The sequence below is a fragment of the Pteropus medius genome, unplaced genomic scaffold, assembly GCF_902729225.1.
Source record: "Pteropus medius unplaced genomic scaffold, Ma_sr-lr_union100, whole genome shotgun sequence".
NCBI lineage: Eukaryota > Metazoa > Chordata > Mammalia > Chiroptera > Pteropodidae > Pteropus > Pteropus medius.
Window position 1 is genome coordinate 42924124 of NW_024344378.1, and position 105395 is coordinate 43029518.

Genomic DNA, 105395 nt, shown 5'->3' on the forward strand with positions numbered 1-105395 from the left:
AGATCTGAAAGCATTTGGTTTTTTTCCTTCTATATTATTTCTTTTTTTGTTTGTTTATTTAGCCATACAAAAGAATTTCAAAGTTTGTTTCGGTCAGAAAAATCATAAACTTAAAATTCTACATTGTGTTCCTTTAAAATACGAAAAGAGAGAGTATGTTTTATGTTCATTTTCATCCTTCCTTTAAAAAAAAATACTTTAGAAATGTGAACATTTAAATATTTGCAGTAGTTATAAGCATAAATTTAAAGTTAGCCTTAGATTTAATCCGGGCTCAGTCACTTAGTCATTGTGTGACCTTGGGCAAATTTTTAACCTCTTTCTAAGCCCCTAGTCTCAACTGTAAAAGGAAAAGTATAGCATTATTTACCTCACATATTGTTGAAGAACTACATAAAATAAAGCACAATGTCCATAAATATTTAAGCATAATGCCTAGCACATAGCTAAGGAATTTTACCTTATTTTTATTGAGATGATATATTTATAAGCGTGTTAATATAATCATTTATTAATGTGGTAAGAAGTGGGAATCATCTGTACACCTTCAGGAGTATATACTTAATACTAATTGTTTTTAAATTTCTTCAGTAACAATGATAATCGCAGGATGCGCTTTAAAAAAATTCTGGGAACATATTTTCTTCTTGGAAATAATACTTTCTATAAAATGTAAACTTTAATGTGTGTTACATAACCAAAACACGAGTAAAGGAAACCTTATTGTGTTTTCACAGAAATCACATAGTAAAGCTTTCATCTCATTACTCTAAAATTGGGAGAGCAAACATTTGCATTATAATAATTGATTGTTATCCCATATTTACTTTAATATATATTTACTATCTTTTCAGTTTTTTAGCAAATAAAGATATTTACACATGTCATATGCATCTTGTGTATGGATATTATGTGCATTCCTTATGCTTTATTTCTTAAAATTTCATCGTTATTCTTTTCATCTAGTCTAAAGAAATATCAAGAAAGTCTGTTTCTTTAGTCATCTTAGTCATTATCCACCCCCACCATCCCTCCAGGCTAAAAACATCGTGCAGACTGAGTTATTAAAGTTGATCTGAAAGAGCAATCTGTTCTAAATGGCTGTCCCTGGATCTGCCACGGAACCCTGTAAATACCCTTCATTGCTCTGGTGGGGCAGTATCACATTTCCTTCATGCTACTTTTGTGGCTGACACAAGTTAGGCAGTGAGATTTGGGCTTTGGATGATCCTGGTTGATTGATAAAGGAATGGTGCTTCTTCTCAAAACAGGTAACCACAAATTTATTTTTTAGTATAATGTTTGAAAATAAATATTCTGTTTATAGTTTTTTAAATGTTTTTGTTTTTTAAACTAAATCAATTTTGAACTCATCTTTTAAAATATATTTTTAGCTTTAGTTTTCGGCAAGCGTTTCAATATCATTTAGATGACAGAATTCTATTCCTATAGAATTCTATACAATTACATTGTATCGTGGGATTTGTATAAGACCCTCTATGATCCACCACACATATATTGTTTTGGATGGTAATGAACTTGTCTCTGGTGTGAGTATTGGAAAACACATACATGCCTCTGTTCTTTTTTTATATATTATTAAACTTATTGGAGTTTAATAATATATAAAAACATTGGTTAATAAAATCATATAGGTTTCAAGTGTACAAGTCAATAATATGTCATACATATATTGCATTGTGCGTTTACCACGCGAAGTTATTTAAAAATAAGACATGGAGGGTTTTTTTCTTTTTCATTTGATCCTGGAGAGGGGTACCTCAATATAAATTTAGAAACTTCAAGCAAAACATATTGAATCTTTGGTATATGTGAGTGATTTTTTTTTTAAAGAATTAGAATCTATAGCAATATGGAAAATAGCAAATACAAAAATGTTATATAAATCCACTAGCACAAAAATTCTCACATGCTTATTCTCCAAGTGAAGACTTCCTCTATCACAGATCTTCCAGATTCCTTGACATTCTTGTGGATCATCCCAATGTGAGTAAATTGTTTCTGTAGCTGAGTGATTGAATTAAAAAAAAACAGCTGAAGGCAAGCACAGGATCATGTTCAAACTACAATAAACACATGTGTTGGATGGGTCACTTGACTTTATGGAACAGGCATAAGACATGTAATTTTGTGTTTGTTTGTCACTTATGAAATTTTTTAACTATGCTGGATTTTTTTTAAAGCTTTAAAAATTATTCTTCATACCAATGAACCCTGGTAAAATTTGAACTAGTAGGTTTGTGATAATTAATGTTTATATAATTAGTACTGATGATACACAGGGTAGGGGCAGAAACTAATTTTAAATATCTAAAACCTAGAATATAATTCTGATGTATGGTAAGCAATGTGTTCACTGTTGCTGAATATTATTTATTTAAAATATTCATATCCAGCCTTTTTTCAAAGAGATCAAAAATTTTTGTATAGTATCTGTATATGAAATGTTACAATAAATATGAGAAGAGAAAGATTACTACTATTCAGAAATTCTTTGGCTCGTTTCTATAACTCTTTTATGCATTTTAAATCTAATTTAAATTTTTCTATTGATTCCTAATTCCACTGCCCAACCAACTCTATTTTATCTTTCAGTAGGGGTCTCCTCCCACCTTAGTATTATTCTATACCTGGGTGAAAAGTGAAATACCAGGCTTATCATGGCACAGTTTACAGGGAACTAGAGATGTGTTCACGTGCAATGTGTGTAAGCATTTTCCTTTGGAAAATCAAACTGTAGCACATCTATTAGCTATCTGAAACCAAAGTTCCACTTCCCATGTCTCTACCGAAGAACTAGCAGCACTTATATTGATTATACCCCAAGATGTGAGCAGGATAGTGGGGAAAGATTTTCTCTTTAAATATAAAAAAATTGTTGAAACATGTACATAAACTGAAAATGCAGAAACATAATTAAATACTGTTGATGTTCACATCAGCACAAGATTAGAGAAGTAAGCAAGTGAACTTGTACATTGAGGATCTGAATTACTGTGGTAATGAAAATAACCTATACATATAATTCGGTTCTTCTTGTACCCTTTTCAGTCCTCTGTAATAGTTCTTTTGACTTGGCTAATTTAGAAGTTTTTCTCAATTTTTTTTCATTTTTCTCATGTAAATAAAAAACTCCATAACAAAAGATGTAATGAAAACTCTGATGTGATCACAATAAACAAAGAAACTTTATCTTTCAATATCCTATAGGGAGTCTCAAGATGATTAAAAAGGGTAAAAAAAAAATCTTAGTAAATTCCATGAGGTCAGAAATTTTGGTATATTTTGTGCACAGCTTTATACCTAGTACCTGGTACATGGTAGACATTATGTAAATATTTGTCAAATGAATGAATGGAGAGGATCTTACGAGCAGCTATGTCATTTAATTAAGAAAACTAGATTTAAACCAATGTATTTCATGCTATTCAAATCAAAGAATGATCCTTTTAAAAAATAACCAATGGCATTTATCTGAATTTTCAAAACCCAATCTTCTACCAAGATTGATGATATTACAGCTCTCTTAAACTGTACTAAGCTATGGGTTAACTTTTTCTTTCCAAATTCACATTCTGAAAATGAATAAAAATATCCAAGAACCTGTACTTTAATAAAGTCAATTTTTAAGCAGATGTTGGTTTTGTTAAGGATTCTTTTTTATTGATTGATAGTGCTTATGAAAGAAGACACCTGGCATAGAATAATATACAAAAAAAAGTTATTCCAGGTACTAACACATGAATAGGAGTTGTACTGTATTATGTTATATAGTAATTTTGACTTTTAAATAGTATCTGATTAGTTTTTTCCGAATACTTTTGTTCAAACTAACTTGCTGGGTTTATTTTCAGGTTGATGGTTTTTTCCTGTCCATCTTTTCTGTGATCTCTGATTAACAATCTTTAACATTAGTTATCTTTTCTGCTTTTGCTTAGGCTTTGAACAGTTTAAAAACTCTCAGCTTTATATTGGCTTATTTGTTTTACGGCCAAATTTTCTAAAATGTATCGGTGATTGAAGGAGAATAAATTTCTCATTAATTAAAATAAAGCTCTAAAAATTTAAGAAGTTTGCTATATTTCAAAAATAGTGGCATTTTCTTTGACAGATGGAATGTGGTTTGATGAATTTAGTATTAATTTCAAATATAAATTAATAAACAACTTGGGTCTCTAACTAGAAGGAAAATTCTATAGGTAGAAAAACTGGTTGACCCTCACCACCCATAGGTGCTGTACTGCTATGGAATCCCTTTGCTCAATTTTCTCCTGTCCAATCAGGTGGAATGTTTGACAGGCACATGGTTTATACAGCTCAAAATAACTTGGGACCTGTGAGCTGACAAATGCTCTGGCTCCGGTGGTGACAGGTTGTCCAGCTTCTTACAGCCATCTTCACTGAAACTAAGGTTAACTCCTCACTCTCTATGGACGGCTACTTTCTATTTCCAAGGGCGTGAAGAATTTTCTTTTTCTCCTGAGTTTTCATCTAAAAGTTCTCCTTGGATAATTATCATCACAGTGGAGTGCCTGGGTTGGACATACTCATCTGGGTCAACTTAAAAAAGAAAGGTAATGTTCAGATTTAAATTCTCAAGTGTGTTTTGATAACAGGACACTGACAATGGGAAAAGGGATATTTCAGAGACCTAATTACTGTTGTGTAGGGGGAAACCTAGGATAACTTTATAATTATGTATAATAAAACAAAATTATGTGAAAAATAAAATTTTCTACATGTAAAGATTTTGGAGGGGGTTGATGAAATTTACAGAGATTACGACTTACTTGGGTCCTAAGGAAAATATCTCAACAAAGGAAGTCATGACAAGCTGCATGTATCATTGGCTTTTTCCACACATTCATTTATTAAAATAATGGTGTTTGTGTAGAGATTATGTGTACAATGCCTATTTCCTTTTTAAAGGAAATCAAATCTAAAATAATATGACTCCACAGTGAAAGACTTTCATTTAAAATTTTTTTATCATGTAAGAGGATATGCTTGCTATATTTAGTATTGGGAGATCTGCTCCCTGGATTAATGTACACAACAGCTGCAGAAAGTCTTGCTCAAAGGACATAGCTCTTTCTTTCTCCTTTCTCTCTCTCTCTTTCTCTGTCCCTCTTTCTCTTTCCCTCTGTTTCTCTGTTTCTCTGTCTCTCTCTCTCTCTCTCTCTCTCTCTCCCTCCCTCCCTCTCAGCTACATTAGAAAGACACTTAACAGTCACTGGCAAACATTTGGCCTGGTACATTGCACTATCAGCAGTAATTAAATGCACATATTAAATTATATTTTAAAACCATATAAGCAAAGAAAAAGAGAACATGGGTTAATCTATATTTCTATTCCCAAAAATTTAATATTATGGTAATGATGCTGCTAAATTTTGTTATCTTATCAACAGATTTTTACACAATCTTGTCAAAGATGTTAGCATCCATCAGTCTGAAAGAAACAAAACAGCTATCTTACTTTCTCTAAAAATTATTATGATTCAATTACTTTCACATTGGTAATGATGAAATGAATTCTATAAGTTCTAAATTAAAAAATTATCATAATTTTTTAGTCTCTCCTTAATAATAACTTTTAAGTTCACATAAAGTCCATAATCCTTTTCTAAGAAGTTGAGAATGTCTATACTTATAGATATAACAAACACATTTTAAAACACAAATTAACATATGCTGTCTGACACATGATTTAACAGGCAAAATATTTAAAATCAAGACCATTCCAAGAAATTTGAAATATATAGACACCACACTTACTTTGTCAAGAGACAAAATTATAAACATTACAGAATCTTATAATAATGGACTATGAAACAAACAACCAGATACTATCCAGATTCTGGAAGTTTGTCTCAAATCCTGCTTATATAATATGGCTAATGCCATTGGAACTCATAATATTATGTTAAAACCCCAGTGGTCCATATATCTATAATTTAGAATACAGACCCGATAACATGTTTTCATTACAATATGCTTACAAAGGCATAGACTCAGAACTTTAATTCATGGACACAAGAAACAGAATGAGTTTTTATCAAAGCAGGGTTTTGGAATTCATAGAGATAATTTTTCAAATTTACTTTTGAAGAAATGGGACAGCAGGTAAGTCAGGTTTTATTATGAAAGGTCTTTAATGAAGTAAGATTAGTATAAGAAAAGGTGACCATTTTTAAATTTAAATTTTTTTCAACAGTTAATTCCTATATGTAAAAGGAGTAATGAACTCAGCTTACTAACCTAAAAATATAAGATGAAAGATACTGTTAACCCCCAAATAACTAGTTTCCTTCGCTGACATTGAGATATGACAAAGGCATTGCTTGTCTCATGGTGTTACTGCCTATAACAAGACAAAAAAAAGTGAAAAAGTTTTCTTAATTAATTCCCTCTCCTAAGAGATAAAGAAGAATCAAGCACCAAGAAGATATTTTCTTAAATTTCTGTGCTGATTCATAGTTGAAACGGAGTTTTTAAAACTACTGGAGCATTGAGATTTGCCTAAAGGGAACAATGCAAGTAAAGACAGAATAGTCTGTTTAGAAATTTAAGAATGTACTTTCAGTAGATATCTTTTTGGTGGGCATGACGATGAGTGCTATTATACCTGTGGTCACTAAAGAATCCTTAGAGTTCATATACAACCAGAGTCATCTTTACAAGTTCTGTATAGGCTGCATGCTTAATAGATCTCCACTTGGAGTCACAATGTACTCCACACTTTGGGAGGGGCCCACAGAGCCTTCCCACCGAGTGTTTGAACTAGAACTAGACCTTGAGATCCTGCGCCTATTAGGGACACTTGCTCCTCTCCCATTCTAGCAAACATATTATGTCAATTTAATTAGGGAAGTTACTGTCTTTAAAATCCTTAATCACCAAAAAAAAAAAAAAAAAAAGACATAAATGTTAAGGGACTGAGGATAAAAACGGCAATCTTTTTTTTCTTATTTAAAATGAATCTTTGAATTCATGGGGATTGACCAAGGTTTCTCATTTGGGATTTCCTATATAGCAGCTAAGTTTATCATGAATGGTGAAAATTTGAGAGTGATATATAACCTCCCATACCTATCATTTTTGTGACCATCACCAAACACTTTTTTGGTCCTCGATTCCTGAAGTCTTTTTGCTTACCTTCCATTAGCCTTTCCATGGGTCGTGGAATTTACTTTTGCTTATTTCTTTGCTATCTCTCAGATTAAAGACTAATTTTGGGGTCTGGCTTTAACATCCGTTGCACTAGGGCTTTCTTACATGTTCATATTCTATATATGAAAACATGCAAATTATGTTTCATAGTAGCCAATCTCTTTTCCTCCCACTCAAACTAAATCTTTACTTTCTTTCCTACCTTCCTTCCTTTACTAATTTGATTAAAACAATAACAAAAGAATAGTTTACTCACCTTTGACATATTATCTAAAAATCTTCTCATTCTTTAAATTCCTACCTTTAGGGAATGTCCCTAATGAAACGGATTCTCACTAATTCTCCTATTTATCACCTCTGTTCTGTCTTTTTATTTCAATATTCTCTTCTAATGGAGACATTTTATTTTATCTGCTGTTTTTCCTCTTTCAAAATGAAAGAGGAATTAAAAAATGGAACATATATCTATACTGTTATTAACATATCTCCATATATCTCAAGTTCTTACGTGGATAATGCAATATATACTAATTTCTTAAATTACTAATGCCACTTACACTAAAATTAGACTAAAAATAAAACTAAGATGGAGATGGTCACTGTCATAGTGAAGGGAAGGGTACTGAGACAATAAAGAAGGATTTACCCCAAAGTGTATCCCATCTGCAGCCAAATTTTAAAAAGGTGATTTATACCCAACTCTCCCTATGTAATGGAACTAGTCCCTATGTAATGAGAATTGGTTCTTGGCCCAGCAAGTTTCTCCAAAAGAACTGATTTAAATACTTCTCTTGTGTGACATCATGGGGTATAGAATGTAATACAAACAGGTCAATACCAGCATTAAAAAGAGAGAGCAAAGCCTAACTTTGTCAATTATTCTTCCCCCAACAAATATTCTAAGTGTAATAAATACACACCAACAGAAAAGGATTACCTTAAATTTGAATAATGTTCTGCATTTTTAAAGTGCTTTCACAAACAAGCCTATGAAGTAAGCAGAGTAGTTCTGTTCACCGTCAGTTTAGAGGCGAGTTACTTAAAGATGACTATCTTTTCTTATTCCATCTCCTTAAAAAATTATTAAGTATTGTTGTGTTGACCTAACTAGACTGATTTTCTTTCAAATATCTAAGGATACCACATAGCCAGAAAACTTCAGTATTTGTGTGTGAATCCAAGCTACTTCATATTAGGTTTTGCCAATTCTCTGGCCAATACCCTAGTTTAAATATTCATATTATTACCAAAAGATGAGTTTATGTCACATGATATTTCCAACAATAAGGTCTTCTTAGAGCCTACAAAAGAGCAGTTGGCATGTACGGTCATGTGCTGCTTAATGGGGATACGTTCTGAGAATGGGTTGTTAAGCAACTTCATTGTGCAAATGTCATAGAGTGTACTTTCCAAATCTGGGTAGGACAGACTTGATTGTGCTATACTTTATAAGACTGGCAGCACAGTAGGTTTGTTAACACCAGTATCACCAGAAACACATGAGTAATTGTAGTGTGAGCCCATTTCTTTTCGTAATGCAAGTGCTAACTTAAGCTTTGATTGCCCAGGCATCTACTTCAACTAAGGCTGTCTGGAACAAACACCTGGCCAATCTCAAGACTAGATAAAGAGCCAGGTCACCTTGTGCCGCTGAGATGCCTTTGTTTTAGAGATCTTGTTTGATTTCAGTGACTGACCATTGGGCTACTTGTTTTTTCTTCTTCCTGTGCTTTAAATTATAGCTCTTATATTTTAAATTCACCAATAAAGAGTGAGCCTGCAAAGCCTTAAGCCCTGACCCTTGACTCCAGTAAAAAGCCAAACCTCAGGCCCCCACTTGCTCTTTTTCTACCTGGGGACCACACTGTGTGCCCCCAGCATACTTTGCTCCAGGGCCTATAAGTAATAAACTTTTTTTTTCTTCAAAGTTTCCTAATGGTTAGCTAAGGGCATCATATATCATAATATGGACCACAAGGGTCAGTCCAATTGTCACATTAATTTAGAAAGGGGATGAGTATTGGGAAGCTCAGGGGCCCAGGCGAGTCCCCAGGCATTTATAGCCTATAGCATTGCTTTCGATAGGCTGAGAAGGCACAAAAAGATAATGCTTTGCACCAGGACTTTATGACACCATGACAGCAATGCCATCACTAAGCAACAGGAATGTTTCAGATCCATTGTAATCTTGTGGGACCATCATCAGATATGCAGTCCATCATTGACCAAAATGTTATTATGTGGCATATGACTGTATACCCAATGGTATCAAAACTAAGTTTTTTATAAAACAGACTCTTACATTTTTTTAGCAAGTTTTTAGGGAAGATCCTCCTTTCAGGAAATATTCTAAGGGAAAAAAGAGAGATATTTAGCAAAATAAAGGGCATTCAATAAGCTTTCTATGTGGCAAAATTAGTTTACATGATTTACTAAAGTCTGTCTTGATTATTTTTGCCATATTAATTATTGCATTTCCAACCTAGGACTATTTCACCAAAACCATGATCTGTTTTTAAGGGCAATTGCTCATTCTTATTTCGAAAGTGGCATAAAATCTAGGTTTCAATTTTTTAAGAAGCAGAAAGAGGAAACAAAGTCCAATGTCACTCTGAACACCTCAGATGAAATTTCTAAGAGAACTCAATTTCTTTTCCTGAAACCTGCTCCTGGCTCATCTCAATAAATCATTCCACCACTCACCTAGTTGCTCAAGCCATAAATTTTGGAGTCTCTCTTGACTCTGCTTTTTCTTTCCTCTCCCACTTTCAATCCATCAGCAAATCATACTGGCTTTACTTTCAAAAAATACCTCAAATCTGACCATTTCTCACCATTTTCCACTGATAACCACTCATTGATCCAAGCCACCATTTGGTCTCTTGCATAGCATTTTTCAATAGTTTCCTACATGATCTTTTTGTTTCCACATTTGTCCACTTTAACTTGATTCCTTGCATAGCAACAGTGATCAAACTTTTTCAAAACCATGTCATCTGTTTCTAAAACTTTAAAATGGTTGCCCATTCACACGTTTAATAAAACTTAAAGTCCTTCCCATGGTCTGCAGGGTCTTACATGATCTAGCCCTATACCCTTGTGATTTTTCCTTCTACTCTTTTTCACTCACCTCCTGGCACACCGGGCTTGACTCAAACACAGCAAACATTCACTTCCCCTGGCTTTGACACTTACTACCTCCTCAGTCAGACACATTCTTCCTCCTAGGTGGTCACATGACTAACTTCTCCACTGCATCTGAAGCTTCACCTGACTTTCCAAGATAAAATAGCACACATTCCTTCCTCTCCCATCATTCTCTAGTCCCTTGCTCTACTTTATTTTTCTTCTTAACATTTATGTCTTTCCCACTAGAATGTCAGCTCCACAAGGACAGGAACTTTTGTCTCTTGTTCACTGCTGAATCCACAGAGCCTAGAACAGCATGTAGTAGATGCTCAATAAATATTTATTGGATGAATAAATGAAAGCTAGGGTATTTATAATAGCACTTGGACTTTTTTAAAGCACAAATTTTATAACAGATAGTTTTTAAATTAATGCTTAAAGTAGATATATCTTCATATTTCCTATTCTAGGTCATATTTACCAGTTTAACAATTTATATATGCATTTGCATCTGAGAACACTCTGAGATGGAATTGTTATTATTCCATTTGATAGATGAGGATAATTGAGCTTCAGATGCATTAAAGGTCTTACTCAAAAGATTGCAGAGGTATTTAATATCGGAGCTGGGTTACAAACCCAGGTTTCTGATTATAATCAGATGTCCTTTGACACTTGTGGTATGAAAACAAAGCATAATTTCAGTCATTTTATCCACTATAAATAAATTTTCAATTGAAAATCACCTTTAAGTTATTTATATATTTATATATAAATATGTTTATATTTTTTCTGTCTATAAGTTTTCTTTGTAAATACAATTTCTAATTATCTTACTTTACCTTGCAATTAAAAAAATGATAAACAGCAATCAATTTAGCAGGAAATTCTAATGAACAAAAGAATTCAGCAGATATCTATTAATCACTTTCTATGTGCTTCATGTGTACAGAGATCATGGTGTATAAAAAAAAGTGAAGTAGACAGAAAGGTAAACAGGCAAGTTTATTATATTGTAGTAAGAATAAATGCCATGTTTGGGTAAGGACAGTGAGCTCTGGGAACGCATTGGAGAGGTACCTAACCTCGAGAAAAGAAGAAATCCCAGGGCAATGACTCACCTAAGAACTGAAGACCACGTGGGTCTTAGCCCAGTAAGGTAGCAAAGGAAGGTGGGGACAGGGAGCAGCCCAAGCAAAGAGAAAATGTACAGAGATCTGAGGCAGCAGTTTGTATTTCATGTGTTTCATGTATTTCAATAATAGATGATACTGAATTAACTACAAACTGAGAGTTCAGTTTCTCTTCAAAGTTTGTCTTTGGATCAAGTCACTGCACTAGTGTTACTTCTATTTCTTATCATGGTATGTGGCTAGAGTTGTTAAATAATAATAATAATAGTAACAACCATTTATTGAATGTTTACCAAATGCCAAGCACATTTAATCATCGCTTCAACCTATGAGATGGCTACTGTTATTATACCTGCTTTACAGAAGAGTAAACTGAGGCTTATAGAAGTTAAGTAACTTTCTTTAGTTTATATAGCTATGAAGTGTCAGAACTGGGATATGAACTAGATCTAACTCCAAAGTGTTAAGTAATAAATACTACATTAAAATATTAAAGACATCCTTTACTTTGAATACCTAAAAGTTTTTTTATCATAGTAATTTCTCATGACTATAAGCATCAGAACAAGCATGCATTTACACACCAATTGGCTTTGGTCCTTTAAAAAATTTTTTTTAAAATATTGCAGAGAGTAATGATTACTTATATGAGTATTTTCTATCCTATCTCCACCATAAATATAAACCTTTTTAAAGTTCTTCAACATTAACATCACCGTTATCTAAGTATTGATTTTTACTAAAATCATTTGAGGGCCCATTATAGTGGCTGGCCTTGTTTTAAAAGCTTTGCTTTCAGGATATTATTAACCTTTACTCCCCTGAGAAATAGACATTGTCCATATTTTACAGATGAGGAATCCCAAACTCAAAGAAGTGGAGTAATTTTCTCAAAGTCACACAAATGCTAAGAGATAAAGCCAGAATTTGAAAACAGATCTGATTCCAAGACCAATCTTCATTCCATGTTGCCTCAAGATAAAATGCATATTAAAATAAAAAGTTAAAGACAAAGTTACATTAAAACACAATATATAATAATTTCTAAATAATAGAGAGGCCATCTTGACTTATAAAGCACTTAATTTTCTCCCTTACATTTAAATATACACAGAAACTCACACTAAGCTAATGAAATAGTTAATGCATAAATGAGAAGGATTTTCAATCAGAATATTAATTAAACCTTCAAATAGTGTTTTGTGCCTGATTTCATATATCTTTAATAGCTCTTCTGCACAAATAAGACATTTTCTTTTGGGATATCAATTATGCTTCCATATACTATTTAGTATATCATTCACTGTTCTACAAAATTTTAAATAGCTTTATAATCTATTTAATGAGTATACCATAATTTAATTAACCAGTTTCTTATTGGACATGATTTCAATTTTTTAATATTATAATCTGTAAAGTGATAAATATCTTCGTAGATAAATCTTTACATTCATCCAACACTTCAGCTTTTTCAATTAATTTTTTTTTAAGGTGCAATAGACTTCACCTAAACAAGTGGATTTAGTAGTGGCAATCTCAGGCTGTGGTAAGCATGTGGAAAAATATTTTGTTGTAGGTGATCCTTTTAGCTATCTCTAATTGCCCTCTCAAGTTTGCTGCCTACTTTTCCAATTTAGAGGTTAGTTCTGAATAGCACTCTAAAAGTTTGAGAACTAGCACAGTTCTTAGGAAACCTTATTTGTGATATAAGTGAGGCTATTATATAAGGGAAAGGATCAACTGAAATTTTGTCATGGAATCTTAAAGGCAGAAAATATTTAAGAGATTACTTTCCTCTCCATCTTCTCAGCAGATAGTAGCCAAGAATGGTAGTCTTCATCTCCATTACCATCTCTGATTGATTGGTAGTGGCAGAAGGAGTGGAGTGTTAAGAAAGTCAAGGTCAATGGGAAGAGTACTGTAATCAGTTAGCTGCATCTTCAATGAGAGAGAGGAGTAATAGCCTATTGGTCACAAGTTTACCATCCCTCTAGTAAGTGTGTAAGTGAATAAATGGATAAAACATTAATAATATAAAATTGGTTTGCATTACCAAAATCTCTACTCCAGGGGACTTTGAACTAAAGTTGTTGTACCATTTTATTAAGACTTTAAAATGTATTTATTTATTGAATTGGTAATGTATTCATATAATTAAAATTCAAAAGTCAGGAAAAGGTATGCAGTGAAAGTGTCCTGTCTTGCACCCCATTTCCCTGTCTCCCATATTCCCTCTTCACCAATGTTAGTTTAAAACTTAGGCTCTAACTCATATCTTTGTAGGGATTAAATTAACTATAACTTATTTGAAAAAGCTAAATCATTACAATTTCAAGAGCAGATTGAGCCTATAAACAACATTGAATTTAAACAACTTGACTCATCAAAAACAAAGAAACAAACAAACAAAAAGCATTATTTATTTTCATGAGCTAGATGAAGTTCATATTCTCACTAACTAGATGAGATTATGTTGTCAATATCTTTTAATTTCTATTACTTTATTACATTCAAAATAAATGGGAAAGGAGGGAAAACAAATCTGTTTGTGTGTGAAAGCACTTTATAACTAAAAGCCCTATACAGATATTATTAAAATTATGTTTAGAAATTGTATTTAATTTTACTATAGTTATAGCATAGCTTTCACAATTGAACTTGTATTTAAAGAGTTTAATAAAGTGGTAACATCCATGTTTTTATTTTCAATTTCAATAAAATCTCATTCAGTTCCTTTTCATTTTACAATTTGAGAATACTCTTTATAATAAATTTTGTAAAAGTATCAAAATTAGGCAATTTTTTTATTTCCAGCTTTAAGTTCTTAAAAATCCATCATGCTATAATAAACATAGACTTGTTATTTTCTAGAAATGATCCAAACTTCTTGTTATTATTATTATTTTGTGACAGCATGCAAGACGACAGCATAGAAGCTTCTACTTCCATTTCTCAGCTTCTAAGAGAGAGCTATTTAGCAGAAACTAGACATCGGGGAAACAATGAAAGGAGTCGAGCAGAGCCTTCTTCCAGCCCTTTCCATTTTGGTAGTTCTTCTGGAGCTGCTGAAGGAGGAGGAGGCCAAGATGAACTTCCAGATCTTTCAGCCTTTCTGAGCCAAGAAGAATTAGATGAAAGTGTCAACCTGGCAAGATTGGCCATCAATCATGATCCTTTGGAGAAAGCAGATGAAGCTCAAGCTAGAAAACGTCTTTCTTCTGATCAGATGAAACATTCACCTAAATCAAGTTTTGACCCTAACTTCTGCCAGGATAACTCCCAAAGTTCTACAAGCTCTAAAGAGAGCCCCCAGGAAGCCAAAAGGCCACAGTATAGTTCTGAAGCCCAGTCCAAAAAAGTATTTTTAAATAAGGCTGCCGATTTCATTGAAGAGCTGTCCTCCCTTTTCAAAGCCCATAGCTCCAAAAGGATTAGACCTCGTGCCTGCAAAAACCACAAGAGTAAACTGGAATCTCAAAACAAAGTTACGCAGGAAAATAGCTCCAGTTTCTCAGCTCTATCAGAAAGAAGAGAAAGATCTTCTGTTCCCATCCCTATCCCTGCAGATACTAGGGATAATGAAGTGAATCATGCCCTTGAACAGCAGGAAGCTAAGCGGCGTGAAGCTGAGCAGGCTGCCAATGAGACAGCTGGTGGAGATACCACCCCGGGGTCTTCACCTTCATCTTTGTACTATGAAGAACCTCTGGGACAACCTCCCCGGTTCACTCAAAAATTACGGAGCAGAGAAGTTCCAGAAGGAACCAGAGTACAGTTGGATTGCATAGTGGTAGGAATTCCGCCTCCTCAAGTAAGGTAAAGATGTGCCATTAATAAAGTTTAGTAATTGCTTTCCATCTACCATAATTCTCCTAAGTTTATCTTTTAAGTAAGTGATTTCGAAAATTGAAAAAAGGTTACAGTCTAAAACAGCACTGGGTCTACGGCCATGCTGGATCAAGCTGGATTCCGTCTGATCTTGAAAGCTAAGCCTGGTTAGTACTTGGATGGGAGACCACTTAGGAAGATCAGATGCTGTAGACATAAAAAATTTAAAAAATAAAGGATTGTAAGCTGACAAGGTCCTTGCAATCTGTGAGGTCAACTAAATCAATCAATCAATCAATCAATTAGCACTGGAACAATGGACTAGTGGTTATCAGAGGGTAAGGGAGCGGGGAGGGGAGAGGTAGATGGAGGGGGAAAAAAGAAAAAAATTTAAAGCATTTCCTCAATTAAAAAAATTAATTAAGACATGGTTCTATAGTGTAGCGTTAGCACATCTGCTTTACACGCAGAAGATCCTAGGTTCACGTCCCAGAAGGTCCTGGGTTCATGCCAGAGTGGAACCACAGTCCGTGGTCTACAGCCATGCCACCCTGAACATGCCTGATGTCTGATCTTGGAAGCTAAGCAGGGTTGGGCCTCATTAGTGCTTGGATGAAAGACCACCTAGGAAGACCAGGTGCTGTAGGCATAAATAATAATAATAAACAAAATAAAGAAATTTTAAAAATTTAAATCATTTCTTCAATTAAAAAATAAATAAATAAAAATAAAACAGCAGTGCCCAACAAAAATATATTAGCCACATACACAATCTAAAATTTTCTAGTAGCCATATTTTTAAAAAGTAAAAAGAACCGAGTAAAATTAATTTTTAAAATGTGTTATTTAACTAATATTTTAAAAACATTACCATTTCAACATTTAATTAATAAGCAGTATTAATATGCTATCTTACTATCTTTTTGTCATACTGGGGCTTCAAAATCTAGTGTGAATTCTACACTTCCATCTCAATTTGGCTGCTAAATTTTCCTAGGAAATACTTAATCTGCATTTAGATTTCATAAAATTTATAGTTGAAAAGTAGATTGTTGTTCTGAACATACTTAAAATTTTTGTAATATCTGAATTGAATATCAGTTTTTTTAATTTAAATTAATTAGAATTAAAATAATTTAAAATTCAGTTCCTAAGTTGTACTAGCGACATTTCAAGTGCCCAATATGTATCAGATATCACAGGTCTACAGGCTGAAGCTTAAAAAAAGATATTTATGATCTCTACTCAATGAATACCTGTGACATTTTTTTCAGTTTTAAAGAAAGCCAAATAATAGAGTAAACGCTGATAGAATAAAGATATAATAAGGTCATGGCTAAGGTCAACTTAGAGATTTATTTTACAGGTATTTTATTTACTATATAAACTTTACTATATAAATTTTTGATATCAGCTTAATGAATACTATTCTCTCTAATATCCAAGTCTTTCTCTAATATGATGGATGAGTATAGAGAATATTCATTTTTTATGTGCCTACCAATCAGCTTTTCTGTGAAACAAATGAAGCTTAAGCTTCAGGGCTCCTCATTTCATAAGCTATATCTAATTTTGTGTTCTAATTTTATTTTTTTGTGTGGTCCTTCAACGTTTAAGAGCTTTAGATTCCATGAAACATGGATCCAGCTATAGCCCGAGGGTGACATTTGCTACTTCTAATACTATAATGTAATAAATATGTGAATAACATATTTTGAGTATATTACTTTAGTAGAGCACTGCTGGTATTTAGAGTCTTGTAAGAGTTACTTTACCTTCCTAATTACCTAATTACTACTAGAATATGACTTCATTACTATTAAACACTTATTCTAGGTATGGAAGCAGGGCCTCATCTTTTTCTTACAGAATATTGATACTTAGGATAGTAATAGTATTAGTATTAATATTTTCATTAATATATACATATTGATTCAAGGGATTCTAGTCCAAAGACATATTCATATATTGAATTTTGCTTTTCAGAGCCAATATAAGGCAATATTAAGTATTATTTCTACAATAGCATATACATACTATTTGGTTACCTAAATGACCTCCTTGAGGACAGGTGTTCTGTTGTTTTTTTACGTTTATATCTTGAGCACCAAACACAGCTTCTGACCTATAGTTTTTATTGAGAAATGCTGAGTAAACTAATGCATAAAGAAACAGGAAAACGAGAAACTCAACTTAGATTTAAATTAGGATTTAAGACAGTTGACTTAAGATATAGCAAAGGGTTATAACTGAATAACACAGGGCAGTGTCTACTCTTCTACTCTAAGCATGCCTGTTGACACTCCCTGGGACTCTGGTCAGTAATACTGGCAAGATGTCATTACAGCACCATGATGGATATCACTCAGTGGCATTTGGTGAATCTAAGTAAGCTGGTGAGCACTCAAGTTATAGTACACACACAAAGCTGACTTAGATTAGTCTTATGCAACCCACTAATTTCCAGACATAGACTGGACTAACAACATAAATTAGCAGGTCATTCAGCATTGATCTCCCCCTTTCTTGACCACAACAATCTCAGATATAAAAAAACAATTCAGTGCTCCCATGAGAAAAATCAACCAGGAAGAATGATAAGGTCCCATTCCCCACAAAACAAAGTAATATAGTGGTCACTCAAAAACTACTTAGTTAACCAATTATAAATTTTCACATTTAAAAGTGAAAAAAAAAGTACACAATTTCCATGAAGCAACACTAATTTTATCTGAGAAGAATTTCTTTAGTGATTTGGTGCCAGGAAATTAGTAGGTATTCACTAAATATTTTCTGAATGAATTAGTACTTAATTTCATGACTGCAATTATAGTAAGAAAACATTTAAAATTTTCCAGATAGACTACTAGCTGTCATTATTTTTCAAAGCATAGAATTTACATAACTTTAATAAACTAGCAAATATTTACTTAGCTTTTACTATGTGCTCAGCACTATGATCAATGCGGTGACAGAGACAATATAAATATTTGCCCTGCCCTCAAGGAGCTTGCCATCCAGTTAAAGAAATTATCGTAATTTTTATTATACCAACCATAAGAATTATCTGGCTTCAGAGACTGGATGGAGGACTAGAAAGGTCAAAAAAGTCTTCAGAGACATAAGGGGTTTTAGTTGAGCTTTGAATGATAGAGGTAGAAATTTAATCACTCATTCATTCATTTATTCATTCAACAAATACCTGCTGAGTTACCAAAGTGACTCACCAGGAGTACAAACCAATTGTTAGTTATTTGAGGTCAGGGACCTTGTTTTAAACCAAGTCTAAAACTATTCTGGGAAGGTAGCTCACAATCTAATAGAACCATCATACAAACATGTCATTAAAATATTGCAATATTATTTAATAAGGGCTATAATAGAAGTATGTATAGGGTGCAATGGCAACTCAAAGAAAGATGTGATTCCTTTGCCTGGAGTACAGAATAAAATAAGAGTTAACACAAAAGATGCCTCTTTAGTTTGAGTAGACTGAGGATGCAAGAAGCAAGTGCAAAGGCACAGAGATAAGTATTTTCAGGAAACTGCAAACACTTGGCTATGTGAAGAACATGGGATAACAGGTAAGGAAAGATGAGGGAAAAAATTGAAGAAGTAGGCAGAGGGATGGGTTGTTTTAAACCAGGTCAACTCAACATGTTCATATGAAGGTACAGAGGCTGGAATTGTAATAATATTTTTATGTGACAGGGAGGAGACTGATCTAACTGGAAAGAAGTGTGGAGCCAGATGATTTTGAGCTTGAAAGTCAAGCAGAATAGACTTGGTTTCAAAACCACTGGAAACCATTTAAGGTTGTGCATAAGGAAGTAACAATATGAAAGGGAGTGTTTAAGTAGAATTAATCTGGAAGAATGAGTTAGGCTGGAAATGAATAGAACTGTGAGTCACTTAGGAAGCTCTGGAAGTTATCCCAGGCATTGAATGCTCTGATTAAGCTGGGGTAGGGGCAGTGGGAAAGCAGAGAAAAGATGAGTGAGCAATATTTTGGAGAAAGCTGAACTTGGTGACTAACTAGCTAGGAAGAATGAGTAAAAAAATTACTCCACAAGTTTGAAGCTGGGCACCTGAGAGAATGACGGGGTCACTGGCAAAGACTGAGAAAATGAAAGAGGTGGCTGATTTATGGAGGAGGTTCATGACTTGAGTGTGAGGGGATAAAGGGAACATATCCAACAGGCTGTCAGAAATGCAGGACTGAAGGTCAAACAAGAAGGCAGTGGAACTGGGGACGGTCCAAGAAATGACCTGGATGCTGAAAAAAGTTTGACACAATATCTCTGTAATTACAAAAGGACTAAAAATACAGGTAATACTTGGAATTAACTTCTAGTAGTGCTAGACTGGAGTAGTGTTTTTCCACCTTCTTTAGCAGTAACGCCTCCACCCATGTTTCTCCTCACGGTAAATCTGTTAAGTGTTACTGAATACATACTTCACACACACACACATACACAAGCGCGCGCACGCACTTTTCTTAAAGATAAAATTTTCTTAAAGATAAAATTAGTGCTTTTAGGAGAGAGGAGGGTTGGGTGGGGAGAGCCTGCAGCCCTACCTACCTCCTCACCATGGAAACTCCTAAGACATCTCTATAGAACCCAGGAGCAGATTTTAGTCCAGAGGATTTCTTTAAAAACTCATTAAAATAACTCATTAAAATAACAGTGAGACATTTTGGGTTGCCAAGTGGGTATACCACAATCAATACAAGAAGAATTTTTGCTATTTTTGCAAGAAAACATAACAAGTCTTCCTGGCAGCTGAGGTCTAACTTTCTATCTACCGCCCCTGTGTATAATCAGTATTTTACCTATGTTCTTGTAAGCCTAGTTGATCAATTTGAAAAATCACTTTTGCGTATCTTTGTTGATTTCCAAATTAATTGGGTGGAAATTCTTTTGTTTTGTAGGGGTGGGCTCCTATAACACTAACATTTTTGAAAGCTTGTTGATCTTGAATGTAATTTCTTTGGAGGAGTTGTCTTAGAAAATGAAATACATTCATGTGTTACCCACAGATGAAAGCGTCTGCAAGAATTCACAGCAAATGGCCATGATCCCTTTTTGTATCCTGACTCCAAATTCTTTTCCTAGGAATGTACAGCTGGGTCACACTAAGTTTGTTTGCTTATGAAAACCTTCTGAAGCAGCACAAATTTACCTTTTATAAATGTCAATGCCTGCTTTGGCTGTTAAATTTTGCTATTGCTACTTCTAGACCTATGCCTTCAAGTATTGTGCCGAGGAAATAAATTAGTTATAAAAAATATATATATATATATGTTAAATGATGTAGAGAAATTCTTTAAAATATTATAAGTAACTATATATATGATTATAATGTAAAATTATGTAAATATTTTAAAATATTACATTATATAGGAGCTTTTTCTTCTTCTTTTTGGGATCTAGATACATTCATTCATTGATTTATCCAGCAAATATAAAGTGCCAATTATGTGTCATGTACTGTCATAGGCACTAAGATTAAAGCAGCAAACAAGAAAAATTCCTTGCCTTCATGGAGCTTAAAGTCTAGTAAATAACACAGACAATAAATAAAATTTCCACAAATAATTCTATAATTATAATTATAATAAATATTATAAACAAGGATGCATAGAGCAAAAAAATCAAACCTCGTGAGATTAGGAAAGATTTTCCTGAAAAGTGACATTTAAGCTGAGACATAAAAATGACTAAGAGTTAGCCCAGAAAAGTGGAGTATGGGGAAATTGTTGCAGAGTGAGGGAATAGCAAATCTGAAGCCCTTGAGGCAACAAGACAACTGTTGACTTAAAGGAATTGAAGAAAGTGGTATCACTAGAACTTAAAGAATGAGGAGGAAATGGTTAGAGATAAGTCCAAAGAGGGAATCAGAGCCTAGATTTTGAGAGACTCTGAGAACAAGCTACTAAAAGTAGGTCAGCATTACCTGGGACCTTGAAATGTAAATTCATGGGTTTCACCTTGGACCTACTGATTCAGGATCTCTAGGGGTGAAGCCTATACATCTATATTTTAACAACCTGCTGTTTCTGTGCAGAGCATTTTTGCAATTTTTCAGAGACCTTCTAATCTAGAGGGACACCTCTCTGCTCCGTTTCTTGAGCCAGATATTGCAATCTCCTGTAAACATTTTAGCACCTGCTCCTTAGTCTCTCACAAGACTGAACAGCTCTCACAGACTCTTTCTGTTGGAGTCAACCTACAGTAGCAGGTGGTTCTTTGAGGTGGGATTTGTTTTGAAATGAAAAAGCAGGCTAATTTATGTCCTTAAGCAATATTGGTATAGAAATTCTTACAGGTAAAAATGAAAAAAATCCTTGATTTACATAAAAATAACCCAAGGTTGGGAGAAGTGGAGAATATAAAAGAAACACATTTGCCATTTATTAATAATTTGTTGACGCTAAGTGATGTGTGCATGGGGTTCATTACAGCAATCTCTCTACTTCGTGTATGTTTGAAAATTTCCATAATAAAATTTTTTTAATAAAAATGTTAGTAAGTTTTACGTTTTAAAATTTTCATGTATGTGAAATCATAATGTATATATTCTGCTACTTGAATTTTTTTCCTAAAAAAGTACATATCTATGTCGTTGCATATAGCTCTAATTCACTAGTTTTCATTACTATATAGTAGTTAACTGTAAAGCTAGAGGACTGTGTTATTGATGTACACTTGGGTTGTTTCCAGTTTTTTCCTAATATAAACAATGTTATTATAAACATTTTAATATATTCTCCTGGTGCATGAGTCTAGGCATGAAATTGCTAGCAGAGTATGTACAATCTCAACTTTATAATAATAACAAATTATTTTCCAAAGGAATTGTTTCAATTTACATTCCCACCAACATTATATAAGAGTTCTGGTTGTTCTACATCATTGCCAATATAAATATTATAAGATTTTTAAAATTTTGCCAGTCTGATGGGTATGAAGTATTGTTATAATTTTAATTTTCGTTCCTATAGTTACTAACAAGTTGAGAATTTTAAAAAATATGTTTATTGGCCATTCAGTGTTCATTTTCTATGAAAGATCTGTTTATATCTTTCACTCATTTTTCTATCAGTTTTTTCTTCTTTTCTTAGTGATTTGTAAGACTTTAAAAAATATGATTAGGATTCTAATCATGTAACATGTGTGGTGAAAAATATCCTCTCCCAATTTGATTTATCTTTTTATATTCTCTAAGGTATCTTTTGATAATTAGCTACTCTTAATTTCAGTATCAAATTAATTAATTTTTCTTTTATACTTTTGGTTTTTATAGTTCATGTCTAGCTTAAAAATTTTTTCTTAATTTCAAAGTCATAAAGATATTTTTGTATATTGTCTTCTAAAAGTTTTATAATTTTTCCTTTCACATTTAAGCTTTTCGTACATCTAAAGTTGATTTTCATGTGTGGTGTAGGGCAGGGACCCCTTTTTAGGTTGGATAACCAGTTGTTCTAGTGTATTAAAAAGTACATCTTTTCCTCACTGATCTATAATGCCAACTTCATCCTAAATCAATATTCCACAAATATGTGAGTCTAGTTCTAGGCTCTCTGTTCTTTTCCTTGGCTTATTTATCACATTACGATAGATTTTCATAGTTCTTGATTTCCGCTTTTTTCATTTCAAGGATTTAAGACTCTTCTTGACATTTTGCTCTGCAATGTAAATTTTAGAATCATCTTGTCAAATTCCAAAAATCTTTTAAAAATCTTTTCAGATTTTCAGAATTGCATTGAACTGGTAGATTGATTCAGGGAGAATTTGACATCTTTAAAATATTGAGGCCTTATAGTCAGATGTATTTCTCCATCTATTTAGCTGTTCTTTAATGTCTTTCAATAAAGATTTCTAATTTTTTCTTTAAATCTTATAAATCTTTAATTAGATTTATTCATAGGCACCTCATTTTTATGCTATTATAAACAGTTTTTTGAAAAATTATAGTCTATATCGGTTACGTATAGAAATGCAATTAACTTTGTATATTGCTTTTCTAACAAACAACTTTGATACATTCATGAAGATTTATCTATAAATTTTGGGGGGGTTCTTCCTTTCTAATCCTATATATTATATTTCATTTTCTTGCCTTGAGCTGGCTAAGCCCCCTGGTACATGTTGAATAGAAATGGTGATACTGGATACTATGGTCTTGTTTATGATCTTAAAGGGAATGACTTCCATTAATTGCCAACATGTAGGATTTTGTTGTAAGTACCTTCTGTTTAGGAAGGTTAAGATTTTTTTAAAAATCATGAATGAACATTAAATTTTGTCAAACATATTTTCTGCATCTACAATTATTACATAATTTTTCTCCCTTTACTCTGTTAATGTGGTACAAATAATATTCATTTTATAATATTAAGCAAAACTTGAATTCTTGAGATAAAGTCAACACCATGAAAGAGACTCCGGATTAAATAAATGGAATAATTTATTCTGAAAGATTAATGTAGCAAACAGAAGAAAGGGAGAAATATATTTTAAAATATATAACACTGTAAAGATTCAAGTAGATTGCATCAACAACAAAACTAGAACATTTAGTACGTTCATTTGCTCATTCATTCATTCAACAATAATTTATTCAGCACTCACTGTGCATCAGGAACTATTCCAGGCACTTGGGATTCATCAGTAAATAAAGCAAAATTTCCTGCCATATTTTGTTCTAGATGAGAAGGAAATAGACAATAAACAGTAAATTTAATAAAGAAGTAAATTATGTAATAATTTAGTTATAAGTACTATGAGAAAAAGAAAAAGTAAGAATTCTAGAAGGAAAAAATAAGTTTCTAGTCAGCCCTGCCCAAAGTATTCATTCCTTTAAATAATTATTTTAAGAATTATTCTCATGTTCACATTTATTCATCTTTTTGTTGTGTCTAAAATTGGCTATGTGGTCAGGAGTAGTCTTGGTGATTTTATATTAGCCAACTGCTTATGTTTTTCTTAAGTTATCAAGAAGCTACCTCCTGGAAGAACTAACTTTTAATATAATTTAAAATATAAACAAATCCTTCCTACTTGTACCCCCACACTCCCATGAGTGGAATATAACCAATTAGATATGAAAATGTATTTGTTAATTGAGTAACAGTCAAACACCAAACAGTGTCACGAAATCCAATATCTTTGAGTTCTGTTAGAAAATGTCAACTATTATCTTATTGTCCGATATACTCCAGTTGCCCTTTGTATATAGTCACTCTGATGGAAAGAGCTGAAGATGTCAGTAATTAAATATTAGCTCTTTCAGGCCTTACTCTTCACTTAAGAGATCAGGCATTGTTAGACGAAGATGATTGTAGACAATCAAGGAAAGATCTTTTCTAGACCCCAAGCCTTCTTGAAAAATGAAAATGAAATAGACTTGAGGCTATTATAATCCTGATTTAAATTCACTCATTTAACATTTATGCAACAAACATTTTTTTAGAGCAGCTATGATGTATCATATCTGGCTAGGAGCCAGATAAACAAGTGGTAAACAAAACAAACATGATAATCTCTGCCCTGTGGTGTTTATTGTCCAGTGAGTGAAAGAGATAGTAAACAAATAAACCTACAAATAAATATATAGTTAGAAGTGATAAATAGGTTCTGTAAAGGAAATGAACATGGTATTAAGAGAGGGAACAATAAGAGGTGGGACAAGGACGCTGCAAGGACTGGAGCAGGGCTAAAGAAAGGCTCTGAGTAATCATTCTTTTAATGAACATCATTACTGGTGAGTCAGAATAACACATTCAAATTACATTTCGAAGTTGTTAATGTGCTAAAACAATGAGTCATAATATTTATCTAAGCCATATTCTAGATAAAAAGGTAACCTAACGGCAGAATGGTAATATGCAACCCAAAAGTCCAGTTAAATCTAAAAATGTGTCTCTTCAGTGTCTTCATTCCTAGGTTAGGTAGCTAGACAAATTAGCAGATCTGGCAAGCTATCTATCCTTAGTGCATTAAAGGTGAGTTCTTTATCATCTGGATCTGCCCCATTTCCCCAGATCACTGACTCATTTCTGCTGAGCTATGAATCACTGCCATTCTGTAAGTGTCATGAGGATTTGGCATTCTAAAAACATGTAGCTGGGCCAGGGCATTTCTATGAAAGCATTCCCTAACATGGATAGACGTTTGAAGAGAGTACATTTTCTTTCTTACCCTCAAAAGGCTTTAGGGTAGCCGGGTAAATTTTAATACCTTTTGAGAAGGCATCCTGACCAGTGCATTTCTGAGTGGGTCACGGGTGTTAAAGTCAGAGTAAAAGTTACTGATTGTTCTCTGGAGCTGGCTGAAGCCATCCTGGCCATCTGAGTAAGGACAAAAACCCTTCTGGTGGGGAATTTGGGTATTTGAATCATAGATGTTCCCACTCTCATTTTAGTAAGGAAGAAAAACGTTATCTAGAGAAATGAGATAACTTTGTAATGTTTATTTTACATAAGGGAAAGTACTTATTTGTTTTGAAATCGTTACATATATTTGTTTTATCAAATTAATACAGATACATTGCATTAAAAATCAAATAGTATTAAAAAATGGAGCACTTTCTTATTTTTTGCAGTTTCCTATTTATTTACCTATAGATTTCTAAAAAATATGCCAACGGTTCTCAAACTTTTTTTTTTTCAAGACCACCTTACAATCTTAAAAGTTATTAAGGCCCAAAAGAGGTTTTGTCTATGTGAGTTATATCTATAACTATCATATTAGATTAAGAGTAGATTAATTAAAACTGAGAAAGTTTCAAATAGTTATTTACTTATTCATTTTTAAATAACAATAATAAACATGCTAACAAATAACTTTATGAAAAATAACTGTATTTTCAAAAAAATTTAGAGAAGAGTGGCATTGTTTTACATTTTTTGCAAATCTCTTTAATGTCTGGCTTAATAGAAGACAGCTGGAATTTCATATTTACTTCTGCATTCAGTTTGTTGCAATATGTTGTTTGAGTTGAAGTAAATTTTAAAAATCCAGCTTTAAAAAAAAATCCAGCCTTAGATAGATATATAGTTGGAAACAGGAGGAATACTTTAATAACCTTTTCAGATAATGTGGCTATTCTTTTTAACACTACATCAAAATTTAAGTAGCTGTAGTTTCTTAAAGGCTAGTTGCAATGTGAAACCTGAAACCATACCCATGAAATTTTATACCCTGCTATACTAAAACTCTTTGTTTGTCTTAAACTTTGAATAGATAATATCACCCATTGGTGATTTAAGAAATGAGTAATGCAGATCTTCCAAATGTTGACAAATTATTATATGACATTTTTTTTTTAAATCACATTTGTTAATATCATCACTGATTTCGTCAAAAACTCTTTAAGTATTGAGAAGCTCTAAACTTACTGTGGGAGATACAGGTTTTCCAAAGCTCTAATTTTTCCTTTAAAACTCAAATTTTTTTATTGGCAACAAATGTTTTCAGCTTTTTAAATTTGAACTGACAGGTTTATTTCCTTTGTTTTTGAGACAACGACTGCCGAATACCAAAGTCTAAATAACCATAATTTGTCAGTTGCTCTTTCAAGTTAAAATACTCTTTCATGCATTAAGTGCCTAATTCAACGAAAAAAAAAAGTCATACACGTGCACTTCCATAGCCATCAAAAATGCTTTGTGCTACTTCCCATTTCACCACCCAGAATGTAAAAAAGATGTGGACTCAAGAGTGATATTTAATAAAAGTAATAATTTTTACTGCTTCATTGGTGATTCTTAAAGTAAAACTAAATTTTTAAAAACTGAGAATGTGGTAGTGAAGAACACAATGACTGCTAGTTAATTTTGACAGTACCTTAATCTGTGCTGCTAAATCACCTGCAGTTTTTACCCACTGTGCTTTTGCACCATCAGTGTATATGTCAACACAGTGAAAAGGCAAATAATATCTTAGTATTATATGAAAATAGTTTTGTCTTCACAGAAAGTGAACTATACTTTGAGAATCACTGTAATATGCTTAGTCCACTACTGCTTGCTATGCTGTTAGCTATTTTCAATTGACTTCCTGTTCCAGAAGATGTAGATTTAGCATGCCATTACCAAACCAGCATCTCTTTGTTCCTTCCATCATTGCCTCAATATAATCATAGCACACTGTTGTTTAAAAAATTCTTTAATGTTTATCTTTTTGTTACTATGTACGTATTATTCACTGCTAAGTCCAGTAGGCTAAAATGAATGTTTCCTTGCTTGTACAACTTTTTATTTTGACCTGGAGTTGATTACTCTCTTGTTTTTTTATGTGCTTGTTTCTGTGGTCACATCAAGATTTGTCTCAATTATATAATATATTTGTAAAACATCTCCTAAATATTCTGTTCCATGCAGTTAAGTCATCAGGCCTATTTGTTTTTCCCTAGATAAATCCTTCCTGAAGTCCTTCTTATTCTTGCTCCAATATGGAGTATCTGCTCACACAGCCAACAGCTCAGCTGCTATTCTGGGGCATGCTGTAACTGCTCAGAAGAGAGGATGTGACCTACTCTAGGGACCTAAATGCTCATTTTCCAAACTTGAAATCAGTTACCCTGTTTTAAGTTCCATGTCTCCTGCATGTTAGTGTGTTTCCACATCCCCGAACTCATATCTCCAAATCCTGAAACTTGCTGGGGTTCTGATGTGCAAATTGGCTTCTTTCATTGACATCCCCAAAAGGCACTTAGTTTTCAGATTTTTCAACTCTCCTGGCTCTTCAGTCTGCTTTCTAGCTTCTAAAAGTTTTTGAGGTCTCAGTTCTGCTGTCATCTTCCTTCCCATTCTTTTGGTCTTTGTGTTCTTATGCCTTTTTAAAATTCCTTCATTCTCATTCTAGGGGCATTTTAGGAGGGCAGTAAAAATAAACACATGTGCTCAATATGTCACATTTGACTGGATACTCTCTATTTGTATTTAGAACTACACATGCTCTAAGAGTTTGTTCATACAAGCTTCTTGGGGTCTTGTTGAGATTTATGCTTTGGGAAATATGTAAACCCATTTCAGCAGCTGCATGTACTGCAGCTGCCACAGATCAAAAGCTGGCATACGATTTGATGAAGCAAATAACAAAGTACTTACAAAATATCAACTATTAATTCTTCCCATCATTTGGTCTTTCACCAAATCCAACACATATTTTCTAAGTATCTACCACATGCCAGGGCACTATTGTAGGTACTGGGGTTATACTGGTGAAAAAGACTGATAAGTTTCTCTGATTAACTTGACAATGCATGGAAAGAACAAACAGTAACAAAGTAAATAGGTATATGAGATAATTTCAGATGATAAGTGCTGTGAAGATAACAAAAAGGGTAATATGATAGAGTACCTGAGGATTGGGAGTTGGGAGGCTATGTTAGGAAAAGGGTCGGAGAAGACCTCTCTGAGGAGGTGATGTCTGAACTGAGGTCTGACTGATGAGAAGGATCTATCCTGGTAAAATTCTAGGGGAAGAAGATTTCAGGAAGTACAAAAATGCTAACATGGAGAATAGCTTAATGCGTTCACAGAAAGAAAAAGACTAACGTGATTAGAACTTGGTAAAGGGAGAATGGTAGGAGAAGGGACCCAGAAGTCAGGGCCAGATAGGCAGATTTGGATGTTTTCCTAAATAGCGGTGGTCATTGAAACTAGGGATGAGATAAGACGGCCAAAAGAATGTGGATGCTGCAAGAACATATAAGGTACTGCCCCTACCCTCGAAGAATTTACAATCTAGTGAAATTGGTAAGACAAGACAAATTCCCAAAATAGTAAAAAAAGACGATGTATAATCAATCTTTGCTTGACATAGTACAAGTTGTTAAAAATTGAAGTTAGAAAAAGCAACAATCATTGAACTAATGGTAAAGATATTTTGTGTAGGAGGTGATATCTGAACCAAACTGATTGTAAGTTATATTTGTAGTAGCTTAAAGGCAGAGGAAGAGAATCTCAGGTAGAGAGAAAAACATGAACAGACTTGAATATAGAGGTGAATATGACATATTTATGGAACAGTAAGGAAAAGCTGGACTGTTTGTTGCGTAGTAGTTGAATAGACGAGCTTTCTTAAATATGCTTTAGAATCCTGCTTTAAAAATGGTAGGTGGGGGGATTAAAGCACTGAGTGGTTAGATCTGAAATTCCGATAAAGACCAGCAATTGCCAGGATTCCTTAATTTTTGGCATTGAATGGTGGTAAAACCTCCCTATCTAATTACTTTTTATTACGATGTTAATTAATAATTATTATTTCCAAAAAAATGAAAGCAATATAAAAAGGAATACACTGAGATATCTTATTCTTATCATGTCTTCATCCATTTTGTTTCCGCTCACCTCCAATCAAGTAGTCACTTTTGATCTTCATTTCATTCTTTTCTGTTTTCTTTATGCAGATGCAAACAACATCAATATATCTTATTTCTTGCCCTCTGCATTAGTTTCCTAGGGCCACTAGAACAAAGAACCACAACTTAGTTGGCTTAAACCATTTTCCCTTTGCCCTGAGAATATTCTCCAGTGGTGCTTGCGGCTGCAGCATTTACCCTGAGATAACTTGGGGATTACAGTCCTAATCTTACCCCCAAAGTTTGCCATGAAATATCTTGCTTTTATTATTATTTTCGCATTGCTCTAGCCCATCGATAGTCTTTGGAAACAAATGACATCACTCTATTTATAGCAGCAGTTCCCAACCTTTTTGGCACCAGAGACCCATGCTCCTATGAGAATCTAATGCCTGATGATCTGAAGTGGAGCTGAGGTGGTGATGCTAGCACTGGGGAGCAGCTGCAAATACACGTGAAGCTTGTCTTGCTGGCCCACTGCTCAACTCCTGCTGTGCGCCCGATACTGGTCTGCAATGGGCGTTGGGGACCCCTGATTTATAGCATTCTGTTTTTAGTAGTGGTATTTCCATTTACAGAATATAGTAATTATTGACCACCAAAAATGTCAAATACTAGAAAGCGTAGCATTCCTACGCATGACGTTAACATCATTCTCGATCAGTTAGCTGAAGAGTCATTCGATGAAACCGACTTATGTATATACATTTCTGTTACATTAGGATTAGAGACAAGTTTCGTTTAGAAATAACTCCAAAAACAGTTTTATTTTTTACATTGAAAATTAAATTAACGCTGGTGCTAAGCTGCATTTTTTTTTTCTAAACTGGAAATAGGTTAAGCAACAGAAATGTACTGTCTCACAGTTCTAAAGGTTAGAAGTCTGAAATCTAAGTATCACCGGGCAATGCTCCCTCTGAGACTCTGGGTAGACTCTTTCTTTGCCTCTTCTAGCTTCTGATGGTGGCTGTCAATCTTCGGCATTCTTCGTCTTGCAGCTACTTCACTCCAATCTCTGCCTCTGTCATCTCATGTCATTTTCCCTGTGTGTCTCTGTTGCTACATGGGCTTTTCTCCTTTTTAAGGAAGCCCCATTCATATTGGATTAGGGTCTACCCAAATAACTTCAGTATGATTTGATTATATCTGCAAAGATCCTATTTCCAAATAAGGTTGTGTTCCCAAGCACTGGAGGTTAGGATATCAACATATCCTTTGCAGGGAGATAATTCAAACCATAACAACCCACACTTTTTATACAAAAGCTAATGCTCTATATGTACTATTCTATACCTTACTGTTAAAATTTTAACTATAGATTTTGAGGTTTTTTCCATATCAGTACATAATGATCTTTCTCGTTCTCTTTTTAGAGTTGTATAGTGTCTCATTATAAGGCTATACCATAGTTTATTTCATCAGTCCCCTAGTGATTTGGTTGTTTCCAATGTTTTGTTATTTAAATGAGTAACATGTACATTCATCATTTTGCATATATGCAAGTGCATCTATATGATAGATTCCCACAAGTAGGATTGTTGGGTCAAAGGATAAATGCGACTGTAATTTTGGCAGATGTTGCCATATTCCTTTCACAGGGTTGTACCATTTTACATTTCCTACTAGCAGTGTATGGGAGTAGTCAAAGTTTTACACTTTTGCCAATCTGTTACACGAAGACTGGTATTTCCCTGTAGTTTTAGTGTCTTTTTCTCTCATTATGTACCTCTACATTTTAAACATTATTTTATGTATTATTCTATGCAAACTTTGGGCCAAAAAAACTGTTAAACTAAAAATTTCTAACTTCAAGTATATAGAATTAAAATAAAATACCACGACCTATATAAATATACTTAAGTTGTTTGTCAGGGGTGGGCCACTCCCAGAAGAATGTGACCCACTCTCCTTACTTTGATGACTCAAGTAACTAACAAAATAACTTTTCTTCAGCTAGGTCAGCTGCAATTTTGTAGTAGGAAATGTGTGCACTCAGCTTCATGGACCTTTAATATCCCTTAGATTCCACTCCAAATTATCTAAAGTAGTACTTACTTCATGCATACTATAGAAAGCTATAAGCCTTTTTAGGAGAAACCTAGTTCCACTCAAAGACCCTGCTCTTCATGGTTGGCTGTATTTGCTTTCCCATCCATCTTTTCTCAATTGTGTTATTCTTAATAGAAGCCACTTTTCAATTTCCTAAGTAATGTGTCAATGTGATTTAAATACCGCCAGCTCTTCTCATCATTATAATCAGATTATACCATAATAGGGAATTGTTTAATTTTCTGACTAAGTTTGTCTGTTTTCTTCTTAGGGAACATCTGGAGCCATCTATGTTATTAATTCTCACACTTCAGTCATGTCTCATATTCTTTTCCTCACAGGTGGTATTGCGAAGGCAAGGAGCTTGAAAATTCCCCAGACATTCATATTGTCCAGGCTGGAAATCTGCACTCACTGACCATTGCTGAAGCCTTTGAAGAGGACACAGGACGCTATTCTTGCTTTGCTTCTAACATCTATGGGACAGACTCAACTTCTGCTGAGATTTATATAGAAGGTAAAGCAAAATATTTTGAAGCATGGCACTTACTAGTAAGACATATAGTTATAATAAATAAATATTTATTGAGGACCTACTCGACCACACACTCTTCTAGAGAGAATAACAGCAGTGAACCAAATAGACAAAAATCGCTAAGTTCATGAACAGATGGAATTTATATTGTAAAGGAGGAACAGGAAATAAATAAGATAAATAAATAAAATATAACATAACATGATAGGTATATGAAATGGTTCTGATCACCAGTTCCAACATGTGTGTGTTGGGTGTGGGAGGTTTCCCACATCAACAAGCAAATCTCCATGACATCAGTTGGGTGTCCTACAACTTAACTCAATTCTGACATCATCTACCTGGAAACAGTGTCAGATCCAATAGTTTAAGAGTCAGTCTTTCAAGAGTGCTCCCATCCCACTTCAGATGCCAAACACAAGTAGTAGGTTCCAGGTTACCTACGATTTTTCCCTGATTCAATTAATTTGCTAGAGTGGCTCCTAACTTATTAAAAGATATGATAAAGGATACAGATGAACAACTAGATGAAGAAATTCATAGGGCAAGGTCTTGGAGGGTCCTGAGAACAGGAGCTCTGTCCCTGTGGATTTGGGGTGTGTTACCCTTCCAGTGTGGATGCGTTTACCAGTGCGGAAGCTCTCTGAACCCCTGTAGTATTGGGATTTTAAGAAGGCTTCTTCATGCAAGCATGATAAATTATTAACTCTATTTCCTGCCCCTTTTCCCTCTCTGAAGGATGGGGATGGTGGGGCTGAAAATTCCAAGCTTCTAATTTGGCTTGATCTTTCTGGTGATGGACCCGCACCCAGGAACCATAGGGGAGCCCACTCAGAGTTACTTCATTAGAATAAAATATGCTTCTGATGCATTTATCACTTAGAAATCTATAAGAGTTTTAGGAGCCCTATGTCAGGGATGGGGTCAAAGTTAAATTAAAATAAGAGATATTCTTAAGTGCTCATCACTTAGGAAAATATAAGGATTTTAGGGGCTCTGTGCCAGGAACCAGGGGCAGTGGCCAATATATATTTTTTCTGTTATCTCACAGTATATATAAGCACTATTGAGGAAATAGAGAGAGATAGGAAATACGTATATGTATATGTGTATGTGTGTGTGTGCGTGCGTGCATGCGTGCGTGTGTGTGAGTGTGTGTATGAAGGCTGCAAATCTAGACAGGGTGATCTGGGAAGACCTCACTAACTAGGTGACATGTAAGTGAAGATCTGGAGGAAGTGAAGGAGTGAGCCACAAGGGTATTCAAGAGAAGAACACTCTACGCAGAGAAATCAGCAAATACAGTGGCCCTGAGTTGGGAGGGTGCCTGTCTTAAGATACAGAGATGAGCCAATGTGGCCAGGGTGGAGCGAACAAAGAAGAAAGGATCAGTGAAGTCAGAAGTTCGACACTAGCTCATGGTGGGAGAAGGCAGGCAAGCAGATCATGAGGTCCTTGTAGGTCACTACGAGATTCTTATAGATCATTGCAAGGACTTTGGCTTTTACTCTGAGGAAGATGGGAAGCTATGGGGTATTCTGAACAGAGATGTGACATGATCTGACAGCTTTTAAAAGGGTCACTCTGATTCCTGGGTGAGAAGATACTGCAGGGATTCAAGGGTAGAAGCAGGGAGACGGTTTGGGAGCCTTGGAAAAGCATTTCCATCAGCACCAAATTGATAGGACTAATTTTATATAATAAATCAATTTATGTTCTTTAAATATCTATGATAAATTTTTGCTTCTCTTTATCTCATTCCCTGGCTTTTTTCTGGAAATCATTCTTTAGCACTTTGATCAATTATAATACCTCGTGTATGCCTTGATTTCGGCACTTAAATATTGTATTATGGTATAAATGACCATTTACCAACTAGATTTGTAAGTGTGGTACTGTCTCATTCTTCTTTATGTCTCCATTTATCAAATAGATGCACGAATAATGACAATGATAATGAATAACTTATGAACAGAAATGTGTTGTACGTTTTCATTCTCAAATTTTTGGAGTACAATAAATACCTCCAAATTTAGCTGTTGTAGCTTCCTGGAATTTACTGTCTTGAGAAGTAAATCCAGGATCTAAGGTCTGTTAACAGTGCTGAGATTGGATTGCTGATTTTTAAAATTTGTGGCAACAGAACTTCAAACACCCCCACTCCTAAGATAAAGTGTCACTCGTTAATATTAGGACTGGACGGAAGAACATCCACCTACACTTACAATGTTTGGAATCCAATGTAATCCCTTCTTTTATTTAATCTGTGTAGGACAAAAGCAAGAGGATTTATGGACACCACAGAATGTCTACAAAGGCTGTTAGTCCAAAGGCATCAGCAGGTGTTTTATATGCAAGGACATTTGGAATTTGGAGGAATTAATTTGAACTCAACTACTAACTAGCCATGTGACCCTGAGCAAGTTCTTTAAGTAGTTAGGATCTATTTCCTCATCCGTAAAAGTAGATGATACTGTAGGGAATCACTGAGTTCATTTCTAGGTCTTAACTTCTATAGGTCTTCCAATGCCTAGGAATCAGTTTAAGAAATTATCATCTTAAAATTTTCATGTCTTGTTTTTATTTTTTCAGGGGTTTCTTCTTCTGACTCAGAAGGGGACCCTAACAAAGAAGAGATGAATAGGTAATTCTAATTTTCTATCTTATAGTCTTAGCTTCTCATTGGTTAGTAGAACTTGAAGAGGGTGGCTTCAGGGTATGACCTCAAAAACAAAAAGTTTGGGCATTTAGAGAAAGCTATACTTCCTTTGCTTAAGTCTTACCCAGCAGATTAATTTTAATATTCTCAATATTTTAAAAATTAGTTATCACCTCTGAAATAGCATCATATCTACAGAGTAAAAAACAACCTAATGTTTCAAAAAAAATTCACGTTTTCTGACTAAATAATAGTACTCATAAGAACTGGGTGATCCTAAATTATATATATAAGTGATCTAGGCCAGTCATCATTTTTTTACTAAACAGCTATGCTGATTACTGAACAAAATTACATCCATCTATTCATTACTTTCCATAACCATTGACTAAGCATCTGCTCTACACCAGACACTTCTCTAGATGCAGTGGATACTAAGAAAAATCAAATGCTTCATGCCTTCCAGAGCCTCACAGTCTAGTAGAGGGAAATATATAGCAAATATAGCAAGAGATGTATACCAAGCACATAGACAGTAAGTGTAATAAAGCATAATAGACTATGATATAATTATGTGTAGGGTGAGGACTTAGCACAGAGGACTTTTTATTGTTGAGGACAGAAAGAGAGCTTAGGGAAGTTGTCACAGAGTTTGTGACCTTGAGCTGGGTCTTTAAAGAACAGTAGGTGAACACTCCCCAACAAGAGAGGAAAGGGCATTTCAGGCAGAGGAGGCCGTGGACAGAAGGCATGGGGATTGGAAATAGACACAATAGCCATTCATTGAGACTTCTGAAACAAGCAGCAGTATTTGGAAGACTGGTTAAAGAGTTAACTGTGTTTGTGTATTGTGTCCTCCCCTACAGAGGGTAATTACTCCTTAAGGACAAAAATCATGTCTTATTCTTCAAAATTCTTTGTGTATGCCTACCTTGGAATCATAATTTGCTTTTAGTTTTGTGCAGATATGAAAATTCATAACCAGAGTAAATGATTTCTCCCTTTAACTCTCTTCTTTATCATTCTCATGGCTTCAGTTCAATTCCTCCTCCATTCTGTCTCTTTATGGCAGTTACCTCCTTACAGGTGCTTCAGGCTTTTCTCTCTTTTACAGTCTCCAAATACCATGAGTTATTCTCTAAAAAATAATTCTGATCTTATCATTTTCCTGACTTAAAAATTTTATTATCTATGGGAAAATAAAAATCAAACACAATGTAAACAACAACATTTTTTTAAAATCTTAATATGGTATGCGAAGCCCTATTCAGCAGAGCATCAGCCAGGCTTTCCTGGCCCCTCCTCCTCCATCCTCCCACCTTGGTCTGTCTACACTGCTATCATGTCACTCAGACAATTTATGGTTCATTTCACCCCTTTGCTCAAGCTGTTCACTTTGCTAGGAATGCCCTATCACCTTCTCCACCTGGCAAACTCCTATTTATCCTTCAAAGTCTAGTCCAGTTCTGTAATAAACGCCCCCTCCAATGCACATTTATCACTCCTCCCTCAAGGCTCTCATAACATAGGTTACAGATTTAATGGGTATGAATTTTAATATACACACTTAAATAAGCAAGAAATATCTCATTTGTTTATTTTCTTTAAATCTAGTTGTAGTGGTTAGGATTTAGCTTCAATTGTGTAAAATAGAGACCCACAATAACAATGACTTAAATAAGACAAATATTTATCTCTCATTTACATAAAAATACAGGTTTGGCTGATAAAACCACTCCATATTCTACTGAGTTCCAGTCTGCTTCCAGCTTTCTGCTTCATCTCATTCTAAGATGTGGTCTCATTTTCTTAGTTTAAAACTGGAAGAAATAAAGGACATGCCTTGCACCCCTTTTAAAATCATTTCTCTTAGATCACATACATTGCTATTCCTCATATCTCATGACCATAAAGAAGTCACAAGGCCACACCTATCTTCAATGAAGGTTGGGAAATGCAGCCTTTACTTAGAGTAGCCATGTGAAGAAATCGGGTATTCTATTATTGTAGAAGAAGAAAATGGATACTTTGGGGACACTGATAGCTTCTGTATCACTACATAATTCTACTTCTGAGACCCCATCTTGTCTGGTTGGGAAAAAATTCAACCATTTATTATTGTGTGTCCCTTTTTCCCCTCCACACAATGTTGTGCAAAGATTCCTAGGACACAGATATAGATACAGATAGTGTTTGATATTAAACACTGCTCTAAGCATCTTACATGAATTACCTTATTTAACTCTCACAAAAATCCTATGAGGTAAAAATTATTTCTCTCTTTTAGAGATGAGGACGCTAAGGCAGACAGAGGTAATATCTAAACAAAAGAGAAGCCCTTCATGTCATTGGTCATCCATCGCCCCAGGTTGTTGGGGAGAGACTCATGTCCCAGACCTCAAGGTTACTTGAAGTCTAGTGCTTTGTTGCTTCCTGATATGCTTGGGTACTGATCTCTTTAGCAAGAATGAGACCCCTTTAACCAGAGGGATTATCATCCCTTCTGAACTCAGGTTCTCCCTTTTGTCAGGTTCTCTCTCTTCTCCACAACAAAACTAAAATAATCTCCTCTCTGCAGAATTTTCAAAAATACTTCTTGGTTCTCTTGACCTTCAAATAATCTCTTTAATTTGTGTAAACTTAAATAACTCATGGACTCAGGCTATTCCTGCTTTCTACCATGCCAAAATTTCAGAAGCAAAGATTTACAGAACCTGACCTTTTATTTAAATGGGAAGGGGGTGGAAAATACAGAGGGCAACAACAAAACAAATCTCGAAAAATTATCTTCTGCACATGCTCTGTCATAGCACTTGTCTTGAATTATGGTTGGGGATATGCTTAAGTTCCTGGCTCTGCTGAAAGCAACTAACTCAAGACCAAGATTGGTGTCTTAGCATCTTCCTGTTTACACTTAACACAGTGTTTAGCAAAGAAGCTCTCAGTAAACATTTGTGGAATATCGTTGACTAGAGATTTTTATTACATTTACTTGTAAGCGGAGATAACATTACTAGCTTTGCTGAACTTTCGCAATGATAGACCTGTTTTATAATCTATATTTTAATCATTTCTCAGAATCCAGAAGACAGATGAGGTATCATCCCCTCCCACTACTACTGCAGCCATTCCTTCAGCAGTACCCCAAGCCAAGCATGTGGTGGCCCAGCCAAGAGTGTCAACCATCCAGCAGGTATAAGAGTATAAGTGATGCCTATCAATAAATGATTAGATAAAGAAGTAGTATATATGTACAATGGAATATTACTTGGCCATAAAAAAGAATGAAATCTTACCATTTGCAACAACATGGATAACCTAGGGGATATTATGCTAAGTGAAATAAATCAGACAGAGAAAGACAAAATGCTATATGATCTCATTTAAATGTGGAATCTAAAGAACAAAATACACAAACAAAACAGAAATAGAGTCATAGATACAGAGAACAAACTGCGGGTTGCCAGATGGGATGGGTTGGGGGTCTGAGTAAAAAAAAATGAAGGAATTAAGAGGTACAAATTGGTAGTTACAAAATAGTCATGGGTATGTAAAGTACAGCCTAGGGAATATAGTCAATAATATTGTAATAACTATATATAGTGAGAGGTGAGTACTAGACTAATCAGGGGAGGGAGGGGATCAATTCAGAAATTATATAAATGCCTAACCACTGTTCTGTACACCTAAAACTAATATAAAATAATATCGAATGTCAACTGCAATTGAAAAAGAAAAATAAAAAAAAAGTTCAAGTGAAACACAAGCGCTGTGGACTGCAACAGGCAGGCACTGTGTGGCATAATTGTGTTTGTCTATATTGCACCTGCATAATGTCCTTGGGTAGTACACTTCCATGAACATAATAATCACTTGATACTTCTGATGTAGGATATCAGTGGTTTCTACTGTCTTGGGAACATATTCTCTAACTTTACGGGCAAGTTTCATAGGAAAAGAACTCTTTACAAGTTAGTCTCTGATATTCCAAGTTTATGAAGGGCATTGATTACATATATAATGAAATGCCAGCTCTCACACTCTAGATCATGAAATTTAATTTCATGGAGCTGCAAAGAATTCTACTTTCTAAGATAGAGCAACCATGAAATTATTTTTTAGAAAGCATTAAAGGCTCTCATCTTTCAAGTTAATGACGATGATGTATACTTAAACAGAAGTGTATTAAATAAAAACTTTAGTCAAGGTTCTACTCCCGTTCCCCACTACTCAGAGGTACCTTCTTTTAATAGATTCTAGAAGATAGTTCCAGGCATTTCTATGCATATATATGAATAGATATATATATGCATATATTTTTAAAATATAAAATCATACAAATTTAAAGATATTTGTAACATGTTATTGATATATTTATTTTCTAAATCTATTTTTTAAAAATTTTAAATAGTTACTTATCTAATACAAAGGAGTCACATTTTAGTTCTAATCCAGTAGTTTTCAAACTGTAATCTGTGGAGTGTCAGGACTTATATGGAACTTCTTTAGGAAAGTTAGAGTTCATTACAGAGGTCTATATGAGGGGTGGGGGTGGACAGCATATATTTACAGCCACTATGACCTAGAAATACAATCAATTCAGTATAAAATTTGAAGTCTATGATTCATAGACTTAGAAAATGTCAGACTTAGATTAATTTCATACACCAAATTCTGTAGATTTGTTATATCTATGTACCTGTCATCTATTTAATAATCTTAGTGACAATAAATCTATTGTTGGTTCCCTTTTAACAGTGTCAGAGCCCTACCAACTATTTGCAAGGATTAGATGGAAAACCTATCATCGCAGCTCCTGTGTTTACAAAGGTAATCAAAATGTTACTTCTTTCTGTCATGGCTTTAAATGCACCACAGCACCCAAACAAAGTTGTAGGATCCAAAATTTACTGATATTTTCTCAGGATTTTCATCTCTTATAAGTACAGTGTAGGGTTTGGGGTTTTTTAGTAGGTGTTACCATATCACTTCAAGTCCCAGATTTCTAGTAACAGTTTTGTGTAATGAGAAATATGTCTTCCTCACCACACTAGTCTCTGTAATGTTAACCATCTTATTGCTGTTAAACACAGTATCAGCACTCTCAGAAGTATGATTTTGTTTAGAGCGATGGTTTTCATCCAGGGTTAATTTTGCCTTCCAAGGGACATTTGGCAATGTCTGGAGATATTTTGGGCTGTCACAACTGGAAGTTTGTGCTGCCGGCATCTAGAGATGCTACTAAACATCCTGTAATGCATAGGATGACAGCCTCCCACAATAAAGAATTATCCAGCCCAAATTGTTGATAGTCCTGAGGCTGAGAAATCATGGTTTAGAACAAAATGGCAAAAATGATTTATTTTCCAACGAGTACTGATCTTAATGAAATGGCCAAATCCATAACTTCCACAGAAACATCAATTTTATGTGAAACAAGATACTTTTATTTTCCAGGTTCATTTTTCATAAACTGCTTTTGGAATTTCAACTTTCTATTTTCAAAGACTTGAAGTAGGAAAGCAACATGCTGTGATTTGGCAAATACAAAACGTTAATGAAGGGTTATAAGTGGACCTGTGCGTGCATGAGTGTGAGCACACAAACACACGCACATTTGTGTGTGTGATATAGCTAATAGAGCTACCTGTAATTGTCTTTTATTTCACCGTAAGTCACTTAGCCTTAAAACAGAGCTTAAGTGCCCCAGAAATCAGAACACTTTAATTTGTCACGCCCATTTGTCACACCCCAGAGGCAGTGCTGACTCTTCAAAGGCAACCAACCCACAGAATAACTTATACCTAGCCCCAACTGACGGTTCCTTCTCTCTTCTCTTCCTCATCACTATCTGCCCAGCCAGACACCAGAGAGGTGTCCTTATCTTCCCCCACTCACTTTTAAATCTTTCTAGGTGCTCTGTCTTCCCTGCACTCATATCACCTTGTCTATATCTCTGATACGACATTTAACACAATAATAAAACTGTTTACTTTTTTGTCTGTCTCATGCACCTTGAAAGCCATCTCTAATATCTAGATAGAAATCCGTAAAGGTAATAGGGCCACAGTCATTTTTGTTATTCCAAAAGGTCCAATAGGACTTTAACACTTATTCTTTACATTTAATTTTCATAAACTGATTAGAGCAACAGGTTTAGCTGCTTTTGTGTGGTGATTCTGATTACTTCCTCCTAGGTGGATGTTCTGATTGGCAGAAATATATATGCCTTTGAAAAACAAAAATGGGGAAAAGAACTAATCATTAGTAGGTGTTGTTTCTTAGGTAAACATTAGATCCATGGTGGGAAAATGGTCCTTAGTACAGAGACCATATCTCCGATGAGGCTTTCTTGGCCCTCAGGAGGTATGCTTTTGCCTCCATAAATGGGATCAGACATAGGGCACTAGGATAGGCTGTGGCTCAGATTCCAGAGGGACTTAATCAGCAACCGTGTGCTTGCGTTAGTTTCCATCAGTGAGGGCAGGATTGAGGTCATAGTCACTGCCAGGGTCATTAGAAAATTTCTGAGTCAGAGTCACTGGTGATGGTTAATCATGTGGCATGAGCCATGATAACTGGTCTTTTGCATATGTTTGTATGCATATGTCCTGCTCTGATTACTTCTTTAGGAACTTTCAAAGCCCATCACTCACTTTCTATACGGCCCAACAGAGCATTTCTTTGCCAAAACATTAATGGCAAGAAGCCAACTTTTTAAAAGCAACTATTAGAGAGCAGAGTTTTTTTTAACTCCTTGTACCTCCTTTGGTAATAGGAAAGTACTGGTATTATCTTCATTTTAAGGAAGGTTAAAATGAAAAGGAAGGTTGCCTGACAAAACAGTGGTAGTGTTTGAAAGAAGACTGAGGTTCCATATGTTACTTCACTGCTCTGCTCACAGGTGATACCTATATTTTTCAATATTTTATGGAGATAGACTATCCTTCATACAGTATCAAAACCACTCTGTTTATGGGAGGAAAATAGCACTCATACTTCTTGATTGTGAAGATAGCAGATGATCAAATTAGAATCTTACTCCTATCACTGCTCCCACTCCAACAGCAGCTGCTCTGGAGGACTTTCAAGGCTGCAGCGGCCCTGGCTCCAGCTGCTTCAGCAGTAATTTGAAGAGTGCAAGGGGGCAGGGGAAGTGAGAATTTGAAGAAGAGTGCTTCATTATATAATATCGGAGGCAGGAAACCCTGAAATAACTGGACCAGTGGCCGGATCCAGATTTCTGAAGATTACATGGGCCCCTTTCCCCAACCTGACAATTCCAGAGACTTTTCTGATTCAGCTGTTGTACTGGGCACCTGCTGCAATCGAGGGGCAAAAGGGTCTTTAATTAAACAATTCTTTATTAGTGAAAACTGCTCTGATCCAACTCCAACCTAAAGCATTATACATATTCACTTGCAGCATCTTCCAAGGTGCAAAAATATCCACTGGATTAAAAATAATAATAAAATGACAATATGAATCTTGTAGCTGACATCTTTTTAACCAATAAGGGGAATGCCTTTTCTCAAGGATGTCCCTGCATTATATTTGTGTGTATAGATCTACTAAGCAAAAACTATATCCTTTCAACTCACATTTACAGCAGTTGGCACAGTGATTGGCACAAAGCAAGCGCATAGTAATATTTACTCTGTGGTAAATAACTTCCATTTCAGCTATGAAAAAATTAGTTTTATTGCTTTGTGGCTTCAGGATGTCTCTAGGAGGAATAGTGAGAAAAAAAATCCAGTATCAAATAGCCATAGAAGACATGCTTCTCAAGGCTCTGTGTTGTTGAGTCACCCTACAAAGAATGCGTGGTAATGACACACAAGACAGATTTGCATGTTGGATATTGGTTACCCCAGGAAGTTGTAGACATTTGGTAATAGTGACCTTGGTACAGATCCATTATTTCTAGTTAAGACTAACTTAAGTTTGGCTAGTTGGAGAATGTTTCATTTGTCTTATTCGTCTTCAGTAAAATCTAGATGATTAAAATCAAATCTGTATGCATTGTACACATTGTGCCATACGTAATAGCCTAAGACCTACTGCCGTGTTGAACATGGCACCACCTACATTATGTTCTAACAGTGTAACTTGTTTGGACCCTGATGTGCAGTGATGTGAGCCTGTTCTTTCTCATGAGACTTTTGTAGAAAAGCGGTTTTCAGCAATAACAACTATTATCATCCTTCAAACAAGGACTTTCAACAATTTTTCTAAGTGGCTTGTAAGATGACCCTTGGCACCTCTTTTATTGAATACTGATGATGTGTCACACTGGAATATGCTTCTATCTTATAAGACAGACACTTAGCGGGCATAATGCATACACTGTAGTATCACAAGTCTGTTGGCTAAACTCTCATATAGGCCTTGTCTGTCAATGTCAAGTGACTAATAACAATAATGTTGGTCTCAATTGTGAGCTAATATTCTCTCTGGGAGGTCTTTTTGCAAGCAGGGCTATGGGGTAACCTCTGCAGACTGAAAATCAGTTCATGTTTCTCAAACTGCAAGCCATGTCAGAACATATAGACTGACCTCGTTCTGTTTACATCCCTTTAAAAAATGTGTCATATTTTATTTATTCAATTCTTTCTGCTGTTTCTACCTTTTTGTTTGTTTGTTTGTTTTTCTAATTTGTTTGACTCAAGAAGGAATGAAACTCATTATATATGAATCCCAGGGAGATGTCTGACTGCCATTAAAGTATTCAATAGACCCCAAAGCTGACATTTTAAGGCAGAACTTGCTCAGATGTCAAGATGGAGGGCACATTGACCACCTTGCCAGGAGCACCCAAGACTCACTGCTTACTGATGTTTCCTGCTTACCATTCCCATCTCTAGAAGATGTTGTTTTGGATAGACAAGAAATAAAAAGGTTTTTGATCAAACAGTTTCTTATTAATTCAAAAATTACTGCAGCAACCAAATTTAGAAATGCAAAAAAACAAAGAAACAAACAAAAAAACACTAATGTTGAACTACAATGCCCCCTGGCTGTCACAATAACTCACACACTCCTCTCAGGTAAAAGTCTCCTACTGAAGCTAAGGCCATGTTATCCCCACCTCTATATTCCTTAGACAAATGCCATAAATATGACACGGCCCTGCACAAAATACTGTAAATTGTTCAGACGAGAGCTGTAAACGATCACAAAATATTTATAAGAGAGCATGAGAAAAGCAAAAAAAACTAGTCTATCCCCTTCTCTGAAGTAAGAGCCAATATTTCCTAAATGCAGATCCCCAAATTGTAATAATAGAAAGCCTTGTTGCATTTGTTACTAATAGAGCTTGTGGAGGAAGTTAATCATAACCTTTCCATGTTTATAAACTTTGGGCCAAAGTTAAAAGCAAAAGCACACTCACACACATGCCAAAGAAACATTTCGTAATCAAATGAAGCACCTATTACACAAATAAATGTGCGACTTTAAGCTCACAAATCATCATGAGTAAAAGACCAGTTGTAAAAGCACAATGTGAGTTCTATTATAGAAGAAACTGTTATAGAATATACTGATATTTTACCACTCAAAGTGGTTTTGTAAACCTTTTTCATGGAAGTGTGAGAAAGCATTTAATGATACCTGCACAAAATTACAAGACATTTTACCAGGGCGTAAGACTCCACATGTGACCATGATTTTATAAAGATTGTTGTCCTTTGTATCCCTCAACAGATCATTGAGGCTATTCTGGAAAGAACACATAAGGAAAACAAAATAGCAAACCAAAAAGTCAATTTCCAGGACTACAGAATATAAACAAGGCAAAGGATGGAAAACAGAGTCAGTTACCTGGGCCTCAGAAGTTTTTCACATCACGGACAGTGACATTCTTGTGTAGAAAAATATACCACTCCTGTGTTGAATTCACCTAGTAGACACTCACTGCAGATATTTTTAATTATTATTTCTGAAAACCAAGCTCTAGATGGGCATTTAAGAACAGAAGTACTTTACCAAAATTTAGTGTCTTTGGATTCCCTCAAAATGTTTTGCCTAATATTTAATAAACTTGTCTGGCACTGCAACAGAGAGGAAAAGGAATAAGATAGTGAGGGAAAAAAAATCTCATATAGGCTCTGATCTTTAAAAATGTACATCCACAGAACTCAAGCTGCTGGAAATGTAGAGGATTTGGAGAAAATCCAAATACAGAGGCAATGATATCTTTTTCTAAAATTCAACAATGGAACAAGATTTCGAAAATGTATACTTTTTTGGTTCTGACAATATTCTTCTCATTATAGATGTTACAAAATTTATCAGCCTCTGAGGGTCAGCTGGTTGTCTTTGAATGCAGAGTAAAAGGAGCTCCATCTCCTAAAGTTGAGTGGTACAGAGAAGGGACCTTGATAGAAGATTCTCCAGATTTTAGAATTTTACAGAAAAGTAAGTTGATGCTTTAAAATAATTTTTCTGCTAACTAATTTTTTAAATTTATTGTACACATTTATTTTCATAAGTTTTGACAACTAATTAAGATAAAATTTTAAAAGAATGAAATAAAAACCACTAGTAATCATAATCCCCCAAACTAAACCTTATTACTATTTCAGTGTATATTCTCCAAAATTTTTTCCATGAATATTTTTTTAACAAAAATGTTATATCCTTTTCTGTAAATTGATTTTTTTCACTCAACATTTCACAAACATCTTTTCATGTTAATAAAAATAGGCCATTTTTACTTTAAGAAGTAAGTCAACACAATTTCATATTTATTTAATTTCCTACTGTTGAACATTTAGATTGCTCACAAATTTTTACTAAACTATGCTTTAATGTATGTTAAGGTTGAACTAAATTTAGGATGATCACATAATTGATCATTCAATCTGGGGCACTTTGGAGAAGGAAAGAAGGTGCTACTAATAATTACAGAGATCCCAGGAATGAATCATGTCTGTTCCAGCTTAAGTGTTAATAGTAGCTGTATCTACTACAACCAGCAATATATGGGCATGCCTTTTGTCTCACACCTTCACATTTTTTTTTATCTTCACTAATTTTATAGGCCCAAAATGAGAACACTTGTTTTAATCTGCACTTCACTAATTAGATGTGGAATGGATTTTTTTTTCATATTTATTGGGTCTTTGCATTTCTTTATTTTAAAATTACCTGTTCACATCTTTTGCTCATTTTTATATTAGATTTTTATTATTTTTTATTGTAAGAATTATTTATATATTCAAGTGTTAATTCTTCTTTTCTTATCATATTAGTGCTTTCATCTTGACCCATTTCGGTCATAAAATACATTGAAGTTTATTTGCTTTTTTGTTAATTTGTTTCTGCCTATCACAAAATAGTAGTACTTTCATCGGTATGATGTATGAATCAAACTACACTATCAAGTTTAACAGCAGTAGCAACGACAATAATATATTCTGAATGCCATTTAAACCGAGAAAAAAAATTTCAATAGTTCTATCAGTGTAGAGGATCGTAAGTTCAAACATTAAAGTAAGTTCAAACAATTAAAGTTCAAACATTAATTGAACATCTGTATGCAGTACCATGTGGGCATTTTCAGGAATGCCAAAGAATTTTAAGATAAAGAACCTGCTCTCGAGAAAGCTGTCATCTATCCTGAGGCTCTTAATATTAGAAACCTGAGAGAAGGAGGTATAGTCTACATTTTATTAGGATGTGAGGTCACAAAGCCAAGAATGAGGTCTTGGTCTTCAGAAACTTTTTTTCCAGATAAGGGTGAATAGGTACCAATAAAAGCCAGTTGTTTTTGAATCCCAACTAACTCAGTAACTTTTCCTCGCCTACTGTTTACGTGTCCCAAGTGGAACCCAAGTGTGTCTCAAGATACAGCAACACCACTTAGTTAGCTGCTCTCTTGCTGCCCTCCTGTGACAACCGTCCTGTTCCTGTTGAGGTCATTGGTGCTTAGGTCATTTTACTTAACATTTACAGATTAACCTTATCAAATTACTCACAAGTATGCAAGAGATTTTGAAATTCTATAGGAAACTTCTGAAGAAAATATATCCTCTAGGTAAAATAAATGCTGACTTTTAATTTTTTTTCTTTTAGAACCTCGATCCATGGCAGAACCAGGTAAAGATCATTTTAACTTTAATTTATTAGTACGTGATGAGTAATTTATATATATATATATATATACACACACACACACATATAATTATATGTGTATATATATATAAATATATATACACATATAATTATATATATATATAATGAAACATGTTGAAATTACACTGAATCAAGAAAAAGTGAAAAATAAAGTTTCAGAATAAAGTACCGAACCAACTCTAGCTATTACTTTAGGAGAAAGAAGAGAAGAAAGCATGTACAAATTAGGAATATACATTCAATACCTAATATGAATACAGTTGGTTCTTAGTATTGAGGAATGTTTCTTAAGAATATTTTCCCTCTTTCCTTGGCCCCTACTTATGGCCTCCCAAAACTAGGCAGAGCAATTTCCATGGTGCTAGCTCAATTCCAATTCCACAGCCTATGTGTCTCAAGACATTAGCTTTTGAAATCTGCAGAATGAATGAAATGTCTGTGATGGCATTAGATTTGGTTAGGAGGATATAAGATGACATGGAAGTGACAAGTAGGTGAAGCTTTTTCCTCTAGAAAATGCAAGTCACTCAAAAAACACAGCGTAAACATCCGAATGTCCTCTTTGGGGTCACCCTAAAATTTCAGATTATATTTGTACCCCTGGGTAAGAATGATGGTTTGAAATTTCATTATTATAACTCTCTTCCAAAAACTGAATGGAAAGGCATTTCAGAAGTAGACATTGAATATCCATGTTACACAGCCCTACTCTAGGCCTTTGGGGATGCACAGTAAAGACTAGAGTGGTCTTATTCTTGCATTGCTTATAGTGGAGAAGTATTTTTTTCCTTTGAAAACATTACAGACTTTTGATACCTTCATTCAGAGCAGGCGTTTTCACTAGGCAGTCTCATACACAAAATAATTTCAGAGTCACTCAAAAAGGATCCCTGCTCAAAACAAGTCCTGCCTTTCCCAGCTCTGTGATCTAAAAATTTCACTGCCAGAGAGTTCTTACTTCCACTTTGGATAATGCAAGTACCCTTTACAGACAGAAGACTTTATCTTATCAAGCAGGAATAATGTAGTGTGAATGAATTTATCAGATTATTTTCTGAGAGCAAATTGCTGAAAGAAGAGAGAACAAATGTTTGTGAAGGGGAACAGAGAGAAAGAAGGATAAGCAAAGGGCTCAAAAGAAGGACAGAGAGGCACCAAAACCACTTTGCTTCTCCATCATTTAGAATTCTTTGGGCAGCAAGTAAAGAAGACCTAACTAAAAGTGGCTAAGCAATAAGAAAAATGTATTTTCTTGTATAGCGAGATGCCCTAAGAAACGGCAGTCTTGAGATTGTTAATTTAGCATCTTGGAAATCATTAGGGACCACGCCTTTTTTCCATTTTCATTCTGCCATCTTCAGCGTATCTTCTTAGGCTAGTTTTACTCATATACCCAAGACAGTTGCCACAGTATTGATACAGCATACAGATGACAATATTCAGAGGCCAAAACAGGGAATAACATTCTCTTTTGTCCCTTTAAGAGCAAGGAAAATGTCCCCAGAAACTCGCAGAAGACTTTCTCTAATATTTCATTGACTGGATTTGTGTGTCATATGCCACTACTTAGCAAGACTAGAGTTAGCACGACTGCCTTAGCAGGACCAATTGTGATTTACCACCTGAGGCTGGGATAGGCCACCTTGCCTTAAAGCACATGACCACTCAAGGAGAATGGACAAAGTTAGGATTCTATTTATAAAGAGGAAGGTGGATGTAGAGTAATTGAGCAGATACTCAACTGTCTGCTGTGGTTGCCAGTTTTCCTAAAGGTTGTATACGTAATTCAATTCAGTTATCATGGAACACTGAGATGCCAAGTTTCTCCTAATACAACTATGGTTTTATTAATTTTGTTTTTAATGTCAGGTCTACTGAATGATAACTCGAGGTTTATGCTACTGTGTTAGACATCTCTTCATTAGCTGTCAAGGAATATCTTAACTATAATAATTTTAGGCTATAAGCATATGGACCTCACTAGGAATTGGGGTATAAGAATTCTCATGGTATTACAAAGGAAAAAATGTGTATTTCACTTGTTTTTCACCCAGAATTTCAAATTACTCTATCGACTAATTACTATCAGCTAAGTAGAATATATATTATCTAGTTATAAATTGTGGCCTTCCTTTAAAATTACCTCACTGCAAAGGTTCCCCACAGAAATAATGAAATGGGTGTAAAAATGTTTTTATTAATTCTTTAATTTCACACAAATCTCCTTTTGCTTTAACTTCTAATGTGTTTTTGTGATTTTTAAGTTTATTGTTTCTCAGTTCTATTTTTGTCATCTAGACTAATGACATAAAAATAGAAGAGAATCCATAATATACAATATATTATATTGTCATAAAATTCTTTTGTTGATAGTCTGTCTATATGGAGTTCTTTGTTCTATATCTTTTGACTCATTTAGTCAATTGACCAATTTAGCCAATCAGACTATTCAATCAAATAATTGGATGACGTATTTTCAAACAATTAATATAACCAGCTTCTTATATATGACTTTTATAGAATGAGCATCTGATATCAGTAAATTCCATAATTTCATTTCCGTAGTTGAGTCAGTAACTATTCTGTTTTACTGGCGTTTAGAGGAGATTTGTACTTTGGTCATTGCTGAGGTCTTTGCAGAAGACTCCGGGTGCTTCACATGTACTGCAAGCAACAAATATGGCACGGTGTCAAGCATTGCACAGCTAGATGTAAGAGGTAAGGACTCATTAAATGCCAGAACAATTTAGACCATGAGTATTATGGAGAGTTTGTATTATCCTTCCTTACTACTTTTCATATGAAGCTAACTTGGTTGTCCTAAAAAAAAATTTTTTTGAATTATTGATGAAAGTGTTCTTGAACAATATTCAATTTTTAATTTCTTATTGCATTTAAAACTACCACCACCACCATCATCCATTGTTATACTCCCTAAGAAAATATCTCCTTGGTCTTATATAAACTTCTAATATTCTTTCCAAAATGGTACTTAAATTTTTGGTTTAGTTTTTTTTTTTTTCTGTAAGTCACCATTTTTTAATGCTCCAGATTACATTTTCTGTTTTTGAAAAGCGTTTTCCTATTAGCACATTCACCTAGTTTGAACACATGCCCCAACTCATCGTTACAATTCTATCTCAGTCTTATTGAGTAAGGCTACAGCTCAGCTCCTGTTATTGTCCTCTCAGGAAACGAAGACCTCAGACATAATGGGTCTCTTCACTCAGCCAGCTCTACCACCAATCTGGCCGTTACTGAGCAACAGCCATCCCCACCCAACCCAGAGCCTCCTTCTGTGGAACAGCCCCCTAAACCCAAACTCGAAGGGGTCCTGGTAAACCACAATGAGCCCCGTTCCAGCTCCAGGATTGGGCTCCGTGTACACTTCAATCTGCCTGAAGATGACAAAAGAAGTGAAGCGTCATCTGAGGGTGGCATGGTGACTACCAACCAGACCAGACCTGATTCTTTCCTGGAGAGATTCAATGGACAGGCAGCAAAAATCCCAGAGCCTTCTTCACCAGTCAAAGAGCCCCCTCCAGTCCTGGCCAAACCTAAACTGTAAGTAAAAAGTTAGAATGGATAACCAATGAGCTTCTCTGAGTCTTCCCTTCTTAAAAATGATGGAGCTGAAAAGGGGAATTATAAAATGAGAAAACACACATTAAATGCTTTGCAAACCATACATCCTTACATCAATGTAAGTCTACTATCACTATCATCCTTACCATTAATGTTCTACCTCCAAGAAATGTTACACCTACACTAGCTCAAAAAGATGTTTGTCTAACATTAGAAAGCTCCAGGTAAAGCATTTCTACATTCTTCTTATAAAGTCCTTTCTTGCATCTAACAATCCCTATAATCTGTAATTTCATCCTTATATTTCCCATTTCTGCTTCAACTTAAGCTTTTGTAGTCATTATGGAAAAGATATTTAATATTTTTGCATAGTTATTTGCTACGTCTAGACAGGCTGTAGTAACCACAGTAAGGTTTTTTATTTTTTAATATAATGGGATGAAAGAAGAAGTCATGATTTTCAAACTCACCTCAGGAGCCTGATGTAGTCATTGCCCTAACCATCTAGAAAGTCTCCATTGGAGATGTGTTACAATGTTTAATGTTTATCTATAGTAAAGCAAACACAGAACATGATACTACTATTATGTTTGGTGTAATCCACATAGCAAAATGATAAAAATTATGTTTATAATCATATAAACCTTTAAATATCAACATTAAAATCTACAGCATCATTGCTCCTATTACGTATTTCTCAGTGCTGACTGCAAGATGTTCCTTGAAAGCAGTTCATGTTGTTAAGTTTTATGTTCTTCTCATTACCACCTACGGCAAAATTCAGGGCATAAAATTAAGCGTTATGAAACACGCTTCTTGGAAAGTCACATCCAGAAATGTCTCTGTCCCTTCAAAGTTCTGCCAATCCCAGGAAATAGGAATCCTCCTAAAGTAAAAAAGAGTTGGAGAGGTTATTGTAGGGATTTAGGCAGGAATGGTAAACAAAACAACCAGGCCCTGCACACAGAATTAGAATTAGCAGTCCAGCTCTGTCCCTGCTCACGTTCTGTGTCTTGAGAAGCTCCTTGTTTCCTCTTTGCATATTCACTCCACTTCTCTCTTTGAAGACTCATCGATTCATATTTGGGCCATCATGGCATGTCACATTCTACATCACAAATACCAACTGGTCCAGCCGGGTCAAGTACAGAGGATTTATGTTTAGAGGAAAGAAGAGTCAAATGGATCAAATACCAACTGGTCCAAATACCAACTGGTCCAGCCGGGTCAAGTAAAGAGGATTTATGTTTAGAGGAAAGAAGAGTCAAATAGATCAAATCAGAACTATATATGGGGGCAGTTCTCAGAGAAGAGAGTTGTGAGAACAGGTAACCCAAAACAATCTCCTTGGGAATTGCCTTCTTCGTAGGGCCTCTTCTTACTCAGGACTGTTTGGGGGCTATTTGGTATATCAGTTAGGATTAGGTTTAGCTTCATGTTGCAGAAAACCCAAACAACAGTGGATTAGACACATGAGGGTTTATTTTTCTCTCGAATAAAGGAATTATATGGGCAGTCTGGAGCTGTTATGATGGTTCCATAGTCATTAAGAACACAGTCTTCTATCTTTCTACCCTGCCATCTTCAGCACTGGCTGTCTCCAGGTCCCCTCATGGTCCAGTATGGCTGATGGTGGTCTAGTCATCACACCTGCATTTCAAGCAGCAGGAAGGGCAAATAGGTTGAAGTCCTGATGTCAGACTCCTTTTAAGAAGCCTTCTCATGTATTATCCAAAATCTTCTGCTTATATCTTGGCCAGAACTTAATCACATGTTATACTAGCTGCAAAGGAGGCTGGAAAGTATAGTCTTTAACTATACACATTGCCTCCATGAATAAAACTGAGTTATTTTACAAAGGGGAAAATTAGACAGTCAGCCAGTAGTATCTCCCAAATGAGACTTCCAATAGATATAAAAATTCTTTCTACTAAATTATGTAGTAGCATCCTCTAAATATCCAGTCCTCAGCACTAGATAATTATTTAATATTGTTGTCTTTTTAAAGTTTTCTCTTAATTGTTGTATAGGTTTGCATTAGCATAGGTACATGTGCATCCTCTCTCTCTCTCTCTCTCTCTCTTTCTCTCTCTCTCTCTCACACACACACACACACACACACACACACACACACACACGTACATGTATGAGATCCACATGCCTACAATCTCCTCTTACTGGTTTTAGCCTCATTGGTTTTAAAATTCTAGGTTTTTCATTAAAATATTTTGACTCTATGACTAATCTTCTCGAGGGTACAATTTTCTGCTTGTTCCTTCAATTTGCTATTCATATGAACAATAGATACAATTCTTACAAATCTTAAACTGCAGCAGAAAGGGAAGCTCTCATTTTTAAGCACTGTTATCATCAAAGCCTAGATAATTCAGACTTGAAATTTTCAACTTGAATATCAACCTGTCTAGATCAATTATTCATCATCCTGGCTACACGTTAGAACAAAATGTGGAGTTTTTAGAAAATATTTATGCTTTCCATCCCGATTGAATCAGAATCTCTCCTCATACTATTTTAATGTGCAGCCAGGTTGGAAACTATAAGTCTAGATTGGACAATCTGAATTACAACCCTTTATCACCCACCTGCCTTGTCACACACTCCTCCACACCTCGGAAAACAAAAACAAAAACAATTAACATTTAAAGTAAGTAAAATGTCAGACAAAAATGACAATGTACTGGGAAAGCCTGTACTTTGGGGATAAGTGTTTCTTTAGAGCAGTGGTTCTCAGTCCTGGAGAATCAACTGGAGCCTTGCTACTTACAGCACTGGCATCACCCAGGAGTTTGATAAAAATGCAGAGTCTCAGGCCCCCCTCCAGACCTGCTGAATCAGAAGCTCTGGCAGCAGGGGGTGGGGGTGGCTCAAAAAAAATCTGTGTCTTAGCAAGAACCTCCAGAAAATTCTGAGGCTCACTAAAGTTTAAGAACCACTGACGTATATTTTAAAAGATAATAATAACTATGCCTGGATCCTTTCCCAGGCCAATTAACTCTCTGGGCAGTGGTGCCTAAATCTGTGAGGTTGGTTTGTCTTTTATGATCTCAAGGTGATTCTAATGTGCAGCCAGCACACCAAACACTGCTAAAACCACAGCTAAAAGCTGATTGAAGAGCCATATTTACTAAGAATTAGCGATCCTACTCAGTGATGTGTTGGCAAATGTTTTAACAATGGGCAGAGGCGGGGAAGCCCTGATTTGTAGCATTTGCAAATTTCCTCCCACCATGGCTGATTTGTAGCTACTAAAGGAAGGTCATTGAACTGGGAATAGGGATGAGATGTGCAGAATCTGCTCTCCAGAGCCATCCAGAGTTGGCTCAAGCACACACTGCCCTAAATTGCTGTTGCCAAAATTGCTTTCAAAAGTACACAATACAGTATCCCAAGTTTGTTTTGTTGTGTTTGTCATTGACATTTCACCTTGACAGTTCAAAATCCGTAAGAAATTCTTCTGTATTTTAGAAACCACGAGAAGCATTCTTATAATTCTGAAACTGATTTTTATTCTTACAAATCTTAAAATTGATATTTGTAGTTCAGAAAGTAAAAAATATAATAGTCCCCATTTATTGACCACTTAGATGTTTTGGTGATTTATTTATTAATTCTCACAACGTGAAGAGATATTACTTATTCCTCTTTTACTTAGGAGGAAATTAGGGTCAGAAAAGTCTAGAGACTACCCAAAGTCACACAGATAATAAATGACAGAGTCAGGATTACGACCTAAATCTGCGTTTCTGCAGAGCCCATATTCTTGAGTACGATGCTTAAGTTAAGTTGTGGAAAAAGAGAAGGTACTTTTAATAACCAGAGAGAATTGATAAATCTACCAAAAAAAAAAAAAAGAAAGAAAACTTGGGTATAAATCTTATTTCAGAAATTCTTATAGCAACAAGAAATGGATAGCTGAGTTTATAGCAATTTATAACAGGCTGTTTGAATTAGAGGGGTTACTCAGGATTTTTGAACTGGTATGGTATGTAATTAATCTTCCCTCCCTTTATTCTTGCATTAACTTTGTACTTTTATTACTAAATAGTAAGTTCCTTAGGTTATCTGTAGATGACCACTAGTTATTTGTATTATATGTATATATAGTAAGTTTTTTGAGTTCTGAATAGCTCATACTGTCTCGAGTATTTGTATCTCTTGAGGTATCTGGTAAAGCAGACACATAGAAGATTCAATAAAAGTTCATTGACTAATGGAATTGACACCTTGCCTTGATGTATTGAATAAGTGAATCTAAACAGTTGTTTTAAATCTCTTTTGAAACAAGATAGAGTTTAATAAAAATTTTAAAAAGTGTTCAAACAAAAAGATGCATTATTCTCAAATGAATTCTTACATAATCTTAGATAATCAAAACGACTTGTTATGTTTAAGTTTTGTGATCCTCCCCTGTAATCCATTATACTGACTGTACTGAATGATAAGGGCTAACAGGCCACTTGAATCCTGCTTAAGTAAAAAAGCTGATTCTTAGTTCAGTGGGAACGAAAGGAAAATGAGACTCAATCAATACCAAATGACTTCCCGGCCCCTTTTTATCATCTTTATCTTTCTATGATTACTTGCTTTTCAGATACAACTTTTTCTACTTCCATAACCATAATAAAATATTTATGCAATGTCATCAAATTAAAATTTACTCAGACTACAATACAAACATGTCCTGAAAACTACATGGCATTGTCCTTATGCCATAGCAGTCACACAATGTGACCTGCCAAATATAAGGTCCATTAAAAATTTAAAGGTTTTGTATTTTCATGTCATTGGAAAAGTCAGCATCAGCAGAAACAATGTTAATTGTATATATTTTTCTAAGGATAATCTAACAGAGATATTTCTGTTTTTCTTAATGGCTGAATCTTTCATCTATGATCGAATTTAAAAGTTTAATTAATTTTTAATTATATTACTTTATTCTCTCAGCCTAAATGCTCATTTCTAAAAAAGGAGGAGGAGAAGAAAGTTACTGTGGCAAGTGGCTAGCACTTCTGAATTCTTAGTTTAACTCAAGACAAAAGTTTACATAGATAAACAAAGATTGCACAGTATGCAGCATTTGACAGCAGTAATGAAAACAAAGATGGGTCTCTATTTTTTGAAGTTACTTTTCCATATATTGAGTATCAGAATTGTTAAAGATGGGAAGGAAAAAGGTCTTAAAATCCAGAATTAAGAAAAATCAAGGTGTAGAGAACCTTCTAGTTCAACATTATCGCTGTTGGTATTGTCTTTCCTGATGGTATGCAAATACAAAACCTTTTGTTTTTAATAGATCTCATGTTCAATAGATCACTTTCTATATTTCAGAAGCAACCTATATTTCTGAAGAACATAAAACCACAGCGGCCTTGGAGCACTTGTGGATCTTCCTATGGTTATTCATTCAAAAATAGATTCTCCTAATGGTTTGACAGCCCTTACAACTTCATGAATATACAATTTTTAAACACTTTTATTCTTAAAAAATAACTTGTTTACTAAGAGAAATTAAATAGACTGTAGGACTTAAAGCAAATTATATAATGCTTCTGTGACTGAGGTCCCTATAAAAGGAGAAACTGCTCCCAGTTTGACCTTCTTTCTCCTTTCAAAAACAAGAAAAGTCTAAGGCAATGTGTATAATTAAGGGAACCATATAATTTATTACTCAAACCATGACATTTTTTAGAGTGAAAGAGCCCTATTAATTATTACGCCAAGTAAAAGACGTCAACCAGGACAGTCTAGGATGAATCGGGACTTACAGTCACCTTATCTATAAAGCTTTGTTGTTGGGAGAGGATGAGAGACACTAAGACTCATCCAGCTGCTTTGTTAAGGTTTGCTCTAAAACAAAGCAGAGTGAAGAATACAGCACATCCTTCAGTAACTCACATCAGAGTATAACCTAGTGCCTCTGTCTCAAAGCTGAGATACTATCAGCTCATCTCAGAACTTTGAGCACTCCCAACAAGAAGACTATTGTTTCTGTTTCTTTTTTTCTAGTTTGTAACATTAAAATTAGGCTGCTATGTTGCACAACTCCAGGGTCACGACACAAAGAATATGTGAATGATGCCTCTTAGAGTTGTGCATCGCAGTGGTCTCTCTCCTTACTGACAATAAAACAGATTTAGAAAGAAGGAGAGACAAACAACTCACAAGGAATTGCTTATCTGAGTCCTGGCAACTTGGTTGTGTGTTCTTACTCGGCATAAAGTTATAAACAAACTGTCTGCACATTTTCTTAAGGGCAAGGCTGATGGTGACAATTTCCCTTCTCTCTCCTCACTCTTGTTCTGTGCGCAGCGATTCCAGTCAGCTACAACAGCTTCACAACCAAGTCTTACTGGAACAACAGCAGCTGCAAAACCCATCTCCTTCGTCTCCTAAGGAATTTCCTTTCAACATGAGTGTTTTGAACTCCACTGCTCCCCCGGCAGTGACAATGTCCAGCAAGCCTGTGAAGGCTCCCTCATCACAGGCGTTCAGCTTCGCCCGGCCAAAGCATTTCTTCCCCTCCACGAACACCACTGTGGCATCTGTGTCCCCTTCCAGCTCTCCAGTGTTCACCCTCAGCAGCACTCCTCAAGCCATTCAGAGGACAGTGAGCAAAGAAAGCCTATTAGTTTCTCACCCCTCCATGCAAACCAAATCTCCAGGAGTCTCTGTCCAAAACGAGCCACCTCCTTCAGGTCCAATAGAGCCAGCACAACCACCATTCACATTTTCCATCTCCAGTGGAAACCAGTTTCAGCCTCGCTGTGTGTCCCCAGCTCCTGTCTCTCCCACCAGCCGGATTCAGAACCCAGTGGCTTTCCTCAGCTCTGTTCTGCCTTCTCTCCCTTCCATCCCACCCACCAATGCTATGGGGCTGCCTAGAAGTGCACCATCCACGTAAGTGTCACTGAAGTTTATTGATATAAAAGATGACAGTTAGGAAAATACACATGCATAAAATAGCTTGGTCTGGGACAAGACCTCCATTTAGTAGCTTTCTAAATAATCCTATCTCTTAGACACAAAACGGACATTTGAACACCGTAAGACAAAGGGCATGATTACTTTAAATAATTTTAAGTAATTTAAACATTGAAAATACCTCTACAAAACACAGATTATCTGTGTAGTGTTCAACTTTCACACAAAATGCCCTCCCCAAGTGCCTGATGACTGCTGGTTGTCTGGTTGCCATTTCAATCACTGATTTGCAGGCCTTTGTACATTGGGCAGTGCTTTTCATGGGTATGTAATGTCTGAATTTATTTTATAGGCCATCCCAGGGACTAATGAAGAAAAATACAAAATCTCCTCAGCCAGTGAATGATGAGTACATTCGTGAAACTAAGAATGCAGTGATTCTAGACTTGGGGAAAAAAATGAATTTCAGTGATGTCAAATCAAATCAGCAGGTAAGATTGTTGGGTTCAGATTGTTTATTGGAATTTTATTGTAAGGAATATAATTTTGCTTAAATCTATTCTTCTTTGGATGCTCAGGTCATCTGACATCAGTGAGGTTGACACTGCAGTCTTGGAAGGGAGAGCACAGATTAACCAAGGGTCTTGTAAGAAACTCATCCACATGGATCTTAAGTTCTTGATTGCCCCAATAGTTAACTCAGTTTACCTGTCTACATGTGTTTACCTAGAACAGAATAGGTTAAAGAAGGAAAGAGCCTAGATAGTCTGTCGTCCATTCCAGCAATCCTCAGTTCAGTATTGGCAGTCACCATCACGCCTTTGAGCTGTTTCAATATCTGAGCTTTGAGGTTACCCAGACTTTACAGAAATGGGTTCTAACCTGTCCTTTATCTGACTTCTAATGTGCCTGGAGTTCTGCTCACCATTTCTTCTCAATCTTTACATTAGGTTGAAGCATCGGAAATAGCCATTAGGCAATATCCTGTGGTTCAACTTGTACAAATCCTTGCTCACTAGTAAGTGTTTACACTGAAGGGGAAAGAGGAAAGCTGTATGTGAACATCAAATGAAAGAAAGATAAACCGAGTATTTTCTTATTTGAGTCATTTATTTTTGCATTTCATAAGGAGGGTTTTTTTTTAATGCAGGTTTACATTTTAATAACCTAATTCTTGATTTTTTTCCCCAAGGTAGGAACTGATAAAATCTATTTTGAAATATAACATAAAATTTCAGTCAAAACAGTTTTCCAAATATTGTGGAATTTGTGACTTAAGTGTTGGAAATGAGGCTCCATATTTCCCTGACCATATGCTGTTTTCTGTCTCTTATTTCGAGTGGGACCATGGATATACAGTATCTTACAATTATGTTATATGTTGGGCAATTTTTACCAAGTGGATTCTTTTGAAAATGTGATGCATAAAACCTTTTTAAAATTGACTTTAAATTATTGAATTGAAGCAGAATATTTAAGCTTGCCATAATTGAGTACACTTCTCACATATTATTCACCAAATTATACATATTTCTAGGAGGCAAATACCAAGGCAGCTATTCTTCTCTCTCATCTTCTAGATAGAAATTGAGGCACAGTTGTCAAACTGTCAGTGGCGAAACTAGAATCAGAGCCCTGGTCTCCAGGACACTTTCACATTTCCCCTGAAACTCTGTGGCCTTTTTCTGTTTCATGACAATTACCTTTAAGCCCCATAAATGTCATTTTGTCTAATGCAAATTTGTCTTCCTGTAATACTGTCATCCATTCGTGGTTCTTAATTCTTCTAAGTGTCATTGAAATCAGAGGTATGTTCCACCTATGTCTTTTACAACTCAGAGATGGAGCACTTAGAACCCTGTAAAAATGATACCAGGTGAGCACACGAACTGTTTGATTTTGTTTTTACAGTTAGTCTGTAGGTAGATACATGCTAATCCATAGAGAAAGTAAAGTTTTTCTCTTAATTACCTGAAATGTGAGCACATGTAAATATGAACTTCTATAGGTCGAGTGCCAAAAAATCTAGTAGAATTCTTTGTTAAACCTCCATCATAAATTAACTTCAGGGCTAATAGCAGGTACTAAGGGCAGTCTCAAGAACATCTCGGTCTCTCCAACTGAATATCTATGACATGCATCGGTATTCTTCTGAGAATTATTATGGTAGATTAGTTACAGAATTGCTCTTAGACTCCCTTCTATGCCTTGGATAATGAAAGCCAAGCTGCATAAATGCAATTCAAGAAACTAAGAAACTGTCTGAGATGGAATGCTTGCATTAGATTGGTAGATGTTGATTCTGAGGAAGTTTCGAGAGATAAAACAATAAGCATACTATAATATTGTTTTGTTCATTGCTTCCTTGGGAAATGAAAGTGAAAATGTCATGAAGAACTGTCTAATATGTATTTGGCACATCAGTAAAGTTAAAAAGAAGAAACTTTGTTTAGAAAAGTGAAAAACCATCATAAAGAAACACTTATGTATTGACAGCCATCTATACCTGCAGTCTGGGGACACAGGAACCAAAACGATTTGTTTTCTCACTCCCATAGTAGTCTACACACATAAGGGGGAAGCAAGTGATTTTTTCTGAAGAGTATGCGCTTGTTTTGTGTTCTTTTTTGCTTTAAAAACTTTTAAATCCAGAAAGCTGGACTCTCTTGCCCTATTTTATTCCTAAGCAAATGAAGAATTAGTATCTGTCCTAGGACATTTGTGTCATCCAGCATTACTATATCATGCTGAGCATGAAAATAAACCAGAAGTCCTTTAAAAAATGAATATTATTGACTATAAACAATTTTCTCCTCAGAATTCAAACTTCTAAAATACTTTTTAGGAAATGAGTTTTCTTTGATATAGATACCACTTTAATTTCTCTGTTGGAATATTCTAGCACTCATCCTCTAATTTTTATATAACATTTATTATTAGCAATTAACATATGCTTGTTGGTTCTTAGAACTACGTGCAATACAAGGTGTCCTCAGATGTGCATATTTATTCAGACATTCATATTTATCCATTCAGATATTCATATTTATAAAAATGTTTAGCTTTCTAAACTGACAATGAAGTTTCTTAGGGTTGGGAATAAGCCAAGAGAGAGGTGCCCAATTTCAAAATTTTAAGCTGCATTATTTCTTATTTTGAGGGATATCATTCACCACCAGTGGATCCTCACCAGACATCAAAAAAATTTAAATGGTTTAGGTTAGCAAGGTGAATCTGAGAGTCAAGGGAACCCAGAATCACAAAATGTACTGGAGCCTTCATGACCAATGATTTTAATTCGCACATGACTTAACATTATGCTCTCCAACCTGTTATTTGCTGGTAGTTAATTTCTAAATCTACATACACACATACACACACTTAATGTCTTATTTCAACTTTCCTCCTTGACCTCATTTCTCTGAAAACCTTCCCATTTCTTTACTCTGCTCCTTCCTCTCACTTTTAAAATTAATGCTTCTTTAACACTGTCTGCAGTTCTCAGATACTGCCCTATATGACAGAGGAATAAAGAATAAGTACCTAATTCTTGGTCTGCCTTTTGTTCCTCAATCTCCTTCTTCTCTAAGCTGCTTAATCATTTCCTCTTTTTAAATCTTACCTCTTTCATCTTTTATCATAAACTCTTTATGAAAACTCTCTTTTGTGAGCAAATAGTTTAGCCATCATTCTTTTTCTAATGAGAATTCCACATAGCCATCAGCCTTAGGTTTCCCACCTTGGGCACTGTAGGACCATGGATGCTGGATGGTGAAGTGTCCCAATGTTGCCTGCCATGGGCCCATCCAGGATGCACCAATCACAAGTTCCCTGGGAGTTAGGATTAAGAGTGTCTTGTTCATTGGTGCACCCCTGTTATGTCTGGCACAGAGGAGATGGTCAGTGAATATTTGCTGAATTAACACACAACAATGGGATTTGCATTAGTTTCATATAGGGTAATAAAACTCTTGACCAAGTAGAAAATTTTGGATTTGTTGCATGGCTATAGAAAATATCTCACTTGGCTCTATAGATTCTGATTATACCTAATTGTGGATATTATTCACTATGGTAGCAATCTACTGTAATCAACTGATTAAAAAGATGAAAACTTTTTTAAAAAAGGAAGTTACACACAGCAAAAAAAAAACTGAAATTAAGCAAAACTGGTGTTAACTGAACATTTAAATATGAACTAAATCTGTGCATCTTTTAGTAATTATTTATTCTTAAGGGAAAAAATGGATTTAAACTATTTTTATGCAACCTCCTTGAAAGTAGAGTCTATGTTTTATAGAATGTTGTATCTCCAGTGTTTATCATAATATTTAGCATGTAATAGATGCTTACTAAGAGTTTAGCAGCAGAGACAGGAAGTAGGCGATGAAGCCTGATTATCCCCATTGAAGAGAGCATGTAATTATTAGGTAAATAGTACAAGAAGACATCTGCTATGTATGTTAACTTCCAAGTTTATCTAGGAATCTTTTATCCATTATCTGTACTGTGGCTCTCCCTGGAACACAAAAGAATACTTTTTCTAATGCATAAGATTTTCTTTATACATTGTACCCAGAGTTGGTTGGGAACTTTTTGAACAGGCTCCTCCAGCTAGTTTGATCTTATTTGATTATTTGTCCCTCAAGCCCAGACTCAGAACCCAAAGTAGAAGAAGCCAGTGGTTAGTTCAGGGTAGTGAGTGTTGGATTATGGTCCATGTATTGGAAATGCAGAACCTTGGCAGTACCATATCTGATTGAGACGTGTCATTACACTATAAGGAAAGCACTCTCCTTCACTCTGTCAACTTGAAGAAAATTTCTGCAGCTATGTTCCAAAAATCAAAAGTTTCAAGTTGTCAGATTATCAGCCTTAAGAGGAATATCTTTTTAAAAGGTTAGATTTTCAAGTAGCACATTTTTCTGAAATTATTATTGATTTTTTTTTAGCTTTTCATTCTTCATAGAGCAACTGGAATTCTATGAAATTTATTTTTACTTAAGTTCTTTAACATAAGCCTGGAAAAAATGGGTCATATATTATTGATTTGATTGCCACACATGCCAGATTTATACAGAAAAATATTCTCTCCTTTGAGCACAGGCATCACCTACAAGCAGCTTATACAGAAACTCCTTATTTTACTCACAAATGAGGTCAAGGCAAGGAAAAATAGAGAATGGAACATGAATCCAGTCCTGGAAAGTCAAAGTGCCCATCCACCACCAGTGGATCAGTAGTGCAACCTTTGTGCAGAATAGTGCAGAAAACACCTTTAAATTTAACTTAAACATATTATTTGTGTTTGCAAATTTCCTTATAAAATCTCAGTCCCATCAATCATAACTTGGAATGACAACCTTGATTTATGTGTAATGGGGGTAGTTACTTTTGGGATAATCAACTCTTAGTTGCAAAACACTACAAAAAAAAACTGTCAGGTCCTGCTTTGGGGTGGTGTGAATCTTTATTAACATCTCAAATGTAAAAAGTCAGTGCTTTAGTAACAAGCCACATACCCCTGCCACACAGTCGCATGATTTCCTTGTTCCTGAGTTTTGACTTTCCAAATATTTCATGAAATCTTTCATGGAAACTCCTCAACCTACGATATTCTTACTTTTTGCTCATCTGCAATGTATACATTATATCATATAACTAATATATTGAACAGATATTTCTAAAAAGAAATTTTTTTCTCCCTTTATTCTTTTAAATTTATCTAATGGAGTTCATTCTTCTCCTGCTCCTGGAAGTCTCAAATGTGAGGCAATCTCAAAACCATTTTGACCACTTTTAGTTCATATAAGATTCTATGGTTACTTCGTTGCAAAATATAAAAATTTCCAGTCCTTGTAGTAATCAACACTCCAATCCTTGTTCAAAAAAAAACCCCACACAAACACCACCCCCACCCCAGGAACCTAAAAAGACAGGAAAGGAAGTGTGGCCAGCTTCTCTCTTTTTTGCTTTCTCTTCCTCCCCCCCATTACTAACTGCTATTCCTGACTCTCTTTTCCAACTATGAAGAGATGAAAGCTGACCCCCCCACACTGATTTTGTGTCATATGTGGCCCACGTGTGCTTGGTGAGAACCATCACAGGTCCTCTGCCTTGACACAATGCAGGAGTGCATATTCAAAAAGCCACCTCACTCCTCAGTTTACATTTCCTAGGCAGGAGTCAGATACCAGAACACTGTAGGAACACAGCAAGCTCTCCAATGGGCCTTTTTAATCTTCCTTGCTAGACTCGAGGTGAAAGGTACCCTGGAGCTAGAGGAGCATGTAGGAGACTCACAGACATTAATAACTCTCTCTAAAGTCCTCTTATTGGCTCTTCTCCCTCTTGACTCTTTTGTATTTCTGATGAGGACGAAGGCTTGAAATCATCTAACCTATCCTCAAACATCTGCTTTGAAATTCTTGGAGAATAGTTTGTCTCCCAGCTCACTGGTATTCTGATATCTAGCCCATCTTGGGTGCCTCAATAGAAACTTCCAGTAAAAATCTGTTTAGAACTGTAGGTTCAGTGCATAGTTACAAATAGTATTTTTTAAATAACTCACTTTGAGTGTTCTGTTTTAATCACCTCCCAATCTGGGAGCAGAGAGAGGCAGTGAAGGTGGATTTGGAGTCGAGGAAGATTTATTTGAGACAGGTTTTCCTCATGTATGCAATTGGGAAAGTCCAGCAGAGACCGGAAATTGGTGATTCAGGCATGCCTCAGCATGCAGTTCAGAATAACTTTGCCAAAATACCACATAGGCAGGTCTACATATTGAAATGGGTATTAATAGTAGTTGTGGAAATTACATGCCATCTTCATTCCATTCCCTACAGGATTCTACTGGGGCTCCATGCTCAAGGTGAGGAATCAGGATTCACTAAGGCAGTTTGGGATTATAGTAGAGACACTGAAATCTCCTTTAGTGCTCCATGGTGAGGAACTGGAAATGAAACATGCCTGGTTTATTGGGGTTCCATGATATCAATCTAACAGCTGAAGCTTAAAAAGTTGCATCTTCAAATTATACTGATAGACATCTTCCTCACTCATAGAAACTGAAATTGAAATGTGTTTGCCATTTTGACAGGAGTACAAAATTTCAAGCTTTGAGCAGAGACTGATGAATGAAATAGAGTTTCGCTTGGAACGTACCCCCGTGGATGAATCAGACGATGAAATCCAACATGACGAGATTCCCACGGGCAAGTGTATTGCTCCCATCTTTGACAAAAGACTCAAGCACTTCCGGGTCACAGAAGGCTCTCCAGTCACATTCACCTGCAAAATTGTTGGAATACCTGTTCCAAAGGTAGGAGAAAATGACAAGCCAGTTGGCCAACCAACAGCACAGAACTGTAGTCAATACCTTCAAGGAAGTCTTATCAGACTCTAGTGAAGTATTCACAGAGGGAAGAAAAACCAATACCAGAAAATTAACAAAGCCCAGATAATTTGACTGAAAACAGACATTCAGGATAGTATTGTTAAATAGTCAGCACCCCCCCCCAACCCCACCCGAATCAGACTCACGGCTAAGTTAGAATTTTATTAAAATTTTAAAATAAACTTCTTAGTCATGATCCTCTGTTTTGAGCTGTTGATTCTCTCAGCCATCAAACTTGCCAAATCGATATTTTTCTTTTTATTTAACATCTATTGAATAGCCACAGTGTGCCTGTTTTTGTACAAAGCGAGCTATATTTGTATCATTACTATTGGGTTGGTAAATGCTGAAAATGTCATATCACTATCACCGGCTGCAGAAAAATCTTATGAGTCACCAGATTTTTTGGCAGGCAGCTGAGAGAAGGATTTACACCGGTGTGGCTGCAGCAGGGGATCTCTCTGCTTCTCTTTCACAGACATTAGCACGGCACTATCACGTATAGTTAGGTAACCAGGAGACATAGGGGAGGGCAGCTGCAACCAGTATTTTATACAACCACCCCCTCCCCCTCGCCGCTTCAGCTCCCCTACCCCGAGATCTCCTTGAAACTTGCAGAACTTAACATGAAAATATATATATATTTAAATTTTAGCCAGATGAGGAATTCAGTAAGTGAATCCTGGCCTCATTCCACTTGGTATAAGAAACCATACTATCCTTTCAAGTGAGGTTCGCTATTCTAGGCCCTGAAATCTGCAATTGCAGAAGACTTGAGTTTACAATAGGATAGATAGGATAATGGGAATAGGATAATGGAAAAGGTTCACGCTCCTGGTTTTCATTATTTTGCCACTGAAGACACATCTGGTTCTTAGGGTGACTTTTTAAGTAATTATAAAGTAAAATTAAAATATTCACAAGCTTTCTCTCAATCCTATAGATTTTTTTTATGGTGATATAGGTTAACAAAATCCAGTAAGTTTCAGGTGTACAATTCAACAATATATATAGAATTTTTGACTTAAGTGTTGTATAAATACAAATGGAGAAGCATATTATACTGTTTATAATATGTTTTATAACTTTTTCCAAGTGCTCTATAAGAGATGAGTCACTTATGGAGATGGCAATCAGCCCTTGCCTCACCCTACTTCTTACTTCGTTATCCTCTAAAGATGTACAAAATAATGTATATTCTCCTTGATTATCTTTCATTTCAGGTTTACTGGTTCAAAGATGGGAAGCAGATTTCAAAGAGAAATGAGCACTGCAAAATGAGGCGAGAAGGAGATGGGACATGTTCTCTGCACATCGAATCCACCACTAGTGATGATGACGGCAACTACACCATCATGGCAGCCAACCCCCAGGTGGAGACACAGGGGTTCAGAGTTATGCAGCACTCTGAGGAAGGAGCAGTTGACGTCACTGTGAATGAGACCTTGAGAAGTGGGAGTTACTAAGGATTGCTGAGGAAAATGAATGAGAAACATTGTGATAATGTATAACACAATTTAAAAGACCAGTTAGCCACTGATGGGTCACTTAACCCTTCAGCCTTTGTCAAAGGACATTAGTAGTATCTATTCACTATATATACCTTCCAGACCTATTAGGCTAAATCTTGCATTTATCAACCAATTGACTCTCTTAAAGAGTCAATAAATCATTCTATCAAAGAATGATTTGTTGTTTTTTTCTTTAGAAAATAAGCAAATTTCTTCACAAAGGCTTTGCGAATATCCCTCAAAACTCATAATCTCCTCCCCTGACTCCCGTAAAAGTTGGAAAGCCATAATCTTTCACTTTCCTTTTCTGAATGAGATCAAGACTTAAACTTCTCCTAAAGCATACAGCTGAATAAATATCTTCAACTAATATTAGAATAGGACATACAGAACTATAATTTCTACTCTCACCCACTCTTCCTATTAAAATGTTAGTTTTGAAGATAATCTCTACTGAAGAAAGGCTAAAAACACTTGGCCATGATCTCTCACTCAATGTGGCCACAGACAGTGTTAGTGCACAAGAATTCAATTTTTTACATTTGTTCTCTGTTCATTTCTCAGCTTAAACATGAAAGTCATCACAATATTCTTAAAAATCCTTCCCTCTGGATTAGTAATAGTAATTTAAAGATTCCCTCCCCAGCCCGCAAAAACAAAACAAACAAAACAAAACAAAACAAAACAAACCTTGTAATAATTAGCTAAAGGTTCGTAATTTTCTAGTCCAGGAAAATTTATATAAACCGAAAAAAATGCATAATTCTTCTTATTTTAATCTTGTTCATTTTCTGTGTCTTAGGGGAGAATCAGCTGTTCTGGCCACTTAATGGTACAAAGTTTGCCTATTCGCAATCGACTAACATCTGCTGGTCAGTCTCACAGGTAAAGATAATACAAAATCTCCCTTCTCTAGCCCCTCCCAAGCACCCACCCACCACAATGAGTGCCAAAGTATTGGATCTGCAAATTGTTACTTAAAGTGTAGTCCTCCACCTGTAGCATCAGCATCACCCGGGAGCTCGTTACAAATGCAGAATCCCAAGCCCCACACCAGACCTACTGAATCAGAATCACATTTTAATAAGATCCCCAGGTGATTCACAAACACATTAGATTTGAGAAGTACTGGCCCATGGCACCCTTTTAAAGGTTCAAAATTTGTAACATCAGTAGCATCAGTGTACATAATATATAAATCAGACTCTTTAATTATGTCACTATCTTTAATAAAACAGAAACCTAAGTGAATAACTATATGGATATAAGCTGAATATTTCTGTTGTTATTGTCTCTAACAATTGTCTCCAGTACAGCACTTGGCTTTCTTTCTCTCTGATTTTCTAACCACTAAGAAGAAAGAGACTGGCTTTGCCTTGAGTCTTATGGTGCCATAAAGTCTTAGCAAAGCATTCCATAGTTGCTGACATGGATGAATTAAATTTGACTTACCAAAGGAACAAAAATAGTGACCCATGTTTCAGATACAGTATTTCACCACCGTTGCAACTATACTTCTTAATTTTATTTTCAAAAACAGCTGTTACTGTTGGTCAGTGTTAACCAGTTTAAATTCATGATAATCTTTAACGGTCTACCATAATTTATAGCCAGGTTAAGTTTTATTACTCAGAGACACAGGGATTGCAGCTGCCTTGTTCTGGGTAATAAACAAGACTTCTCTTTTGGCTCTCATTTGAGGATCAGCTTAAATACTGATTTATTTGTTTATTTCGAAACTATTGAACAACTGGTCAAAACCAAGGCAAGAGAAGCTGAGCCACTTAACCCAGAATGACTTCAGAGAGAAAGAAGCTAAAGCCTATTTATTTGATTACAGATCTCACGAGATAATCCTACAGTGTATCAGATACTTAGCACTTTGTTTGTTATATCAGTTCCATACCATTATTTATTATTTGCTTGTGGTCCATCAATTCCCTTTCCCTTCTCTCACCTCCTGAAAAAAAAAAAAAAAGTCTGTTCTCCAGGCCCTATGGCCATGCCTAAATACCTACTGTCATAAATTTGTAAACTGGTTTCTATATTTAATACACGAACATATTTGTTGTTATAGAGGAAGGTCTCGAGTGCAAGAAAGAGACAAGGAGCCCCTACAGGAGCGCTTTTTCCGACCACATTTCCTGCAGGCTCCTGGAGATATGGTAGCTCACGAGGGGCGCCTCTGTCGGCTGGACTGTAAGGTAGCCTCTAGCATCCATCCTTGGTTCCAAAGCTGTTCACATTTTGTGATTGTTTGTTTACACTTATGTTTGTTTGTATTCTTTTTGTGATATTTATCTTTTTCAAGGAAATGGGTACTGGGGAAAGGAAAGAGATCACTTTTTTTATACAAGGCTCTTTTGGAGCGTTTAATACCAGAGAAAAGTATTTCATAAAATTTTTAAGTCTTTACATGTTAATGAAAATTATATTGGTATTGTATGAGTTAACTCTGTGTTGGTAAAAGACAACTGAAGAGGTGATATGATTCAGCCATTTTCCATATGATACCTGGAAATTCTTTATTACTATAAAACCAAAAGTGTGATTTTTATATCCTTGGAGTGAATTGCTTTGAGGTATAGCCTTTGAAAAAATTACAGTCATGAAAAGATGGCTATAAGGCAGTTTATGACAACAGGTGCTAGTTTCTCATACTAATCAACATAGCTTTCCATATTTTTAATTCCTCAATCAGAAACTGGTCCAGTTGAGTGGCGTAGTTATCTCTCAGCATGATGAGAAACTTAAGTCACCCCTTCAGCTCCAGACAAAGATGCAGAGTGCTATGGAAAATTTAGATGCAAATTAATAAAGGCTTGAGGTTAAGCATTCATAGAGTCCACTTCTCTTGGTGATACTTGCTCTCCCAACAGCCGCCTAAATAATATCTAGGATTGATTATTACTTCTTCCACCCTAAATTCTAAAAGATACCCATGCCTGGGTCCCATCCTCAGAGATTCTGATTTAATATTGGAAATGGGCATTAGGATTTTCAAATGCGCCCCACATGATTATAATATGCAGCAAGGTCTGAGAATACTGATTTAACATTTGCCCTTTTCCTGGCTACTTCATGCTTATTAGGTATGTAAGCAATATGTCATCTCTGAAACTGATACTGCAGGTTTTTAATTCTTATTTATTCTAATCTAGAGTATAATCATGACCTTAATTGGGGTCAAAATACTATACAGCTTAATTTCACGTGGCCATTCCTCTAGATCCCTCTTGTCCTGATTCCCCTTTCACCACCTCATGTTTTCTCTCATTGTCCATTTGGTGCCAGACAAGGATGAAGAATTCAGCCACCAAATAAATCTGCCTGTCATCAGTCTGTCATTTGCCTCAGCTGTCCTGTTTTTTATTAGGTGAGTGGCTTACCACCCCCAGAGCTGACGTGGCTGCTCAATGGCCAACCTGTGCTACCAGACGCCTCCCACAAGATGCTGGTCAGGGAGACTGGAGTCCACTCTCTGCTCATTGACCCGCTCACTCAACATGACGCGGGCACCTATACGTGCATTGCTACCAACAAAACCGGACAGAATTCCTTTAGTCTGGAACTCACTGTAGTAGGTAAGGTTTGCTACTGGGACTCCTAAATATAACTACCTCCAAAGTTATTGCCCAAATATGCAGTGTACCTGATAGAATTCCTTAGTCCTTTGCCTATCAAGCATAATCTCAGTTTCTACTTCACTCTAATAAGGGCCATATTTTGTACATTGCTTTCAAAGACATATCAGTAAGCTAAAAACATAATAGGGTACCTTGTGCATATTATGCATGCAATAAATGAGAGCCATTGTAATAGTTAATCAGTCAATTAATTAATTAATTATCACTAAATTCAAGTCACTTGCCCTATATAGTTCATTACTCCTAACATATATGAGGCTCTTCCCTACTCCACCCTCCAAGCTTCCATGCTTTTGCATCAGTGGTCCCTCTATCTGGAATGCCCTTCTCTGCCTAGCAACCTCTTACTTATTCTCTAAGGCTTAATGCAAATGTCACCATCAAGGAACAGTGGATCCACCAGGCATATTGTCCTCTGTTACTGTAGCACTTAGAGAAGGAGAGACTCTTAACAAAACTTCCTACCTTCTATGTAATTGTTTATTCCTTTGCCTCCCTGAAGAGACTATGAGCTTCTAAGGTCAAGGATTCTGACTTGTTCTCCTGCGTATCTCTGGTGCCTGATTCTGCCTGGAACATGGGAGGTGCTCGACAAATGCTGAGTAGATAACTAAACGAATGAAACTTTACCTTATAAGATAATGTGGACACAACATTGTAATGCCTACAAATAAGGACAAGTCATTGTCAACCTGAGTGGTACCAGCTCTTCAAAGCAGTAGTCCCACCAAAATTAGATTTCAGAATATACAAACTCTAGTGCTGGGTTTTCTTCCATGCGTGGCCCCTAAAGGAAATCAGGATAGCTTCAGCATGCTAATCCTCTCTCCAGGCTAGTGGATGTTTTCCCCATTATATGTTTTTCTTTGTCTCACTTATAATTTCTTCTTACCAATAGAGTAGAACAAGCTCATTTTGCAATGATTTAGCTTTTGCTTTTTTCCCCACTATTGTGCTAAAATATTGACTCTGGAACCTTGAAATATGAGATATCTTTGCCTTAATTGGTTCTGCCCCCCCCAAAAAAAAACCTCCTTAGGAAGCATAACTTGTGTTTTTTAAAAATACAGGATACTTTCAACTTTTCTGTAGCTATAAATTTCTTCAAAATAAAAAGTTGAGGAAAATTAATATATCGTATATAAAATAAACTCCTGTTAAAAAGAAAAAGGATATATTCAGTACATAAAATATATTGTTTCTCAAAATTCACTACTGAGCAATAAAATAAACACCTTAAATTCCACACGTACCATTCGCATCTCCTGTGTGGAACCTAGATCCTTGAGTGTTGTCTCTCATAGGACGTGCAGAGACAATTTCCTCATTTCTTTTTTAATCATTTCTGGAGCTTTTATCAAGACAGTGATCTTCACTTAGAGGCATGAGAAGTGTTCTGAAGAGGAGGTAAAGTGGGAAGGTTCTCACTCTGCTAAATTCTAGAACTGTAATGAGTTTGAGGCATGACCCCCAAATCACTTACTATTTAAGCAAGAATGGCCCTTCTCTATTTCAGCTAAAGAGGTGAAGAAAGCACCTGTTATCCTGGAGAAACTGCAGAACAGTGGAGTTCCCGAAGGCCACCCGGTGAGGCTGGAATGCCGGGTGATAGGCATGCCGCCGCCCGTGTTCTACTGGAAGAAGGACAATGAGACCATTCCTTTCACCAGAGAGAGGATCAGGTACAGCGCCACCCATGTTCAAAGGGACTTCCAAGCTCAACAGAGCTTGAGTGACCCAAATAAGTCTGTGGCCCTTTGAATCTGGTTTCTTTCACTGAGCATGATGCATTTGACGATTGTCCATGTTATTGTATCAAGAATTTATTCCTTTTTGTTGCTGAAGCATAGTTCATTGTATAGATGTCCCACAGATACGTCCTGCATATCTTTCGTCATGTGTCCTCAGTCATATTAGTACCCAGAAAAACCTCTTTGACAGTAAGAAGCTAAAATAAAATAAAGCAAAACAAAACATTATAGTAGTTATATGCCTTCTCCATCTATCACGACATGGTTGTTTTTAAAGTAACTTTAAGGATCCAGTTTCTTAAAGTGGGCGCCTTGCTTGATTTCCCCTAACCAACCTTATTTCTTTGCCATTTGGTTTTATATCACAAGGGGCAATCGAACAAAGGCAGCTGGTGTACAAAAATTCCTACTAAGAATTTTTTCTTCACAGAATTTGTCTCTGAGGATGTTGTAGTTGACAGAATTTGGGCATCTAAGAAGTCTATGTATATATAGGTCAAGATTTTTCTCTGGTAAAACTTAAGCAAGAACAGAGAATATTTGAGTTAACACTTCAGTCTAAATTAATGTAACATGTTAAACCCAGCCTGAAATATCCGGGATTGCTATTTGAAGCCAAGACAGAGAACCACTGGTGTTGAGGAAACAGAAGGAAAAGCATGATGATTTGGCCCTGAACTGCATTTAGCTAAATGCTGCACATGCCCAGTTGGTTACATTGAGAAATACCCACTCCACACTAACAGTTCATCTATCCCTGGGCTCCCATTTTGGTCTACTTTCTACGTAGCTTCCTAACAAAGTTCTTGTTGATATTTCCAAACTAGTTTGGAAAAGAGATTTTTCTGGACTTTGGTTGTGACCATGGGGACACCCCTAGAGGGTCCCCTAGAGTTGGAGCAGTGCAGAGAGCTAGAACAGGTCTCAGCCTTGGCTGTTGACCCTCATCACAGCCTCACTAGATTAATTGCTATTCTGCAACTTCTTTCCACCTTCAAGCTTGCCTTTGATGGTTGCTCTAAGCTGAGTCCCCGCTTCTTCTCCCTAAGGACAGGGAGGAGAGGGTAAGCAATGCACTGCTGGATTTATCCTAAGACTTTCCCCAAGCCCTAAACTCAACAAGGCTTTTTCTGGCCCCAGCTATAATATGGCTATATTCTTTCTTTTCTCCAGTATGCACCAGGACACGACAGGGTATGTCTGCCTCCTCATTCAGCCAGCCAAGAAATCAGATGCTGGGTGGTACACATTATCAGCCAAGAACGAAGCCGGCATTGTGTCATGCACTGCTAGGTTGGATATATACGGTAAGTGTGATGGCATCAGTTGAATGTCTGTTTTTGATGGGCAGCTTAAAAATCTTTTTTGAAAGGATAAATGTAGTATGTTTCCGTAAATGAATTGGTTGGATTACATTTTAGTGTTTAAAGTCATTTCATCCTAGTTACCTCAGGGCTTTTGTATACTTTTACATTTTATTAAGACCTTAAACTTCTTCCAAAAGAGGGCCTTTAATACCAGGAATTACAGCTACTTCAGAGTTTACATATGCTTGTACTTCTGACCATCCAGCATCTTCATGCCCTCTCATTGATGCCATGGGCCACCCACTGAAACTCCATTTCCACTAGAGATGTCATTTCCCTCAGCCCCATACCTGCTCCCAGCAGAATTTTCCAGACCCCTTTCATGTGTTAATTCATTCCACAAATATTTATTGCTCCAATGCTACAATCAGATTAATAATAGAGATCTATCCTAATAATAATAATATCAAATGACATTTCTATAGTGATTTTTTTACTTACAAAACATTATCCTTAGGTTTTCCCAACTCCATAAGATTTTTGTATTTGTTGTTACCCTCATTTAAATGCTGAAGAAACCGAGACTCAGAGAGGTTAAGTGACTACAACCAGGATGCAAATCCCAGGTTTTATATTATTCTTTTGAGCCATGTTTCTAATTTTCAAAAGGATTTAACAAATTAATCTTTATTAGTGTGTTTATGTATTCCTATCCTCTATAATTTTGACATTACCTGGTATTTCTGAAGACATATTTCTTAATCCGAAAGAGTGATTTTTTTCTCCCTTAAAAAAAAAATTGGTCAGCTTAAAAAAGTTTCTTATTTATTACTAGTTTAACATGATTAACCAGAATAACAAATAAGAGTGACTGTCTAGAACCTGAGGTCCCTGCTATTCATAGGTACACCCCAGGTATCTCCCCCTCTTTTAGTACCATACAAGAGGGGCATTGCCTGCCCTTCTCCCTAGGTCTAATATTTGGAGGAAATGTACAGCTTTCTGGTTATTATCCCTTATTCTTAGACTTGAAAAGAAACAGCGCTAAAGGAAGCTGACTCTAATGTACTTTCCCTTGGGAGTATCCATGGAAAGAGAGGCCAGTAATACATTTCTTAATCTAGGCTAAGTCCCTTAACGATATCACCGGTTTCACCATGTCAGGAGGAAATAGATCTCAAACTCAGTACCAATAAACCTGGAACTGATGACTCTTGTCCCAATCCTGTCCTTCAGTGGCCGAGTTCCCAGTTCAGTTTGTCCTGGCTCACCTCTTCCTGGCTCCTGTCCTGATTCCACAGCACCAATAGGGGGCGCTATTTCATCATTTGTAACTGGGAGCAGGGGACGGGAAGAAGGACTTGGGCTAAAATCATCCCCTACACCCACCACTTCCTGCCTGTCTGAGGAATGGGGACAGTAGGCTCCCCTCTCTCATCAAAAGGAGGGCTTCTAATAATAGCAATTATAGTAGTCTGGTTAAGGTATCGAAGCAGGGAAAAGCTAAGAGGTGAAAGGAGGGCTGGGGAAGAGGCTTGGCTAGCTATTCACTTCAGCCTTCTGAGTGCCTGCTCTTTAGTGGAATCGCTGTAAGTTTTGTCCTCAGTTCTGTAGCTTCCGAAATTTGATTTTACAATTCACGCAGAAGTACTTACACTCTGAAAATCTGATTCAAAATAATGAAATCAACAAAAGAATGCTAAAGGGTCCATAGCTTTCCAGGACCCAGAGAGCATCAGTGTTCCCCACCTGGTGCTCTCTCTTCTCCACCTCACGGTCTCTAGAAACCTAATCAGGAGACTGCTTGGCAGTTTCTGAATTGGAAACGACAGCAAGGACTGAGCAGTTTGGATGGATATTTTTCATCCAGGCCATGGTTCAAGCCTAAGGATTTTGTCTGCTAAAAACAGAGTCACCTTTGAACGATGCTTAGCGAACGTGGAAATGCTAATACATTTTCTTTTGTCTCTGAACCATGGTTGATTGCACTTAAGTTATTTTTCAGCTTTCGTTATAACTCATTAGAACCTGATTTAAGGTGGTGGGTAGGTAATGGCTGATTAGGGTGATAAGGGCATGGGGTAGGTACTTTTCCAAAGTCCGGACCCACCTTTTGGCTTCATTTCTGCAGATTTCGCGTTTCCACCTCCCGAGGTGCCCTCCCTTGAGATCCTACAGCCCTCTCTACACTACCTAGCAGACCCCAGGCTAGGTCAGAGAGAGAAGATAATTTTGATAAATCACACTAGTCACCCACTCTTTCTTCTTATAGTCTCAGATCTTACTGGATTAGAATTATAGGTTTTAGAATTAGCAGTTTAAGAGATCACCAGCCCAATTTCCCTATTCCTGACAGGGAAGGAAATTTTTATTGTTCTCTTTTACAAATGAGGTATTTCAGACCCAGGTATATTTTAATGCTTTACCAAGATCCCACAGAAAGTGTTGGAGTGGCAACAGATTGCACCCCAGCAGTTTACCTCCTAAACTGTATTCCTTTCATTGCAACACGTTATTTGGTCCATTTTCCAGCTCAGTGGCACCAGCAGATCCCTCCGCCCATGTCCGTCCGGCCCAGTGGCAGTCGCTACGGATCTCTGACCAGTAAAGGACTTGACATTTTCTCTGCCTTCTCCTCCATGGAAAGCACAATGTTGTATTCGTGCTCTGCTCGGAGTGTAGTGGAGAGTGATGAACTTTAAGAATATCTGGGTGCCTGCTGTGTAAGGGGGCGGGCGGTGGAGGGAGAAGGAGGACAAGCCAGAACCAGTGGTTTCCAAACAACTGGAGATGAGTAAGTTCCCATGTTGCTGGACCTGTGGCAAGCAGTGCTTTGTATAAGTCAGCTGAGGACTCTTGCAGACTTAGCTGCAGGAGAGATGGAGGACTGTGCCTTCTAAAGAGTCCAACAAAAATGTGAGAAGACAATACAGATGAACCAAAGATGCTATGCCGCTGCCATCCACTGCTTTGGGAAAAACTAGCATGCTCCCCTGCCCCGTGCTGTGTTAGGGATGTTTAGGCCCTACTAGGAGTAATTAGGGGACGTATGTTTGGGCTGAGAAGAGCTAGGCAGTAGTAACCCTAGGTATCGCTAACGCACCAAATGATGCAAAGGAAAAAGGTGAGGAGGTCTCTATCACCTTTCATTGATTACAATCATAGCACTAGTTTTGGTGAATTCATTAAGTCAGCTTCTACTTAGCATTAGGAGATCATGCCATACAACTTACACATGTGGAGAAGCACTTTTGATTTGCTTATCCTGGGTGTACTGAGCCACATAGTAAGGTGCCAAAATGTGCTTGAGATATCAAAAAAAAAAAAAAAAAATCACCGAAACACTCAACATTGCACAGTGCACTTATTCTGTAGCCAAAACAGGGCCCCACCCACCTACCTGCACCATTTTCTTTTGGATACAGTGGTGGGTGAGTTTTCTTTCTGACTTTATATATCCCTAGGCTCTAGAACTAAAACGTTGTTAATAAACCAACCAGAAAGAAATTTTCTGAAGGGTCACTTAAAAAACTACTAGTTTCAATTGCCACTTGCAAAATATGCAAGAGTCAACATCTGTCCATTAAATACTGATGCTCCCGCTCCTCCTGTTTCCCCAAAAGACTGGAAGCATGTGAGGCAGTGAGAAAAGAAGAGCTGCAAACAAGGACAGGAAGCGATGAGAGAATGTTGTTCTTCACTTGCTCCAGTAGAGCAGTGATTGTGGAAGGAGAAGTCTTTGATAGTCATGAACTGCTTTGAGATCATTAATCAAATTTCACTTTCTACGTAGAAAATACTATGCTGACTGGGAAAGTGGAACGAAGGGAGAATATGCATCTTTATTCAAACCCACCAATTCAAAATATGCCTTTCAACTCACAGAATTTTTAGACTTACATTCACTGTGATATCCCAAGGACCTACAAGAGTGCTTAGTACAAAATAGACATTCGACAGATATTTGTTGGATGAGCGAATCTTACATTAGATAGAGAAATATACAGTTCACACACCAGTCCAAAAATTGCCCTGGGAATGCTCATCACAGCAATTTGCTCCAGGATCACCAGTGATATGAATTGGAGGTGTCTATTGCCAATTCCCTGAGTCCAAGTGTCTGATAGTCTCTGAGCCAGGCACACTTAGCAGGCTTCTTACTCAAGTAAACAAATAGTAATTGCTTAAAAAGGCTTGAAATTAATTTTTCTTCACTTCGAGGCAAGGATTTCAAGTATAAAAATAAATTCATTCACTCAAAAAAAATCATTTGTGTGTCTACTCTATATAAGATGCTATGCTGGAGATTATGGGAGATACAAAGATATGGATAAGACGCAGTCCCCGCCCTCAGGGAGCTTACAATCTAGAAGAGGAGGTAAGATACAAGGCATGTAGAGTGCTGCTTCTTGGGGCAAAAAAATCTATTCATTATCAAATAGAAGTTTCTAGTGCTCTTCATCTTATATTTTTCATGACTCTAAAATCATCTTATTTTCAATCTTTATTTCTTAATAAAATAAAATGCCATAGGTTACATATTTAAATAAAGGTTTCGGTCAATTATTCAGCAGAATTATTAGATTTTGTTTCCTTTATTCATGTACATTAGGAACGATACTAAAAATATGGGTGACTGTAATGACATAGAATGCATTTCATACAGAATGCATCTTGTAAAATGTTTCCATTTTGGCTTTTATTATAAAATCTCTTATAACCAAAGAGAACTTTCTAACTCCGGATTGCTCCTTCACAGTTGTACACCTTTCCCACCAATTACACTTATTTCTATAAATCCTAGACAGTTCTCTCATGAAAGGATATTCTTCATCTCTATATGTCTTAGTTTTCTGAATATTTTTTATCTGTTGCCTTTTACTGTTCAACAGAAAACTGGGATAAATATTACTGGCCACAAGATGGTGCTGTCTAACCTACAATATAAAAGCCTGAAAAATCCTGAAATTTGAGTTATTGGATTATGTTACAGCACGGTTTCTCAACCTCAGCATTATTGACATTCGGGGCTGGTAATTCTTTGTTGCGGGGGACTGTCCTGTGCACCGTAGGATGCTTAGCAGCATCCCTGGCCTTTACCTACTAGACGCCAGTAGCATAGCAGCCCCTGCCAGGGTTGTGCCCATACAAATTGTCTCCAGACACTGCCGTATGTTCCCTGGGAGACAGAATCCCCCTTCTTGAGAACCACTGTATTGAACAAATCAGTGCCCTGTTTTGACAATTCTCTTAGAATTCAATTATAGTGAGGAATACTTATATAAGAAATTTTAGTTCTGCTGGATATATTTAGACTCAACATACCCAAAATCAGATTATTTTTTCTTTCATAAATGATTCTTCAACCTAGTTTAATAATTTCTATTAATGACACCATCACATTCCTAGTAAACCAACAAGAAACATTCAAGTCATTTTTTGCTTCCTCTGTCCAATCAATTCGTAAGTCCTGTTAATTATAACGCTATTGTTCTTTTTACATTCAGCCCTTCTTTCTCATCCTCCTGCAGTTCCCCAGTTCAGACTTTCATTACTTTATTAATTTCCATCAATACTTCTTACTTCAACCATAATAAAAGACTTCTAAGTAGCCTTTTTGCCCCTAGTCCTGCTGTTTTTCCCCCCTCAAATCCAGCCCAGACTTCAGCATTGGCTCATTCTTCCTAAATACCGCTCCAGTCATCTTATTCCCCAATTTTGAATCCCCAGTGGCACCCTGGAGCCAACTCAGGTGCCAGCTGTTCTGCCCTTCAAAGCTTACTCCAATATGATCCCAAAGCTATTCACCCATTACTCAGAAAATATACCCAGTGTGGCAGCATACTTAACATAGATCCCTGCTTTCTAGGTACATGCCTCCCTTTTGCCTTTACCTGAAGCCTCTCTCCCTAGTACACACCTATAGAAATCTTAGAACGTCCATCTCAAATGCCACTGCTTCTGTGAAATATTTTCTGAGCCCCCAGACCCCAACCAAATACGATTTTACTTTCTTTGCAATCTCATAGCAAATTTGAGTCTGGAAGAGGAGAGGATGACTTTGCATAGTATTTTATATAAAGCACAGCCTCCATATACCTGCCTGCCCTCTCCCCTTGCACTAGCCCAGTCTTGCCTACACTAGATTTTAGCTGCCTGTTGGTATGGACTGTCAAAAGTTTTCATGTACCTTATAAGAGTAGGCACTCAATATTTATTGACCTAAATTGAACTTTAAAATTCTATATAAATCAGTATGTTTCTATATAAAGTGAATTGAGTCTAGAGCAGTGGTTCTTAACCTTGCTCGCACATTAGAATCTCCTAGGGAGCTTTTAAAAATCCCGATGCCCAGGCCACAAGCCCCAATCAGAAAGTCATAAGCTCTGGGCTTGTGACCTAGCCAACAGTATTTTTTAAAGCTTCCCATGTGATTCCAATGAGAAGCCAAGGTTGAGAAGAGTAGAGTCTTTTCAGAACTTATCTAGAAATGTCCAAAAGTATGCAGATGGAATTAAGCTGTAACGTTGGCATTGGTGAAGAATGTACTCCTCCTTGTTGCCCATGCAGTGCATGCCTGAAAAGGAGAAATAACCACGCACTTTGGCCTCATTAGATCCTATTATTTTGCACAATGTTCATTAGACATGTAGCATTCATGCAACCCCTAGGGGAAGCTCAAATACATGCAAAAATAGACCAGGGAAAGAGGGATAGTTGGTGCAATTCATCTGGCCCTTTGTTTCAAAATGCCTTATGGATCCCATAAGCACCCCTCTCTCCAAAGAACTGAAGGGCTTTTTATAACAGTCATAGTGATCAAGAAGGAATGTGGAGAAAGGAAATGAGCCATTAAAATCAAACTGCCTTTTTGAAAAATAGTGCCCTTCACCAAAGTAAGATTTTAATCAGAACTTCCAACTAATGGAACAGTTTCAGTGCATCTTCCTCTTTTTATTCCTTACCTAACTTTTTTAGACACCCAATGAGAAATTAACTGGTTAAGAGACTAGCTGTGGGTAGAGCTAGAGCTCTGAATAACACATACTATGGACAGTAACTCCCAAAGGAGTCAAAAGCCAACTTTTATAAGGACAGGTTAATTTGGATAATCCTCAAATGATAAATGGGCTGCCTTTAAATGTTCACTTGTAAATTGGTTATTTAAAACTCAGAATGTATTTTCTTATACCCATATTAGCCAATGCTAGATTCCCGAGTGAATCCAGTAAACCCCATTCAATTCATGACTGAGTTATAGAATCTATTATACCTAATTAGGTTATGATCCCAATAATAGAGATTCAGGCAAAGCAGCCAATAAAAGGCAAAGAAACACTTCTTCCTCCTCCTTTTTCATGTCTATGATGTGTCAAAGCTAAAGAACGTCCATGGTCCTTTCTGTACTGATCCCCATTATGTGTGTTTTCTCCCCAGATGCCCTGTGCCCCATGTTCTATAATCCCCCTGCTGTAACCCATTCCATCTCACCCCTTCCCCATGGCCTGTCAGCATACTCCATGCTACAAAATGACCTATCTCCAGTTCCATGAATCTTGGCTTGATGTTCAGAAGGAAGCAATCTAATTGAACAAATTCTGAATGCCTGAGAGTCTTTCAACTTCACAGAGATACTGCATTTTAAAAAATAGTTGCTTTCTTACTCCCATCAACTTTTAATGGATAGAATTGCTGACAAAGTAAAAAAAAAAAAAAAAAAATCAGGCTGTCAGGGGAGATCTAAAAAAGTGACCGGGTCAGACACCCAAATTGTCCTTGTTCATCAAAGCCCCCTCCTGTTCAACTTCTCCACACACACTCCCAAAGTAGCTTTCAAACTGAGATTCTAGACTGAGTCTATATAAAGGCTATGTATAAGTTGATTGTAAAGTTAAAGGCAAATTTACCTATAATGGCTTTTATTCGAGGTCCCTCACAGGGTCCTTGGGTAACCTGGCCTCAAAGTATTTCTGCTTACGGTCGAGTTGAAAATCAATGTGCCTTACCAGTAAGATGAACAGTTTCTTCGATTATTATGTCAAAGTCCTTTTCACCACTAATTGCCTTTTCTTGTTTTAAGTGGATCACTATTTCAGAAAATTAATTACTAAAGCATTGCTTGAAGAATGCACAGCATCTCCTAAACTTCAACAATGAAGTGGTCATCAATGTGCTAAAAAAGTTGCTAATACCATGTTTTAAAATTCTGGCGGTGCAAAAAAAATTACATATTTGTTAAAAATATGTTTGCCTCTTATTTCTGTCTAATTATATATTAGTTTGCATATATGGTATTTAGAACCATAAACAGGCTGCCTTTTGTTAGTATGTAAATAATGATCACTTTAAACTCCAAAGAGCAATAGACTTGAAATTGCAAAAACAGAGAAATAATGATCACTTTAAACTCCAAAGAGCAATAGACTTGAAATTGCAAAAACAGAGAAAGAACACACTTTTTAATCCTAAAATGTCTCTTCTGTAGTATCGCATAAACACTAATTCGCCAGATTTTAACATATAAGTGAATAGAAAACCTTTCTCTAATAATAAAAATTAAAATATTTCAACATTTTAAGACTGAAATAAATGTACATTTTTCTTTAAAATGCAGAAAACAGTTCTAATTTTCAGGTTTAAGGATTACTTTTCGATGATGCTGAAACTGATTTTTTAATGTACAAAGATATTTGAGAATTTAAAATGATTTTTAAAAATTATCCTTATGGTTGTATAAATCACTACATGAATTATATATAATCTGGTTAAATATCTCTAGAGCAACAGAAAAATAATTAAGTTTTGGTCTTCCTAAAATATCCAATAGATTCAGTAGACTTCTCACAGAATGTTCTTTAACTGTCTAAGATTAATATTCATTCTGCCTCTTAACTAAAAACAGAGATACTTTTTAAAGTGAGACTTAAAGATGGGAAAGATGGGAGGATTGAGAAGTTTAGATTGGAAATTAATGGAGATACAAGTATAGTTTTGTTACAATAAGAGGTATTCTAATACACCTAAGAAACATGAATTATTTTCATATAGTATGGTAAGAGTGAATTGTGTGATATTCAAAATTCCAAAGAATTTGATGTTTCTACACATATTCAATGAGTTATCTGCAAACTAGAGGCAGATCCTTGTAATTTCCCCAGTTAGTGATGCAAGAATCCATTGAACTCTATGCTAGCATTGACTACAGTGGTCACTACCAAAAGATAACTAAATGTGTATGTGTACATAGTATAAATGGTTTTACTGTGTATTTTAAGGAGAGTTAAAACTCCGAAATAATTCAAATGAGATCATCTGAATGTAATTGTATTGTTTAACACTCATCGGTAAATTATATTTTATTTTTTCAGTATTTTGATTTCAGAGACACCTTATCCTCTTTCTTGATTAATTTTCACTTTTTTGAATCTTTAGCATTAAGTTTCTTGACCTCTCTATCAAGATAAAAATCTGTAAAATATTTAGTAGCATTAGGAGAACTCCCAGGTGAATTTCTGGAAATAAGGGGGGTTTAAATAATTCAGATGAATTTCAGACACATTCTCTAATTTTTCTGTAACTCTGGAGTCTCTGTTTCTTTATCTGTAAAATAAGCAAAATACCTGAGTCTTTCCCAGAATGGAGGATAGGATAAATAAATATTTATGAAGAGTTTAGAGATGCTAAAAAAAAAAGTGATCATAGTTTGTTTTTTTTTATTCCAAGGAAAATGTTAAAAATATTTTTTCCCCAAATAAGTAGTTAATTTGTTTTAAAAGTTCACATTTCTTTCCTGCCTCACTATTTTGTTTTTCCTTGGAAGGGCAATACGTAATGGTGGAATCTTCTTCCAAGATGGTATGGAGTTAAAAAAAAAAAAAAAACTGGAGAAAAATTAATGAATTAAAATAAATGTTCTACCTGCTTTTTGCAGGCAGATTCCAGGGGAATTTATTCTACCATAGGCAGAATAGCCTAAGGGAACTCTGATTCTTGTGTCTCTATGGTTGAAGCTGGTGAAAATAATGATTTGGCAGCACACAGAAAAATAGCAAAGGAGTTCCTATATTCCTTTCTGGTTTAATCAGTTCAGGACAACTCCATTAAATAATTCCAGACCCTAATGAAGAAATGTTCTATGCTAGCATGTCAATGCTCTTATGTTGAAATGAATCAACTTTAAGATAATAAATAGATAAGGATCCTCAAAAATGAGCATATCCTTTAGGCTCTGGTTTTGTATTCTCGGATACAAGTCTGAATTTAACCCCAATGATTCGTTTCAGCCATGAAGAATGACAAATAATGTACTTGTGCCTACAGGAATTTATACAGATGCATGCACACGCACACACACACACACACTTCAAGTAAGGATTTGTGCGTGGAACACCCGTAGCTAACCTAATTCAATTAGAATCAAGTGATACCTCTTACACTTTTCCTTTCTCTCCATGCATCATTTCTTTCCACCTGAAAATACACCAGGCCCCAGAAAGCTCACAAATCTGGTATGCTTCCATCTTAGGAAGCTTGAGTCAACTTATTTTCTAAAGTATTTTTTTGGTTATTGAAATCTTGATGGAAAAATTATTATAGTAGCCATTTTGAAATGTGTGAATTACATAAACTGTATATTTTGCCTCTATTACTAGAAAACAATTCATGGATCTTGGCTTTTATTCCTGTTCCTCTGCATCGTGCATGTTAGATATTCTGTGGAACTGATCGCTTAAACCGAAATGTTTGTGAGCATAAACTGTGTCTTTCTTCAGAAGGTATATGGTACTGTATTCCGTGACACCCGTTGCTGTTTCCTAGCTATGCTTTCTTAAAGATTTGTTGAGGGTTGTATTTTGTTTGGAAATTTTGCAATTAGAAGAAGAAAAATAAGAATTAAAAACCTGTATTTAATTTAACCTGGATGTTTTAAAAAGCAATTTAGAGGATGTGGTGGACCGTTTCTTTATTCATTCAATAAAATTTTATTTATTCTCAATTATTTGTTGAGTTTGTTTTGCTTTGTTTTGTTTTGGTCCTAGACTTCATATATGAGATGGGTTAAGCTCTTGCTTTGAGCAGTTTTCTTTCAGCTCAGGTATTTTTTGCATACATTACCAACTTGAAATAACAAACCAAATGTCCTGTGTTAATTCAATAAAATATTTGTTAAAGCTTGTACCTACTAGTATATTCATGACTTGAAAAGGGGATAGGTATACATCTAAGAAAATAATTCATGTATTTATGGTCTTACATGTACTTTGAAATTTCTTTCACCCCTAAGTCATGAAAAGTGATATCTTTAGTGACACCTAAGCAAAGAACAGAATCTAGTCAAATTCAGTTCAAAAATAACACTTTGTTTTTACAGCAATATGGCATAATTTAAGTGAACTGAGCCTTAATTGTTGAATCTTACAGCTCTATTAACCACAATCCAAACAACTCTATCTGGTTCATATCTAGCAAAAATTTTAGATCTTCATTAGTATAAAGGTCACCTCATTAACTAAGAAACTAGTTGCTTCGGAATTTAAGAAAGATAGCCTAATCCCTCTTAATATTTGCAAATACAGAAAAAATGGGAAGTCAATATAATCAGTTTTGGGAAATAAGGTTAATGGTGTCATAGTAGATATTGTTTAATTAAGTGGATCTCAACCTTGATGCCTGTTAGAATCACCTGGGGACCATTTTAAAACTATGCCCAGGCCTCACCTCAGAGCAGTTAAATAGGTTCTTGAGCTGGGAGCCCCAGGCTTCGTAATTTTTTCAAGATTCTCTAGGTATGATTCTAATGAGCAGTCAGAGTTGGGAACCACAGGCTTACATGGCTTTTCCCACCTTGATAGCCCTGTTTATTTGTATATGGGTCTTCAGGACTTCTGACCCTGGAGTTTGGGGCTTCAACCACTGGCTGGCACTTAGGGAGAACCCACACACAATAACTAGTCCAACTGAAACCCTGCCCAGGGAGAGTCTCTTTCTTTCTTTGCCTTTCTTTCCTCTTTCTTTCTTTCTTTCTTTCTTTTCTTTTCTTTTCTTTTCTTTTCTTTTCTTTTTCTTTCTTTCTTTCTTTCTTTCTCTTTCTTTCTTTCTTTCTTTTTCTTTCTTTCTTCTTTCTTTCTTTCTTTCTCTCTCTCTCTCTCTCTCTCTCTCTTTCTTTCTCTTTCTTTCTTTTCTCTTTCTTTTCTTTCCTTCCTTCCTTCCTTCCTTCCTTCCTTCCTTCCTTCCTTCTTCCCTCCCTCTTCTTTCTTTCTCTCTCTTTCTTTCTTTTCTCTTTCTTTCTTTCTTTCTTTCTTTCTTTCTTTCTTTCTTTCTTTCTTTCTTTCTTTCTTTCTTTCTTTTCTTTCTCTCTCTCTCTCTTTCTTTCTCTCTCTCTCTCTCTCTCTCTCTCTCTCTCTCTCTCTCTCTCTTTCTTTTTCCTTTTCTTTTATTGTTTAATGCCCCTCTTAGGAGCTCTATGGCACATATTACTGGTACTACACTGTTGAAGCATTCAGCTATGCTCCGTTTAGGACTGCTTATTAATACACGTGTGTTCTCAGCTGCCTACCCAAAGATGAGGATGGTGTTGAGAGAGCCTGGGTATGAGTAGGTGCTTGATAATATTTGTTGATTTATTGAAAAAAAGAACCCAGGGTAAAAAAAAAAAAGTTTTTGAATCTCTGTATGTCTTGTTGTCAAACTAGAACAAGAATTTTCAAAGGTGAGTAGTATAGGATATTGTAGCAACTTTCAGGTTGTTTGGTAGTCTAAAATCTACTATGCATATCTTAACTTCAAAAAAATTTTTACATTTGCTTCATCCAAGCTCTAATCCATAAGCTATGATAGAGTTCCCAACATACAGTGTAAAGTTTATCAAAGATTGGATTTGACCACCGAGACCCATTTACCTAAAATATCTTCTAGGAAAAATAGTACATCGAGTCAAGTGGAAAGCTTGGGGATTTAGTAAGAGTGAAGTTGATTCCAGAGATTTCCAAAACACAGAAACAGGCAGTTAAAGGCATAATATTTAACAAACAGATTCCTAATTTTTTTGGAGGCGTGGGGATGGAGGAGAGGCATGGGATTAGAATCCCATCATTTTAATTAAATTGTTCAATTTCATTAAGAAACTGCTATTAATAACCATAAAAGAAATATTTATCGAGTGTTTATTGTGTAAACTTCTGTACTAAAAGCCATAGAGAGAAAATAAAGTTTTCTTTTACGGGGTATTTACGGACCAGACAGAAGGATGTGAACTCTACCTGAAAAAGGACTAACAATCTTGATACACTTTTGAGACATTCTCTGATTAACACAACTGTTTGGTTGTTGTTGGTTTTTTATTTTTATTTTAGCATGGGTTTTATTCATTCTCAAACTCTACAAACTTAACTGGAGTTATTAATGAATTCTTTTAAGTCTGAAATAATTAGACTATTGTGCCCAACTAGTGAGGCAGCCTAAGCCTTGCCATCTGACCAACTGCGCACTGCAAAGTAGAATATGACCAGAAAGGAATCCTGGCATCATCACTTCTAGAACTGAGTTGCCTGCTGGACTACAGCATCTTCTAAGAGCCGGTGAGGTCAAGAGGTTAAACATTTACTCTCTAATTTGCAATGTGGAAGCAAAGTACTCAGCCCTACTTGGTTTCTTCTTAACAAATATCTGAAGGGAAATTCAGTATTAATCTCTCAATAGATTTCCAGAGATACAATTGTGATTTTGTAAGTTTGAGTTTGTATGCTGGGAAGACACATTACAAACCAAATGGATTTTGACAATTAGAGATAACTAAGAAAGTAAAAATTTTTATGGAGACTCTTTAGATAAGTTGCAAATAGATGGCTACATCTGATGTTAGGCATTAGAATCCATAATAAAAGAATTTGAGAGGATGTCCTTGTTTTTGTTGACTTGTGATTTTGAGGGGATGTCAGTTGTTTTTGTTGATTTATGTGACAAATTCCAAATGCTCAAATAACTTGAGTCCTGTGTTTTCTATTTATTAGCAAGACATTCTCCCAAATGCATGTAGTACTATTGACCACAAAGTCACTCTTTACGTTAAGGGTTTGGTTTATTTATCCAATGATTAAGCAAATTTATAAACAATTCAAATAAATACCATGGATATTATTTTGCTCCCATACTGATTAGCCCTGATAGTAGCGAAGCTCTTCTTGCTTAAATTATACTGATTAAACCACTTCTGAAAGCAACAGTTTTTTTCTTTCTTTCAGTGTTAGTTTATGTATATATATAGGAACGATATATATGTTGGGGTATTTATAAGGAATTGATAGTAATTGGCTTAATAAGGAAAATAAAATATTGAGAAACTATGTATCTAGTTACTTAAAAGCTAAATATTATTTTAATTAATTTAATCATTAAAAAAACATGAAAAATGCATCTATACTTCCAGGTCGACAGAGAAAATTTTCAAATTAATTATTTGTACTCTCATCGGTTTGTCTTTTTTGGGTAAGCAGTATGAAACAGCACATTTGCCATTAGTGTGATTAGATTTAAACATTCCACGTCTTTGCTCAGGGAAGCATTAAATATCATCACCTCAAATAGGTCTTTAGTACCATCACGAAACTAGCAGGGCACCTATCATGAAAGACAAACCCACTTTTTAATTTATATTTTACAAAATCTATATTTTAATAATGTATACACAATTTTTAAAAATCCGGAGCATTCACGCACATGTACTCTACAGAAAAAAGTCTGACTACTTCATGCATATGCACACACAACGTACCAAGCATAAATGCATTTTACACCATAGGAAGGCAGCTGTTTTAAGCATACACAGGTAATGATACCGTAACTTCACCAGAACAGGACAAACTTACAAAGTTTAAGCAATCTTTACTTTTCTGAGGACTAAAACTGAAGTATAGCCTAATTCTATTTTTCCTAAAGATTGTTTTCCCTTAAAGTAGTCCGAAAAAGGGATAGGGGGCATTACTTTCACAGCAATAAAAACCATTCACAAGATCCACCAATGAGATCTACAAAATACTGATAAGGGAAAAAGAAAGGCAATAAAATCATTGTGTCCATAGGACTAGTGATGTGAATAAAAATAACCCGAAAGTTTGCTAATTTTATTCTAAGAATGCCTCCTAGGCCACCGAAAGCCCCTGCAACTACTGTGAAGAGGGTTGCGGCTCGGGAGCCGGACCACTGGGCATCACCCAGGCAGGGCCGCGCGCCCTAACTGGCCATCTGGAAGGGCTCCGGCTGGAAGCCGAAGAGCCTCGGGCTGTAGGGCTCGCTCTCGCCCGGCAGTTTGGCGCCGGCAAACGCGAGATAGTGGTCGCGGCCGAAGTGCTCACAGTGGAGATTGACCCAGTCCCGCTCTGAGCCAAATCGCTCGGCCTCGGCCAAGATGCGGGTCAGAGCCATGATGTAGCTCAGCGCCATTTGCAGGGTCTCATACTTGGACAGCTTTTTATCCTGGCCCCATTGGGGTACCACTCTGCGCAGGCGGTCGAAAGCCGTGTTGAGCCCCTGCATGCGGCGCCGCTCGCGCGCGTTGGCAGCCAGGCGCCTGCGCGCCGCGCTCTCCAGCCGCCCGGCTCCGGCGCACGTGCCCGCGCACTCGGCGCCGCCCGCGCATGCGGCTGCGGAGCGCGCTCCGGCCGCCAGGTTGCTGGGCTGGCAGGACTTCATCCCCCGCAGGAAGGAGGGAGGCGTCCAGCTCGCTCGCCCGCGGGATCTGAGCGTGGTCTGGTCTGTGGAGCCGCTCCCCAACTTGTCTCTTCTTAGCAAGTAAGTTACACACGCAGCCACTCGCGTGGATTCAAAGTTTACAGTGGGAAGTGCGGGCCTCCGCCTTCTGTGCGTCCTACTGTATAGCCAGATTGATGTCTTTTCACTTGCCCAAATTTAGGGGAAATTGAGATGCTGAAGAGAAAGTCATTTTCCCAACGTGAAGGTGAAAAAGAGAAGGGAACCTTCTTGCGGCAGAATTTAGTGTGGCTGATTCTGGGAAGGTCTTTCGGGTCCTCCGGGAAAGCCCAAGGCTTCTTTTCAGGGAGGTGAATCTTTGTCGAAGCGCAAATAGGGAAGGAACGAACGCTTTTTCCGCAGTAGCTGTCGGAGAATGCTGGATAAATCTTTGAGGGAGGAGAATTTATAGTAGAGGGCTGAAGGAGGGAACAGGTGGTGGCAGGTGGGCGGGCGTCCCTCGGGTTCCATCTCAGCACCTTCCTACCCTGGGAACTGCAAGGGGGGTTGGGGAGGGAAGGGGGACGACGCACAGCAAAATCCTGACATTACAGCCTTCGTCTGTTGAAGTTTCTCCAAAGCTATGTCTAACAGTAACACACCATCTGGAGTGGCCTGGCTGTCCCCAAAAGAATAACAGGATGGGGGTGGGGGGAGAGCTTGGTCCATCTTTTCCCATATCAACGGCCAGCTTGCATATCAAAAACTTAACTGATGTTTTAAATTTATTAGAAATCATTTGTGTGAACATGTCGGTCTTGGAATTATGAGATATAATTATAAAAAAGATTTATCTTTGTCAAGAGGCGTGACAGTTTTAGATAATGCTGATCTAATATGTTGACATTTTAATTTTTGCTATTAAGTAAGTTGAAGCAAATTAACAGGTCCTAATATTGCGGACTTAGAATTTTACTGTGCAAATAATTTGGCTGCCTTCTGCAGAATAATTTATTATAACGTATCAAAAGATATTAATGGTATATCAAAAAATTTATGTTATTCTAATTATATAATTGAATTGCATGAGTTCAGATACTTAGGCAGATTAATTCAGGATTTGTACTTCATTTCCCCTGACAGAGATTCACAAATGTTTTGGGGACATACATTGCAATGATAATCACTTAAGTTTTTAACTTGACATTTAAATCTAATAAAACTAATCATAATACATATATATGTGCAAAATGGAAAATCTAAGTAATTTGTGAGGTTTTTAAAAATAACTCCGAATGGAAGGCATTTCACCCACCTCATAAAGCTGTGAATATTTCATACTACTTGGATGTTTCAGTTGTGTCAGCTGTCCTCAGGAACGATAATGAAGCATGATTTTCACTACTGATAATGATAAATTTATACAGAGAACCCATTAGCTTGATTCTCTCATCAGTTTTCTAGCTCTTAAGGAAGAGTAAAATGTCAAAGAAACCATCTCCAAATTGATTCAAGCCAGGGTTATTTCTCGATTCTTCAGGAAGACCCTAGTCTGCTCCTTTTCTTTTTGAAATATGGGTTATGTCATCATTATTCTCAGATATTTTTGTTTAATTATCAACACTCTCACCAATCAGGAGTCTTTTAACTGTGACTTGCTTCTGCCACTGTTGCCTCAGACTGAAACCCCATTGTGACTGCCGTGACTCCAATCCAGTCTTCCCATAAATAGTTGATTAATCCCCAGCTGATGCAATGACAATGAAATGAAGTTGAGTAACATGAAGACAATAGGATGCAATTGAACATTAATAATCTCTAGCATGACAGATGTTGAATGCAGGCTTTTGCATGGAGCCACTCAGCTCTGTTACTCTGAATCTTAACAGTCTTGGTCAGAAACAGTAGTCCTCTGACAGGAAGGACTATGTTATTTAGTCATCAAAATGTCAAATCCATTTTTTCAATTTTTATGGAAATCTGCCCTATAAATTCTATTATTTCTCATGTTTGTTTATTTTATCTCTTTCCACCAAGGAACATCCTCTGTGCTACTTTTTTGGAATGTTTCCCTACATTCTGTGTACTTCTTCTGGACACTATTGACCAAAGTGCTAATGAGATGCATGATTTTACAGGCCATATATTCAGAGTTGGTGAGATTATAGCTTGTACACCAAGAAAATCAAAAGAAAAAATAAAACAGCAGTCTGAACACAGCACAGCTATATTAGAACATGAACTAGCAGATATCTATGACATGAAATTGATCCAAGGATAAAAAGTATTGCTGCAATAAAGGGCCTTAGAAGGTGTATAGTAAGACATTTCCCAAATGTATTCTGAAGGACAATTTATTAGTACTATAAAGATGCTTTGGAGAAAAAGATTCCATTAACAACTAAGTTTGGGAAACGTATCTGTTATCTCCTCCTTGAAAAGCCATGAAGCAGAATTGGTGTAGTAGAGTTTCTAAGAAGCCCTGAAGTAAAGAAATCTGTTGACTCCAGAGTTTCCTAGACCTTCTTGAACACAGAACCCTTTTTTCCTAGAAAGACCTATTAACAAAGTTCCTTGGAACACACTCTTTTCAAACTTGCTCTAGTGCCTCTCATTTATTTTATAGAGAAGGAAACTGAGATCCAGAGACTAAACACTGTGCTCAAAGGCACTGAACAATCTAATGACTGAATTAAGATTAAAAGTCAAATCTTTTGTATCTTCTGATTTTAGAAGTTTTAAAATTATGAGATCACTTAATACAAGCTCTTCAGTTTACAATGGGGCAACTGAGATCCACCAGCGACTTCCCAAAGTCAGGCAAGTCACTAGTAAAAGTTTCAGGAATAGAATTAGAAATTTTATGCTTAAAGGAGAGTATCGTTTATTTTATTACCCTAGTGTCTAGCACAGTGCCTAGAAAACAATAGGTAATAAATAACCCATACTAAATGGCTGGAAAATAAATTAGATAAATGATAGATGCTGATTAGAGTGAATGCATTCCTAGTAAATAACTCATGCAAAAGATTTTCACTTCACTTTGTAAAGAACACACACTAGCTCCACATTTTGAATGCAGAATTGATTCTTATCAAAAAACATCCATAGCCATTTGTGCCAGAAGAACATGCATGTCAGACTAATTTCCACAGTGTTTCTATACTGAGGGCATGATCTTACCAGGTGAATTGGCAGTTACTGTATGTCTGGGGTTTGGCCAGAAATCAAAACTGGCAGATGGAGATGAGGGGAAGGTAGAAGGCGCTTACTTACACTTGTAGGAGTAGAAAAATAGGACAAATATTATTTTAGAGGTAAACAATCAATGGCTAGAAATTATTACATAAAACGTGTAGAATAGGTCCAAAGGTAAACATTCTTATCCAAAACCATATTTAATTTTTAAAACGGAAACTCTCCAAATAAACACTCAAGATAATGGGAGAAAACACTTGGCAAAAAATGTTCATTCTGAAATTTGCAGAGAAAAATATGGAAAATGAGGACTAGGGCATCTTTCTGAAAGGAGTGGCAATTTGGGGACTCTGGGTCCCTGAAAGGCTCAAAGATAAGCCAGCGAAAGACAAAGGAATGAAGTTAGTTCCACTCACATTTCATTAAAAACCAGAAGTGCAAGGTGTTAAAAGTTCTTATAATTTTATAGTGTGCTATGTAGTTACAAAGAGAGGGGAAATCTCACAAAAGGATTTATATGTTTAGAGAAAAGAAGGAAGAGGCAAAGTCTTGCACCTCTGTCTCTTGTTCCTCAAAGGTCCAGGAAAGAGAAAACCTAGTAGAGAGCAGAAACTGAGAGGGGACAGAGACTAATGATGGGACTAAGAGAAAGATGGGAGTCCTAACCCAGGCCCCAGAAGTGATCACCTCCAGAAAGTACAGGTTCACCAAAGGGCTCCAAGGGATTCTCCAACCCCCAGTCACTTCACAGACTTATCTCCTGCTTGAAGAGTTGTGAATGAGATTCTGGCTTGGCAGTCTGATTTAATTTCTAGTCACCGGGAGTCAGACTGACTTGCATGGTTCAGACTCTGCATTCGCCTTTCCCAGTAATGGGTCTTAACCTCCTCTTAATATCTGAATTAAACATCATTTTTGAAGTCAGTTTTGAAACCTGGATCTATCAACTAGCTGTGTGCTTTTGCACAAATCACTTCTGTTTCTCCATCTGCAAAGTGGTATGATAAAACCTACCTCACAGGGCAGTAGTGAGCATTAAAATAAGACTGTACCTGTAAAGGACTCTGCCTCATCCCTAAGAAAGTCACTCTTTAAGTGACAGCTAATACACGTATTCTGAATAGTTTTTACAATTGATAATGAAAATGAACTCATCAGTTTTTGCAGCTTTTTAATGTATAATTTTTGAACCTTTTACACATATAGCTACAGATAGTTATGATATGAATCCCAGCTGTGTGACTTCAGGCAACTTACTTGACCTCTCCATGCCTTACACTCTCTCTGTAAACGAGGGTTAATAATAGAACTAATCTCATAAAACTGCTATGAGGATTGAATCAGTTACTCTTTTAAAGCACTTAGATCTATGCCTGGTATACAATTAAATTCAATATATGTGCTTGTTTAGTTAAACAAAATGACTTGTTGCAATGATCCAGATATAGACTGGCTACCCTACCTTATGCTCGTTTTTGCTTTATTTTTCTGCTCTTCAGTGCTTGTCCCACAGAGTGAGCAGGGACAAGAAGAGGAGGGTAAGTTCAAAATAGTTCCTTTTGCCTTTGATACTGGAGCAATCAATTTGAAATATCAGTGATAGAAGCCAAAAAAGAAAAAAAAAGGTTGCTCAGGCCGCACTGAGTAGTAAATTGGTGGTTTCATTGTAGTTTGAGATTCAGTTTACAGTTACAGACACATACAGCAGGGCCTCTAATAGCATCATTTCGTTCAACGTCATTTCATTATAACATTGATAAGAGAAAAAATATATATTCCCCAGGGGAACCATTATGTGTGTGGAGTTCACACATTCTCCCCATGTCTGCGTAGGTTTTCTCTAGGTACCCCAGTTTCCTCATACATCCCAAAGATGTAAATATTAGGTGAATTGCTGTGTCTAAGTTGTCCCAGTATGAGTGAGTGTGGACGTGATGTGCCCTTGCTATGGAAGCGTGTCCTGTCCAGTGTGGGTGCCCGCCTATGCCCAGGAGCTGCCAGCAGTCTCCAGCCACCCACAACCCTGAACTGGAGTAAGCAGCTTGGAAAATCATTATCTTACCTGTTTTCATTAATCTTAAGTGTACAGCTCACATTGATTTCAATGTTTAGTATTAGGAGTGTTTCGGGTCTTTATTTAGAAGTTTGATGATGTTTTTGTGATCAGAGCTACACCTTAGTAACTTAACTCTTGTTTGTATCAGTTAGCCTACGGTTAAATTGGTTTTGTTATACAACATTTTGCTGTTTCCAAGAACCTATCAATGATGTTAAGTGAGGACTTGTACTTTAAAGCATAAATTTCAGGGGATGCTCCACTTTTTCAGTGACTGAATTATTTACATTTACCATCCAGGGCCCTTCCCATGCTAGTACTGAGGTTTTTGAGAAGACAAATCAATAATCGTGTTTCTTTTCGTGAGCTTAGAACATAGGGAATCCATCTTAGAGATGTGCTGGACTGTTCTGTGGTAAACCTGGGCTGGAAGCTGCGTTTTTCAGAATGTCTCCCTGTCTGGTTCCAGGTTTGAGTTAAGCAAAAGTGAAGTTTTGGGAGGCAGAAGTGAAGCCACCATGCTCTGAACATCTTTGTGGGTTGGAGGCCGTGAGAGGTAGATGTAGAGGTGCTGGTGGATTCTAGTCTGTCCTTGCTTGTTCTCATTGTGTATCCAGTGCTCCCTGCCTCCCGCCAGCCCTGCTGACCAACAGCAGCCCCAGGCCCACTACGCTTCACGCTGACTCACAGAGGTGGGAGCCACAAAGAAGCTGACTTCTGCACCAGCCTCCCCACCCAGTGCTACTGCAGCAGCTGGATGTACCTGGCTTCCAGACTGGGGTCTGGGCTGCTTAGTGACTGTTCTCTGATCATTAAACAATCCTTTTTGGACCCTTATATTTCTAGTTACTTGCCCAATTGTGTAAATCCTCATCCTTATAATAAATTCCTTCTTCCATAATACAGTGGCTCTGTTTCCCTGGTTGGACCCTGACTGATACGAGGAATCTTTCATCCAGGCTACAGTAAGGACACAGGGCCAATATCTGCCTCCCAGAGGAGACCCTCCACACTGGTATCCTGTTATCTATGTGTCCACCAGAATTAGAGCCTTTGTCTCTTGGAGAGTAATTACTATGTCCATCTGTTCAGCCCTGTACCAAGCAACATCAGGGATAAGACAGCCTTTAGCTTAATGGAATTCACAATTCAGTTGTGGAAATAAGACCTAATTCACATCAAACAGCTACCCTGAGTGGTAAACCAGGGTCATGCTCTTCCAGAAGCACACAAGACAGACCATTAGAGTATGGGAAAAGATTAGAAATCCTGATATTTATTTTATCTCATTATTCTCATTTCTATCTTGGGTTGTGTTTTATACTGTATAAAATATAAATATATATGTGAGTATATACCAGTGATTTTTATTTTGTGATAAGAGTGTGTGGTCAGAAAAGCTGGGACCACTGTCTTAGGCATGTAGCAGTACACGATTAGTACCATTAGGAACTCAGAGTCAGGAGATTTTACTGTGCTCTGGAGGTAAAAGAATTTCAACTGGTGGCCCCACCTCCCCAACATCACCTCTTACTGTTGCCTCCTCAAAAGGCTGCTCCTTCACTGCCCATGCTCACCCCCAGCTTGGAGCTTCTTCTCTGGTTGCTCCATTGACCTCAATGCAATTTCCCTCAATTTTTCCTGCCTATTTCTTTTGTGTCATTCAGCTCCTGTTCTGTTTGATGCTTTATGTCCTTAGTCGTTCGGAAATTCTGGGAATTCAGGGGCTTCCTCTGTACTGTTCCTAGCTGTGTCACTAGTACCTAGAATTGTGTCTAGCACATAATAGATGTTGAAGAAATATCAGTTGAAGGAAAGAAGGAAGGAGGAAAAGATAGATGAGGGACCCCACACAAAGGGAGAATAGACATTGTTCCCCTAGCAACACAGTTCTTTTTCCTCCTGATAATATGGACTCTTCAGGAGTGGCGGGGAAGGGGGCGGGAATTATGCCCTACAAAAACCGTGGCAACATGCCTGCTGCTTTTGTTTCTGCTCTGAAATTGTGGTATCCGCTGTTTCGCAGTGAGCAGGTGGCTTGCTTCCCCAAAGGATGGCTCTCATTACAATCCAGGTTTCAGACAGTACCTGAGTCAGCTCAGAGTAAAAGCCCAGAGGCCTTGCTAGCCCAGGCCAGCAGCTGATGCTGGCTCCCTGTCCCAGGGGAAGCAGTTTTCTGTTAATTTTAGTTGGTGTTGCTTTTTTGTTTCCTTGTGCAATTTCAGCAGCTTAGCTGAACGAGTTATTCCAAATGTCCAAACGCCAGATCTTTTCTGACATTGTGTTCCTGTCCCTCCTCACCATCAGTTTTGATTACTTCCCTGCCTGTGTCCCAGGCTTCTACTGACATCCACTGAAGAGGGAGCAAAAAGATATCCTGCCTCAATGACCAGACATCTGTACCAGTCAGTTTCCTAGGCTGTCTCTAAGTGGAGTCCAACACTGGTAGCCATATGAGTATGTACTCTTTCTATTCATTTGGCAACCATATACCAACTTATTTCATTGTTTCAAACTGATTTTCATTCATTTCTTTATGCAACAAATATGTATTGTACTATGTGCTGTATACTGTTGCAAACACTAAGAATAGAGTCGACCACATTGCAAAAATCTCTACCCTCATGAATATTTAAAACTGGTATTGCTGTTATCTTATGAATGTATTTCCTATTTCTCTACAAAGGTTAGAAGTTCTTTGAAGGAAGGGGCAAATTTTAGATATCTGGGTCTTACGGGAGTGTTCAATAAATACATATTTGCTTCTTGGTTAACTGAAGTTCTTAGGCTGATCTTAAGCTAAGGAAACCAATAGCATGACCAGGAAATACCAAATGCTTACCAGGTGTTAGTTCCCATTCTCACAATAATACCCTTTGACTAGGGACACATAACCTTCATTTTGTGGCCAAGAAAACTAAGGGCCCTGGTTAAACTGAGTTATGCAGCCAGCAACTAGATTTGGTACCCAGTCCTTTTTCTTTCTAGAGCCTGTGCTCTATGCTGCACTTTGTCTTGTCCGGGACAGGGCCTTATTTATTACTGTTTCCCCACTGCCTCGATTGGTGCTTGGCACATAGTAGCTGCTCATTAAACATGGTGAACTATGTATGCAGCACCGTGTCAAGCCCAGCCTGTCCCAGCCCTGCTAAACAGTAAGCAGTGGAACTGGTAATCTGAAGGCACTGGTTAGCCTATTTCTGTAAATGAAGTCTGAGGTTTTCTTGAAGCATGATCTCCCACTAATGGTTTAGAATTTGTACCTAGTCCTGACCTTGGTGTCTAATATACATGGGGTGAATCAGAGGCACCTGAGGACTCACTGACCTTACCCTTTCTCTTTGGACCCCCTTGCAACTTCCCTCTGGCCCCACCACCCACTGTATATCTTCCTCCTTAGGTTACTGAAGGCCTCCTTGGGTTAGTGAAGGCTTCATTAACCAGACCCTCAGTCTGGTTAGTGAGGTCCTTCATTTACCATGAGCTCTCTCCTCCTGAGATCTGGACACTTGTTCTTTGTTCAGCAATGGAGTAGGAGCCTGCTTCATCCTACAAACACCTCCCTAGCGCCAGGACCCACCACATTTCACCATAGACAGCTTCCTGCTTCTGCATCTCTTCACACAATATCAGATTCTTGGAAATTAGTACCAAAAGAGAGAGAAATGAAGTTTGCAAATACCCTTCTGACACTGGGCTTCTGACCCTCTTCCTTACAGGCCAGTTTCACCACTGAGTCAGCTCTTCAAACCCCGGCCTTCCATTGCTTGCATGTTCACCTTGCCACCACTGCCAGTTCTTGAGACTTCAGTGAACCAGACAACTGAGCACCAAAGCTTTGTTAGTCATCCAACCGCTGATGACTGCAGTGCTTGGATGACAAGTGACAACCACAACCCCCTCCTTTCAGTATACTTGTCCTGTTCTCCAGCTGCTAATGCCCAGTTACCATATAATTTGTCACTGTAGTTCACTTGATTCACCTTAGCAAGTTTGCTCTGCTGCTAACTGATGAACCCAGGTAACATTGGTTCAAGCCTCCATGCTTTCTGCTGGCATGTAGGATACAGGTAAGTCATCTCAAGTGGAAGCCAAAAGTTTACTGAAATACTCGACAGTGTTAGGCCAAGAAATACCCCTAGAACACGAGTTTTCTGCAGAAACCCATTATAAGAATTCTTACCAATCTGATCTTTCAAGTCTCCCCAGACTCAAGTGGGTCAGAGAAACTCCAGAGTGCTGGCTCTAACCCGCAATGCCCTTTTCTCTCATGCTTCACCTTACTCAGATTGGCTTTATTGGTTCCCCAAAATATGTTTCCCAAAATGTGTTCTGAAACACCCTTCAACAAAGAAAAGGAAATTCTGGCTTAAATAAAGGCATATAGACTTTTTACTGCAGGCTTTTCAGAGCCTTTACTATGATCATGATCCTTCTTGGGATGGGCTATGCATTTTCCCAGATTATGTGGCCATGGAACCTCTTCGTGTCAGAGGATAGCCACAGAACAGTATCCACAGAAAACATTTTTGGAAAATGCAAGGTGAATCCATACTTTTACATTAAGGAGAAGGCCATCTTAAAACATTTTAGTGGTTGAGTTTTAAAAAATATCTGTATATCTTTACACTCAAAAGCCTTTTAACTCCCCGCTTTAAAATTAACCAGCTCCTTCTCTTCTACATTCTAGTCATTCTTTTGAGTCCTGAAAATTTCTCTTGTAAAGCTACTTGTGAGTGTGCAAATTCTCTGGGTAGTACTGAGTGTGGGTTGGATGTGCTAGAAGAAGCATGTCGGGGCTGGGAAAACTCAGGACAAAAAGCTAGCTGGTAAGGAGGATGGTCAGAGGCTCATTGCTCAGTTGGCAGCCAGCCCAGAATTCAACTGTGTGTAAAGGGACCAAGGAAAGGAAGAAAGTGCCAATAGAAGGGTCAGTTTCAAACTAAGGCTTAACCCATTGTTTATTGTCCAAGGCCTGGTTGTAGACACGTGGCTGTGAATAACCTATCTCTGTTATTTGAGTGCTTCTAATTATTGTCCAATTAACCCGTTAAAAAGAGAGACACACACAATAGAATATATAGATGTGAAATTATAATGTACACCTGAAAATTTTATAATCTTATTAACCAATGTTACCCCAATAAACTTAATAAATAAATTAATTGAGTAAAATAAAAAATAAAAAGAGAGACAGACAGAATCAGACATTGTATACCTTCTGATGGCAAAACACAGTGCCTGATATACGTACTAAAATATGGCACCCGAATCTTATTAGGCCTCCATATCTAGCAATTTGCATCCAGGGGATAGAGAAACATGTTAAGTGATACCATGGGGAAGCAATCAGCAAAACCAAGAATTAAGAATCTGGGTAGGACAATTGAGTGGTTTTGTCAACAAATATACTACATGAGGGGGAAAAAAGTGGAAAGGGAACCTATGGAATTAAAATAAGAGACTAGAACCATGTCAGCCATATGCAATGTGTGGATCTTGTTTGGATACTGATTCAAATAAATCAACTCTAACAATATTTACGAGGCAATGAGGGAAATTTGGACACTGATTAAATATTCGATAATAGGAATTATTGTTAATTATTTTAGGTATAATAAAGAGCATGGTTATATTGTTTAAGTCCTTATATTTTAGAGACACATGCTAATATATTCACAAATGAAATTATAAATGTGGAATTTTCTTCAACATAAACTAGGGAAATGGGTAGAGGTATAGGTATTACAAGATTGTCTATGAGTTAATAATTGTTGAAGTTGGGTAATGGGCATATTGTGGTTCATTATACTATTCTTCCTGTCTGAAATTCTCCATAATATAAAGTCAAAAAAAAAAAAAAAAAAAAAAGTGGGTCATACCATATGAGCTCCTGAAATTAGAAAGAAATTAGTCAGTTGAAAATTTTTATTTCATGGTTGTTTTGGTGATACTTTGGAAACAGGGACATAATTCAGAATAAGAGCAGTATGTGTCTTCAGGTGCTGCTAGTCAGCATCAGTGCCTTAGGGTCAAAGAAGTGACCTTCTTGCAGTTCAGTCACACCATAGAATCTGCTTCTGAGTTCCCAGAAATTAATCTAACCCCTTTCTGGTGTTACATAAAACCTTCCTGGAGGTACACCTAGCTGTTTCCCCCTGGTCTCATCTCATTTTCTTTATCTACCATGTACAGAGGATGGGGAGAGTGAGAGACTTAAAGAGACAAACGGAAGGCACACGAATCCTCAAAGAGGGAACTCTATAAGAAGACTGTAACCGTTAGTTTATGACATAGAAACATCACAACTCCAGGGAACTTGGAGAAAGTTTTGGTGAATCATACGAAGTCTATCATAAGCTAAAGCAATAACACTGATGCTCTGAGTACCTTCTGCAGAAGTGAGGTTGGGTTGTACCAAAGGCAGCCATTTGGGAGAAGGCTGGTCATGGCCATGTCAGGAGGATGCACTCCATGGCCAGAAAAGAACTGGCCTTTCCAGAGATTTATGTCTTTAGCTCTGCTACAAAGTTACCAAATCCTTGGTCACATCATGTGGAAAATCTCCCTATCTGAGGGATCTGGAAAGGTGGCTTTTATCTCTAGCTCAGAGATTTTGCCCAGCTTCAGAGCTGTCACTGATAAATGGACACCTTTGGAGAAGATGAGGCTAAAGCCTTCATAGTCTGAATGAGTGCCCAAGTGCGGATCCTATGTAAGAAGCCATTTCCAGTAGTAACTGTAGGAAACCATGGCCGCTTCACTGGATGATTAGCCTGGCCGAGTCTGTTCCAGTTAATCACTGGAGGTAATATTGTAGTTCATAAAGAAGATAAAATGCACTTAGCTGTATAAGTTTGTGCAGCTTAAATGAGCCTGGGGCCTTTTCTCAGAGATATTTGGCATTTGAAGAATTAATGCTCTGGTGTCACCTATTCTTAAGGAGGCCCACTTGGGTCATTTTGTATAGGCACAAGTTAAATCTCAGGTTGCCAGATGTAGATGTAAATCACTTAGCCAGGGAACAGATCCAGCTGGCTGACCGCCTGGTACATGCATCTCCATGCAGCTCTTGTGGTTGAAGATGCCTTTTATGGGAGAAATTTTATGTTATGATATTCTCAAGGTTGGAGAACCCATTGGTTTTTGGATTAAACCGCTTGAAAACATCACAAGCCTATGTACAAAGCTCACACCCTTCTGCCTTTTTTTTTTTTTGTAGAAAATAGTATCACTTAATGTTCTTGCAGAAAAAAATAAATGAAATCCATCTTTAGTTAATTTAAACAAAAAGGAGATGTGGAATGAAATGAAGGGTAGCTCACTCAATCAAAGGAAGCTTAAACAACCAATTATTTGGCAAGACATGAATGAAGGTGACCTGAGACCTTAGGAGCCATTTCTCTTGGCCCTGAAGCATTATCATGAGATGACTCTGCTCCAACCCATTTGTCTATTCTAGTCAAGTTTTCAAATACTCAGGAGAGAGAATTGGACTGGCCAGCTTGTTAGGTGTCTCTTGCTGTGGTTAGAAAATTGCACCATGGTCACTGGGCTTTTGATAGTGAGCCAGAAGCCACTGCAGTTTGTGTCTATTAGAGAAAGGAGAACCCTTTCATACTGCCTCAGTGATGAGGGTCCAGCTGAAGCTGTAGATAAAGGAAAAAAGTAATGAAGCATCTCACAGAAACTATGATTCTGGCTGTAGCACAGTTCTCTGACCACCACTGCTCTCTGTTCATCTGGGAGAACTGGCCCTTCCTCTCCTGTCCTCCTCACTCAACCCCATTCAGAAGCAGGACTCCTCGCCCCTGCTCCCTTGGTGTCCATTGCAATGAAAATGCCTCTGAAGGGGAAGTGGAGAGCTTGGGGTACACACAGCCAGGCAGGCCCACACTCCACTGGCATGTCTGGCCCGGAAGAAAACAACCCCATCCCCAGCTACACAAAAGTTTTTCTCCCGCATGAGTCAGCACTCAATCTTGATTATCTATCTCCTAGGAATGATCCACCCGAGAAACAAGACAGACGCCATCACCATGACTGTTGCTAGGTTCTCTGGCATTCTAGTTCTGAAAGACTGTCAAGAAGTACATGTAAAGCAACAACCCATTTATTACAGGGTGAATCAAAATATAGCATTATGCCTGCATCTTCATCTCTTTATTGAAAAACAAGAAAGAATAATGAGCCAGAGTAAGGGAGATATGAGGAAGTTAAAGAATTCCCATACAATTTTAAGACTACAGAGTTCAGTGGTAAAATGTTATAATCAAAATTTTTAAACCAGCACTGCGTGTTCAACACTTCTGTTCCTGCTTATTTTGACATGCTTATCTTGTTCATATTTGGTTGAAATTATCATTATTATCTTTATTGCCATTTTTAATACCCAAGATTTATTTAAAGTGCATTAATGTACCAGGCACTACACTAAATCCTTTCAATGTATATCTTATTTCATCTTCATGGTGGCCCAGTGAGGTAGGTGAGATTATTATCCCCATTTTACAGATGAGGGAAGTGAGGCCTAGAAAGGTTAAAAAACCCGAAGTCCTTCTGCCGGTAAGTGATGGAACATGAATCTGTCTGACTACAGAACATAACCTCTTATCTACTATGAAACTTTATGTCAGTCCTAAGAAAACTGGCCTGCTTCACATAGAGCTAGAACATTGAACATCATGACTCAGTGCTATCATATGCAGAGGAGCCCACATATCTCCCTGGAGCTGAAGACAATGTAGGAAGGCTTCGGATTGCATTTGTGGTAAAACCTCCAGGCCTTGGGTAAATAGTGCTAACTCTACCCTTGGTCTGGCTTAGCCTGACAGCCAGGCTTCAACACTAGCCTTTAGTAACAGACTCTAATTCAACTTATCAATGGCCTGAGAAGACATCAGACTCCTTTGGAACAATTCTGGGAGGATGCTCTGAGTCCTGCCCTGCCCATTAAGGGCTGTAAATTTGTGCAAACAACCATAAAATTAAACCGACCCAGGGAGCGACATTGATTTCCAATTGGCATAGTTTGCCAGATGCTGTTTGGTCTAAGAACTGCTTGACCTCTACTAGTGAGGCCACCTGCCCTTGGCTTTGCAGGGTGTTGTTCCCAGCTGGGAAGGCCTCTCCACTAATGCTTGCTGCTGGAACTTGGGCTGAAGGCGTGGCAGGTTCTCCATATGTTGCAGAGGAGAGGCCAGCCACACCCGGGGCTAGATTCACCCTCTCATCCAACCCTAGGGCTAAAGCTGTCCTCAGGAGATTACAGACACCCCACCACCAACTAATTAAATAGGTGGCCTCCTGCAGCTAAACGGGAATGAGGGCGGGAGAGGGGTGGAACAGAGGATGCCTAATTTAACTATGACCTGGGTAAGTAGCTCACTAGCTAGACCCAGAAATCACCGATGTGTGCCTAAACAGTCTCTAATGGATAAGGGTGGTTCTATGCCTTAGACCTGGAGTTCTGTTTATTTTAGCCAACTTTTGTAGTTTTCAAATCTTATAGTCTAAAACGTTTGTTATAGAAGCTTTACACATTATTAAAAATAATATCTATTAATGAATGTATCTTACAATCATTATTACCCACCAATCCTTGTACTAAAACATTGGAATAAAAGTGATCATTAAAAGACACTTTTTTTCTCATGAGACAACCTGAAGATGAATCTACCACCTTAACAGTGTGCATGCACACACACATGCACACATAAAGAGCAGGCTTCTAGATTCAAAGCTTAATGTCTGCCTAAATCACCAGTGCTCAATCTAAATACCCATGAATTATAAGTTTAGATAGAAATGAAAATCATAGTTTGGATTAAGGAAGGCAAACTTTTAGAGTTTTTCAGTTCAGCCTACAAGCAAATTATTCTGTTTTCCATTCTGTTTTTGCTACAGATCCTTTATAAAGAAAGAGGACCTGAGATGCAAAGAGGAAGGCCATTGTAATAATAGGAAATTGGACGAAATTAAAATGATACTAAGTCACAGTACAACTTGGCCTCTTTGCCACCAACTTTTGACATTCTAATTAGGGTAAATGATTATGCAAATCTAGTCAGTCACTCATTTTCCCCCTAAGCCAGAGTGTCTGTAATTGTTTAAGTGAGGACTGTTGATGGCATAATTAAAGCTTTCCTAAAAATTAATTGGGAGTTGGAGGACAGCCTCCAAAGATGCCCTAATTTGTGGGCAGCACAACACAGCTGCCCTTTTGTCCTGCCCGCCACCAGGACGCCTAGAATTTCCCCTCAAGTATAATAGAATGTGACATTTGAGATATTCTCAAGCCTCGGTACACAAGATGGAGTGGAAGACATAGATTGACACCCAAGGTCATCTCCTGGATATGTTCAGCTGAGGAAAGAGGATTTCAGGTGAATCTAGACATGGAGCACAGAACACCTGGGTTGGGGGCATATACGAGATAAAATTGGTCATGAGTTTATAAACATGAAGCTGCATGATAAGTACATGGCGGGGGTGGCAGGAAGGGGGACACAGGAGGAAGGCCGGAAGGAGTAATAACTATAGTATTTGCTTTGCTTTTGTGCATGTTTGAAATTTTCCATAATTAAAGAATTTTAATGCATACAATACTGTTAAATTAATTAAAACAAAGAGGCTGTTAGACTGAAGTGGTTCTAATGCCTTAGCCACCTAGATAAGCAAACCAAAACTTAAGCCTATAAATACAGGTTAAGAAATCAAAACCTAATGATAGTCACACTCAGCCAAATAATGCAACCACTTAAGCTATAGCCAATCAAATAATTTCCTTGCTCTGCTTCCAAGTCTTCTCTATAAAAGTCTTGCCCCTAGCTTCTGTTGGCGGAATGCTCCTAACCACTTCTGGTTTGGAACTGCCTGATTGGAATCAATTTTTGTTCATATAAACTCCTACAATTTTTAATATGCCTCAGTTTATCTTTTAACACTACCAAAACATAACATTTATCATAAGAAAGAAGTTCTTAGTAGCAAAAGTCAATGTGTGGTTATCCTCTTAAAGATTTATAGAGTACCTAATCTTAACAATGAATATGCTTTTCTATTACTTCTTCTCACATTAACATCACATTCCCACATCCAGCTTTGACTCTTCCTAGTTTTGCCCTAGGTTGGAATGATGCTCAAAGCCTGAAGAGAGACTAGGAGAAAAGTGGGGCCAGGTGAGACCAAAGTGGGGAAACTGGCTGAGTGGCTGAGATCCCCAGAAAATCCATCTAGAGGATAATTGAAAGTCGATTATGATTTAATTCTGTCATTAAA

At 36.7% G+C, this 105395-nt stretch overlaps 2 protein-coding genes across 3 annotated transcripts; one reads left to right on the top strand and one right to left on the bottom strand.

Moving 5' to 3' along the window:
• Positions 1–1093: 1093 nt before the first annotated feature.
• On the top strand, positions 1094–77152 carry MYPN (myopalladin). 2 transcript variants are annotated; one of them, XM_039871944.1, is made up of 21 exons: positions 1094–1271; positions 4477–4595; positions 14370–15272; positions 32048–32223; positions 34834–34885; positions 37979–38093; positions 39659–39730; positions 45178–45319; positions 46979–47002; positions 49640–49756; positions 50230–50602; positions 56954–57541; positions 57918–58056; positions 64665–64886; positions 66185–66334; positions 67275–67357; positions 68550–68676; positions 69849–70056; positions 71636–71801; positions 73044–73177; positions 75710–77152. In XM_039871944.1, the coding sequence occupies exons 3-21, from the start codon at positions 14371–14373 to the stop codon at positions 75877–75879; spliced, it is 3960 nt and encodes a 1319-aa protein (XP_039727878.1). In that variant the 5' UTR covers positions 1094–1271; positions 4477–4595; position 14370; the 3' UTR covers positions 75880–77152. The 2 variants fall into 2 exon arrangements, with proteins under 2 accessions (XP_039727878.1, XP_039727877.1); XM_039871943.1 differs by lacking the exon at positions 1094–1271 and having other exon boundaries at positions 4107–4595.
• Positions 77153–88405: 11253 nt separating this feature from the next.
• Positions 88406–89145, bottom strand: ATOH7 (atonal bHLH transcription factor 7). The gene has a single exon (XM_039871961.1). It carries the CDS (start codon positions 88862–88864, stop codon positions 88406–88408), a length of 459 nt encoding a protein of 152 aa, XP_039727895.1. The 5' UTR covers positions 88865–89145.
• Positions 89146–105395: the final 16250 nt, after the last annotated feature.

Bases quoted from the DNA above. Each gene is read 5' to 3' on its own strand.
- MYPN (XM_039871944.1), top strand. From the start codon at position 14,371: ATGCAAGACGACAGCATAGAAGCTTCTACTTCCATTTCTCAGCTTCTA. The intron at 38,094-39,658 runs GTATAAGAGTAT...CCCTTTTAACAG, and splicing joins GAGTGTCAACCATCCAGCAG to TGTCAGAGCCCTACCAACTA. The intron at 66,335-67,274 runs GTGGAGACACAG...TCTGTGTCTTAG, and splicing joins TCATGGCAGCCAACCCCCAG to GGGAGAATCAGCTGTTCTGG.
- ATOH7 (XM_039871961.1), bottom strand. From the start codon at position 88,864: ATGAAGTCCTGCCAGCCCAGCAACCTGGCGGCCGGAGCGCGCTCCGCA.